The sequence below is a fragment of the Enhydra lutris genome, unplaced genomic scaffold (genome assembly GCF_002288905.1).
Source record: "Enhydra lutris kenyoni isolate GAN:26980312 unplaced genomic scaffold, ASM228890v2 scaffoldscaffold5, whole genome shotgun sequence".
NCBI lineage: Eukaryota > Metazoa > Chordata > Mammalia > Carnivora > Mustelidae > Enhydra > Enhydra lutris.
Window position 1 is genome coordinate 7,527,541 of NW_019154089.1, and position 142,396 is coordinate 7,669,936.

Here is a 142,396-nt window from a genome sequence, read left to right on the forward strand (position 1 = left end):
GAGGCATCTGGGCTGGAGCTATGGGAGTCCTGAGCTTCTAGATGATGCCTGACTTGAGGGTGTTGGCGAGCCCCTCCAGGGAGAAGGCGTGGAAGAGTGGGAGGGAGCAGTGTAGATCCTTGGGAAATCTCAGTCCTGCAAAGGGTGGGTGAAGGAACAGCTCATGGAGGGGAAGAGGAAGGAATGGACACAGAACTAGGAGGAGAGTCATAAAAGCCAAAGGAGCAAAGAGTTTTCAAGAGATAAGGACTTAGGGAAATGACTAAATGGTGGCATGGCCATCTCCTTGGAACATGAAGAAAGAAGAGCTGTATATACTGTTGAGGCGTCAAGAGCATGCGTGATTTTTGCTAAATGAACCCAGCGATTTCATCCAACCAATATTTGTTGTGGGCCGACTGAGCGTCCAGGCCCTGGAGATTCATGAGTGAGCAAAACAGCTCCAAATCTCTATCCTCAGGGGGCTCGAGATAGCAGGGAAGACAAGACAAATGAGAAAAATGAAATACACAGTATGTTAGAGGCAAATGCTAGCATAGCAAGCATAATTGGCAAGGGCTTGGGAAAAAATAAAGCAGGGAAGAAGAATAGGAAATGTAGGGAGTGTTATGTTGTCAATATGGTGGCTAGGGAGGGCCACCTCACTGAGAAGGTGATTTTTGGGAAAAAGCTCAGAGATTGAGGGAGGAGCTGTGTGGATATCTGGGGAAGAACATACCAGGTAGAGGAAGGGAGTGCTCCAGGGGCTAGGGTGGAAAGAACAAGAGAAGGGCTCAGAAGAGCAGTGGGGGCTTATATCGTGTGCCCCCTTGCCAGTCGTGATAAAGACCGAGGCTTTACTGTGAAGGAGGTGGGAGCCATTGCAGGTTTAGGAGTGTGGAAGTAACAGGATCTAACTTGTGTTTCAGCAGAATCTCTCATTTAGCAAGAGAACTGGGACTGAAAGTTCATGCTAGGAAGCCCCAAGGCAACAGTACGTAGAGTGCAGAAAGAGAAAATTCAAATTTGGACGTGCACTCAAATAAGATAAACATTTCTGTGGACCAGAAACAGATCATCACTCCAGAGACTCGAGCCACAGTCCTGATAGACTCTCAGTCCAGATGTAGCAGAGATGTCCAGGAGCATGGCCCCTGTGAGGTGCCGGGGCTAAGTGTATTCCCCACAAGCCTTGTTGCCAGAAATCAGGTGCTGGGGTGGAGATTGTACAAGGGGATGTATAGTTTTTTGTGTTTTTTAAAATTTTTATTTATTTTAAAATATTTTGTTTATTTGTTGGGGAGGGGCACGGTTGGGGGAGGGGCAGGCAGAGGGAGAGGGAGAAGCAGGCTCCCTGCTGAGCAAGGAACCCAATGCAGGACTTGATCCCAGGATCATGACCTGAGCCAAAGGCAGATGCTTAATGGAATGAGAGCCACCGGGCGTCCCTCTTTTTTTTAAAAAAGATTTTGTTTATTTATTTGAGAGAGAGAGAGAGACTGAACATGAGAGGAAAGAGGTCAGCGGAAGAAGCAGACTCCGTGCTGATCAGGGAGCCTGATGCTGGGCTCGATCCCAGGGCTCCAGGATCATGACCTGAGCCGAAGGCAGTCGCTTAACCAAAAGAGCCACCTAGGCACTCTGTTTTGTTTTGTTTTTAATCTAAACTCTTAATCCAGGACGTAAATCCCACTTTTGTTTGTGTGTGGACAAATATCTGGCTGGGACAGGGGTCTTCCCAGTCTTTCCTTTTTCTAAACTTTGGATGTGTTTGGCTCTTCTGCTGGATGAGTATGTATACCACAACAGAGAAAGCAACGGGAGCCTAGTGTGGCGTGGGCAGAGTAGGACCAGAACTGAAAAGAGACCACTGGGTTTGGCCAGTAAGAGGTTATCAGTGGCCTCAACAAGAACAGTTTCCTTGATTTGTGGAGACAAAGGACAGACTGATGACAGACACAGACACATGAGTTGAAAAGTAGACTGCTCTTTCAAGAGGTTGGGTAGGAAAGGGAAGGAGAGAACTAGAAAGGGCCATGAGGGGGCAGGGGGCGCAGACCAGGCTTGCTGCCTTCAAGGAGCCTCCATGAGAGGGTAAAAGGAGGAGGGGAATGAGAGATCTAAACTGTGGGGAAAGGAAGGAACAATGGACATGCTAACAGGGAATGCCCAGAGGAAGAGCTAGGACATGATGCCGGGCACCAGGGTTGAGCTGGGTGACTGGTGGTGAGTGCAGCGAGGGCTCTGGGCTCTTGAAGCTGGCTCCTTCCTAGCCTCTTCAGTTACAACACAGCCTGTTGGTCTCTGCACCTTGCCTGTCTGGATTTCCATCTGGATTTCTCTGACTCTCCTGTGAGGGCAAGAACCACTCCTGCTTTATCCTGTGGCTCGAGCACACAGTATGCCCTTAGTAGATGTTTGTTGACTGAATAAATGGATTTTCTTTGTAGGAAAGAGGTCAAGTCCTCATCTGAGCATGGAGGGAATGGAGACGGGTGAGAATGACTAATATTTGGAGCAGTGGCACGGGAAATGGGCCAGGGCAGTGGCTAGGAGCAAGCCTCGAATTTCTAAGCAACTCTGGGAGGTCTGCTGAGCATGGAAACGTTGGGAGGGGGTGCTGTCACACAGCATGGCTGTGACACTATTTTTTTACTCTCCTGCAACTCCAGGCAGGGCAGGAGCATGCCGAGCAAGCAGATGGCTTTTTTGTAATGTGAGTTAACCTGCTGTCATTCTCTCAGCGGAGGCCTGGAAGAGTTAATGTCACTCCCCGAGGCCCTGGCTTCATTCCTAGAGAGTGTTTCTGCCTTGGGTGGGCTTGTCCTTTGTGTTTGTAGCCACTGTGACCAGAGCAAATTAGTGTGTAAGCCTCAGCCCAAATGTAATCCCTCGGGGAAGCCTTCTCCTTCCCTCTCCCTCCTTGCCTCCTCCTCCTCCAGGTTCCCTGGGTACTGTGAATCCCCCTAGGAAGCCTGGGCTGGGCTGTGTCAGCCAGGGTGGGGCCCACATTGGGAGGGTGAGAGGCGGGTTAGGGCATCAGGGATCCTCCAGCAGGCTTTCAGCAGAATCGCTGAGCCACGGAGAGAAGGAACCGTAGTGTTAGCTGGGACCTAGAACCCCAAGGTTCTGGAAGCCAGCAGAGATCCAAACACAGGCAGGTGAGGAGAGTGAGACAGCCCTCAGGGGACAAGGTGGAGGGTGGCAGGGAAAGACCACAGCAGGCTGCTGGCACAAGGTGCCTCAGTATTTGGGCTTAGTAATGCTGCTATTGTGCCTTTTTATTTGGCTCCCAACACATTTTGCTTTGCTAAGGGCAGATTCTTTTTTTTTTTTTTTTAAGATTTTATTTATTTATTTGACAGAGATCACAAGCAGGCAGAGAGGCGGGCAGAGAGAGAAGAAGGGAAGCAGGTTCCCTGCTGAGCAGAGAGCCTGATGCGGGGCTTGATCCCAGGACCCTGGGATCACGACCAGAGCCGAAGGCAGAGGCTTTAACCCACTGAGTCACCCAGGCGCCCCTGAGGGCAGATTCTTATAGGGGTGCCCAGGTTCAGCCATATATTGTTATAATTAATAATGTTTATGTTTGCATGTTCAGTAACCATGCCTTATCCTCATGCCCCCAGCATACAGTATGTGCTTGGTAAGTCTTTGTTTTGCGAATGACTAATTGACCTCAGTCAGTCCCAAACCTTCTATAATCATACTCGCATAGGCCAGCAGGACCCCGAGAAGCCAGCCAGTCCATACCCTTCACATCAGGAAGGACAAATTCTAAAGGCCCCGTATCTGCAAGTTATCAGAAAAACAAACTCTTCTATCTCAAATGAACTCTGTCTGGCCTGGAGTCAGAACAGACTACTTTATTTTTTCAGTTAAGTGTCACTGATAACACAAGGTTACATTAGTTTCAGGTGTGCAACATAGTGACCTGACAGCTCGGGGCATTATGCTGTGCTCACTGCAAGTGTGACTACCATCGGTTACCATACAACGCCATTTCAGTACCATTGACTCTCTTCCCTATGCTGTGCCTTTGTAACCAGGAGCCTCTACCTTCCACTACCCTTCAGCCATGTTTTACCCTCCACACCCTGCCCCTGCCCCTCTGGCAACCATCAGTTTAGACAGACTCACTCTTGTGACTCCAGGCATCTCCCCAATAGCCATTCTCCCCTTCTTTCTGACAGGATTCCAATTTTGTTCAGATAGCAATGCTTCCAGCCCTCAGGGACAAATCATTAGGGTTTGTCATGTGGGAAATTATCCTGATGTGATGCAGCTTCTAAGGACTCCACCAGGCAAGCTCTTCAGAAGTCATGAACAGAAGGACTTAGAGACCGATTTAAGATGGTTGAATCACTCAGTTTAAGGATTCAAATTAAGGCTTGCAGGGAGAAGCAAGGGGAAAGAGCTGAACAGGGGAACCCACTTCGGGTAAAATGTAAGTGCAGTGGAAGGAGCCCACTGTCGGACTCCTGTGTTCCCTCATGTTCATATTCTCCACCTATTGCTCTCTCCCTTCCACCATCTTTCCTTACTGACAGTGTGGTCATAAGAACCAGAGTTGAGGTTGAACAGAGGGGCTCAGCAAATGGAAGGTTCCTGGAGCCAACATAGGCTCTATCAAAGAAACATGGGGCAAGTGCCCTTGGCTACAACCATAGCATGTGGATGACCCCATGGGCAGCTAGGGAAGAGCACACAAGGAAGGGGCCAGAATGGGATTGTAATGAGCATCACCGAGGGGGTGGGAGGGCATCCCCACCTGGGGATGACAGCTGTCAATCTGGAATTAGCATGATCCTAACCTTATAGCTTGGTTTTTCCGATCCTTTCTGTGTACAAGTAACATCTTTATGTTCTTGTATCTTTTAAATCTATGTTCAACGTCCATATGTTTCATTTATTCTATGTCTAGCACGTCTTGCAAGTTACCAACTACTATCTATACTTAACACATTTTATGAATTTTGCCTGTCTTTTATTTTTCTTGCCTTCTACAGCAGACTTCAATATTCTCAGTAATACAGCCAACACACATTATATTCATCTGAGCCAACCTTTGGCAATCCCAGAACTTCTGAGGGGGCATGTGGCTCATCTCTGGTCAGTGAGACTCCAGGAGGAATTTTAGGGGGCATCTGGGAAAGATTTTCTTCCCTGACAAAAAGCAAAAGCAATGTAGGGAAGAAATCCTTTGTCCTCTTTCCTCCCTCCATGTGCTGCAGCAATGAAATCATGGCTGGCACATAGTAGACACTCAACAAATGGTTGAGTGGGTGAATGAATAGCGCCAGTGCCCAGCCTTCATTTCTATGACTCTGAAGTCATGCTTTGTCTTCTGATCAAGCCTCATTCCTAAATCCAGGGTTGGGAAGGTGGAAGCAGGGTAATGAAAATATATCTTCTGATGATCATTTAATAATAATAATAATATTAACAATAATAATAAATTAACTGCAGCTTACATTTATTGAAAGTTTACTGGGTCAGGAACAGTTCTAAGCACACAATAACCACACAAGGCAGAAACGACTACTATCCTGTTTTGCCCATTAAGACGCAGAGTCACAGAATGTAAAGCAAGTTCCCTGAGCTCACTCAGCAGGCTGGTGGTGGCCTTGGAAGTGGGATCTAGACACCTTGAGCTCAGAGTGCACACACTTAGACACAACGCCATCTGTATAAGTTTCCCACTGCTTCTGAAAATCACAACAGTGGGGCTTTACGTGATGCAAATTTGCTGTCATGCAGTTGGGGAGTTCAGCAGCCCAGCACAGTCTTCCCGGGCTAACGTTAAGGTGTTGACAGGGCTGCCTGTGGTCCTTTTGCAGGCTGCAGGGTGGAGCACCTCTCTCTGCCTTTTCTAACTCTAGAAGTGGTCTGAAATCCTTGCCTTGGGGCTGCATCATTCTGAGCTCTGCTTCATCTTGTTACATCTCCTTCTCTGATGCTCCTGATTCTCTCTTGCAAGACTCATCCTTACATTGGGCCCATCTGGATAATCCAGGAAAATTTCTTTGTCTCGAGGTCCTTAACCACATTTACAAAAACCCTTTTGCCTTGTAGGGGAACATATTCACAGGTTGTGGGGTTAGGACAGGGATGTCTTTGGGCGGTCATTATTCTGCTTACTCCACCATACTGCCCATGCAGGACCTGGACTGATGGGCCCCGAGTCCTGCGGCAGAAGTTCTGTCACACACCAAGGAATGGAGAAGGGTGCCCTCAAACCTTTGTCTGCTTTCCCAAGACCTTTCCCAAGCAGGGGAGGAATATTTGGTGAAGCAGTAATATGAACCACGCAGGGGAGTCATGGGGCCTTGGCTTCTTGTCCATCAGCTCATCTAGATTGTGTTTTGCACGTTGACTAGGTCCTTAGTTCTGCTTCGTTCCTCAGTTGGCTGGCCTCATCTTTGTGTGTGTGCGTGTGTATATGTGTGTGTGTGTGTGTTCCTTATTGCTAATTTGTTTCTATTTCTATTTCAAATTCAAGTTGGAGTAATTTCTTTGAGGTCCCTTGAATTCATTCCTCCAGTCTCCCTGGCGAACACTTTGGTTCCAGGGAAAACCTTACCTCTCAGCTATCTTGATACAGACTCACTGGTTTCTTTGGATTCCTTCCAGTCACAGTCATTTCCAGACCCAGTTTGTGTGAATGGATTCCCCCCACCGCTGTGACTTTCAAGCTTATTTTCCGTTGCAGAGGAAGCCTCCCTTGAAGGGAAAGCCCTGAGCTCTGCCCCTCCAACTGGACCTCTTCCCCTTTGCCCGCTTCTGCATGTCCCCTCTGGGCCCAGGTTGAAAACCATCCTTCTGATTTGCTGATTTGCTTCTCCCCAGTTAACTATCTCACTTCCTCATGGCTTGCTTACTTGAGTCCCTTGGCCAGCAGGAAGCTTTTGTCTTCTCTCCACGTCCCTCATGCTCTTTGAAGGTCACGTTTTCCCAAACAAGCCCAACTTCTCAGATGGGTCCGGAGGTGGGGCTGCTTCTCACCTGCTTGCCTCTCACCTGTTCAGCCTTCAGGGAGGGAGGCCATGCTGAAAAGGGCAGGCCAGCTAGCTGCACATCAGCTGGTCTCTCCTGCGTGTGAACGTTTTACATCCTTCATGTCCACAGGCCGTATTTTGCAAGGAGGAGCAGAAATGTTCCAAGGAGCTCCTTGGAGGAGCGGAAATGCTTCCATCTCAGGGAGGCTGGGGTCCACGGGGCTGTTAGGAGATGAGGGTAGGGGCAGAGCCGTGAGCAGGATCTTCTGACAAGTCTCTGAAGCTCTTTGTAAAGTTGGTATCGAGCCCTGTCCTCGGGCCCTCCAAGCCAGGTTTGCAGTGGGCTGTCCTCCCCAGCGGGCAGCTCTGGACCACAGGGACTGCTTTAGGAATCCCTAGCGACTGGGACAGGGGACCTGTGGGTGTCCCTGTGGCCCATTTACTGAGGGCATCCTGGACCTCCTGAAACACACAAAACTTAACTTTCCAGGCCTCTCACTCACGTGGGTCTTTTCCACGTTCCGTTCCTTTCTCATTCTAAATAAATAATTGCTTCCATGCCTAATCTTGTATTTATAATTGTGTATTCTCTTTCTCACAGAAAGCCTTCCAAATTCTAGAAGCTTCAGACCCCCTAAAACCTGGATGTGTCCCTGCAAACCACAGTCTCAGGGCTCTCCCAGGACCCGTGCTCTCGGGGATCCCTAGGGGAGGCAAAGATGCTCATCTCCAAGGCTTTCCAAGGCATTTGGAGTACTTTGTGTACAGGACATCTATGACAGATGTTCTGGCAGAAGGCAGGGAGGCCTAAGTTCTGAAATGCTTCTTGTCCCATCTGCAGCATGCATGTCCCACTGTGGAAACCCAGGAGACGAGGGAAGGCCTGCTTTCTGCTGGGTGCTTGCCCTTGGGCCACACGGCTCCTACATCCCACTTTGGACAGTCTTTCTGAAAGGAGGAGTCAACATTGTCCCTTCTCTCCAGGATTGCTTTTCCATCAGGCCAGGACTCCTGGTCTAGGCTCCAACCTGGCAGTACTGGTACCTGACTTCAATTCCTAAATCTATCTCTAAGAGTCATGTCTTACAAAATGGGTGAGTTTGCCTGTCTGGGACATCTCAGGAGTTGGGAACTCAGCGCCTAGGACCCAGTCGGCTTTGCATTATTTTATAGTCATTGACTCAAGTCAGATCTACAAAGCAACTGATAGCTAACACCGTTTTATGGTTTCATTTTAAAGATTTATTTGAGAGAGAGAGCAAGAGAGAGAGAGAGCGCGCACAAACAAGGAGGGGAAGAGGATGAGAGAGAGAGAAAATCCCAAGCAAACTCCCCACTGAACATGGAGCCCAGACGCACGGCTCAATGTCACAACTCTGAGATCATGACCTGAGGAAATCAAGAGTCAGATGCTTAACTGACTGAGCCACCCAGGCACTCCAGCAAACACAGTTTTAAAAATGTATATGGACACTTCTAGAAATAGATAGTGGATTAAAGCTTCCTCATAGAATTTTTCTTTCTCAATCCCTAACAAAAGAAAGTAGACAAAACCACAGGGGAAATTTACTATCAGTAACCAATACAATAAACTTCAAATTTGGCATCCAGGGAAAGATACAAAAGATGACACTGAGTGGCATAGAACATTTCTGCTCCCTCCCCTGTCCTGAATGCCTAGAAAGGACATAATCCTGAACATTCTCCCTAGTGCTCCTGAATCTGGAAGGAAACAGATGTGAGTCATGCCCTCATATTCTTCCTCTTCTGAATGAACCATATTAAAAAGTGTGCTGGGGAGAAATAGGGGAAGCAGGGAGCATGACCCATGGAGCTGACTCAGTTGACAGAAAGAAAACCCCTTAGACCAACACTCCAACTTGAGAAATTGACACAAACCTGGGTTTCCCCTTTCCTTACAAAAAGTATATAGGATCCCCCTCTCGGTCCCCAATCAAATGGCCTGAGCCTTGTGCAGGACATTAACCAGAACCTCAGGACAGGCGCACATGCACACATTCCCACAGGGCTGCCCTCTGCTTCAGCTGAGCTTTCCTCTTTCCCCTCCTCCACTTCTGACTACCAAAAAGTGTACAAAATCCAAACACTCTGCCTCTCACTTAGCTCAGAGGGAAAAACAGACTGATCTCAAAGAGTGAGGACATAGTCAATGAGCTCTTCTCTCCTGCCATCATGTTACAGCAGCAGAAGGTAGGTCTGGACGGAGCCACCAAATCAAGATGAAAAGAAATGGAGGCAAACACATGGCAGCTCATAATTAATAAGTAGAGGGAAAACAGTAAGCAAAAGGCAAAGGCTCCTCAACATCCCCGCCACCCCACCCTGCCCTGACCAAAGGAAATTGCTTTCAATTGCTTCACACAGAAAACAATAAGAACATGAATTTAATAACTGAAGGCTCAAAGATAGGATGATAAAATGAGAATCGATAGCAAGGAAACAAATTGAGGACAAAAACAGCATCATGTTAGAATGGATAACTTAGAACGAACAAGAGAGGCAACTAACCACACCGAAACTCACATTACTGAATTGGGGCAGCTAAACAGAGGTAAAGAGATTTAAGAAATTGGAATTAATAGAAATGGAGTACATACAAAGATGATCCAGTATAAGGATTTATTGGTATTCTTGAAGGAGGAAAATTAAAAAAAAAAAAAAAACAGAGCCAAAGGAGAGTGTTTAATGCAGGAAAAATGTAAATTGCAGATTGAAAGACCCATTATTTCCAGAAAAGCTTGATTCAGAATGTTTAATACTAAGACATGTCTTAGTTAAACTGTTGAACTAAAAAAAAATGATGGAAAGTGACTTCTTTAGGCATACAAGCAGGAAAAAGAGGTCACCAACAAGGAGGAAAATTCAGACTTGTCTCAGATTTCTTACAGAGAAAAAAGTGCAACACCTACCATATTCTATGGGAAAGAAGGGGAGACCCGAGAACATTACAACCAGCCAAGATCTGGTTCCAGTGTAAAGGCAACAGGCAGACATTCTTAAACATCCAAAACCCTTCTTAATGAAATAAGGTAACGATGAAACTCAGTCCACGAAGAGATAAATTGAAATAAAGAGCTTGCAAATGGAGAAGCCTTGATAAAAAGCTTGGAATTAATTTAAATCTAGACTCTATACCAAGTAACTATGCAATTATGTTTGTTTTTTTTTTTTTGCAATTATGTTTTTATAGAACAGATATATTTCTTATAAACCTGGATGATATAATGACTACAATATAAGTAACAAAAGTAGAAGGCAGGGTCAAGGGAGATGGAAAAATGGAAAGAATCACAAGAGCTAAGATGCCTTTGCATGCTGACATGTGAAATTGTTATTTTTTTAAAAAATGACTGAATATCTTAATGTTTTTCACCATTTTTGTTTACCCTCAGAGGTACCCTTCAACAAGTAATGTCTCTTGTGGTCAAGAAACATTACTTGAAGGTTCACTCTTCCTTCAGTTTCAAGTAGAATTAAATGTAATACTTTGAATTCAAATAGCATCTGTAGTATGGTCCAGTTCTTACGAAGTAGCTCTGTGAACTTCCCTCCTATCTTTACGCACAGAAAGCTTTCTGGAATGATGTGATGTTATGGTTATTTCTATGGTTGATTCTGAAAGGTCGTATACACCTGATTATTTTCTTGCTTGTCACTTTTTAATTTTCTGATACATCTATGAATACAAAAATTTTAAATATTAGAAGCAAAATGTTCTCAGGCTCCTCACTGAAAGAAAATAAATAGTAAAAAACAAACAAACAAACAAAACAAACAACTTGGCAGAGGGATGCTATTTCCCAGTGTCTACTCTCTTCACATTTTATAGACTTTTTAGCATATACTTGATGGTCAGTATATAGACCCTGTTTCCCAACTGGGGTTCTGGCTGATAGGATGTAGGCATACATACCATGCGGCAGCTTTCGGCTCATTGGAGAGTACCTGCTCATTTTCTCTTTATCACCTTCATTCCTTCCTGCTGCCTGGAATGCAGATATCACTATATGGGACCATGAGGTCAAGATCTTTCAAAGCAAAGGGACACAGAAGGTGCGTAGAATGTCACATCACCTAGACTGCCTCTGTGGATAGCATGAAGAAGAAACTCCTATCTTGGGATGCCTGGATGGCTCGGTTGGTGAAGCCTCTGCCTCTGACTCAAGTCATGGGTCCCAGGGTCCCAGAATTGAGTCTCACATTGGGCTCCCTCCTTAGCTGAGAGTCCACTTCTCCCTCTGCCTGCTGCTTCCCCTGCTTGTGCACTCTCTCTCTCTCCCTCACAAACAAATAAGTAAGTAAGTAAATAAATAAATATATTTTTTTAAAGAAACTTCTATCTTGAGGAAGAATGGAACCAAATTCTAGCTGACTCACAGACCTACCCATACACATATAGAAATCTAGGCTGTGATGCTATTTGCACTGTACATCAGTGGGGAAAGACAAAGCAATTGGCTTGGCACGTGAATAAACAAATCACTGATGCATCTAAATGTGACAAAAATTTTAAAAACACTTTTTTTTAAAAAAAAGATTTTGTTTATTTATTTGAGAGAGAGCACAAGCAGGGTGAAGGGCAGAGGGAGAAGCCAACTCCCTGCCAAGCAGGGATCCTGATATGGGACTCGATCCCAGGACTCCAGGACCATGACCTAAGTTGAAGGCAGACGCCCAACCGACCAAGCCACCCAGGTGCCCTAAAAACGCTTTATAAGAAAATACAAAGGGGGGGCACCTGGGTGGCTCAGTAGGTTAAAGCCTCTGCCTTCGGCTCGGGTCATGATCCCAGGGTCCTGGGATCGAGCCCCACATCGGGCTCCCTGCTTGGCAGGGAGCCTGCTTCCTCCTCTCTCTCTGCCTGTCTCTGCCTGCTTGTGATCTCTGTCTGTCAAATAAATAAAATCTTTAAAAAAAAAAAAAAGAAAATACAAAGGGAGTATCTTTATGAATTTCAGAGAGGGAAGTATTTTTTAGAAAGAGGTTTTATGGTGAAAATCATAAAGGAAACAATAGGTAAACTTTACAATGCCAACTTTTTAAACTTTTTGTACGACACAGGAAACTACAAAACAAATGTAAAAGATAAGCAACAGTGAAGTCTGACATGTTCAAGTTCAGTGTGGTGCTGGATGCATATGGGGGGTGGGAGCAGAGGGGTGGTCAACTAAATTTGAGGAGAACTGCATATTCATTCCCTTTACCTCTTACATAGTGACAATGTATATTAGCTTATCAAAAGATCTGAGAACTTCTACAGAAATCACTTTTTTTTTTCCTGTGTGGAACTCAGCATTCATACATGCAGTTATTTATTTAACTGTGGGGTCACTGTGTGTGTGTGTAGTATCTATGAACTTCTCCTGCATGTATCGGGAACACATGAAAATGTTGCCATAAGAAATAACACTTCGCTTTTTGTGTGAGAAAGGATTGTTGCATTCACCTTTGTGTCCCCACAGGAACCTCTTTTTTTTTTTTTTTAAGATTTTATTTATCTGACAGAGAGAGACACAGCAAGAGAGGGAGGGAACACAAGCAAGGGGAGTGGGAGAGGGAAAGCAGGCTTCCAGCACAGTAGGGATCCCAGGACTCTGGGATCATGACCTGAGCCAGAGCCAGGGCTCCGTCAGACCTGAGCCAAGGCAGACGCTTAACTCAGGCGCTGCTGCCGCCCCCCCCCACCCCCCCAACAGGTAACTCTCACTCCTTCAGTAGTTTTGACCAGTATTAGCATTGGAGGGAAGGGGAAGGAAGTGGAGAGGGTGGAGAGGGAGGATGAGGAGGAGAGGAAGAGAGAAGAGGAAGAAGATGAAGAAGGGGAAGGGGAAGAAGAAGAAGAAGAAAGAAAAAGAAATTTAGGGTTTGGGAGTAGGTATAAATTCCCCTAGTAAAGTAACATATCCCAAGAGAAGGAAGTCAGCTGTAATTTGGGTTGTACCTTTTCACAGCCATCAGCTGGGACTACTAGAAGCAGACATTATGAAACATGCCCAACTAGGGGAAAAAAGATCATTTTAAAGATAATTTAGGGAACTCCTGGGTGGCTCAGTCGGTTCAGTGTCTGCCTTAGGCTCAGCTCATGATCTCCCCGTCCTGGAATCAAGCCCTGCACCAGGCTTCCTGCTCAGCTGAAGTCTGCTTCTTTCTCTCTCCGCCTCTCCCCACTGCTCCTTCTCTCTCTCTCTCTCTCTCTCTATCTCTCTCAAATAAATAAATAAATGATCTTTAAAAAAAAAAAATTAGGGCTGATTTCAGAGAGTTGTAATGCAGAAAATAGCATTTGTGACAGATATCCTGCCAGTTATGGAGGAAAAAAGGAAAGAGCAAATATGGTCTAGCATGGTCAATTCAACATTGATCTCGGTCTCTTTCTCTCTCTGTGTGTCTGTCTGTCTCTACTCTGACATTAAGGCCTTTATAGTCTTTCTATTTTTTTTTAAGATTTCATTTGATTTTTTAAAAAGATTTTATTTATTTATTTGACACAGAGAGAGAGAGCGCAAGTAGGGGGAGTGGCAGGCAGAGGGAGAAGCAGGCTTCCCTCTGAGCAGGGAGCCCGATGTGGGGCTCAATCCCAGGACCCTGGGATCATGACCTGAGCTGAAGGCAGATGCTTAACCAACTGAGCCACCACTGAGGGACCCCTAAGGTTTAATTTCTAACTAATCTCTACCTGTAATGTGGAACTCAAACTCACAACCCAGAGATCAGGAACTTCGGTCTCGACCGACTGATCCAGCCAGGCACCCCAAAGCCTTTATAGTCTAGAGAGAGAGATTTTATTAAGCATTTTATTTCAAGTATAGTTTAAAGCCCTTTACTTATTTTGTCTCATTTAATCCTTTAAGAGAGGTACTCTACTTCTTATTTTTAGGATGAGGAAAAAGACAAACAGTTAATTGTGTAAAGTTAAAAAGTTATCAAGGGATTGGAGGCAGAATTCCAACACAGGAGGTTTGCCATTGGTCCAACTCACTTTACCACTGCTTTGCCTATTTCTTGTAGATAACTACTATATAGCATATGAAACACCATGATAGGAACAAAGTGAATACATTGAGTCCAAAAGGACCAGTGGAGCCAGTTTAGTTCAGTGACAAGCTACCGTTTGTCTAGAAGAGAAGAGAAGAGAAAGCCATTTCAGGGTAAGAAGGTCACCTACCTACCGACAAGCCAGTGGAAGGGCAGGAAAGGGGCTCCTTTTAAATCCAGATGTGCCAAGTCCAGATATGGTCTTTGGGTACCTTGAGCCAGCACAAGTTTCTGAGCAGGAGGGAGAGGCCAGGTTTTTTCTCAGGAAGATATTAGGAGTGATGAGGGGAAGGTATGGAGGGTGGACAGACGGAGATGAGGCCAGTGGAGGAGCAGGAGGCAAACCCTGCCTTATTTCCAAAGAGAAAGAAAGGCAGAGGGAAGGGTTAGAAAAAAGGACAGTTTTAGATTTGGAGGTGGATTTTGTATTGCTAGTCAGGGAAAAGGACCAGAGCTTCCTGAAGCCATTGGCTTTGGCAGAAGTGGTGTTTTTCTGAGATTTGTGCACATTTTGAGGAGCGAGGTTAGCAGAGAGAATGTGCATGCATTGGGATCTGTTATTCTCTTTGCACAGGGCCCAGATTCCATTAGGACGTCTCCCCCAAATCCCTGGAGCAAGCAGGGTGATGACAACTTGCAATCGGGTGCCTTGCCCGTGGAGGTGAAATGAGCATCCTGCGCATTCCTTGCGCAAGAAGTCAACTTGCAGGAGCTGAAGGCTGGTCTCTTCCCGGGAAGGCCGCCAGGCCGGACTCGCGGGTCCCGCCCCGGGTCCCGCCCTGGCTCCGATCAGAGCATCAGGTGGGGCCCAGGGCACGGGCACACGAGGCTCAGGCGGCCTCTCCTGTCCCCGATGGGCAGCAAGTAGCCCGTCGACACTCTGGCCGGTGGTCCCAGCGCATTTGCAGGCTCCGACGGGGTGGAGGCGCCTTGGTGGGGGACCCCTAGGCGCTCGCAGTGCCCCATTCTCTTCGCCATGGAAGTGGCTTCCTAGCGAGTGGGGCCCTGTCACGACCATCCGGGCTTGGCCCCAGCTTCCCAGAGAGACGCGCACTGGCCCTTGGCCCCCCAGGCACTGCCCTCCCGGCCCCCAACTCGCGGACTACAAGTCCCAGCAGGCCCCGCAGCTTGCACCTCCCGCCTCGCAGCGGAGACCCCCGGCCGTCCAAGCCGGGCTCTGGCTGCGCTCGTGGCGGGGCCGGGCGGGGAGGCCGGTCCCGCGGGCGGGGGCGGGGGCGGGGGCGGCTCCGCGACTTCTCCCGCCGCCGCCGCCAAGGGGAGTTTCCAGGAAGTGGCCATATTGGATCCATTCAGCCGCAGCCGCCGGGGCGGAGCGCGTCCCGCAGCCGGCTGGTCCCCGTCGCGGCCCGGGTGCTCGCCCCGGCTCGCCCACCCGGTGCGGAGCTCGCTATGGCGGCCACTGACCTGGAACGCTTCTCGGTGAGGGCCCTGCTGGGCCGCGGCGCGCGCGGGAGACGCGGGGCGCGGGGCGCGGGGCGCGGGGAGGGGGCCGCCCTGCAGCTGGCCGGGGGCGCCAGGCGGGCTGTCAGCTCCAAGCGGCCGGGCCTCGACGCCGGGCTGGCTTGGGGACACCCGAGCGGGCTCTTCGCAGCGCTAGCCTGGGGTCCCGGGGCGTCGGGTGGGGGCGCCTTCTTTGGGCGCGCGAGATGTAGACCCCCTTCGCGGGAAGGAGCAAATAAATACCTGCCTGGTTCGGGCCAGGTGCTAGGACAGACTGTGGGGCCTCAGGAGCCGGAGCGGGGGGGGGGGTGGGATCCCGGATCCTCAGGACCCCCACATCTCCCTGGGTGTTTTTGCACTGCTGGGGAGAGTCCTAGTCGCGCAGGTGCTGTTGGATGGGCACAGCCTAGAGGATGAAGCCCAAAAGGATCCGCGGGAGTCCTTTAGATGAGCCCCGAATAGTTGCAGACTTGGATCCTGAAGACCTTGGGCCTGCTTTTTGCCTTTTTTAAACGCTCGTCTCCCATCCCCACTCCTCACCTAAGTGCCCAGATCCTGGGGGAGATTCCACGCAGGTCCCGCCTCAGTGATCCGGTCTGAAGCAGCCATTCCCCCGGGAACGAGCGATTCTAGATTCAGCCAAGTGGATGTTTGTTTGGGCCTCAGTCTGGGTTTGCCTTCTGCAGGACTACCGGCTCGGTGGTTCCTGCGGGGGGTCTCTGTGGGGCCGAGCCCACCAATAGCCAACTTCCTGAAGATGTTTATAATTCACCTGGGGGAGGGGAGCCCTTTGGGGATTGTGTCTGCCTGTCCCCTGGTGTCTAAGGCTGGATCTGGGTGTGTCTGGGAGGCCGGGCTGTGACAGTGAAGGGAGCTGTGTCCTCTTGCCAGCATGTGAGGCCCTGGTCGGGCGGGAAGAGGGGAGGGAGGGCCCGGGGCTGTTAGGGGGGCAGGGGGGAAATGTTGAATATGTGACTGATAAGAAATTGGTTCTGGGGCTAAATTAAGGAGCTAGGACTTATGTAATTAATGCTATAAATACTATCATCTGAATTTATGTATGTAAATTTACCCTTTAATCTGAAAATACATTTGTTGGTCTACTTTGGAAATATGCATAACTGAATCAGGAGCTTTTGGTTTCATAATTTCTAGACTGAGGTGTTTTATTCCCATTGAGGAGGGGGCTCTGTGTCAGTCAAGTAAGTTTAAATACAGGAGGAGCTGAATTAGGTTTACCTCACACCTGCACCGTAAATTGGAGTTTATGTACCCAAGGAGGGCAGTCACTGAATCCTAAGAGACCTGATTAGCTGAGGCCAAGAGATCAGTGAATGTTTGCGCATCTATGCATGCGTGTCTGTGTACATTTTCTGCGCCTAGCTGACCAGAAAGTTATGTCTGAGTCTTGTCTGTGGCCGGAGGTTGCTCTGACAGTTGGTTTTGCTGGTGGGAATGGTATGTAGAGTAACCAGAATCAGACTGCCCCATATGAATCCTAGACTACTACTTATTGGTCATGTGACCTTGAGCACGTTAGTTAACTCCTCAGTGTTCTTCTCTGTGTATTGGGATAAAAATAATACCTTCCTCCGAGGCTTATTGGATGGATTCAATAGGAGAATCCAGATGAGGTACTGGAGCAGTGTCTGGCATGTGGTAAGGATTCAGTAAATGATGCAGGATACCTAGTGCCTGAGTGAATGCGGACACTGGCCCTCTGTGTAAGAAGGCAGTGCAAGAGGAGTTACACAATATGCTCCCTGGGGCTTCCATCACTGCATGCCCAGAGATAGTTCTCAGACCCTGAGCCTCGTCACTGCATGCCCAGAGATGGTCCTCAGACCCTGAGCTGAGAGGCCTGATGGCACTGCCAGGAGGGGGGTGGCAAGGCCCTTATCCTCAGATTCCTGTGTTGGCATTTCTGTGAGGATCTGGGGTATTACTTCCTTGGTGGGGCAAGGCACAGAGAGGGGACTGACTCAGGTATGGTCATATGGCCTGAGCTCAGGGCCTTTCGTTACGGTGCCAGGTTAAGCTGGTTAGAGGGACGCCTTCCACAGTCTCCACGCTCTGAGCCATCAGCCTCCTTGGGAGGATTTGCATAGGGTTGAATTTGGGTGGAGACCTTGGGTGGAGTTTGGCCTGAATTTAGAAGTCTGGACTCCATTCTTCTCTCCTGGCTTGTCATCCTGGGAAAGTCATTTCTTTTTCTATCTTGCTATAAAATGGGCCCAACCATACTAATATTCTTCAAAGAGTTTGTGGAAGGTTAATTGCAGTCTACGGCATATTTAGGTGTCTCTCCAGCCTCAGGGTTGACTTTGGTGTTAAGCATTGGCCATGAGGCTATGATTTGATGGAGCTTTGGCAGGTCTACACTCCCTGCACGCCCCCCTCCACCCCGCCCCCCAGGCTTGCTTGGTGGTCAGGCAGCTGGCCTAAAAACTGTCCCACCCTGGAGCTTAGATGAGTATACAGAGTTGTACCTCGAGGTCAGTATGTGCTGGGTTCCTGTTCCCCACATAGCATGATGTAAATAGGCTTGGCAGTCTTTACATCTGGACTAGGCTCCACTCAACCTTACATCAGTCGTGGGGTTCGGGTTGACATCTTCTGGATGTGCATGTCTGGGACAGCCCTCTGAGGAGTTTCTGGTGCTTTTTGTCTTCCTTGAGCAGCCAGACTCCTGTGCACTCTTGCTGTCCTCTTCCACCCCCTACCAACTCCTTCGTGGGTCCCAGAGTTTCCTGCCCCCCCAGGGCCATCTCCTGTGTTTCTTCTGTCAGAATCTCATGGCGCAGGGTTCAAACTCCAAGGTGAGGGAGGCTTTAGAGCCAGGAGAAAGTGCAGCTGTGAGGGGGAGAGGGAAGAAGCGTGCAGCATGGCAGCGTCACGCCTGGCATTCCTCCCAGCCAGTCACCCACCCCCCCGCTGCCATCTCCGCTTTATCCCCAGCACCATCTGTCACTTCCGTTGTCACCCCTGTAATCTTGACACTTCCCCAAGAAGCAGGCTATCCAGGGAGTGCCTGTTCCCTCCCTAAAGCAAAAACTGGTGGTAGGAAGGGGTGTGTGGGAGGCAACTCTCTCGTGCAACAGGGATCTGTCATGGAGTGGTATCTCCCTGTCCTGTAAAAATGGCCAGGAACCGTCTTCCGGAGGCTTTTTGAGAGAGAGAGACAAGAGCTGAGCAAGGACATCTGTGAAGCTGTCAGTGCCTGCTGGTGTTGAGAGGTCGTAAGTGAGCACCACCTGCCAGGCTGCAGCTCTGCCCCGCCTCCCTCATGGGCATCATGCCTTGCTATGGCTGCCAGCTTTAGGGAGGTCTGCCTAGGATCTTGTTTGCAATGGGTCAGAGTGGGGAGGCTGGTGGGAAGGCGCTGGTGATCCAAGGGAACACGTGATAAGGGACTGACTAGGGTAGGAAAAGAGAAGGTGGCAAGAAGGAGCCTAATTACAGTGCTGATAAGATGGGAGAATGTATGGAGGCCAGGACCCCAGGCCCGACTGGATGTCAGGGAGGGCTCTGGATGTTTTGTGCCCATCAGATTGTTGATGCCAGTAGCTTGCAGTTGGGTGAGACTGCAGACGCTGGTCATTGGTAAGTTTAGGCCTGAGGAGCAGCCCTTGAGATGAGAAAGGGGGTGAAGCCCTCTGAGTTTTGGGCTCTAAGATGGGTGAGGTGGAGGTATGTATTTGGGGCATTAACTACCATGAATGTCTCTGTGGCTTGGGTCCAGCTACCAGAAGAAAGCAGCTGCAGGATGACAGAGCAAAGGGCCTGAGGGCTGGCTGGCCTCTGTGTCTCCCCTGCAGCCTCTCCAGCCTTTCTGCCCCGGCATTGCCAGCACAGGTCTTGGGATCCCCAGGCACAGCCCCCAAGGCACAAGCTTTCCCAGACAGCCAGATGTGGAACTGTGAAGGCAGGAGGGAGACGCATCTGGCTGGGGGGTGGGGATATTTTCCAAGGGCAGCATGCCATCACACTAGAGTCGGAATTCTTTGCTGGAACCATCTGTATCCTCAGGACTTACATGAGGAACCATGGCTGGGAAGAGGGAGTGGAAGATAGGGCAAGGGACATCTCGGTTGTATCTTTACTTTAATGGCCCTTTGTGGTCTTAGGGGAAATTAGATATTCTCCCCCTCAGGACATGTGGCTTCTAGGCAATTCTTGGTCCCTATCCTGGAAGCCATGTTAGAGCGGTAGAGGCAGGGGAGGAGGGAATAAGGACCTGTTTCAGATTGCTGGTGCCAGCTACTCTTTGGGGGGCCTCATGGGCTTGGGCCATCTGGGGCCCAGGATTCCAGAGAGGCTTTGGGTATGAATCCAAGTCCACATCCCAGACCTGGCTGTGGGGCAGTGTGTGAATCTGATACTTTTCCTGGGGCTGGGCTGAATGGGGCAAGCAGCAGAATTACAGTACCGCGGCCCTGAGCCTTCACTGGCCCATGCTGGTGCCCCTGCATTTTCCAACCCTTCCCAGCGCCGGCATCCGTCCTGGGACTGGAGAGGGGGAGGGTCACCTTCACTGCCCGCCTCTCCCCATTCTAGGGTAGAGTCTCATTCACTGTGGAACACACTCTGTTTCCTTGAGTGATGTCCAGACCTGCTGCAAAGCAGTGGGGACTGTCGCCGGAGTCCCTAAGCCAAGTGGGAAAGTATGAACACATGGGTTTCCAGTGTCTTCTGAGGCCCAGAGTGTCTTTGCTCCATGGTGGAAGGACTGCTCCTTCTCAGACAGCACCACAAAGCCCAAGAAAGTATTGTGTCCTAGGCGTGGGGTGAGCTGCTTGGACCTAGAGACCAGTAACTGTGCTTGGCTTCTTAAAAACCTTGTTTTGACAGGAGAAGTGTGAAACAAACTATCCTATATTGCTAAATGGCAGTCCTGGTTTTCTGTGTGCATGAAAAGGGAGGAAAGTGCCCAGTGGTAAGATAGGGAAGCAGAGAGAATGGGGTATAGGGGAAGGGGCGTGGGGTGGCCTTAGCCTCCTTTGGGTAGTTTTGCTCCTTAAGTCCCTTCACTTCCCAGGAGGGAGGAGGGGATGGTGGCCTTCTCCTGGGGCCTAGCTGCCATGGTGCCATCATGGTCACCGCACTGGTATACCATGCAGGTTGATCCCTGCTCGTGTCTTCTCCCCAGGTTTTTGGGTTTTTTGTTGCTGTGTTAGGAGAGAGACACTTTTGTTCACAGGTTCTTTCTTGATTATGGATAGGTGAATCCTGCCTCTGTCCTTCCCTCCTGGCCCGGGAGAGCAACATTCTCCCCCGCTCCCTCCCGCACACATCCTTTTGGTTATTTCCCGTAACCTTTGACCTGGGCTTTGAGACTTGCTGTAGATTCCTGGGATGTGAGCCTAAGCCTTTCCTGGGAAAATTCCTAGGATTCCTCTCAGACTGAAGGACAGTTGCGCTATGACCACGGGTTCTGGCCAACGGCCTCTGCTCTGGCTATTTAAGGCCCAGGCTGCTTAGAGCAGCTAGAGCTGGGGGTAGGGTGGTTTGTGCTAGGAACATGGGTGAAGAAGGCTCCCAGTGGGGCAATGACTCCAGGGTCCAGAGCTCAGCATTAATAGAGCTTCCCTAGGGCTGGGCCTCTTCTGAGGAGTGGGCTTCCTATTTGCCTGGCAGGTGTTCATACCAGTGGGTTCCAGGCCTGGGAGCATGGTGGAGAAGAGTTGTCTGAAGAACAAGGCCCTGGAGAACTCTTTGGAAGGCCTAGAGTGGGGAGTTGCTCTTTGTCCAGGATTCAGGAGCCAAACACCCGTACATTCGGGTACCATTTCTCTTTCCATCCTGATGACCAATGTCGTTCGGGACGTTTGACCTATTTACCCACACCTCCTTTGGCTCTGTTGGTTCAGACATTCAGTAGATTTCTAATTTCTAAAGGATAAAACCATATTTTTGTGTGGCTGAGCTATCAGGCATGGTATCTCCCCTAAACCCACCTCTCGTCTTGGTGAAAGGAGTAGCTCCTTTTGACTGGCAATCGGGGCTGGTCCAAAAGCTCAGACAGAGCATTTCCTGGTCAGGAAAATGACGTCCTAGTTATCCACTGGGCTGCATAACAGAATGCCATTCTCTACTTTGTTCTGGATGGCGGGCCTGAGCAGTTGTTATTTTTGTTGTTGACTTTGATGTGCCAAAGAAATGATGACACAGAAGCTTGGGGCCTGGCTCAGGAGCCAGAAGCTTGGGGCCTGGCTCAGGAGCCAAAAGCTTGTTAGTGATTAGAAAGGGGATAATGGCTCTGTGGAGTTGGCCATTGTGTGTGCAGAGCTCAGAGCTGCCAACTCTCTGATCTGGAGCTTTGAGGACAGTTAGACCCCCTGAGCCAGCACCCCAGGGACCAGAAGCTGGGCCTGCTCTTCAGCAGGGTGTGAGCTGAGCTGTCTAGCTGAAGGCTTCTTCTGTGGAGCTCTGTCCTGCTGGACTCTGAGCCCCAAGAGAGGAGACATGGGTGTGCTGTCCTTCCAGCTCACTCTCCTACCAGATGCGGTGTTGGGGATTGTCAGGACACGGACCGGGTACAACCGGGTGCAAACCCGGGTTGTGTTGGGCCCCATGGCATTCTCAATTTGTATTGGTGGCCAACCTTTTAAAAATTAGGGGGTTGCATGTAAAAAATCTAGATTTGTGGATTCTCTTGAAAAGTTCTTGGATTCAGCAGCATTGGGCCCTCATTCCCACAGTTGGCTGGAGTTGCAGCATCACAGTGGTTGTGGACCGAGCACAGGCTCTGCAGTTCCCCGGTGTTCCCACTTTTCCCTAGGGGACCCCACACTCAGCCAGGTCAGCAGGTCTTACAGCAGGCTGGGGAGTGATGTGGCTGGAAGCGGGGCCTTTGCTGTCATCCTGTCTCTGTTCAGATCCTGGCTTCACCCTTTTGAGCAGTTTGGTCGTGGGCAAGTTACTAAATCTTTTGGAGCCTCAGTTGTCCGTCTGTTTGATGGAGGTGAGACAGTGGGCCTACTTCACAGGGCTGATGCATGGACAAAATGACACTCAGCCCTATGTGGTAAGCCTGTGATAGCAGTCGGCTAGTGTTGTCCTTGTTATGACTCTACTTTTTCCTCTTCACCCATTCACATTACCTGCCTGGACTCTCTAGCCCTTTGAATTTAAACTGTGTTCTACTGAGCCCCTGAGGTCTGGGATCCGGTGTCCTCATTTTTTCCTTGGCAGCCATCCCAGTGCCCGGCACATGCAGCAGCTGGGCCCCGTGCGCGTGTGCCGAGTGACTGAATGACAGGGTATGGAGCCTTGGGAGAACGGAGGAGGCAGTGTGGCCAGGGGCTTGGGGCCAGGGCTTGGCTACTCTCAATTCCTGGCTCTGCCCGATTTGTTCTCTAAGCATCCATGCACCTCATTTTCCTTACCTGTAAAATGGGGATAGTAATGGTGTCTGCCACACAGGGTGGGAGGGACTATGTGGGAGCCTGTAAGCCACTTGGCTTAGTTCACACAGAGTGGACCAGGAGGTATTGGGTCATCATTTGACATCTCTTTCTATCTTTCTTTTTTTTTTAATTAAAGATTTTTATTTATTTATTTGACAGACAGAGATCACAAGTAGGCAGAGCAGCAGTTAGAGAAAGAGGGAAGCAGGCTCCCCGCTGAGCAGAGAGCCCGATGCGGGCTTGATCCCAGGACCCTGAGATCATGACCTAAGCCGAAGGCAGCAGCTTAACCCACTGAGCCACACAGGTGCCCGACATCTCTTCCTTTCTTTGGCTGTAAACACAGAGATGTTTTACTTTGTACACTCTTTCCTTCCTGTCCTTACTTTTCCTTGCTTTCTCTGTTCCTCAGCGAGTATCACTCTGGAAACCCTAGCAGTCAGGATGTTCTCATTTGCGAGTATGGGATAAGTCCACTCAGCCAGCTGAGGCAGTAAAGGGCAGGTGTGGCCAGGGATCCAGGGAAAAGCCCGGAGGTGGGGCGGAAACTAGCTTTTTCTCTTCTGTGGTTTTCCTGGCACCGCCATCCTGAGCAGGCTGCAGCCTGATGCTGGCTCCCCTCATGGTTGTAAGGGGGTCACGCAGGTTTAGTCTGGGTCACTTGCTTATCCCTGAGTCAGTCATGGGATCGTGCTGATTGGCTCAGGCTATTAGGACCCACCCTTAGACGGGGAGCTGAGGTCTTACCTGCACATCGCAGGGCTTTCCACAGGGTTGGCAGGCAGCTGTCGGGAGATCTGAAGTTTCTTTCAGAGTTGTGTTAGCTGAGACATGCTGGTGATGCTTTGGGGGCTGCTGCCTCCTCCGAGGCTGGGTTAGCAGAGACACCCCGTTCAGGCACCTTGGAGTGAGCGGTGCGCCTTGGATCCCATGTTGTTGATGCCAAATATAAGATAAGAGAGGTTGGCATTAGTGAGAGTCACAGCACAGTAGAGCTAGGAAGTCAGATCAGTCTCCCAAGACCAGAGAACACCAGTCTGTCCTCCTCAGGACCAGTGGCCCTTCTTCTGTGTTTGTGCATGTGTGTGTGCATGCATGCCCTCGAGATCGACCCTCCCGTGGGCCCTGAGGCTCCTGAGCAGGCATTGACTGCCCCAGGTCTGTGGTCCCTGGAGTGACAGAGTGCAGCCTGGGCAACAATCTGGCGACAAGCACCTCCTCAGACTCCACACACTTCTCCAGAGAGAGCTGGGAGTTGTGTGGGTGAAGGCAGCCGGGGCTAGCCGAGCAAGGATAGGTGGGCTTATGTGAGACCCCCCTCGTGCTGCTCTTAGCCTTAGGAGCCTGGACCTGTGAGAGAGTGGGGAAACTCAGAAATGGGATGGCTTCTGTTCCCGTGCAGGCCCTCTGTGGCCGAGTGCGCATGCGCGGTTTCCAGATGCCGCAGGCTGGGTGGGTTTTGGCGGCAGGCTACAGGATGTTGGATTGCATCCTGATTGTGTCACCCTTGGAAGAAGAGGATGAATAAACACAGAGCCTTCTCTGCAAGCACAGCACGCCTGAAATTTTGGAGATTTTCAATCTCGCCTGAAAAGAAAAACACTCTAGACTAACCGTTCTGTCCTCCATTTGATCCTGAAGCTGCGATGAGCAGGTGGAACTGGGACTGCACAATGCAGCTCTGTGTGAGGTGCACAGATGCCCCCGATGCCGCTGAAGGCAGCGTTCAGTGGCTTATAAATGGCGGCGTTGTGCGGCATGTTGGGCATGCTGGTGGGAGGGTGTGAAGAGCAGAGAGCCTGGCCTCCTCCAGCCTGCAGCCAGCCTCGAGGAACTCACGGAAGAGTTGGAGAACCAGGATGCATAAAGAAAGGACAATGCATAGTGGAAGGAAACAAGGTCACAGCCAAGGGAGGGGTGTGGGATGTAAGTATGGGCTTGGTTGGAGCAGGTGATGGGGAAAGGGAGAAAGAACTGTGGAGCTCGGATAAAGGGGTGGGTTGGAAGAATAAATTCAGAGTTAAACTGGCTGAGTCTGTGAGGAAGGCCTCAGACTGTGAAGGGCCTCGAATGCCATACTGGGGGTTTTGGACCTGACCCAGGACATCTTATGCTCTCTTTATTGTTTCTGATGTCGGCGCCAGTGAGAGGAAGCTGCCTTTGGGGCCTCTCTGTTGGGTTATGTTTGCAGTCCTTGGGGGAGCCTAGGCTTGAGTGGGGAGGTGGTAACATGATCCCCTGGGGATGGAGGAGATGGAGAAAGGAAGGGTCAGCTGTAAGAACAGAGGCTCTGTGGAGAGAGGGTTATCAGAGAGCAGGTGTTGGGGTAACCCTGACTTGTTGGAAGAGATTGTACAAGTGACCAGAGGGTGCACTTGGAGTCTAGGCTGCCAGCACACACACCTGGCCATCAGCAGTGAAAGGCTGCAGGGACTGAGCCAGGGTGTGGGGGGAGGGGAGAGGGACGGACATCATTAGTCAAGGAGGGCTGATTGAGTGTTTGCGCCAGAGGGTTGTGGTTGGGAGAAGAGAATGGACAGAGGGGTTCAGGCTGAGGCAACAGGCTGTGGCTACTTAGAAGTCAGGGCAGGCTCAGGAGCTGAGCAGATCCCTCTGTCGGAGGGCAGGCAGCCAGGGTCCACTGTCTGGTGTCCACATCAGCATGAGAGCTGCCACCGGTCCTGCTGATCAGTAGCTCCCAGGGCTGCCTTCAGTAGCTCCCAGGGCTGCCTTCATTTGGGCCCGTTTCCTCCCCTCTGGAGCTGTGGGATGGAACTCACACCCTTTGCCTTTCCCTGGCCATGGTCTTTCTACTGGGCAGCCAGGCCTGAGGGGGTCAGGAACAGAGCAGATCTGTTTCTGCCCAACATGGAACCGTCTGAGGCCTGCCCTCACGAGGGCTAACACTGGAAAGGCTGAGCCTGGGAACCTTCTCTTGGAAGACAGCATTCTGTCCCCATTCCCAGGGAAGTGGAGAAGTCATCTGCACAAATTGGAATCTGACTTTGACCCTCTGCTTCGGGTCCTGGTGGTTTCTTTTTATAGTGCTGTGGGCCAGCTCCAGTAGCCCCAGCTCACTCAGGACCCGCTGTCTATCTCTCTCCTGAGGCTGGGCCTCCATATTCTCATTCAGAATCCTCTGTCTAAACTACCAGGGCTGGAGTGGGGGTGGGAGGGTGGCATGAGCCAGAGCCTGGGAGTCCTTAGAGAGCACCACCGAGGCAGGAGGGGTGAGGCCTCAGTCACAGTGCCTCAGAGCCTAGCCCTGAGACCCTGAGGATGTGAGGGAGCACTGGCACTGTTAACAGGGACCATTTCTGCACTTGTTGCTTGGGTGCGTGGGGAGCAAGGGGTGCACGTAGAGAACCGTGAGCCCGGCCCATTGGTTGGGGGAGGGGGCCCTCTGACAGAGAACTAGTGTGAAGGGATCAGGCCAGGCCTGTCTCTGACTGAGTCCTGCTTTTCAGTCAGTGTGTCTGAGGTCTGGGAGGGAGCTGCGGGAACATACACGCTCTCTAGTCTTGGCCTCTTGAAATCTTTATTTAAGATCTGGGGACCGTCTGGGGCCTTCTCTTGGGCAGGAGGACAGGATAACCCTCAGGGGTTGCAACTAGGGTAGATGGTTCCCTGGGCCGTCCATGCTAGAAGCTGCCCCAGGCCCAGGCATCGCTTGCCAGCCCAGGCAGAAAGGAGGCAGGCGTGAAAGCCCTTTCCTGGAATTGGGCATCCTGGGGGGCACTGGGCTTCCTCTCTGGAAGCTTCTTCTGGAGTTGGAGCTCTGGTGCGCTCACACAGTGTACTGAGATTTGCTGAGAATTCAGATGGGGGGGTGTCACTGGGGTTTGGCCTTTCCCCACGTGGCCCCTGTTCCCCAGTGGGCTCACTGCCTTGCTCCGTTTCTCTGTTGGCAGAATGCAGAGCCAGAGCCTCGGAGCCTCTCCCTTGGGGGCCACGTGGGCTTCGACAGCCTCCCGGACCAGCTGGTCAGCAAGTCGGTCACACAGGGCTTCAGCTTTAACATCCTTTGTGTGGGTATGTGTCATGGTCTGGCCGGGGATGGCCTCAGATGGTGGGGGGGACAGGAGCCATCCAGGAGATGGGATGCTGCTGCCCTGTCCATCTGTGGAGCTACCATGGACCTCCCAGGCAGAGAGACTCTCTGGGGTCAGGGTGAGGCTTTGACTGGTGTCTTTGCCAGGGTCAAGGATAGGACTTGGGGGCCTGACTCACTTGAAGAGTAAACAAAATTAGACATGTGAATGTGCTTTGTAAACTCAGACTGTTTATCACAGTGGTATAGATTTGTGTATTTGTGTTAAAAACATTTGCTGTCCGTTCCTACTGTGTGTCAAGGACACTGAGGTAAATGAGACTCCCCTTCTATTACACTATAATGTGGTAAGAGTTCCAGCACGCATCTGAACAAATAGAGCCCTGAATGGGGAGGCTCCGGGAGGTTCCTTGAGCGTCAAGACCTTGGGCTCCCAGTGGGCACGAAGAACTCTGCCAGACCCTCCACAGGTGCCTACGCCCTGGCATCTGCTAGGCTGTTGGTGTGCCTCAGGGAGCAGCCTGTCCTGAGCCGGATAAAGCTAGATGGATCAGGAGGCCCCTGCTGGCTTCACACCCCAGCCCTGCTAGGCCCATGACCAGCCCGGGCCCAGGAAGGATGGTGTGCAGAGCAGGTGACTGGGCCCACTGAGGCCAGCAGAGCTACTGTCCAGTGGCTCTTACAGCTACCCTCATAGCCATAGCTTATGACTGAGTCAGCCTTCTGGCCCTTGCTTCCACACGTTATATTTGAGGTCACCTAGAAGGGACGACAGTTCCTGGGGGTGGGGACAGTGAGGCGTGGAGTTAGAGGCCTGCCCCCCTCTCTTATGTGGAGGCTGAGGATGCTTGAGCCCCAGCATCCTAGCCAACAGCCAGGGGTAGCCCCAGCTCCAGCCTTTGACACCCCCTCTCCTCCACTCCTTGCTCCCCAGGGGAGACTGGCATTGGCAAGTCCACACTGATGAACACGCTCTTCAACACGACCTTCGAGACTGAGGAAGCCAGTCATCATGAGGAGTGTGTGCGCCTGCGGCCCCAGACCTATGACCTTCAAGAGAGCAATGTGCACCTCAAGCTGACTATTGTGGACGCTGTGGGCTTCGGGGATCAGATCAATAAGGATGAGAGGCAAGAGGCGGGAAAGGCGGCCCGCCTAGGCTTTCCCCTCCCCCCCCTCCCCCCGCCATGGCAGCCTTGGTTCTAACACTCTGCCCCAGAGCTCTTCATTCCAAGCTGCCCCCATGTAAATCAGCCAGCCTCACAGCTCATGGGGGCCGGAGGAAGGCCTCTCCGGGAATACCTGAGGTCCTGAGGACCCCTTTAGAAGTTAGGAGACAGGGTTGGCCAGCTGTCCCCAGACAGGGACCCTCAGGCAGAAGCTGCTTGTCCTCACAGAGGAAAGGCTGGTGGGCAGCCCCACGCCCTGCAGCTCAGAGCCTGCCTCCTGGGTGATGGAGCTGTCTGTAGTTACAGGCCCATAGTCGACTACATCGATGCGCAGTTTGAAAACTACCTACAGGAGGAGCTGAAGATCCGCCGCTCCCTCTTCGACTACCATGACACGAGGATCCACGTCTGCCTCTACTTCATCACGCCCACAGGGCACTCCCTCAAGTCCCTGGATCTGGTGACCATGAAGAAGCTAGACAGCAAGGTATGCACCTTCCCACCCCACACTTGTACCCTGGGCTTCATGGTCCTCCCCGGAGTTGGGGGCTGTGGTGTGACTGCCCACTATGTTCCTGTCAGGGGCTCTGGTGCTTAGGGGCCTACAGATAGGCCCATGGGTTGGTCATCTTTCTATCTTCTCTTGCATTTGTCCCTTCTGCTCCAGTGGGCTCCCCTCACTCCGCTCTTTCTCTAGAGCTCTGTCTCCTGGGCCTGAGCCCCTTCCTCTTAGCTGAATTGATTTTTATTCTCAGGTCAAAGCTGAGTTTGCCCAGAGGACTGATTTTGGGGCTGAATGGTGGTTTGGGGGAACCACCATAAGAAGGAGCATAGGTGATTGTTACCGCTCATTAGAAAGCCCCCAGTGGCTGGATTTAGGCTGGGACTACCCATGGGAGCAGCTCCATCATCTCTCTGGCCTCCTGCCCTTCTGCCCAGGGATGGGGCCTGGGCAGGGCTGTCCACAGTCAGGGAGAACTAACCTGTTGCCCCTCTCCGCTGATCCTGACAGGTGAACATTATTCCCATCATTGCCAAGGCTGACACCATTTCCAAGAGTGAGCTCCACAAGTTCAAGATCAAGATCATGGGCGAGCTGGTCAGCAATGGGGTTCAGATCTACCAGTTTCCCACTGATGACGAGGCTGTTGCCGAGATTAACGCAGTCATGAATGTGAGCATTGGGCACTGGCTTCAGGACCAGAGGGCTTGGAGGCAGCACAGATCTGTGACACACAGCCCCAGAGACTCTGGTTTCCCAGGATTCCAGCCTTAGCTTCTCCAGGAAAGACAGATGGGCATCTGGGACCCAGCAGGCCCTATATCCTGTGGCCAGGAGATGGGAGGAATTGGGTATTGGGCTGGTGCTGAGCCTTCCCTGAGTTTAAGTTTCACAAGATAAGGATTCTGGGCAGGAGTAGAAACCTGGAGGAATAAGCAGAACAGATGCCAGGGCTTGGAAGCTTGGAAGAAAGCCAGATTTTCAGGTCCTGTGAGGGAGCCTCTGTTGGCCCCTGGGGAGCCCAAGGGCTGAAAGGACCCCTCGAACATGAGAAGAGGGGTGCAGGTTCAGCCTACTCCCCTATTTGGAGGCTCTAGGATACTTCTCCAAAAGAGAGCCAGGAAGTGAGCCCTGGCCAGGCCTTGTTTAGGTCTGGCCACCCCTCCCTGGGGCCCAGGACAGGGTATGTCCACTAGTCTGTCAGCCCAGTGCTGAGCCATCCTTGGGCTCCTTTCCAGGCACACTTGCCCTTTGCCGTGGTGGGCAGCACCGAGGAGGTGAAGGTGGGGAACAAGCTGGTCCGAGCACGGCAGTACCCTTGGGGTGTGGTGCAGGGTAAGTGTGGTGGGGAGAGCACATCTGCTTTCGGGGGCCCAGATGTAGTGCCCTGTCCTTCCTGCCCGCAACCTCTGTCCCGTGTCCTCCCTAGGACCATCTCTTGCCCGTCCTGCCTCTGGAGTCTGCCTGTAACACTTCGACCACTGTGTGTCCTTTCCTCCCGGTGGCTGTCTGCATGCCCACCTGATGGCCCACATGTCCTGTGCTTTCAGTGGAGAATGAGAACCACTGCGATTTTGTGAAGCTGAGGGAGATGCTGATCAGAGTGAACATGGAGGACCTCCGAGAGCAGACCCACAGTCGGCACTATGAGCTCTACCGGCGCTGCAAGCTGGAAGAGATGGGTTTCCAGGACAGCGATGGTGACAGCCAGCCCTTCAGGTGACAGCCTGATCCAGGAGGGAGCCTGTCTCCACAGCCATGCTGGCATCTATGCCTGGGGTCTCGTGAGCCAGGGAGAGAGGCTATGGGTCCCCAGCATTGCCATCACCCCCTGCCCCATGCCCACACGATCCCCCTTCTCTGGCTCTGCCCTACCCCAGCCTGCTGCTGTCCCACCCTTGGCCTCCTCTCTTCGGGTTTCTGCAGCCTGCAAGAGACCTACGAGGCCAAGCGCAAGGAGTTCCTGAGTGAGCTGCAGAGGAAGGAGGAAGAGATGAGGCAGATGTTTGTCAACAAAGTGAAGGAGACGGAGCTGGAGCTGAAGGAGAAGGAGAGGGAGGTGTGTGCGGGCTCGGGTTTGTGGTGAGCCAGGTGAGGGAGGGCAGGGACTGGCAGGGGCCCCATGAAGCCCGAGCTCCCCCACTTCTGCTCCCAGCTCCACGAGAAGTTTGAGCACCTCAAGCGGGTCCACCAGGAGGAGAAGCGCAAGGTGGAGGAAAAGCGGCGGGAACTGGAGGAGGAGACCAACGCCTTCAACCGCAGGAAGGCCGCGGTGGAGGCCCTGCAATCCCAGGCCTTGCATGCCACCTCCCAGCAGCCTCTGAGGAAGGACAAGGACAAGAAGAAGTAGGTGGTGGGCCCCTTGTCCCCCAGGCTCTTTTTCCCTCTGGGTGCCCACTCCATCCTACTCTTGGCGCCTTCGGTTGACTTTCGTTCTCACCCATGCTCGCCTGTTCACTGCTTAGCTCTCATTCCCCTCTGTGTTCCCACCTCATTCTTGCCTACCTGCCTTTCCTTCTCGCTGGTGAGCTAGAGATCTCAGGATACCAGGTATCTGTGCACTCTGTCTTGCACAAGTGACCCCTTGCTACCCCCCCACCTCTCCCTCTTCTCTCTCTCTCTTTCTCTTCTCTCTCTCTCTCTTTCTCCCTCTCTCTCCCCTTCTGCAGCCCCTTCAGAGCTAGGCTGGTGAAGACTGAGCCAAATGGGCAGGGTGTGGCCCCTGAGAGGGAGTAGAGGTCTCAGGGAAGGTCTTTCCAGCCCGGAGAGGGGCAGGGCCTGGGAATGTCAGCATTTCCAGATTCCAGAAGCTCCTGTGGTTTCTGCTTGGGCAGCTGTGGTGCATTCCCCCTCAGTCTCTGAGACAGTGGATATGGGACCCGTGTGGGCTGGTAGGTGCTGACGGAGGGCAGCAGACACTTGAGTCCCAGCAGCACTGACCCCTTGGGCAGTATGCTCACTGCCTGGTGGAAGGAAGGACAGCAGCTCCCTGGAGGGGCTCTGGGGATCCTGTGCCATAGACGGGCTGCCCTTCAAGTTAGATTTGGTGAGAAAAGGACTGGGGAGGGCAAGGAGGCTTTTCCCAGCCTCCAGGAGTGCAGTCAAGTTCTTGGCCAGGTGGGGGCAACTCTGAGTCATTTCTCCTTGGCTTTTTTTGGAGGCTCTTTCCACACTCTAAGCTAGAGTTTAGATGCCCTGGCTCCTGGGGATCTCCTTCCTCTACCTCAGTTCATTCAGCATCCCGCACTGCATCACACTGTGGAATCTCGTCCATCCCTGCTTCCCTATGTCCCTGGCCTGTGTCAGGTACCCTCTCTCTTGTCAAGTGAGGAACAAAGCAAGTGATTCCATTTTTATCATCCTTGGGCTCCTTGGACCCCCATTTCTTCTTGGAATGTTTGGGAACATGTGTGTCCAGGCCCTCCTTTCCTTGCCCTGTGGTTAAGGCCGTGCAGCGCATAGGAAGCTTTTGGCTCTGCGATGCTGCCTTGTGGCCTTGGCACTCTCCCCACCTCTAACACTGTACTCCCCTTCCCAGCATGCACCCACCCACCCACACCCCCACACCCACACCCACAGGGTCTGTCTTACTGTCACTCCAGCCCCATCACATGCACAGACTCAGGCATGTATCTACCAACACACACAGCCCCTAGGACACACAAGCACAGAGGCATAGACACATCTAAGGAAAAGAAACTTCTGACCTCCCTGGGGGAGGCCAGGGGGGACAAAGCCAGACATTTGGGAATTGAATGCTAGTTCTTATGCCTAAGGCCTGTCCTCTGCTTTGGGATAGACCCTCCTCCTTTCTGTAGTCTCCCTCATCTTGCTCATTGGTGCCCTCCCCACCCTATCTGCAGGTACTCCTGCCAGAGATGGTCCCCTGCCTGTCCCCAGGGAGGACACTAGCCCACATTCCCCTCTGCTCTGTGAATTTGCTCCCTGCTTTGCATTTGTTTCCAGCCTCGGCCCTATGTCCAGCCCTTGGCTTGGTGTGGCTGGGGACTGTGAATTGGAATCCATGTGGGTTTTAAACGAGTGCCTCAGAAATCTGGTTTCTCCTAGAAAGGGGTGTGTGGGTCTGTGTCCCAGGTGTTGGCACCTAACAAGACTTTGTCCTGCTCCCCGCCTCCAGGGCCCAGGCCATCTGGTTTCAGAAAAGGCAGGTAGAGTCTACTAGGAAATAAGTTATGGAAAACCCCCTCAGAACGGAAGACAAGGACCTGTGGCCAGGTCAGGGCCAGGGGGAGGAGTGTAGGCTGGCTGCACTCTGTATCAGCAGAGCCCTCAGGGTGGGCATCCATCCCCATGTCAGGTCTGGGAGACAGGTGTTCTCTGCTTGCTGGACATGCCAGAAAGCTTCAGTCAGTTTGGCCCCTGGGAGAGACCCTGTGCTCCCATGCTGGCCTTGCACGGGCCAGGAGTAGTCTAGGTAAGATGGCTAGGAGCGCTCCTTCCTCCTGTCCTGGTCAGGGAAAGGGGGTTGGCGCAAAGTGCATTGGAGGTGGTGGTGGTGGGTTGTTTTTCATGGCCATTTAGTTGAATTGCTTTGATGGGTTATGTGTGGTCTTCAAATTTTAATCCGTTTTTGCAAAATTACTTCCCAATCAGATCTTGACCCTCAGCCTGGGATGCCACAAACTGAAGCGAATTCTCTGCTTTGCTCGTCACAAATGCCAAACTGACTGCCCTTTCCCAGCGTCCAACTTGCTGTCTTTTGTTTCTGTTTGATTTGGTCGTCTGCGTAGCTTTTAATGTGTCTGTTTTTGTTTTGTTTGTTTTATTTTTATTTTTCAGTTAACGCACGCACAGACTTACATGTCAAGAGCGGACTTTAGACTTTCATGTGTTAAGTTGCTTGAGTTACACCTTGTGACCCTTCTTCTCCCATAACATGGTGTGAGGACGGACTGGGAGCTGGTACAGACTCCAGTGTTTACAGCCTTGCTTTGTCCCTTGCCCCCACCTGCTGGCTGCCCTGGGCCTGGCGGGCCACCCCTCTCTATGCAAACACGTCAAAGCCATGAATGCTGGAATCCAAAACTGACAAGGTTTATTTTTTTCAGAGCCAGTGGCTGGTCTTCCATTTACAGTGTCACTATTCCTTGACGGAGCAGTTAAGGGCCACTCTCGCGAAGGCCCGAGCCGGCGATGCTTGGCCTAATTGTTCAGCGTCAAGATGGCAGCTGACGCGGCGCCCTAGGTGTGGCCGTGTGGTCTGGTATACGTGCTGCAAAATTCACCCGATTCCCCTTCATTTTAATTTTTCTAACCTAGAGCTTCATTTCAATAATAACTTTTAGGATACTTCTAAATTTTTATTTTGGCACAAGCGTAAAGACTGATAATACCCTCTCCCATTATTTTCATAAGTAACCCAGATTCCCTGATTTTTAAGAACTAAAAATATCTCTAAACCTTTCTTATGTATACAGCATCCCTATAATATTTAGGGAGAGGTGGGCAATAAACGTCCTGTAATGACAGTGTTTGGAATTTCTTTATGGCTGGAAGTGGATCATGAACAAGACCACGTCCAGTGTTTTTAACGCGAATGTAAATGGAACAGCAGCCCAAGCCGCTGTCTGTGTGCTCCAGAGGTGCTACCTGGAAACAGGGACCAACTCCACATGTGTGTTAAGTGTTTGACTCCAGCTAAGACCGCCCCCCCCCCCGACCAATCCTGAATGTTCCCAATGCAGAGGACTCAGCTGGGAAAGGTTTTTAATCTCAAGGTCATTGTTTTCTGTTTTCCTGGCTGAGTCACAAGGAAAGAGATGAAGGTGTCTGATGTGTGTGGACAATTTCAGAAAATGCTACCAGCAAGGGAGCTTTCCCCTCTCCACTGCATTCTTCAGGGGATCATTTTAAGAAAGTACTAGCAACATTGATTCTACTCTGTTCCTGTTGGTTTGTGAGCCAGTGGGAGTGTCAGGGCTGGGAATATGGTGTGATGAAATAGGAGATGAAAAATGAGTAGCTCAAAGATCTCATTCATTGTTAATGGGCCACTGTGCTGGGTACAGGCTCCCTGGAGTAACCCACATCCCTACCCTCAAGGGGCTCACAGTCGAGAACACTCCCTAGTCGGAAGTCTTGGGAAGTTGTGCTAATTTATTGTTGGATTGGTTGGTTGTTTTCCCTTGTCCTCCATCCTCCTTCCTGTCACTGTTTCCCCCTTTCTGCCTTGGCCCTCTTTATTGATTTCCAGGACCAAGTCCTGGCTTCATGCTGTGCTTCTGAGATGGGGCTCCATTCAGAATGGGGAGGAGGGGTGAGCTCTGTGTGTCCATAGAGGCCCAGTAGGAAAAAGGAAGCCCTTTCCTCCTCACCAGGAGCAGAGCAGGTTTATGAACGCCTGGAGTGAAACTCTCGCATGTCCTGCCATGACTAGGGGTGGATCCAGATTTTGAAGGGCTTCATTGTGGCCATTCAAAAGGCAAATCGGCCTGTACCTAAGGCCCATGTGGGCTGCAAGTGACTTGGCTTTAGGGGGATTGTATGTCTGAGAGGTCTGCAGTTGGGTTGAAGTGTGACCTTTAAGATAGCCTCCGTCAGCTAACACATTTCTGAAGATGAGGCTCAGTGACCCAGCGGATTCACTGGGTATATAAGAAATGGAGACTCCTGGTTTGTGGGGCAATCTGGGGACGCTGAGTGGACATTTCTGCCACCCATCTACCACAGTCTGTGGGCTGCACCCCAGGCACACTGGAATGCCAGGATTGTGGCTGGTTACTGGCCTGCGGGTACGGGGCTTCCCAGCATCTCTGGGGAGACCTGTCACTGTTAAATATTCTGGGGTCTGAGATGCTCCCACAGGTCCCATTGGCTTTAGGGAGCCTGACTGCCCATCTCTCTCTTTGCTGCTTGTGTTTGGAACTTTATCATCTTTAGCTGAGACCAAATTAGTCCTGGGAGCACAAGGTGAGCTTAAAACGTGCTATCATTTAACAAGCTCCCCAGCCCGGGATGTGAGCCCTGTCTGTGGGATCTGATGTGCCACTCCTTTTCAGAATCCTCTTTTAGCATTATTGGAGCTGTCAGCGGGCTTATGCTGGCATTTACTATCATGTCTTTCATAAGCCAAGTTGATTTGGGGGTAGAATCATGTAATTTATTGTCCAGACTGAGACTTTGCAGAGTAAAAGGAGGTCCTGTTAATAATTATGCCAGATCGACAGGTGTAAGCTGGAATGGCCTAAGACACACCAGGCTGTACGGTGACCCCGGTGATGGGTAACCTGAGCCTAGGTGGTTTGTAACTGTGCAGACTGACTGCATATATGTTTCTGTATGTCTGTGTGTGGATGCTCATTAAGTGGGGCTCCTATTGCTGGGTAAGAGGCCCCAGAGAGGTGTGGCTTGCTCCTTTGTTATGTTAACAAGCTTTTCTAAAACTGCTTCACTTGTTAATTCATTTATTCCTTCATACATTGACTGTTTTTGTTCTTTTCCATTCACTTTGTACTCTTTTTTTTTCCCATTAAATTTTGCATTTATTTTGAGTTTTTGTGGTGTCTTTTTTGGGCAATAGCTTTTCTGATTTAACACATTTCCTAGCCTATTAATCTGCTACAACTCTGGTAAAATACAGCTTGTCTTTTCTGTGAACTTTGTGGGGTTGATCAGCTTCTATAGGAGCTATGTTTTAATAGTGACTCCTGCTCTGGGCATCTGTGAAAGGCTCTGGAAGGGGTATGGGATAGAGGAAAAAGTTAGGGAGGAGAAGACACAGCCTGTGGTCCAGGCATCTTCGATGGGCGATTGGGTGTAGGACCAGGAGAGTGCAAACACTGCCTTTTCAGAGTTTATATCCTTGTGCAGTAAGCTTGACGCAGGACAACTAACATTTGAGTTCTTGTGGTATATCAGCCATTGCTCTAAGTTGCATTATGTGCATTAATTCTTTTCATCCTCATAATAATCCTATGATAAAGTATTGTTTTCCCCATTTCATAGGTAAGGCACAGAGAGGTAAAGTAACTACCCAAGGTCACACAGCTAATAACTAGGGGAATTGGGATTTGAATGTTGGTAGTCTATATCCTTAATTCTGGAGCTATAGCTCCTCCGTGGCAACCCAGTGGGATGACAGAAGAACAGTGAAAATGTAGCCAAAATTCAAGTGTGCAGTTTGGCAGGGTGGGTTGGTGGACTTGAGTCAGTTTTGTCGAGGTGGGATGCCCTTTCTGGGTGACTATTTGGTTGAGGAAGGGCAGACTGGTGGTTGAGGGAAGTGATGACATCTTGTAGATCCACTTGTTGAGGAGCTTTCTCTGTTGGGCACTAGATTCATCTCAGGGAAGACCAAAATGAGGAGAGGGAGACTAAGAGCAGGGAGCTGACAGCCCAGCAGGGAGACTTGTGTGCAGACATTGCTAATGAAAGTCCCGCTCAACTCTGCCTGCAGGGAGACAGGTAGCAGGGAAGCAAAGTGTTTACCGAGCTTTGAAGGATAGAGATTCTCCAGAAACCAGGGGAGAGAAAGGCCTCATTGGTGGAGGGAACAGCACTGCACAGCTCACCCATCTGGGGGAAGTACTTATTTGGACAAGAATTTAAAAGGCGCATGCTGCTCACCTACCCTGCTCTCAGCCCATCTGCCCAAGTCTCCACACAGCTCCATTTTCTGCATCCACAGTCCCTCACCAGCCCCTGCCCTTCTGGAGATGGGGACAAGAGCGAGACAAATTGTGTGCATATTTCTCCCACCACAATGATCCCCAATCTCGGATCTGAGGTGGGAAAGGAGTTCCTGAAGGAAAAAAGGGGAGAGTAGGATGGGACCTGGAGTCCCAAGCGTGCTTGAACAGCGTAACAACTTTTCTTAAACTCACAAGTGCACTTTGCTTTCCGGAAGAGGAATATGGCTTCCTGGGAGGTGGAGCTGTAGCGCTTATCCCAGTCCAGGGCTCACAGGTTGGCCTTCTCTTTTTTCTCATTTGCTCTGATTGAAAGATTAGCCCTGAGGACCCAGTTTACACCCAGAGCTATCCGATTAAGAGACTCTGCAGTTCCTCCAAGTCAGAGACAGCCTGAGGTGGGGTGAGCCCACAGGGTGAACCTGTATTTCCCCAGCCGGTGCCAATCCCAGTGCAAGGAAGGAGGCGGAGGGGGTCGTGGCCCCAGTGGGAGTTGCCCTGAGCAGCGTGCTGCCCCCAACGCCACCCCCCCATCACTGCCAGACTGTAGCAGGTTGTTGCCAGGACCCAGGAGATGATGTTCCAGGTATACTGGACTCTTAAGTCCACATCCATGGTATCAGATCCACTGAAAATAAGATTCTGACGAGGTTGAAAGGAATTCAAGTTTATTTTTACAAAAGCTCCAACAAGCAAATCTGTGTGGAGAAAAGGTAGAGATTCGCACAGACACTAGTACAGTTTATCTGGTCTCTGGCCACTCTGCACCTACGAGCAGTCCCCATGGCTTAGCGCATTTACAAAAAACTGCTCAGGGTGGAAAGACTTCACAAATGACTGGTAAAAACGTGGTTCAGTCACTCCTATCCTCCACACTACCGACAGGGCTCTAGCTGGCAGAGACGGCCGTCTAGGGAACGGCTCTTGGTGTCACTGTCAGACAGCAGTGGGCCTCTCCCTCTCAGCTGTGCTCGGAAGCTCCTCCCAGCAGCACCAGGGCTGCGCAGACGCAGCCTCAGAAGCTGCTCATCTGAACCCAAAGCTCTCTGAGCTGTGTTCCCCCTTTGGGGGTCGGTGGCTGAGATCATTCTTTCACACAAAATTCCTCTAATTAAGCTAATAGACAACTTTCAGAGTAACAGGAAAAAATATATTTTAAGCTTGATCAAATTACTGTACATTAAACAAAGCATCCTTTATGATCTAGTTTTTGTAAGAGAATACCTAAGTCAGGGCCAAGTCAGGGGAAATGCACCTGGAGAGATGGTCCCATTTTTGCAATGATGGGCAGGGTCACTGGGACTTGAACTGCTAGGTTTGTGCTTGGTACAAACCTGGGGAGCTGGAAGAACCTGGCCAGCTCTGGCTGGTAGAGCAGCAAGAACTGGTCAGTAAGAACCAGCCCCACTCTTCAGACCCAAGCAAGGCCCACCACTGTCTTGACTCCAGCTCCCTGAGGGACCCATACTAGCCCTTGCTGCAGAAGGAAAACTGAGCGGCACTATGATTCTTCATTCCTAAAACCAAGCAGTGGCTTGGTTTTTTAGACTACCCTTCCCACCAGTGACCATGACCTGCCTTTTTTCTCTTTATTGCCTTCTAAAGACTCAGGAACTTTTTCTCAGTTGCTTTCAGTGTCTTCTTCCTGCCTTGTCACACGATCCATAAAGCCTAGAAGTCAGAAGAGTCCCAGCAAGAAGGGGTTGCCATTAGGCTCTAAAGGATACTAAGGTTAGGGGCACAGAGGCTGGCAAGCGGAACAGAAAGTATCTGAGCTGGAGTACACACTTCCCAGATGCTGCTTTACCAGTCCTTTGCAGGGGCTCAACTGCTCAGTACTGACCTGTAATTAAAATAGAGTCTTCATCTTTGAAACAGAACCATTTTACATTCTAAGTCAAATTTTGAGTGCTAAAATATTAGCATAGAGCAACTTCAGGAAGGTCTAACCACTCAACTTAAGGGCATTAACCCCATCTCAGGGACATCCACCTCCACCTTAGTAAAGTTGTCGTTAGTCTAACTGTACATTCCATCTTACCCTGTCCATCCTCAGGGATTCTAACCCTTCCATGCCTGCCTCATGGAACCCCCATACCCGGTCCCATATAGTCCTATAAAGGGTGGGGGTTTGAAATTTAACCTCTCCCATATTAAGCTCAGGGTGGCCTCTTCCTGAGCTGTGCATGTCCCCCTGACCTCACCCCATCCCCTTAACCTCAAGGGCTGCCACTGAGACGAAGCTCTTCTTACTGTCAGAGAAACCCACTATCTGGTCCAGTAAAGGAAACATATCCCATACTTATCCAGAGTGCATACCAAGTGTGCAAAGCCTAGGCCTTAGGGAGACTCTTCATAGAGTCACTACAGCCAGAGCATCTTCTGGAGCCCACAGGGGCCAAGAAGAGTGATGCTACCATTTTGGGGGCAGAGTGCGTCAGCTACATGGGCAAAGTGGAGAGCCTGGTCTGGGGCAAAGTTGATGTCTACCTGTGCTTTCTTTAGCAGATCAGATATAGGAGTACACCAGTCGGGCATGAGCCTCTCCAGCTCTAAGGTGATGATGACCAAGGCGAGTGTGGAACCCTTGAACTGCAGCAGCTGGTGGCCCGCCATACAGTGCTGCAGCTGCCTGGTCAGGGACGCGACGTGGAGGGAAGGATTCCTCTGAGGCAGCAGCTCCACCACGTGGGGCCAGCCCACGACCACCAGGGTGTGGAACTAGAGACCGTGGTTTTTAATGTTAGAACATAAAACCCCTGACCTTTCATAGATAAATGACCAAAAGTGCAAACAATGTCAATTTCCATCAGGGAACATCAAATGTTGCCCCACCCTTTTCACCCCCATCCAGGGCCCCCCAAGGGACTTGAGGCTTAATGCTCATTTTGTGACCAAGCTCAGCTTCACCCTTGGAGAGAAAAGACAATCTGCTTAGTTACATGGTCATTATGAGTTTCAAGTACTTAGATGACAATGTTTCCATTCTGAAAAACAGAAGCATACTATTCAAGATTAAGGTAGCAGGAAAGTTACTTGTATCTGTTTGACATGAGAAGAAACTGCAACTTGGCAACCTTGGCCAGTTTTCATAATGAAACAGCCCTTAGTGATTTAATCTTCATGCTTCATAACAGACCAAACCCCATGACATTTCCACATAGCATAATTTTGCCTTACTAACAGAATCATATCCTTAAGGATGACCATTATTCCCGAACTAAAAAAATACCAACTAATATGACATTTTTTAAGTGCCAGATCAATATGGTCTAAAGCCTCAATAAGGATTGTGTGTAGGTAAATAAAGACAGCTAAGTGAATGTGTGTAAAGTGTAGCAAAACCAGACAGCTTTTTATGTACAGTATTCATAGAATGGAAAGCTCAATATTTTTGCAGTGTGTATTTAAAAGAGAAACTCACCACAATAGTGCCGTCTAAAAATCTTTATAAAGTTAATTTAATGTCTTCTACAAGTGGGAGTCTGGTGGAACTGTGTTGGATTTAAGATACATTTTCACTCTTGCATATGTCGTGAGCCTTGTGGGTCACCTCCCCGTGGTGCATGCGCAAGGGCGTGTGCCCGCCTCTGCTTGGCCATCCTACGTTGTGAACAGCTGTTCCAAAGGTACAGATGAGTCTAGGCTGGACTCAGCCAACATCTGGTACTCACTGTGGTCAAGAAGTCCAGTAGCGTCACAATACAGAGGTCCCAGTGCAGTTTGTCCAAGATAGCCAGCTCCGTCCTCAGCAGCTCATTCGGGGTATAGCCAGAGCCCTAGTGCTTTAAAGAAGTCTTTTCCTTGTGGAAGTAACTGTAAAAAGAAAATAAAGAGGCCAAAGCCCTGTATCATGTCATGGTAACTTGTTTTCTTATCTGTGGGAGCTGGGCCCTAGTGGACCCTAGTGGAGTTGTCTTTTGGTGACCTGCCACAGAAAACGCCACAGGAAAACCAAGTCAGATCTTGGCCATGTGGTTATGACAACAGGCCGTGAGTGTCACATGCTTGCCCTCTGGTAGCAGGTTTTTTATTTTCATTCCAGTGGAGTTAACATACCGTGTTATGTTAATCTCAGGTGTACAGTATAGTGCTTTAATGCCAACAGGTCTTGATCCCCAAATGTGCTCCAGCTCATACCCAAAGGTGCTTTTGAGGGTGGGGCTATTCAGCCACAGCAACCTACCCACGGTTTTCGTTCCTGTCATTCCTGTGTCTGATTCCTACCATGATTACTTGTCCTAGAGAGGAAAAGTATGTCTTTGAGCTTCCTGGTCTACACCAGACAGGCTCATTCACAAAACCTCCCATGGTTTTGTCAACCCATAGGTGCAACCACATTTCCTTCAACCTTGATTTAAGGCAGTTCTTTTCTGGAAAAATGATGACTTTTTCCCAGAAGGACTAGTAAGCCTTGTCCATGAGTCCATTCAAGTACAGGTGCTCCAAAGACTATTTTCCTTTTTTAGGTAAACAAAGTATTACCATAGCTTCCACAAATGCTTCTTTTAAGGTTCATTTACTTGAATTTTAGTTGGACAGAAGCAACTTTGGGGGAGCACAATTATATTCTAAAGGACAGGGGTTCAAGGCATTTTTATAGAAGGTTTGGAAATGGATACACATGTGATTCTTTTTTTTTCTGACCCTTCAGACCCTGAGCTCAGCCAGAGGGGACCCTGTGGAAATGACAGAGACTTCATTATCCCCAAAGGGGAACAGGTTATAGAGAGGGAAGGGGGACCTCTGGGAAGAATTTTGGCAGAGAATCTTCTGAACAGAAACCACAGTGAAACTGCAAAGTCCAAGCAAGCCTGAAGCACTTGTAGGGGGCATCTCCTCTACCCCCCCGCCCACACATGGCCCTCCTGCCCCTCTCAGAGAAGACCCCAGAGTCCCTGAGGGCCAGCTTCATTGACACAGACAAGTCCTTAAGTCTCAAACAGATTTCTTCGATGTACTTTCTAGGGGTGGACATGAGGCCACATGGTTTGGGAAGCCTTTTTCCTAGGTCAACAGCAGCTGCTTCTGCTCAGTGGGAGGCAGAATCGGACATCAACCAAGAAGGTAAGGTCCATCTGCTAGGAGATCAGGCCTCTGGGTCTACTGGATGAGGAGAATTCAGCTAAGTGCCCATTTGTGGGGTCCTGGGGTGCAATAAGGCTAAAGAAGGGACACCAGAGATCCTGGGAAGTTAATTTTCCAACATGCCCAACATTCCTAAGGACACAGACTTTTCAGGAAGTCTGGGTGCTCCTGTATTACACTCCTCTACCTCAAAAGCTGCTCAGAGCAGACTGCCACGAATGCCTACCTCCTCTTCTTCGTTAACTTTGGCAGCAAGTCTCAAGGAAGTAATCATGGCATTTTAGAGTATTCACTCTCTTATCTGCAGTTTGGAACAAACACATTTGAGCAGATCATGATGCCAGACACAAAGGGTAAAGCATTGGTGGGTGGTTTTTTTTTTGTTTGTTTTGTTTTTGTAGGAAATTACATTTTTTTCCTTCATTCAAAAAGATTGATTGTATTCCTCCACAAGTTAGTGCCAGTTTTAGATTTGAACCGTGAATATGCTCCTGATTTCAGAACAGGGAGGGACTAGTCAACAGTCCTTTGTCAGGGGAATGAATGATGGTGGGAAATATAGCACCATCTCGAGGAATACACAGGCCCACCCTGGCCTCAGGCTGCACTGGACCGGTGCACACAAGCACACCCTATCTCATCTCGGAAGGCCTCCCGGCTCTGAGCCAGACGGGCAGGGGAGAGCGATGTAAAGAGATTACTATTACAGTTCTACCATTTCAAGCAAGCCCCTTAGCTTACAAGCCTCTGAGCATCTGGGATAGCAGAGGTCAGTTTCCTCTCCCACCCCATTTACCATCCTCACAAGCCTCCCTACCTTTAATGAAACCAGGAGGCGGCCGAAGTAGTGAGAGCCAGGTTAAAAGTGGTCTGGGAGAAGTAAAAAATGTTAAGCTCCAGGAGCCACAGCACGAGGGCCCAGACCTTGTGGCAGATCTCGGGCGCCAGAAAGAGTGGGTAGGAGAGGGCCGGGAGGGTCGTGGGTGGCCAGTCTCAGCCTGCATGTGGTGCAGATTGGCCGAAGGTGACCGGAGGGGCTTCGAGGAGAACCTGCACCTTAAGTTGCGGTGGGCCTAAGTGCTTCTCGGTCTTCCAGCGGCTCAGGGATTAGGATGGCTCTTCCCCTCGAAGACAGGGGCCCGGCAACAGGGGCCCGCGATTCCAGCCTCGTGCCTCGCGTCCCGCCCGCACCTGGGGCAGGTCCCGGCACCCCGGGTGCGGCTCATCCCGGCGCGGGCGCTGGCGCAGGTGGAACCCGGCTGCGCCCCGTGTGCGCGCTGGGAAGGGGGCGAACGTGCTCCCGGGAGGTCCCCGCCGCGGGGCGCGCTACCTGGGGTTGGCCACCCCGCCACAGGCGCGCCTCGCGACCCAGGACCAGTTGCAGGTGGGAGACCAGAGGGCCTCCCCTGTCCCACGGCACCGCCCAGGGCGCGGGCCCAAGGGGTGCTGCAGGGACAACGGACTCGGAGCGGCGCTCAGGGCGGGAGCTGCAGCTCAGTGTCCTCTCCGGGCAGGCCCGGGGAACAGCCCTCCTGAAGCCATAGCGAGCGCCCAGTCCCAGGTGTGAGACCCGCCATAGCCGGCTTTTATAAGCCGGCGTCCGGGACTTGCTGCGGGGGCCTCGCGGGAGCGGCGCGGGGCGGGGCAGGCTCTCCGGATCCCGCCCAGTCCTGGCCCGCAGCTGCCCCTCCCAGCCCGCGCGGCTTTGGCCCTGGCTACCGGGACGCGGCGCCCAGAGCGCGGACAGGCGGGCGAAGGATCCCCTGTCCCCGCGCTCCCCGCCCCCGCCGCCCAGGTGAGCTTCTTCTCTGGCCAAAGCCCGCGCCCCACGACCAGAGTCCCGCATCCGGGACCGGGCAGCTGGTGACCACGCCGGCCCTGGAGAAGGACGCCCGGCCGCGGACCCTGCGTCTTACCTCAAAGTACGTCTTCGGGGGCACACAGGACCCGGTAGAGAAGCGTCACGAGCTCTCCTCAGTTAGACAAGCTTGAGATGGGATTCTGACTCTGTGTGGTCTCCTGTATGTGACTTGAGCTCTGTCTCGGTTACTTCGTCTCTTACAAAGCGACAGTATCTTCCTCACAAAGTAGTTGCTTCATGCGTACATTTTTTCCCCATCAGTAGTTACTCAGTGAAGGCCTACAATGTTTTAGGGCATGACAGTGAATAAAATAGACGTGGAATTTACATTCTAGGAAAGACAGATACTAAACATGAGTAGAATCCCAGCGATTTCTCTTCGAAGTATAGGCTCAACAGAAATTCATATATGTGCACCAAAAAGACACCTGCATCACGTTCAGGGCTGCGGTATTTGTAGTTGCCCCAAATGTCCGTCAGTAACTGAACGGGATAAACAAATTGTATGTTCACACAATGGAATACGACACCACACCGAAAAAGAACGGACGTATGCTGTACCGAACAAGAAAGAATTTCACAAAGATAATACTGAATGTAGAGGGACAGGTACAAAAGACGTCATAGTGGATGATTCCATTAATATAAAGTATAAGAACAAGAAAAAAAAATCTATGACGTTAAGAGTTAAAATAGTGACTACCGTTAGGGGGCAGTGGATAGTAACTAGAAAGGATCACAGGACCTTCTAGGAGGCTGGTAATGTTCTGTTTCTTGATTTAGATGCTGATTACACACAACTCTGAAAATTGACCAAGCTGTGCATTTATGATTTGTGCACTTGTCTTAAGATGTACTTCATTAAAAATATACATTATATTAAATTACATGAAAATATATGGGAATGTCAGAAGGAGAAGAAAGAGGAAAAGGAACAGAAGAAATATTTCAAGTGGTCATGACTGATAATTTCCCCAGGTAATATCAGACACCAAACCACAGAACCAGGAAGCTTAGAGAACACCGAGCAGGATAAATGCCCAAAAATGATACTCAGGCATATCATATTCAAACTACAGAAAATAAAAGATAAAAAATTTTGAAAGAAGCCAGAGTGGGGGGAAAGAAACTTACCTATAAAAGAGCAAAGATGAGAATTACATTGCACTTCTCCTCAGAGATCATGCAAGCAAGAAGAAAGTGTACTGAAATATTTAAAGTGTGGAGAGAAAAAAAAACTATCAACCTGGAATTCTGTATCTAGTGAAATTATCTTTCAAAAGTGTTGAAGATTAGAGAGGGCACAGATTGCATGGAGCACTGGGTGTGGTGCAAAAACAATACTGTTATGCTGAAAATAAATTAAAAATAAATAAATAAATAATAAATAAATAAAATCTTTTAAAAAAAGGGTTGAAGAAACAAAGATCTTGTATGTAGAGGATCCTATGGAAACCACTAAAAAACTCTTAGAAGCAATAAACAAATTCATTAAATTTCAGAGTACAAGGTCCATGTATTAGAAAAAAATAATTTTTATTTCTATATAACAATGAACAATGTGAAAATAAAATTAAGAAAATAATTCTGGGGCGCCTGGGTGGCTCAGTGGGTTAAAGCTTCTATCTTAGGCTCAGGTCATGATCTCAGGGTCCTGGGATCGAGCCCCAAGTCAGGCTCTCTGCTTGATGGAGAGCCTGCTTCCTCCTCTGTCTCTCTCTGCCTGCCTCTCTGCCTACTTGTGATCTCTGCCTGTCAAGTAAATAAATAAAATCTTTAAAAAAAGAAAATAATTCCATTCAGTATCATAAAAAAGAATAAAATATTTAAGAATATAGCAAAAAAAGCACAAGATTTATACACTGAAACCTACAAAACATCACTGAAAGAAATTAAAGGAGACCTAAAGAGATGGAAAGACATTCCATGTCCATAGGTTAAAAGACTTACATTGTTAAAGTGGCAGTACTTTCCAAATTGAGCTGTAGGTTCAACATAATCTATTAAGTTTCCAGCTGACTTTTTGTGGAAATTTACAAGGTCCTTCTAAAACTTCTGTGGAAATGCAAGGGTGTCAGACTAGCCACAACAGTCTTGAAAAAGCAGAGCAAAGATGGAGACCTCAAACTATATGACTTCAAAACTTACTGCAAACCTATTGCAATCGAGATGGTATAGCACTGGCATTAGGTTAGTCATTTAGACCAATGGAATTGAATTGAGATTCTAGGAATCTCAATGTGACTCAACAGTCACATTCATGATCAAGCGATTTTTGACAAGGGTGCCACAGTAGTTCAGAGGAGGGAAGAAAAGACTTTTCAGCAAATGTGATGGGACAGCAGGATATTCATAAATAGAAAAATGAGGCTGAATCCCTCTATCATACAATATACAAAAATGATTCAAAAATATATCATAGAGCCAAATATAAAAGCTGAAACTACAAAATTCTTACAGAAATAAGTCTTTATGACCTTGGGTTTGGAAATGGTTTATTAGATATGTACCAAAAGTACAATGAAAGAAACGAAAAAAATAATACATAAATTGGATTTTATCTAAATTTAAAACTTTTGAGCTTCAAATAACACACTCCAGAAATTAAAAAGATAACCCACAGAATCGGAGAAAAATTTATGCACATTATATATCTGAAAAGAGACTTGTATTTAGGATTTAGAAAGAACTCTTGCAATTTAATAATGAAAAGGCAAATAAAATGGCCACAAAAACTTACAGCAGCAGTGTTCATAGTGGCCAAAAAATAGAAACAACTGAAATATCTGCCAACTGACAAATGTATAAGAATGTGGTATATCCACACAATGGAATATTACTCAGCTATTAAAAGTAAAGAATTATTCATATATGCCACAATAGCGTTGAGCTTGAAAGCGTTACTCTAAGTGATAGAAATCATTTTAAAAAGGCCACATATTACCTAATTCAATTTAGTATATGTGCTGTCAAAGAGAGCACTATCTAATTCAACTTATATGAAATGTCCCAAATAGGCAAGAGAGACAGAAGTTACCTAGGGCTGGGATGTTGATGTAGAGGGGGTGGTGGGTGAGTGGGAGTGACTGCTATGAGTATAGTTTCTTTTTAGGATGATAAAAATGTTTCAAATTGATTGTGGTTATGGTCTGTGTATATAATAAAAATCATTTAAGTTTACAATTTAAATTGGTGAATTGTATGTCTGATGATATCTCAATAAGACAGTGTATATGTATACACATAATGTATATATCATATACACAGCATATCAGATGGTGATAAGTACCAAGGAGAAATATGAAATATGGAGAAGAGCTAAGAAGACTGGGGCTAAAAGTTGAAATTTTAAGTAGAGAGATCATGGCAGGGCTCATTGAGAAGGTGATGTGTAATCAAAGACATTCTGAAGGGGGTGAGGGAGTCAGGTGGATATCTAGGGAGAAAGATTTCCAGGATCTAGGTTGGGTCTGGGCTTTGTCACTGCCCATATATCTGACCTTGGACAAGTAATGGCTCTGTGCCCGAGTTTCTTTATCTGTAAAATAGTTGTTCCTATTTTGTAGTAAAATGACTACTATACCTATTTCAGAAGGTTATTATATGGATTAAATTAATAATAAAAAGGAAAGTTAAAGCACTTAGTACATCGGCACCAAGTCAAATGCTCTATAGTTGTTTTTATTAGCTCCTACTGCAAGTGCAAAAGCCCTTGCCTTCTAAGATGGAACCATGCCCAAAATGTCTGTTGAATCAAGGAGACCAAGTCGAGCTGGTGCAGACTAATGAGCAAGAGGGAAGATTGTAGGAAATGGGGAGAGGGCCTGTGACTTTTAGTCTGTGAGATAGATAATCATTGGCAGGTTTTGAATACAGAAAAAAAACAACACTATCTGATTCATGTTTTAACACCATCACTCTGGCTCCTATGTTGAAAACATACTAAAAGGGGCAAGGATGTACAGAGGAAACCAGCTTTGAGCTATTGTAATATAGATGGGAGGTGGTGGTGGTAGTGAGAAGTGGTCAGATTCTGGTTCTACTTTAAAGATAGAAAGAAGGTCTACTGAAAGATTGGACATTGGGTATGAGAGAAAGAGACAGTGCTTTGATCTGAACAATTGTCAGAATTTAGCTTCATTTATTATGCCGAGGGAAGTATGAGAGGGCGCTTTTTTTTTTTTTTTTTTTACATGGGGGAGGTGGGGCAGGGATGGACAGTAGTATAGTGAGTAATATAGTGTCTGTGGGCGGGGGGGGAAATAAATCCTTCAGTTTTGGACATAATAATCTGGAAATGTCTATTGTACATCCAAGCGCAGCAGAGCAGAGATTTGGACAGGAAAGAGGATAGATCATTGGTTCTTTCACAAATACTTATTGAAAATCTGTCCTGTGCTAGGTCCTATTCTAAGTCCTATTCTAGGCTCTGGAGATACTTGTGAGAATACAGACAAAGCTCCTCCTCACTTCGTCTGTAATAGAGATACGCGTTTTATAAACAAGTCAGCAATCAAGCTCATTAATGTGTGCGAAGCCTCTATCTAGCTCTCTAGATGGACATAGTGTACAATTGCTTTTATTTTTAACTTTTTTTGCTGTGGTTGTTTTCAATATCTGGAGTACTGCATGAGCCAGGAGACTAGCAGTGCGACCTAGGAGGACCCCCCCCCACCCCGCGCTTCTCGCGACCAGCGGCAGCCAGGTATTCCCGCCCCAATGCAGGCTAGATTTCCAAGATCAGCTGACCGGCACCATTGCGCAGGCGCGGCTTCAGTCTGGCGTCCTAGGAGACCGACTCGGAAAGCCTCCGCGCAGGCGTAATTCAAGAGGCCGAGGAAGCGTGTGCCCCGGGGATGGGGCGGGGCGAGCCCGAAGTGCGCTTGCGCACTGCCTGCTCTCGCCCGAGGAGCCGCAGTCTCGAGAGCGCCAAGGCGGTCCTTCGGTAGTCTCTGGCAAACCTCTCCTGCGAACCCGGCGCCGTTGGACTGCGCCCAGGGCGGCGACCTCCGCCGGGCACAGGAGGGAGCCACGATGCCGGTGAGGGGAGTCGCTCAGCCGCTGGGGTTCCTCATCCCAGCAGCCTGGCACGGGGGCGCGGCTGTTGCCAAGGAGGCGCGGATCAGGCTGGCGGCCGGGGTGGGGCGGGGCAGGGTCCGGCTCGGCGGGGCCGAGCGTTTGGAGAGTCTGGGGGGGGGGCTGGGGGGGGGCGGGGTTCCAGCGGGTCCTGGGAGGGGCCCCGGATAGGCCCTGCCGCCTCGGTCGGTGCTGCAGCCCGCAGGGCCTGCGCTGCTTGACATAAAGGCACAGCGCCAGAGGATGCGCTCTCTCTCCCAGCCCTGCTCCTGAGTAGGGAGTCTGGGAGCGGCCGCGGGGGGTGGGCTTTGGATGCTCCGCACCTGGTGGGCTCTGTACACAGCGGAGCCCGATTCTTGGAAGGTAGCGAACCGAGAGCTGCTTGCTTTTACTCCAGCCTTTGACTCGAGCTGTCATTTCTTTCGTGGTGCTTTAGCTTACAGGGCGGAATGTAACCCGTGGGTGTCTTTGTGTGTGAGGGTGGGTGGGTGGTGGTATGTTTGTCTTGTCGGATTTCACAGTGCTACCGTCCACTTAACAGGGGGCGTCCTAAGTCCAGTATAGGGTCATGGAGAGCACGTGAGCTTTTTGGTCGGTTTTCTACTGGTTGCGAGGCCTGGGACAATTACTTCATCTTTCTGGGTCCTTAGTTCCCACGTAATTAAACCGTTTCTCATGGGATTTTATCAGGATGAAATAAGGTAATGCACAGCGGAATTGAAGGACAGTGCTTGACATTTAGCCTTAAATGCTCAATATTTGTTCCGTATTGTTTGCTTTCAGGTTATTAGTTCATTCAGCAGATACCAGGCATATACCCCAGGTTAGGGTCTGGAGGCAAAATATTGAGCATAACCATCCAGTTTCATGAACTTGACAAGACAGAAGCTTGCCTTCGTGGGCAGAGGTGAAAGTCTTGGTAGAGACAAGATGCTTACCATTCATGAAGTGAATGGGTGGCATGTAATAGAAAGTAGATTCTGGTGAATTGGAAAGTGTTCCCGTTTAGGAATGCTGGCCTACAGATGTCAGATCATCTTTTTTTTTTTTTTCCCCCAAGAAAATCTAGAAGTTGTTATTTTTGTGGAATTTCTCTTTTTTAAAAATTTTAGCAACTAATTAAAAAATATTGTTAAATGCTGTGAACCAAACAAAAGATATTGTGGGCTCAATTCAGCCCCTTGACTACTAGTTGGCAGCCTCTGGTGTAGACAGATAGGACACATTAATCAAATAAGGAGCAAGCAAAAGTAGTATTGAAACCAGTTGTAGATGATGGAGGGAGAAGGGTGCTCTCAGGACTTTTACCAGGATTTGACCTAGTTAAGGAAGTCTTCACAGGTGAAGTGGCTGTTCTGCTGAGATCTGAGAATAAGTGAAGGGGAGAATGAGGAATGTTCTAGGCAGGAGGAACAGCACCTGTGATAAGAAAGTATGGTGACAAGAAAAGGCTTAAAAAAAGCTAATGTGGCTGTGGCTGGGAAAGCCAAGCAAGGTAGCTTGTGAAATAAGGCTGGACAAGTAGACATGGGCCAGAGCCAGGTCTTAGAGACCACCTTAAGGACTGCGGTATTTATCCTGAGATCTGTGGGAAACCATTGAGTTTTAAGTAAGGGAGCAACATGATTAACTTTGTGTTGCAGCTGACTGCCCTGTAGAGAACAGACCATAGGAGAACCTAACTAGATGCCGTTATTCAATTTAGGGTAGGATCATGGTGACCCAGCCTTAGGTGGTGAAAGTAGAGATGGGGAGAAGTGTGTTGTATTGATACTATTCAACTAAACTATTGGACTTCACTTCAAAATAGGATTGTATTACTTTAATTGAGGTATAATTGACATACAACACAATGTTACCTGTACAATATCATTTGTTATTTGTGTGCCTTGTGAGGTAATCCCCACAGTAAGTCTTGTGACCACCCATCACCATAAACAGCTACAAAATTCTGAGGTTGAACAATTTCAAGATACACTCCTTTAGCAACTTTCAGATATGCAGTGGTGTACTTTTGACTAGTCACCATTCTATATATTATTTATACATGACTTATTTTATAATTGGAAATTGTACCTTTGATCTCTTTGACCATTTTGTCCACGTCTGTACCCCACTGCCCTCTGGCAACCACCAATCTATTCTCTGTGAGTTTTGCTTTTTTGTTTGTTCCTCTGTTTTGTTTTTTAGATTCCACATGTAAGTGAAATCATACTGTATGTGTCTTTGCTTAGGGTTTTATTTTAACATAGGTGGTTAATCATAAAATTTCAAAAAATGAAACTTTACATATATAAATATTCGTAAGGTTAGAGGGATACTGAAACATTTCTCTCTGCCATTGGACTTTGTTTGCTGTGTTTCATTTCATGTTGTCTTCTATAGAGAAGATAGACTACATATGTTATATGGTAAAAAAAACGTTTTACTGATGCATTATAGAAAAAATTTAAAGTCTCGGGAACACAGGACCTACTACTATATTCTTGATTAAAGTTGTTAACCATGTTCACTTGTGTTTTCCTTCAGGCGGTAAACTCAGAGGCTAAGTCAGGGACTTTTGTGGAGACAGTCAATATAGTGATTCGTTTTCTGCTTAAATAGCACTTATTTACTATAAATGTAAATTAGGCTTTCTTTCTCCTCATATGTATATTGCATTGTATCATATTGTAAAAGAAACTGTCTTTTTATATCTTTTAATAAGCTTTTTCTGTATATCTGTGAGATCTTTAATTGCATTTAACAAATATTTGTGGAGTGCTTAATATGTGCACCCTGGGATGGCACGGTAGCCTTTTTCAAATTTGAAATTTGCTGAAGGTAAAAGTAAATGTTCTTTTCATTATTTGTGAATATTTTCTCCACCAGATCAATAAATCAGAGAAGCCTGAAAGCTGTGATAATGTGAAGGTGGTTGTTAGGTGCCGGCCCCTCAACGAGAGAGAGAAATCAATGTGCTATAAACAGGCTGTCAGTGTGGATGAGATGAGGGGAACTATTACTGTACATAAGACTGATTCTTCCAATGAACCTCCGAAGACATTTACTTTTGATACTGTTTTTGGACCAGAGAGTAAACAACTTGATGTTTATAACTTAACTGCAAGACCTATTATTGATTCTGTTCTTGAAGGCTACAATGGTGAGTATATTATTCACTTTTTCTTAACTCTATCAAGATATTGGTACCTTATAAATTCATCCATTATAATTGTACTGTTTGATGGGTTGTAGTAAATACATACAGCTGTGAAACTGTTACCACAATCCAGTTTTATGACCTCCGCCCCCAAAATTCCTGTATGTCCCTTTGCAGTCCCACCTCCAGGCATCCATTGACCTGCTTTTGCCCATAGTTCTGTCTTTGCTGGAAATTTCATATAAATCAACTCATATCCTATCTCATCTTTCTTACCTGTTTTCAGTTGTGTAATGTTGTTAAAGGTCATCCACGTTGTTGTATGGATCAGCACTTTGTTCCTTTTTAATGCTGAATTGTATGAATATACCACCTTTTATGATCTTCAGTGGAAATCTGGATTGTTCTAATTTTGGGGTGATTATATACAGTGGTGCTGTGAACATTCTTTTGTAGAAAGTTCTTTGTGCAGTTAAGTTTTAAAGTTTGTCTTGGGTAGATACCTAGAAGTAGAATTGGTGGGTCATATGGTTAGTGTATATTTATCTTTTGAAGAAATTGCCAAACTTTTCCAAAGTGGTGACTCTTAATTTTTTTTCCCACCAGTGTGTTATGAGAGTTCTTTTAGTTTCTTCACATTCTCACCAACATTTAGATTGTTGGCCTTTTTAATTATAGCTGTTCTAGAGGATCTATAGTGTTATCTCATTGTTTTAACTTATTTTTCTATAACAATGTTGAGTTTCTAATCATGTACATATTAGCCCTTTGTATGTCTTTTAAAATATTTTACCCACTTTACAGTTTCATTGCCCATGTTCTTACGGAGTCATGCTTTTTCTACATTCTGGACTCAAATCTTTTGATCAGATAAGTGATTGGAACATATTTTCTTCCAGCACGTGGCTTGTATTTTCATCTTTTTAATGGTGTCTTTTGAAGAGAGAAGATTTTTAGTTTTGATTGAGTCCAGTTAATCATTTTTCTTTAATCATCATGCTTTCATTGACCTACCCAAGAAATATTTGCTGAATCCAACACCAAAAAGATTTTCTCTTATGTTTTTATCCGGAAGTTGTAAACATTGTATGTCTTACATTAAGGTCTGTTATTCATTTTGAGTTAATTTTTATATACAGTGTGAGGTAAGGGTGTACGTTCTTTGCCTCCCCCCCATCTATGGATATCCAGTTGTTGGAGCACCATTTATTAAGACTCTCCTTTCCTTATTGAATTAACTTGGTGCTTTTGTCAAAAATCAACAGACTGCAGTTGCATGGGTTTATTTCTGGATTGTCTCTTCTGTTCCAAGTATCCTGTTTTTATTACTACAGGTTTTTGTGTTGAAATTAGGTAGTGTATGTTTTCTAGCTTTATTATTATTTTTCAAAATTGTTTTGGCTTTTCTGGATCCTTTGCATTTTCACATAAATTTTAGGATTGCCTTTTCAATTTCCACAAAAAAACCTATTGGGATTTTGGTAAGGATTGTGTTGAGTTGTTATTCTGACAATATTGAGCCTTCTAATCCAGAACATGGTATCTCTCTTCATTTATTTATATTTTAATTTCTCTCATCAGCATTTTGTTGTAGTTTCTAATGTGCAGGTCTTATACTTATTTTCATGAGTTTATTCCTAAGTATTTTTTTTTACCTGTTTCCTTTTTTTAAGATTTTTATTTATTTGTTAGAAAGAGAGTGTGCCAACACACACAAGCAGGGGGAGGGGCAGAAGGAGAAGGAGAAGCAGACTTCCCTGCTGAGCAGGGAGGTGGGGGAGGGGGGAGAGCTTGATCCCTGCCCCCCCCCCCCCCCCCCGCCCCGGGATAATGACTTGAGCCAAAGGTAGACACTTAACAGACTGAGCCACTCAGGTGTCCTACCTCTTTATTTTTAAAATTTAAGTTCTAGTTAACATACCGTGTATTCCTAAGTATTTTTGATGCTTTTGTGAATACAAAATACACAGAATTGATATTTTAGTAGTTTTTTTTAATTAACATAAAATTCAAATAACAGAATTCACTGTTTTAATCATTTTACAGTATACAAGTCAGGGGTTTAATACATTGACAGTGTTGTGTAACTGCCACTGTTATCTGTTTCCAGAACATTTCCATCACCCCCAAAAGAAACTATGTATCTATTAGCAGTTACTCCCACTTTTGCTCCCTCTTACCCTAGCAACTATGTATTTACTTTCTATGTGTATGAGTTTGCCTCTTCTGGACATTTCATATAAATAGAATCATATACATTATAGTCTTTTATGTATGGCTTCTTTGACTTGGTATAATGTTTTCAGTCTTCCACATTATAGTATGTATCAGGACTGCATTTTTTTTTTTTAAAGATTTTATTTATTTATTTGACAGAAATCACAAGCAGGCAGAGAGGCAGGCAGAGAGAGAGGAGGAAGCAGGCTCCCTGCTGAGCAGAAAGCCCGATGCGGGGCTTGAACCCAGGACCTGGGATCATGACCTGAGCCGAAGGCAGTGGCTTAACCCACTGAGTCACCCAGGCACCCCAGGACTGCATTTTTTTTTTTTAAGATTTTATTTATTTGAGAGCGAGCACAAGCATGGGGTGGTGGGGGGAGGAGCAGAGGGAGAGGGAGAAGCAGATACCCTGCTCAGCAGGGAACCCCATGTAGGGCTTGATCCCAGGACTCCAGGATCATGACCCCAGCTGAAGGCAGGTGCTGAACTGACTGAGCCACCCAGGTGCCCAGGACTGCATTTTTTAATGGTCAATTAATACTCCATCGAATGGATATGCTGTATTTTATTTATCCATTTCTCCACTCATGAATATTTGGGTTGTTGCCTTTTCTTTTTTTTTTTTCTTTTTTCTGCTATTATAAATAATGTTGCTGTGAATATTCTTGTGCTTTTCTTCATGTAAATGTATGTTTTCCCTTTGCCTAGGTAAATATGGAGTGGAATTGCTGGGTCAAAAGGTTAACTGCCAGATTACTTTCCATCATAGCTGCGCCGTTTTTACATTCCCACTAGCAATGTATGAGGTTTGCAGTTTCTTCACATCTTTGCCAAAATGTGTTGTTGTCTTTTTGGTTACAGCCTTCGTAGTGGTTATGAAGTGATACTGTGTTTTGCAGTTGATTTTTGTATATTGACCTTGTACCCTGCAACCTTATTAAACTTGCTTATTATTTCTGGTAGGCTTTTATTTATTTATTGGTAACTTCCCTAGGATTTTTTTTTTAAGATTTTATTTATTTATTTATTTGACAGACAGAGATCACAAGTAGGCAGAGAGGCAGGCATAGAGAGAGGGGGGAAGCAGGCTCCTCGCTGAGCTGAGAGCCTGATGCGGGGCTTGATTCCAGGACCCTGGGATCATGACCTGAGCTGAAGGCAGAAGCTTCAATCCACTGAACCACCCAGGTGCCCCTTCCCTACGATTTTTTTATAGACATGAGCATGTTACCGTCAAATACAGGTAGTACAATTTCTTTCTTTCCCATCTTTTAGTTACCCAAATTGCCCTGGCTAGAACCTCAAGTACAGTGTTGAATATGAGTGGTGAAAGTGGACATTTTTGTTTTGTTCCAGATCTTAGGGAGAAAGCATTCACTGTTTTACCAGTAAGTATGATGTTATCTATAGATTTTTGTGTGATTAAGTTCCCCTCTGTTCTTTTGTCCCCACCCCGGGAATGGATTTTGGATCTTGCCAAATGAATTTTTTTCTGCACCTATTGAAATCATCTTTTTTAAAAAAAAATTTTAGTATATTCAGTTACATTGATTTTTAAATGTGAAACCAGGAGCACCTGGGTGGCTCAGTGGATTAAGCCTCTGCTGTAGGCTTAGGTCATGGACTCAGGGTCCTGGGATCCAGCCCCGCATTGGGCTCTCTGCTCAGCAGGGAGCCTGCTCCCCCCCCACCCCGCCCCCTCTGCCTGCTGCTCTTCCTGCTTGTGATCTCTCTCCCTGTCAAATAAATAAATAAAATCTTTAAAAAAAATGTGAAACCAGTCATGCCACTTGGTCATGGTATATTACCCTTTTGTATGTTGTTAGATTTGATATGCTAAAATTTTGTGTAAATTTTTTTTGTTTATGTTCAGGAGGGATATAGTAGTTTTCTTGCAATGTCTTTATCTAGTTTTGTTATCAGGATAATGCTAATTTCATAGAATGAGTTGGAAAGTATTCCCTCCTTTTTAATCATATGGAAAAAATATGTCTAGAATTAGTATTATATCTTCCCTAAGTATTTGGTAGAATTTACCAGTGAAGCCAACTGGGCCTGGAGTATTTTTTTGTGGAAAGGTTTTTAAAGATTCAGTGTCTTTAATAATATAAGGCTTTTTGAGTTACCTGTTTTTCTTTTAGTGAGCTCTGGAAGTTTTTCATGGAATTTGTCTCTGTCATTTAGGTTGTTGAATTTATTGGCAAAAAGTTTATATTCTCTATTCTTGTGTTAGAATGTGGTGGTGTAATCTTTCTCTGATATTGGTATATGGTGCATGATATATGGTAATTTGTGTCATCTCTTGTGATGAGTCTGGTGGAGGACTAATATAATAGGAGTGGTTTCTCCTCCTTTATTCCTCTTTTTCTACTTTTGGTGGAAGCTGAGGTCCTTGTTTTGAGTCCTTTGTAACTTTCTAATATGGAGATTTATGCTATGAATTACCCTCTAAGTACTGCTTTAGTGATGGTGTATAGATTTTGACATACTGTGTTTTCATTTTCATGCAGTGCAGGGTACTTTCTCCTTTTCCTCTTGATTTCTTCTTTGATCCTTGGGTTATTTAGAAATGTGTTAGTTTCCAGATAATTTGGGGTTTTCCAGAGATATTTCTATTACTTAATGTCTAGTTTAATCCCGTTTTAGTCAGAGAATGTGCTATGTAAAACTTGAACCTTTTGAAATTAGAGACTTGTTACATGACCCAGAATAAATTTATTATATAATGTTTGTATATTCTTCAAAACAATGTGTATTTTGCTGTTGTTGGATGGAGCATTCGATACATGTTCATTACATCAATTTGCTTGATAGTTTCGTTCAGATTTTCTATCTACTTAATTATTTTCTACTTGGTCTGTCAATTACTGAGACAGGTATTAAATTATCTTACTGTGTTTTGTATTTGCCTTTTCCTTTCAGTTCTGTCACTTTTTACTTGATGTATTTTGAAACCCTGTGAGTAGGTGCATAAATGCTTAGGTGTTTCAAGTCCTCTTCATGCATTAACCTCATTGTCATTATGAAATTACTCTTTATCCGTAGTAATGTTCTTTACTCTGAAACCTACTTTGATATTAATACAGACATTTTAACTTTGTTTTGATTTAATGTTAACATGGTATATCTTTATCTTTTTAACTTTTAACACATTTGTGTTTTTATATTGAAAGTACATTTCTAGTGTGTAGTTATACTAGAGGTCACTAAGATTATACCAGGTTCAGAGGTTGGTAGGAAAAGTCAAGAGACTCGGGTTATAATTGTACTTGAGCTTTGGTTTATTAGAACAAAAAAGATACAAAAAAAAAAAAAAAGACAAACAGCAAGGGGAAAAGGTGCATGGGGTAAAGTGTGGAGGAAACCAGGTACAAACTTCTAAGAGTCATTTCCTAGTGGGCACACAGAATGTGCTTAATTCTTCTACCACTGAATGTGTCAGATCTTGGCTGGCAGAGAAGCTTTGTAAGAGACACAGTGTCCCAGGTTTTTGTTGGAACCTGCTCATGTGGATACCCTCAGCCTCGCTCTTGTCAAGATCCCACACTCACAGAAGGAAAACAGGTGTTTAGCATAAACCACCTTGTTTATACAAACAGTTTAGGCGTAATGAGCTACTCTGTGTTAGGGAATGAATGGCAAGAACCCTCCCTAAATCTAAATTCCCAGATGTTAGTCAAAGGCCAATCTTGAAAGCAGGCCTCTCAAAGAATAGTAGCCCCAGATCTGTTGCTAGTTCTCTTATGCATTGCATTGTATAGTTGGTAGTGTTTTGTTTTTTTTTTTTTGTTGTTGTTTTTTAAATCCAGTCTTGCGGTCTTTGCTTTTTAATTGGGTTATCAAAACCATTTATGTTCTGCTGTTGGTTTTCTCTTTATACTCTTATCCTTTGTATTATTTGTATTATTCCATTCTGTCTTCTCTGTTGGCTTATAGTGATACAACTTTGTTTTATTTTAGTGGTTGCTTTAAGGTTTATTATATAACTCTTTAATATATCACACTTCACTGTCAAGTGTTATTATGCTATTTTTTGCGTAGTAAAAAATTTTTTTATTTTTTGTTTTACTTTTTTTTTTTTTAAATTTTATTTATTTATTTGACAGAGATCACAAGTAGGCAGAGAGGCAGGCAGAGATAGAGGGGGAAGCAGGCTCCCCGCCTAGCAGAGGGCCCGATGCGGGACTCGATCCTAAGACCCTGAGATCATGACCCGAGCCGTAGGCAGAGGCCCAACCCACTGAGCCACCCAGGCGCCCGTAAAAAAATTTTTTTAAACTATACTTCTAGTTGTCTCCTCCCAAGTTTTGTGGTGGTGGTGGTGGTGGTTTGTTTTATTGTTGTTTTTTGTTTTTTTTTTAAAGATTTTATTTATTTATTTGTCAGATGGAGAGAGATAGAGAGCGAGCGAGAGAGCGCACAAGCTGGGGAACTGCAGGCAGAGGGAGAAGCAGGCTCCCTGCTGAGCAAGGAGCCTGATGTGGGACTCTATGCCAGGACCTTCAGATTATAACCTAATCAAAGGCAGATGCTTGACTGATTGGGCGACTGAGGCATCCCTGTGGTGGTGGTGTTGTACATTTACTTCTATGTGTTATAAACTCCAAACCACATTGCCTTTATTTTTGTTTAAACCATCAGTTTGTTTTAGGGAGATTTAAGTAATAGGAAAAAACTTACATATTTTCTTACTTATGTACTCACCATATTTGGTACTCTTTATTCCCTCATGTAAGAATCCGTAGTTCTATCTAGTACCATTGTTTCTGCATTGGATAACTTCCTTAAATGTTTCTTAGAGTACAAATCTGTGGGTGATGAATTCTTTCAGCTTTTGTAGTCCAGAAAGTATTTATTTTGCCTTTGTTTTTGAAAGAAATATTCACCAGATGTAGGGTTCTAGGTTGATAGTTTTTTCTTTTAATACTTGAAGGATAGTCCTCTACTGTCATTTGCATTTTGTTCTACTGGAATTCTTTATTTTGTTCTTCTTTACATAACATATCTTTCTCTGGTTACTTTTTAGATTTTCTTTTATTATCACTGGTTTTGAGCTTTTTGACTATGATGTACCATGGTTTATTTCTCTTTATGTTTCTGTGCTTACAGTTTATTAAGCTTTTTGGATCTGTGAGTTTGTAGTTTTCATCAAATTTGGAAAATTTTTAGCCATATTTCTTTAAATATTTTTCCGGTCCCCACTCTCTGCTTCAGGGCCTGCAATCACATGTATATTAAGCTGCTTAAAATTGTCCCACAGCTCACTGATGCTGTTTTTCTTTTTTGTATTTTTTTCTCTGTATTACATTTTTTATTGTGTCTGTTGTTATGTGTTGAAGTTTACTGATCTTTTATTCTGCAGTGTCTAATCTACCATTAATCTTATCTATCATATTTTTCATCTCACACGTTGTAGTATTCATCCCTAGAAGTTTGATTTGGGTCTTTGTTGTATCTTCCATCCAAGTTCTTCCAAACTTCCATCCAAAGTTTCCAGTTAACTTTTTAACATATAGAATATAGTTTTTATGTTTTAAAGTCCTGTGTGCTATTTCTAACGTTTGTGTCAGTTCTGAATTGGTTTTGACTGATTGATGCATTTCTTTATTATGAGTTGTATCTTTTTGCTTTTTTGCAAGCTTGGCAAATTTTGGTGGTGCCAAACACTCTGAATTTTACCTTAGCTCTTTGATTTTTTTTTTTTTTAAAGATTTTATTTATTTATTTGACAGAGAGAGATCACAAGCAGGCAGAGAGGCAGGCAGAGAGAGAGGAGGAAGCAGGCTCCCTGCTGAGCAGAGAGCCCGATGTGGGGCTCGATCCCAGGACTCTGAGATCATGACCTAAGCCGAAGGCAGCGGCTTAACCCACTGAGCCACCCAGGCGCCCCTCTTTGATTTTTTTTTTATTTATTTAAGCTTTCAGGAGCTGTGTTCTCAGTGGCAGTTATTTGAAAATGGTTTGCTTCTTTCAGATCTTTTTTTATTTTTTTTAGTTGCAAACATAGAATTTAGTGATTCATCAGTTGTGTATAACACCCAGTGCTCATTACTTGAAGTGTCCTTCTTAATGCCCATCTCCCCTCCAGCAACCCTCAGTTTTCTTTCTAGAGTTAAGCATCTCTTATGTATGGTTTGCCACCTTCTCAAATTTCATCCTATTTTTCCTTCTCTTTCCCTATGTTTATCTGTTTTGTTTAATAAATTCCACATATGAGTGAAATCATGTGGTATTTGTCTTTCTCTGACTCTTTCTGATCTTTTAAAGGTCTTTAGTTAGGACCGGAGCAGTGCTCAGTCTAAGGTTATTCCCCTGATTCTGAGGCAAGACCTTTTTGTTTGGTGTACCTGATGTCCTGTGCATCATGAGGTTTTCCAATCTGGCTAGTTTAAACAGATACAGTTTCTGGCCTTTGTGAGCATTGAGGACTCTCCCTTCCAAATGATTCCCCTCCCCCCATATTTAGATAGTTTCCTCACACTCTGGAGATGCTTGGTGCTCCACTAAATAATGGAAGAAGAACTGCAGACCTCTGGAATCTGCAGTTTTCTGCACAGTGTTATTCTTTCTGCTACTGTGTCCTACAAATTCTAGCTGTGTTGCTCTCTCTGGATTCTGGACTTTTTCTTTGCTCAGGGAATCTGCTCATCACTCCTTGGATTTCCCCTCCTGCTCTGTGGTTGATTCTCTCACAAGGCAGGTAGTTGGGAAGTCATAGGACCCGCCTATCTGTTAGCCAACTTTTGGGCATCACAGGCCTTTGTTGACTGAGGTCCATTGTCTTTGAAAACTATTGCTTCATATATTTAGTCTGCTTTCCTTTCAGTCAAGAGGGTAAATCTGGTCCTTACTACTCCATCCTTGTTGGAAGCAGTAGTGTCACTCAGTTTTGAAATAACAGAATTGTGTATTATAAAAAACAAAAGTTGTACAGAGTAATATATAAACGTCAAGGGACTTTTCACCTATTTTCTACCTATTATGCTGACTGAAAATTGTTGATAGTAGTATAGAACAATATGTTTAAAAAGGACAAAAATCAGGAATGTTGTAACAGAGTGTAGTTTCCTTGGCATTATTCAAATATGCAATGGCAAGTACATAATCCTTCCACCGTTTAAAACTTTTTTTTTTTTTCAATTAATAAACTTTGTTCTTTAGAACAGCTTTGGGAAAATTAAGTACAGAGATTTCCTGTATATCCCTTGTCTCCAAACATACACAAAGTTCTCCACTGTCAATATCCTGCACCACAGTGGTACATTGGTTGCAAATGATGAACATACATTGACACATCAGCATCATCCAAAGTTCATAGTTTACATTAGGGTTCACTCTTAGGGCTGTACATCCTATGGATTTTGACAAAAACATAATGATGTGTATCCACTGTTATAAAGAATAGTTTCACTTCTGCGCTGCTAGTTTATCCTTCCTTCCCCGGCTAAACCTAGCAACCACTAATCTTTTTACTGTCTGCATAGTTTTCACCTTTCCTAGAATGTCATGCAGTTAGAATTGTATAGTATGTAACGTTTCAGTTTGGCTTCTTTCACTTAGTAATATGCACTGAAGTTTTCTCCATGTCTCTTCATGGTTTGACACCTTTTATCTTTTTTTGTGTGTGTGCTGATAATATTCTGTTGTCTGGATGTACCAAAGTTTATTTATCAATTCACTTACCTACAGCAGGACATCTTGGTTGCCTCTAAATTTTGGCAGTTATGAATATACACTGCTGTAAACATCCATATGCAGATTTTTTATAGGTCTTCTACCATTTTTAAGATGTAGTCTTGAAATGGGTAGGTTGGGTAAGATTTTTAGGTCATTTCTAGTTTTTAATAAGTAAAGTTTTTTTAAAGATTTTATTTATTGGGGTGCCTGAATGGCTCAGTTGTTAATAACCATCTGCCTTTGGCTCAGGTCCTGGTCCCTGGGTCCTGGGATTGGGCTCCCTGCTCAGCAGGAGGTCTGCTTCTCTCCCTCTCCCACTCTCCCTGCTTGTGTTCCCTCTCTTGCTGTGTCTGTCTCTCTCAAATAAATATATAAATAAAATCTTAAAGATAAAGGCTTTATTTATTTGTTAGAGAGAGAACAAGAGAGAGAGAGCACATGCAGGGAGAACAGCAGGTGGAGGCAGAAGCAGGCTCCCTGCTGAGCAAGGAGCTGGATGTGGGAATCATCCTAGGACCCTGGGATCATGACCTGAGTCAAAGGCAGATGCTTAACTACTGAGCCACCCAGGTGTCCCTTAAGAGGTAAAGTTTTAAGAGAAGTTCATATTGAAGGAAATGCTAGCATTAGCTTTGTTAGATTGGACATAACAAAAACTAGAAATTTGGAATCTCATCTCTGAAAATGAGATGACATTCTTTTATTCTAGGGGATTCCTGGTCCTCATTTCTCAGCTTTAAAATTATAGATCAATATCCTTTTTGAATCCATAGTCTTTATATAATTAATAGATTCATAGAAATTGTATTAGGAATTAATTTTGAATTAAAAATTTGGCCATTACATCCTTTTAAAAAATAAGGGCTCTAGAGCCAAATGGACTTTGTTCACCTCTTATTTCTACTACTTACTATGACATCGAACAAGTAACTCAACCTCTATAAGCCTTTGTTTCCTCAGCTAAAGTATGGGGATATAAATAGTTCTTTGCTCTTAGGACTGGGGTGAAAACTCAGCGAGGATGCATGGCCTAGCACATGGCACATACTCTGTAAATGATAGCTGTTGTGTCAGCTCTCACAGGTGGTCTGTGAGCTCATATTTTCAGCTCTTTTTTTTTTTTTTCAAGATTTTTTTATTTTATATTTGACAGACAGAGATCACAAGTAGGCAGAGAGGCAGGCAGAGAGAGAGAGAGAGGGAAGCAGGCTCCCCGCTGAGCAGAAAGCCCAATGCGGGGCTCGATCCCAGGACCCTGGGATCATGACCTGAGCCGAAGGCAGAGGCTTTAACCCACTGAGCCACTCAGGAGCCCCATATTTTCAGCTCTTTTGAAGGCAGTACGTTACATTCTTAATGGCATAGTTTGAAATATTTAGTGAGTTAGGAAAAAATCAAGATTTTTTTATTCCCATGTGTAAAAAATGGCTTTTGTTGTGATTAAGTATTGTGATGATTGTCACAGAAAGTCTGAAATTGATAGTGACATAAGAGGTTATTTGCATGGGGTGGAAGTAGTTGAAAAGCCATGTTGTTTGTGTGGTCTTCTCACACTGTGCTATCTCCTGCAGAAATTGCACCCATTCCCAGGGCTCTAGTGCGTAAATACATCTCATCCCTCCACCTGCCTGCTTGACACATGCATTTGGGTGTGTCATGGGCACTTAGAGCTCAATATGCCTTCACCTGAATTCATGGTCTTTCCCTACAAATGATCATTTCTTCTGGTGATGTTCACCATCTCAGTATATGGCATAGCCATACATCCCTTGTTCAAGCTAGAAGTTGAAAGGCATCTTGGATTCTTCCTTTTCCCGGGTCCCCTGGCTAGTTATTTCCTAGGTGCTGTTGCTTCTAACTGTTTCATATATCTGAAATTCTACTACCTTTCTCTTTCCCTTCCGTTAACCACTCCAGCTTTTTAACTGGTTTCTTCACATCTCCCCTTTCTTCCAGTTCTTTGTACACAGTGTAGCCATAGGGATCCTGCTGTCACTCTTAACTGGCCTCATTTTCCTTTTAGGATACGTTCTTAAAATCTTAGTATGCCTTCATGGCGGTGTGCAATTAGGCCCCTGCTGGTGTCTTTACCTCTGTGTCCATCACCTTCATTTTCCATCTCTGTTTCTTCCATTCTGATCTTGTTTCATTTCCTCAGAACCTCTATTTTCTTTCTTCTTGCTATCCACTCTGTTGCTATCTAACTCTTAATCATATTTCAGATTGTATCTTAAACCTTTGTATCTTAAAGGCCTTTCTTGACCTCCCTCTGCTTTCTTCTTGTGCTATTTCCCCTGCCTCGATTACATCCCTTTACTCTCAGCTAGAACTCCATTTCTTTTTTTTTTTTTAAAGATTTTATTTGTCAGAGAGAGAGAGTACACACAAGCAGGCAGAGAGGCAGGCAGAGAGAGAGGAGGAAGCAGGCTCCCTGCCGAGCAAGGAGCCCGATGCGGGACTCGATCCCAGGACCCCAGGATCATGACCTGAGCCGAAGGCAGCGGCTTAACCAACTGAGCCACCCAGGCATCCCAAGAACTCCATTTCTTATTCCAAACATTCATCCTGCTTGTAAATATTTGACCAGTATCTCCTTCTAAGATGATGCACACCATACGATTAAGGATTGTTTGTCTTGTTTGTCACTGTGTCCCTAGTGCCTAGCTAGCATAGTGCTTACTCAGGTGTGTGCTAAGTAGTTGCTGAATGAATGAATGTAGGTATTTAGAAAGTTTAAATTGTATCTGTAATTACCTATAATAATTGTATTGTCACATTTTTTAATTCCCCCATTCCTTACAGCTTTTACTTAAAAAATACGTATTTTTAGGGGCCTGGCTCAGTCATTAAACATCTGCCTTTGGCTCAGGTCATGATCCCAGGGTCCTGGGATCGAGCCCCACATCAGGCTCCCAGCTCAGTGGGAAACCTGCTTCTCCCCCTCCCACTCCTCCTGCTTGTATTCCCTCTCTCACTGTCTCTCTCTCTCTCTTAAATAAATAAAAATCTTTAAAAAAATACATATTTTTGAAATAAATTTTAGGATTAAGAAGAAAAAAACCCCTGCCATTTACTTGTACTCTACTAGGTATCATTCTGGTTGTGTGCAGTAAATTGTCTCATTTGGTTCTTAGTGTTCATGTCAGGTAGTTATTCTTGTCCTCATTTTAGCACTGAGGAGACAGTCTCTGGGTACATTCTTATCTAAGCTCAGGTGGCTAAAAAGTTAACACTGCAGTCCTTCCATTCTAAACCTGTATTCTTTTGTTGCTGCAATTATACTACTTTCTCCGATTTAATGTCCACATTAAGTAATTAACATACACATTATAGTAAATATAAAAATTTTGCTTTTAGGGCTTGGGATACTTTTTATGAATAATTAGGACTGTTTCATTGACTTGATAACATTAACCATGCTTGATTTGTGGTACAGAGTATATATTGTTGATAATAAAAGTGACATTTGTACTTGAATAAATTTTAAATCCAGGGAAGAAATTGCATCACAGTGTCAAAGGAATTACTTATAAGAGCTGTTGTTCTGTAGCATTAGACTCTAAAAAGTGATTGATTCTCTTCATCATTTTCAGGGACTATTTTCGCATATGGACAAACTGGAACAGGCAAAACTTTTACCATGGAAGGCGTTCGAGCTGTTCCTGAACTTAGAGGAATCATTCCAAATTCATTTGCTCACATATTTGGTCATATTGCAAAAGCAGAGGGTGATACAAGGTAAAAGAGAATTCTTTTATTTTCTAATATTGAGAAGTACAAACATAAGAAAAACATATAGGTATAAAACTTATAAACACATTTGAAAACAGCTCTTCTAAAACTTTTTCTGCTGTTTATGCTTTATGAAATGATGTTTTATTTATAGATTTTTGGTTCGAGTGTCTTATTTGGAAATATATAATGAAGAAGTCCGTGATCTTTTGGGCAAGGATCAGACACAGAGGTTAGAGGTAAGGATAACTGAAATTGAGGTACTTTCCAAAGTAGTAGAATGCTAAATTAAGGTTCTTTTTATCCAAAGATATTTTTAATATTTTACTTATTTTTTGATGATAATATGATCATGATTCAAAATTTAAAATATTGTGAAAATTAATGCTTTGAAAAGTGGTTCCTACCCCATTTGCCCACTTTTCCCCAACCTAAGATAGCCACTTTCAGTATTCCTTCATTGTTCCTTTATGTAAGTATCACCAAATAAAATTTCACTTCTACTCCATGAGTAGTTATACATGAACATTGATCTGTACTTTTTAAAAATTAAAATTCTTATTAAAATTCTTAAGAAAGAATGTGGAGAGATTACCCTTGACATAGATGTACCTTTTACACAGTTTTCCCCAGTGGTAACATTTTACAGAGCTGTAGTAGAGTATCACAACCATGATACTGTTGTTGGTACTGTCTACAGATTTGGCTCACAGTGCTGCAGTTTTCTTCATACTCTTTGTGTTTAGATTGATAGATCCACTACCATGTTAAGGTACGAAACAGTCGTATCACAAGGATGCCTCCTGTTGCCATTTTATGACCACATCCACCACTAGCCAGACTACATTGCTCTGTCACCGTTCCTAACCCCTGACAATCCCTAATTTGCTTTCCAGTTCTAAAATTCTGTCTTTTCAAAAATGGTACATAAATAGAACCATACAATATGTAACCTTTTGGGATCGGCCTTTTTCACTTGGCATAAGCCCTGTGAGATTGATCCAAGTTGTTGAATGTATTCATAGCTCATTACTTTTTATTGCTGAGTGGCACTGCATGGTGCTTACATGTAAAGCTCAACAGTTCACCTGTGGAGGGACATCTGGGCAGTTTATAGTTTTGGGCTATTATGAATCAAGCATCTATGAACATTTGCATACAGATTTTTATGTGAGTGTAAGTTTTCTTTTTCTGGTATTAACGCCAGGAATACTCCAGAATTGATTTTAAGTCAGAAATTGTTAAGGTGTCAAAAATAAAGCTACTAAGACCCAGCATGAATATAGAAATTCAATGAGGAAATTTTTTTTGTACACTACTGAGTAACAGATGGGCACGGAAGACTATTTTTATCATGCATTTCAGAAAAGGGAAATGTGAAATTATATGTATATATATTAGAGAATTATAAAATTTGTGAATAAGTATATTATGTTTTTAACTTAAAAGCTTAGCTGATTTTCATTCATTGTTTTTTTAAGTAGAGGTGTAATTCACAGAGGATAATAGTTATCCTTTTAAAGTATATAATTTAGCAGTTCTTAGTATCTTCACAAAATTATACAACCATCACTATCTATATTCTGGAACATTTTCATTACCCCCAAAAGAAATTCCATGCCCATTAGGAGTCACTCTCCATTCCCCCGCTCTCACCTTCTGGTAATCATAACTTACTTTTTGTGCCAATGAATTTGCCTATTCTAGATAGTTCATATAAATGGAATCCTATCAAATGTGGTCTTCTGTTTCTTGCTTCTTTCATTAATATAGTGTTTTTAAGGTTCATCAATGTACTTCATTTCCTTTTTTATTGAGATATAAGTCATATACCATACAGTTTACTCCTTTAAAGTGTGCATCTCAGTGGTTTTTGTTATGTTCATAGAGTTGTACCTCTGTTGCCACAGTCAGTTTTGGAACATTTTCCTTACCCCAAAGAAACGCCATGCCTCTTAAATGTCACTCTCAACCCAATCCTAGGCAACCACTCATCTACTTTTTGTCTCTATAGGTTTGCCTATTTTAGATACATAATGTAAAGGAATAATGTAATATGTGGTGTTCGATGACTAGCTTCTTTAAGAATAATTTTTCATGGCTCATCCATGCTGTAGAATGTGTCAGTACTTAATTTTTTTGTTACTGTTGAAGAATAATCCATTGTATGGATACACCACGTTTTATTGATTGCATCAGGTGAACATTGGGGTTGTTTCTACTTTCCATCTATCATGAATAATGCTGTTATGAACTTACACTTGTGCAGGTTTTGTGTAAATATGTGTTTTTGGTTCTCCTGGTTGTATACCTGAGTATAATTGCTGGATCCTGGGGTAACTGTATCCTTCAGCATCTGAGGAACTGCCAGACTCTTTTCCGCAGCGGCTGTACCATTTTACATTCTCATCAACAGTGAATGAGGTTTCTGATTTGTCCACATCCTCGTCAGTGCTTGTTAGTGTCCCTCTACTATTTAGCCATTTTAGTCAGTGTCGAGTGGTATCTCTGTGGGCTCGATTTCCATCTTTGATGGCCAGTTATATTGAACATCTTTTCCCAGGCTTATTAGCCATTTGAATACCTTCTTTAGAGAAATGTTAGTTTCAATCCTTTGCCCGTTTTTAATTGGGTTATTTGTTTTTTTGTTACTAAGTTGTAATGCTTATTTATATATTCTAGATATAAGTCCCTTAATAGGTATATGATTTACACAACATTTCCCCATTTATGGGTTTTTTCACTTTCATGATGGTTTCCTTTGAAGCACAAAAATTTTAAATTTTGACCATGTCTGATTTATCTATGTTTAGTTATGTTGCTTGTGCTTTTGGCGTTACAGCTAAGAAACCATTGTTTTATCTGAGGTCATAAAGGTTTATGCTTTTGTTTTATTCTAAGAGTTTTATAGTTGTCACTTTTACATTTAGATCTTTGATCCATTTTGAGTTAATTTTTGTATATGGTTGAGGTTCAGGACCAACTTCATTATTGTGCATGTGGATATCCAGTTGTCATAGCACCATTTGAAAAGACTGTTTTTATCCCCCATTGCACTTTCCTTTTTTGACTGAATATGGATTGTGGCATTCTTTGCATATCAGTACAGAGAAAGCCTCCTCATTCTTGTTTTTTCTATTGTCCTTTTAAAAAGCTTGCATCCTGTCTTTTATATGGACATAATTAAAATGTATTTAGCCAGCCCTCTCTTGATGAACACCTGGGTTGTTTCTAATCTTTTGCTGTTACAAACAATTCTGTAGTAAGCAGTGTTGTACATACATGATTTCATACATGTGCAGGCATATCTGAGGATAGATTCTGAAGCCAGATTGCTGGGCCAGGTGGTAAGCAATTGGTAAATATTACCAAATTTTTTAGGATATGAGACAGAAAAGATTAGTCTTTAAAATATTAATACTGAAATTTTGTTTAGAATTGCACTGTCAGTAAAATAATTAAAGCATAATGTGCATATAGTAGTTGAAGAGAATATAGAATAACAGTAGCCACCTTTGTAGAATGGTGTAGAATGCATATAGAATGATAGCAGCTACTATTATTAGGCTCTTATGTGATAATAGGTATTCAGTGTAGTAAATTGTGGTAGTAGTACATAGTTTATTTCATTTAATCTTTTCTAGCAGTTCAGTTTTGTTAATGTGAAAACCAGAGCCTGTAGGGGTTTCCTGACAGTCATGTAGCGGGTGAATGGTGGTATCATCTAGAATTATAGGGGTGGTTTTTGGAGTCCTTCCATCAGAGCTTGAGTTCTGGCTCTGATATCTTGAGCAAGTTACTTAATCTTTATGAGCCTTAGTTTGCCATTGTAATTGTTTTTGGGGTGCCACAAACCATGCCCAAATAAAGTAGTAAACTTAATGAATCTGTGTGTTCTGACTGCTCCACCGACTGGCATTTCCTATTTCTCTTTCTCTCCTTGGGAGGCTCTATTCCCAGATAGACAGCAATACTGAAATTAGGCCAATTAACTGTACAGTGGCCTTTAAGTGTTCAAGTGAAAGGTAGAGTCACATGTCTCTTTAAATCAAAAGCTAGAAATGATTAAGCATATTGAGGAAGGCATGTTGAAAGCCAGGATAAGCTGAAAGGCCTCCTCCACCAAATAGCAGCTTTTGATGGTAAAGGAGAAGTTGCTGAAGGAGATTAAAAGTGCTATTCTAGTGTACACACACGTGATAAGGAAGCAGACAGACTTATTACTGATGTAGAGAAAGTTTTAGTGGTTTAGACAAAAAACCATACTAGCCACAACATTCTCCTAAGCCAGAGCCTAATCCAGGGCGAGGCCGTAACTCTTTTTAGTTCTGTGAAGGCTAAGAGAGGTAAGGAGGCTGCAGAAGAAAAGTTTGAAACTGGCAAGGTTTGGCTCATGAGGTTTAAGGAAGCCATCTCCAGAACATGAAAGTGCAAGATGAAGTAGCACATGATGTTGTAGGAGCTGTACAAGTTAACCAGGAGATCCAACTAAGATAATTCAGGAGGGCGGCTACATTAAACAGCAGATTTGCAATGTAAATGACACAGCTTTCTATTGGAAGAAGATGCCGTCTAGGACTTCAGTAACTAGAGAAGTGAAGTCAGTGCCTGGCTTCAATTTTAAGACAACCTGACTCTCTCTCTTTTTTTTTTTTTATTTTAAAGATTTTATTTATTTATTTGGCAGAGATCACAAGTAGGCAGAGAGGCAGGCAGAGAGAGATGGAGAAACAGGCTCCCTGCTGAGCAGAGAGCCGGGTGCGGGGCTCGATCCCAGGACCCTGAGATCATGACCTGAGCCGAAGGCAGAGGCTTTAACCCACTGAGCCACCCAGACGCCCCAACCTGACTCTCTTATTACAGGCTAATGCAACTGGTGACTATAAGGCCAGTGCTCATTTAACATTCTGAAACTCCTACCGCCCTTAAGAATGATGCTAAGTATACTTCCTTTCATCTATAAATGGCACAAGGCCTGGATGACAGCACATCTGTCTACAGCATGATTCGTTGAATATTTTTAAGTCTACTCTTGAGACCTCAGAAAAAAAAATTTCTGTCAAAATATTACTGCTTATTGGGGTGCCTGGGTGGCTCAGTGGGTTAAAGCCTCTGCCTTCAGCTCAGGTCATGATCCCAGGGTCCTGGGATCGAGCCCTGCATTGGGCTTTCTGCTCAGCAGGGAGCCTGCTTCCTCCTCTCTTTCTGCCTGCTTCTCTGCCTACTTGTGATCTCTGTCAAATAAATAAAACCTTTAAAAAATATATTACTGCTTATTCACTGTGCACCTGGTCACCTAAGAGCACAATGAATGAATGAGTGTTGTTTTTATGCCTGCAAACACAATATCCAGTCAGGGGCCTGTGGATCAAATCTTGTTATTGAAGAAATACATTTCCTAAGGCTAGAGCTGCCATAGAGAGTTACTCCTCTAAAGAATCTGGGTAAAGTAAATTGAAAATCTTCTGGAAAGAATTCATACTTCCAGATGTCATTAAGAACATTCGTGATTCATGAGAAGAAACCATGATATCAGCATTAACAAGAGTTTGGAAAAAGTTAATTCCAACCTTCATGGATGACTTTGAGGAGCTTGAGACTTGATGTGATGGAAACAGTAAGAGAAGTAGGATTAGAAGTAGAGCCTGAAGATATGGCTGAATTGCTCCAATCTCATGATAAAACCTAATGGATGAGGAGTTACTTTTCATGGATGAACAAAGAAAGTGGTTTTTTGAGACGTCATCTACTCCTGGTGAAGATGCTGTGAAGACTTGAAAATGGCAACAAAGAATTTAGAGTATTTCAGAAACTTTGTTGATAGAGCAAGTGGCAGGGTTTGAGAGGATTGACTCCAATTTTGAAAGAAGTTCTGCTGTGGGTAAAATGCTAGCAAACAACAAACATCACGTTCTGTGGAGAAATCATTCTTGAAAAGAAGAGTCAATCACTACAGCAAACCTTGTTGTCTTATTTTAGGAAACTAACTGCCACAGCTTCCCCAGGCTTCAGCAACCCCCACCCTGACTGACCATCAGCAGCCATTAGCACTGAGACAGTATCCTCCATCAGCACTGAGACAGTATCCTCCACCAGCAAAAAGCTGTTGACTGGCTGAAAGCTCAGATGATGGTTAGCATTTTTAGCAATGTTTCTTAATTAAGGTGTATATTACTGTTTTTTAGACATAATGCTATCACACACTTAATAGATTACAGTATAATATAAACATAATTTTATATAGAGTGGGAAAGGAAGAAGCTCATTTGACATGGTTTGAGTATTCACTTGATTGTGGTGGTCTGCAGCCCAACCTACAGTAGCTCCCAGGATACCTGTATTTTGTTGACATGTGGCGGTGACTTCTAGGGCCTTCCAAAGTGAATTTTAGTTTCTAACACTGTATTTTAAGTAAATCTTTCTTAAATATATCCTTTATACTTGGTAAATAAGGTTACTCACAGAAAGGTGACATTTTATATACAGATATCATAGATCTGATTATTTCACTCATTTGTTTGAAATCCTCCAGTGTCTTCAAGTTGTTAAGATAAAGACCAATAACCATGCTTAGTCATTTTTTTTTTAAGGATTTTATTTATTTATTTGAGAGAGATCACAAGCAGTGGGAGGGGGAGAAGCAGGCTCCCCACTAAGCAGGAAGCCCAATGCTGGACTTGATCCCAGGACCCTGGGTTCATTACCTAAGCTGAAGGGAGATGCTTAACTAACTGAGCCACGCAGGCGCCCCTGACTATGCTTAGTCTTATCTCTTGGCTACCTCTGTAGCCAGATATCCCACCTATTTTACCTGTGCTTCCTACTTTTTCCAGCCAACCTGGCTTTTTTGTTTGTTTTTTCCTTATTCTAAGTGCCTAGTTTTGGCCCATTTCAGGATCCTAGCACATACTCTGTTCCTTCTACCCGAATCCAGGTTGGCAACCTCGTATTTCATCAAGTCTTAGCTTAAATGTCATCTTGGGGGATGTTGTCCTCCCTTTGCCTCTCCCCCTGCTTGTACTTGTGCTCATTCTCTCTTTCAAAAATGAATGAATGGAATCTTAAAAACTAAATAAACATCATCTTGGGGAAGCTATACGTCTCTGCTTTACTAGCTTAGTCTCTTTGTATTGTATTCTCCTACTGTTGAGTATTTTTTTTCTTCATGACATTATCCCAATTGAAATAATTAGTGTATGGTGTTACTCATTTGTACATGCTTGCCATAAGTTGTCACCTGCACAAGTGTAGAAATTGTGTCTATTTTGTCCGTCACTGTATCTTCACTTTTTTAGCTGAGTGCCCAACACATAGTAGATGTTTGATAAATAACTGTGGTGGAGTTATGGTATGTGTATAAAATCTTAAGGCCATTTTTTTCTTTTTTAGGTTAAAGAAAGACCTGATGTGGGAGTTTATATCAAAGATTTATCAGCTTATGTGGTAAATAATGCTGATGATATGGATAGAATTATGACACTAGGCCACAAAAATCGTAAGTGTAGTACATTACTGTGATTGAATATTTGTGTGTTGAGTAGGCTTTTAGAAACAAAATTGATGGGCTTCTGGGTGGCTCAGTTGATTAAACGACTGCCTTAGACTCAGTTTATGACCCCAGAGTCCTGGGATCCAGCCCTGCGTTGGGTTCCCTGGTTTGCAGGAAGCCTGCTTCTCCCTCTCCCACTTCCCCTGCTTGTATTCCTTCTTTTGCTGTCTCTCTCTGTCAAATAAACAAATAAAATCTTTAAAAAAAAAAAAAACAAAACTGGTATGGCGCTTTGCCCTACAGTCTCTGGATTTTTAAAAAAGTTTCTTGACAGCCCTCTCTCCTTGATTGTTTACTATGTAGAGAACGTATATGAATGAACGAGATCACACATTGCCTTGTTTGCCAACCAAAATTTTGTGTCTTGGTACTACTGCTATATATTTGGAACTCTCATATAGCTAGCTGTCTCTTTTTAGCTATAATAATATTGGTTACATTTATTGAACACTTACTGTGTGGTAAGGACTTATGCTAAGTGCTTTCTTTATAAGAAGGGTCTTTTTAAAATCTTCAAACTGTACCGTGAATATACTAAATTCCTGCTCAAGACTTAGTCGAAGTAACTTGTCCAAGGTTATGTACTACTTAGTGGCAGAGTATCTGAACCTAGGCCGTTGATCATCGTTAACCAAGCACTTTACTGCCTTTCTTTTGTTGACAAGAAAAGCAAACCAAAATTAAATGACATTCTTTTTTTTTTTTTTTTAAGATTTTATTTATTTTTTTGACAGAGAGAGGGTTCACAAGGAGGCAGAGAGGCAGGCAGAGAGAGAGAGACATGGGGGGTGGGGTGGGGGGAAGCAGGCTCCCTGCTGAGCAGAGAGCCTGATGCGGGGCTCGATCCCAGGACCCTGAGATCATGACCTGAGCCGAAGGCAAAGGCTTTAATCCACTGAGCCATCCAGGCGCCCCTAAATGACATTCTTTTTAATAAGAGTTTTAAGTTTTGTCAAAAGACTAAAAAACTGTAGCACTATTTAATACACAGGATGCCCCAGGCCTAGTACTAGTGATGTTGCTAGCAGCAATTAGAGATCAGAGGTAAAAAACAAGAACATGGCAAGTAAACATCTTTTTAGAAGTGTTTTTGGCTAGACTGTAAATCTAGCAAACTCAAGGATACTAAAAAAAATTTAAAAATCAGTTGCATTCTAATAAGCCAAGTAGCAGAGAAAGGTCAAATTGTAACAGAAAAATGAGCAAAAGATACACATGAATATGTTATTCCCAAAAGAACTATACATAGCAACAAGCATACCACAGGGTATCCAGCTTGGCAGGTAGTTGGGAAAATGGGTACTAAAACAACAGTGGGACTTATTTTACCCGTTTTGGATGGAGGGATATCCAAGTTTGTGAAGCTCTGAAAAGATGGGCACTGGTGATGGGAATGCCAGGTGCTCTAGCCTTTTTGAAAGGGAGTGTAACAGTAACTGCTGAAATTTTTAAAATACTTTTCTCTTGACCCAGTGTTTCTAATTTTAATATATATCCAGATACATTGATATATCTATATATATAGATATTGATAAATATCTCAAAAAGTTTAGACATAAAAAATGCCTATTGCAACATTATTTGTAATAGAAAGTTTGATGCAGTCTATCAGTCAAATATTGGTTATATAAGTATGGCACAAATACTACGGACCATATGAAGCTATTAAAAACACGAGTTAAATCTACATGTAGAGATTTGAAAGATTTTCAAGATATATCATTAAGTGAAAAGAAAGCAAATTACAGAATAGTATGTACTGCATCATCCCATTTATAGATGTAGAAAGAAGCCAAATTGTTAAACAGCTGTGTATTTGGGCGTGTGTGTGTGTGTGTGTATCAACTTGTGTGTTTGTTAAATACTAATGAAAGAACATTTAATAGTGGTTACCTTTAGGTAAGGGGAAGTAATATTGGAGAACAGGGTTATATGGAGCTTTTACTTTATGTTTTTTTATGTCTATTTCTGGATTTTTTTTTTTAATATGAGGAGTATGTTCATGTATCGCTTATTCAAAAAAATTTTTTTTGAGTTACGATTCCATTCATAGTAGTGATTAAAACCACCCCTTAAAAACAAAGCAAAACAGGGGCGCCTGGGTGGCCCAGTGGGTTAAAGCCTCTGCCTTTGGCTCAGGTCATGATCCCAGGGTCCTGGAATCGAGCCCCACATCGGGCTCTCTGCTTAGCAGGGAGCCTGCCTCCCCACCTGTCTCTGCTGGCCTCTCTGCCTACCTGTGATCTCTGTCTGTCAAATAAATAAATGAAATCTTAAAAAAAAAAAAGAAATTAGGCCCTTCATTCCATGAACAAATACATGACCTGCTTAGCAATTAAAATGCAAATTTAAAATAGTCCCATTCGCATTGTAGGCACCATTGTAAATTGGCTAATATTTCTGTAGAGCAAGGTTTTTCAGCCATTAAACCATAATCATTTTCTTTAAAAAAATTTCTTTCTGAATAGGTAATCCATACACATGTTGTACAATTCAAAAGTCTTTCTCCTGCCCTTGGGTCTCAGTCGCCTAGTTCCCACACCTGGTGGTAACTCAATAATTATTTTGTCATGTTCTCTTCCTGATATAGTCTATGAGTGCCCAAGCATGTATTTTTAGAGAGTGCTTGTCCTTTCCTCAGATAATAGTATACTTTATTCACTTAATGATATTTGGAAATCATTTCACAGTAACACATGGTAGGCATTTTAAAGTAACTATATAGTGTTTCACTGGATGGATCTATGTAATATATTTATGCAGTCTTGTCTTATAGGCTTTTGTGTTTTTACTCATGCTGTTACTGACCAATACTGTAGTAAATATTCTTATATGTATGAGTTTATACACATGCAGTCATATTTACAGGGTAAGTTTTTCCATAGCATCTTGAAAAACATGAAAAATTTAGTTTTTTTTCTTCCTCCAAAATAAATATATATTTTTTAAAATTTATTTATTTGACAGAGATCACAAGGAGGCAGAGAGGCAGGCAGAGCGAGAGGAAGGGAAGCAGGCTCCCTGCCGAGCAGAGAGCCCGATGCGGGGCTCGATCCTAGGACCCTAGGATCATGACCTGAGCTGAAGGCAGAGGCTTTAACCCACTGAGCCACCCAGGCGACCCTAAATATTTCTTTTTAAAGATTTTATTTATTTGACACAGAGAGGGAGAGAAGATCCCAGGGTCCTGGGATCACAACTTGAGCTGAAGGCAGATGCTTAACCAACTGAGCCACCCAGGTGCCCCCAAAATAAATATTTTGACAAAAATTAAAGCTATGGAAGTTTTTTTTTTTAATTTCCATTTTATGATGTATCAGTAGGTTGGAGCATTGAATAAGCTTGACTGCTGCAAGCGGTTCTCTCCTTAAGGATTGTAATGTTCAGTGTACTATGTCTGTTGCTTTGATTTCATAACTGGAAATAAAGAAAAATCAGTCATAAATAACATGCTGTACTTACATTGCAAAAATAATAGGTATGAAAATAGTTAATAGGATTTTTTTAAATTACATGTTCTATCCTACTCCAAATTGAAAAACACTGGTGCATCGTGCTTTGATAATCACATAGCTATAAAACTATTCCTGCCCTTTGATCTGGTAATTCCGGTTTGGAAAATACATCCCATGGGCATAATCCTAAAGAGAAAGAATGATGTTCGCTCAAAGATGTTCATATTAGTGTTAATATGAGGACCTAAAATTGGGAAACAATCCCAAATATCTCTCAGGGAGCAGCAAAATCAATTTTAGTAAAATTTACAAATTGTTTTTTTACATGAAAATATAGGATATAATGTTAAATGGAAAAGCCAGAGGATGAAATAATACTCAGTATGTTTATCACTGCTGATCAGAAGTTATAAAGTGTTAGATTTTATTTTATTTTATTTTTTTAAGGATTTTTTTTTTAAGTAATCTCTGCACCCAACGTGGGGCTCAAACTTAAAACCTGAGAACTACCAGTTGAGCAAGGCAGCTGCCCATGGATTTATTTTTTAAGTATTTTTGGAAAAAATACCTAAGTTTATAATATGATTTAAAAGAAAATTTGTGTGGAGTCACAAATCCTTGTATTTTCTTTCACTAATTTTTCTTATATCTTCTTCCATTGAGCTTTGCTTTCCTTTATAACTGCAGTTTACATTCTAATTATCTGACTTCTAATGTAACCATATGCTTATTAAAAGAATACTCAGTCTTCAAATTATACAGTCAGCTTGCCTTGAAAGTTCTGCATGAATATGTAATAGGAAGATAATTTTGACATTGGCTAAAATTTATAGAATGCTTTTCAAATACTTGGCAATTAAAAAAACTAATACATGCCTATTATAAAAAAACAGACCTTTTTCTTTACATAATATATTTATGTAAAATATTTATACTTATGTAAATGCTTGGTATATTTTGAACGGATGCTTTTGTTTAATAGAAATAGGATTGTACTATATATTCCTTTCTTTCTTCCCCCCCTTTTCTTTAAATTCATATGTTGTGGGTATCTTTCCATGTCATACATACAGATCTGTGTTTTTAAAGGACTGTTTAGTAGTCCATAGTATGACTATTTTTCTTAAGATTTTATTTGTTTAGAGAGAGTATGTAAGTGGTGGGAGAGGGAGAGGGAAGGTTCAATCTCATAACCTGAGCCAAAATCAAGAGTCAGATGCTTAACTGACTAAGCCACCCAGGTTCCCCATGACTGTTCTATAATAGGTTGACCACTGTCCTTTTGGTTGTTTCTGAGCTCTTGATATTGCAAACAGTGCTGTACTGAATATCCTGTATCTATCTAATGCACATATGCAAGTATTTCTGTGTCTTAGGTGCTTGGAACATAATGCTTTTTAGAGATAGCTTAAACAGCAATAATTTTTTGAATTATTTAACTTTGTGGGTTTTTTTTTTTTAACCTAAGTTTGTTATTATTTTAGTCAGTAATACTTGGGATTGAAATTAAGTATTTTGTCCTAAAATTGCCTCTGTAGTATGAGAAACATTACAAATTCCTTTTTTTTTTTTTTTAAGATTTTTTAAAATTTACTTACTTTACAGAGAAAGAGAGCACACGTAGGCAGAGCAACAAGCGTAGGGAGAGGAAGAAGCAGGCTCCCTGCTGAGCAGAGAGCCTGATGCTGGGCTCGGTCCCAGGACCCTGAGATCATGACCTGAGCCAAAGCCATATGCTTAACCGACTAAGCCACCCAGGCACCCCTGCAAATTCTTTTGTTATAAACATAAATTGTCAAATTTCTAATGTTAAATAAACCTATGCTTTTCTGGTTTAGCCATGCTCTCTGGCTCTTTGCTGTGATGAAATTAAGTATTTTAAACCATTCTGGATATTTAATTATTCTAAAAAATACTCCCTCTTGTTATACTTTTTAAGAATTTCCTTCCATTCTTCAAGGTTCTGTTGGTGCAACTAACATGAATGAACATAGTTCCCGTTCCCATGCCATCTTTACAATTACTATAGAATGCAGTGAAAAAGGCGTTGATGGTAACATGCACGTCAGAATGGGGAAGCTCCATCTTGTAGATCTTGCTGTGAGTAACAGGACACTACTGAAGGAATAACCCTTGTGATTTTTTGCATTTTAAAAGCGAATAAAAATTCACTTATAAAAATTGAAAATGTGTGATTTACATGGAATTTTTAAGTTGTTTACTTGTGTATGTGTTTTTAACTTATTATTTATTATGGAATACTTCCAACATCTACAAAAGTACTAAGAATAGTATGGTCTCCCATGTACCTGTGACCCAACTTCAGTCTGTTCATGCCAGGCCCATTTCATCTCTACCATCAGCCACTTTTTCCCTTCCTATATTATTTTGAAGCAAATTCCAGATACTATAGCAGATTTTTTAGTGTCACATTTTGTTTTAAACTTTCAGAGGAATATTCTGTATTTTTCATTTTAGCTTTATTTCTGTCTTTATTTATTGCTAGGGTTCAGAAAGACAAGCAAAAACTGGAGCTACTGGACAGCGCCTAAAGGAAGCCACAAAAATCAATCTTTCGCTTTCCACCCTTGGTAATGTAATTTCTGCTTTGGTTGACGGAAAAAGCACTCATGTTCCTTATCGCAACTCTAAACTGACTCGTCTTCTTCAGGATTCCTTGGGAGGAAATTCAAAAACCATGATGGTAAGACTTAATTGTAGAATAGTTATCATTTAGGAAAATTTCATATTCCTGTTTATGCTAATAATTGATATGCATAACATTTTTAAAACTATTGATTATTTCACTTAATGATTTGTGGTTATTCTTTTTCAAGTACACTGTGCTAATCCATATAATGGTGTTTGGAAATCCATTTCATTGACGTTTTCTTGTTCAAGAAGGCCAGAGGAAAGCTAACTGTGTTTCAAAAATTCTTTTTGATATAGTCATAGTGGTCGTATTAATTTTAACTGCCTCAAGTGTAAAATGTTTTGTATTCCTAATTCAACAGTGTGCAAATATTGGGCCAGCAGATTACAATTATGATGAAACTATCAGTACATTACGGTATGCTAACCGTGCTAAGAATATTAAAAATAAAGCTAGAATTAATGAAGACCCAAAGGATGCTTTGCTTCGCCAGTTTCAGAAAGAAATAGAGGAACTTAAAAAAAAGCTTGAAGAAGGTAACTTTTCTCAAAATATTAATGTGAGTGTTGGCTAAAAATGTCGCTTAACCACTAAGTGCTCTAATTTAAAAAACTTACTAAAATTCTTTGAGCATCTAACTTTGATACTTAAAGCAATATTTCTGTAAGGTAACTTGATATACACTTCAGCATTTTTGTATTATGTTTGAGAATGATTATGTATTATTTGTGTATGTGATTTTTAAAAATTCATTTAATTTATTTTTTATTTTTTAAGATTTTATTTATTTATTTGACAGAGATCGCAAAGTAGGCAGAGAGGCAGGCAGAGAGAGAGGAGGAAGCAGTCTCCCTGCTGAGCAGAGAGCCCAATGTGGGGCTCGATCCCAGAACCCTGGGATCATGACCTGAGCCGAAGGCAGAGGCTTTAACCCACTGAGCCACCCAGGCGCCCCTAAAAATTCATTTAATTTAAACCTCCATCTCAATCATATCAGTGCCCATAACCTTTTTTAGGTTTCATTTGACCACTTACGAAATAATGAATTTTTTTGTCTTTGTATAAGAGCAAGTTTTACCATATATTTATTTAGGTGAAAATGACCCAGAGTTCTTTGTGAAAGATTTCAGTCACTATTATTCAAAGTAAGAAACCTATCAGAGTCATGGGTAAACAGAATTTACCATAAGTAAAAATTCATTGAATTTTTTTTTTGAAAAGCATATTTGAAAATATGCTTTCATGCTTGAATTTGAACGTGAGATTATGTTTAAGGAATCCTTTTCTAACAAGATGTTAGAAGGTTAGAAAGTTTGCAGACCTTGTTCATGAGGATGAGAAATTTACCGATTATCATTAAGTACTTGGTGACTCTCTACACTTTCATGCTAAGAACTGATTGGCATAGGGCTCCTTTTCATTCCAGGTAAACAAATGGCTTTAGAAAAGGTTTTTTGTTTGTTTGTTTGTTTTTACAGTTTATGGGGAAACTGAATAAAACAGATGTGAATTGCAGAGATGCCACCGTCACAGATGTTTGGAAAGGGTACTTACTCAGTAAACTTGAGTAAGATTAGTGAGGAAAAGCAGTAATTGGGCTGCTGCTTAGATAATGAAATTTGGTATTTTAAATGTGACCACTAGGTGGTATTTATAGTCAGTATGTTTTAAAGATTTAAAATTTCTTAGATTTGTTAATGTTCAATTCATACCTTTATTTTGCTGCCTTTATTTGTTTAGATTTTTTTCAATGTGACAAACATTATGTAAAATTTACTATTTTAACTATTGTTGTTCTGTGGCATTAAGTATGTTAACATTGTTTGGACCTATTACCATCATCCATCCCTAAAACTTTTTAATCATCCTCAGATGAAATTCTGAACCCATTAAACATCCAACTCTCCATCCCCCTCTCTGCCTCACCTCTGGTAACCACTATTCTGTCTCTGAATTTGACTATTTTAGATAACTCATGAGTAGAATCATATAATATGTGTGCTTTTGTGTCTCGCTTATTTTACCTAGCATAATGTCTTCAAGGTTCATCCGTATCATAGCATGTGTCAGGATTTCCTTCCTTTTTAAGGTTGAGTAATATCCCATTGTTTGTATATACCATGTTTTGTTCATCCGTGCATCTTTTGGTGGACATGTGTGTTGTTTCTGCCTTTTGACTACTGTAAATAATCTGGCTATGAATGTGGGTGTATAGATATGTGTTGCAGTATGCAGCAAATTTTATGCATAAAATTTTAAAATTTTATTTTAAAAAATGTAAAATTTTATGCAGTAAAATTTTCAAAAATTATTCTTTTGTTTTTGCCTGATTTTTACTGTTTATATGATCAACTGTATTTACCATATTATAATACTCTGTTAACTGGATTATAAAAACAAATGTCATAAGCATCAGTGAAATCAAATGTCTTAAGAATAAAGTCAGCATTACGACATGATCAATCAATTCCACTTCTGGGTATATACTGAAAGGAATTGAAAGCAAGAACTCATTTTTGAAAATTTTTATTGACTTCTAGAAAACTTGGAGATATACTGAGTTCCTATGTACTCATCACCCTGCTTCCCCTTATGTTGACATCTTATATGACTGGTACATCTTACAGTTATTAGAATCAGGAATTTTATATTGATTCAGACTTACTAGCTAACCTATCAGTCTTACTCAGATGTTGAGTTTGCCCTCTAATGCCCTTTCTCTCCAGTCCAGGATGCAGTCTAGCATCACATACTACATTTAGTTGTCTCCTCCAGTTTCCAGTTCCTCATGTTTCTCTTTCTTTCATGGTCACGACACTGTAAAAATCACATATTTGTAGAATGTCCCTCAATTTGGGTGGTCTATACTTCTCTTATAATTATTCTACAAGATTTCTTCACTCTAAATTCTGTAATTTTACATTTTCCTGTAACTCAAGGTGTGTCTTGTGGGGAGATACTTTTGAAACTACTAAAAGGTACTGTTTCTGATCATACTTCTTCCCCACCAGTTTGAGGATCCATTAAGGGTTCTTGCCAGCAACAGTAATTCTGTTGCTTCTTGATGACTTTGTCTTCTCAGCATTCCTTATGTTTAATGTTTAGAATTCTGTTGTAAGGGGGAGTAGTCCCTCCTCCCCTACTTGTTTATTTAGTTATGTCAGTATTATTTTAGTCTGTGCATTATAATATAGTAATATTATTTGTTTTATTGCTCAGATTGTTTGAGCTTTTGCCATAGAAGCTCCTGAATTCAGGGTAGTTGCTATACCTTTCAGCATGCTTCCATCAGTTTTTTGATTTTTTTTTAAAGATTTTATTTATGGGAAAGAGAGAGAGAGAACACAAGCAAGGGGAGTGGGAGACAGAGAAGCAGGTGCCCTGCTGAGCAGGCAGCCCAATGTGGGGCTCGATCCCAGGACCCCGGGAACATAACCTGAGCTGAAGGCAGACGCTTAACGACTGAGCCACCCAGGCGCCCCTGATTTTTGGTTTTGAGTGCTGCTTTATTTCTGGCACCACAGATGTTTTGGGCTCATTTTATATGTTCCCTACCCTGGTATTAAACCACATACTTCTCCCTAGCTCCTTTCAGTGGAGAATGGTATTTAGAAACCAAGACTTTGGGCATTAGGTGCACTCATTGCTACCAGGGTGTCACTGTTACGAGGACTGAAGAAAATATTTTTAATGAATTCTCTCTCCCAATATCCTTCTCTTCCTATCTGTTATTTACTGATTCAGATATTATCGTTTGTGATTAGTGTATATTTATTTTTTCCCAAATACCTGGTTTTTTAGACATTTCATACATGGACAGTGGTTTGTTTTTTTTTTTAAGATTTTATTTATTTGACAGACAGGTCATAAGTAGGCAGAGAGGCAGGCAGAGAGAGGTGGGGAGGCAGGCTCCCTGCTGAGCGGAGAGCCCGATACGGGCTCGATCCCAGGACCCCGGGATCATGACCTGAACTGAAGGCAGAGGCTTTAACCCACTGAGCCACCCAGGCACCCCAAGAATATTTTAAAAATAAAATCTGACGCAGAAAACTGAGGAGAAAATACTTCCCCAAAGTGATCACTTTTTAAGAAAACTGAAATAATGACTTTAACTTGAAATTTTTATATATACGTAGAACTTTTTTTAAACTAATACTTTGAAATTTTAAGTAGATCAGAATTTTTTTTTTGAAGATTTATTTGAGAGAGTGAGAGAGGGAGCACAAGCAGGTGGGTGCAGTGGCTCTCAGGGCTCCATCCCAGGACCCCAGGATCATGACCTGAGCTGAAGGCAGACGCTTAACCGACCAAACCACCCAGGCGCCCCTTAAGTTGATCAGAATTTAACTTCTCTTTAGGAACTTTAAAATAAAACCTCTGTGTACATTATATCTTTTCTTTAAGTTAGCATGTGATATACTGTTTAGGAATATTAAAGTAAGCTTTGTTTAGGGCAACAAACTTAATGAAGAAAATTGATGCAGAATATAATCTGGTATAGAATATAAATTGTTCTGTAAAATTTCTGTTCAAGGGGAAGAAATATCAGGCTCTGATATCAGTGGGTCGGAGGAGGAGGAGGATGAAGAAGGCGAGGTTGGAGAAGATGGAGAAAAAAGGAAAAAAAGAAGGGGTAAGTTCTTTTTAGTGTTCTAGAAATTAACTGGGATCGCTGCAGTAAATATGGTTTAACCTTCATCTGAGTGCATGCCTTTTGCCGTTTTTAGTTATGGTAGCAATTCACACAGTGGAAATATGGCACATACTTGATTAACTTTGCCTTATTTTTTTCTCCAGTGCTGATCTCCTACTTACAGTTGAATCATAATACCATAAGTTCTGTCTTTTACAGTTTAGAATTGTAAAAAATCTGTGATAACGGTTATACCACGTAAAGATTTCATTCAGGATTTTAATTTTATGGGGGGACTTTGATTTGTGTTGGGAACCTAAAATTTTTTTTAGGAAATCAAGATAATGTGGAGTTTTTCCTCAAGCATGGTTAGGCTTTAGAAGTCACTGAATTTTTAAATAATGAATTTATATAAGGATTCTATTTTTTTAATTTAATACTTTGCTTTATAAAATGTACTTTCATTCTTACCCTTTTATGGGGCATTTGTTGCCAAGTGTGAAATAACTTTGTATTTATTGCGATAAAGATACACATAACAGGCAAGAGGGAGATCTACTATATAATAATGGCCCACTTTTCAAACATTTTTGCTCTTAATGTTTGTTTGTTTCAGAACTCTCTTCCATTAATGTGGATCATTAATGTGTGGATCATTGTTTTCAAGCTGGTGCATATTTTGCTTGTCTTATTAAAATGATCTTGCTGAAAATAAACCCAGGAGTTCCAAATTTTAAACCAAAGGTCTGTAATTTCGGAAGACAGGAAGAGCATGATTTAGAGCAAGAGCTGGCCAGCTGTGGTCTACTGGCCAAATCTGGCCCACCACCTGTTTTTATAAATAAAATTTTATTAAACATCCATGCTTATTTGTTTGCATATGGTGTTCAGCTGCTTTCAGATGAGACTGTATGGCCCACAAAGCTTAAAGCACTTATTATTTGTCCCTTAACAGAAAATGCTTGCGTGTCCAGCTATTTAGATAAATGGCTTTGTGTTCATCCCTATTTTTACACACACTATTCATAGCTAAAGCAGATCATAGATTTGTTTAAAATAAAATTTAAAATAGGAAAAAAATGCCATTGCTTAATATGTTAAAGTATTTATTAATAGGATAACTACCTTCTAGACTTGGAGATTTGAAGATTTTTAGTGAGTGAGCCTTTCACAGTTCTGCCATGAAACCTGAAACATACATAATTATATCCAGTTGTTTGATGTTTTGGTGGAGTGTGAAATTGGAGATAAACCAAGTTGTCAAGATGATGAAGGGCAATTCATCATTCCTATAGTTTTAATGATGCATAACTTTAAATTCTAAAACTCACTTCCTGTAACTTACCAGGTAAATAGTTTAAGTAGACTTAAATGTCACCAAATGCCTTATTTTTTATTCATGTCATTTCAGCCCTCTGAATTATTATGTTGTAACTGGGTAGTGGGATTTGCCCACAGTAAGATGCTTAAAGGAGTCCGGTTTGCCCCATCTAGGGGCTTTGTAACTAGAGAATATTGGGTAGTCTACCAAGACTGGTATTAAGGGAAAGTACATTTTGATTCGTTAATGCAAAGCTTGATTGTTCTTTAAAATTCTCTCTCTGGCACTGAATTTTCCTCTGTGTGTGTGTTCATTTTCTTGTTTCCTCTTTCTTTGGTTCCTGTCGGGCTCACTTCTTTGTCTTCCAGGCAGTAGCAGCAGCAGTAGTTCAGACTCTACATGTTCTGTCATAGAGAAACCTCGGGATAAGTCCTTGCCTAGTGAGTGGTAGCTCTTAAATTCTCTCACAGAGCTTTGGCTTTTCCATAACCCATGGGCTTCATTGGAGAAATGCTGCACTGCTCCCTGTCATTACTTCAAGAATACATGTTGGACTTCTCAGTAGGACAAAGCATGTGATGATTTCCCCCTTCTTCATCGCTTCCAGTTAACTGTAATTGTTAAAACGTGTGCTTAAGCTTATGTTTGAGACAATGGAAGAGAGATTCATGCTTTTGCAATTGAGATAATGTAAAGAGAGCTAGTAAGCTGTATAAAAGAATAATTCTTATGGTTCCTTTTTATGTTTCAGGATAAACTTCCAATCCTAGTCAGTATAAGGGACATGCAGTAATGGATCCTCAATTTCTAAAAGTATAAATTACATTTGGCAATACACCAGTGCCCATTATAACATGTCTTAAGTTATAAAGATTTGATGCTGTGGTATGCCATTCTTAGGGGTAGCTTAAGATTGAAAGTTCCCAAATGAAGAAAAACATAAAGTTTGAAGCAAGTAAAGATATATTGGATAATAATTTTATTTCAGATGGCCACTTTTCTCTCTTTCTCAACTACCTGATTGATTTTAAGGAACTCTACTCTGTGATTAGAGAATTCAGATCCACAAGAAGTTGTTTATGCAGGATCTGTCTAGACATATTTCAGTCACAGTTTCTTTCTTAAACCTTAAATCAGTTGAAAAGTATTGCCAATTTTAGTTATAATTTTAGGAGAAAAGGGAAGTGATTTTTTTTTTTCTCCTAGATTGCAGCTTACTGCCTTTTAAAGCATTATCTGTGTACTTAATTTTCTAAAACTAATAACAAGCACTTTTGGTTATTCTTAATGCATTTAGCTGTCTAAAGGAAGAATTGCAAGAATATTAGGAATCGTTTTCTCTCTTGACAACTCTTATATTTTACCAAAACAATTAATTGTATAGGACAATTTATAAAAGAAATTTCTTTAGAAACCATATAGAGTTATTATTTTGTACTATAAACTGTCAGATATGAGAAAATACCTGAGTGGCATTATAATTTAAGTTTCTGTTTTTAAAATTTACCTTAATCTTTAAAGTAGTAGTTATATGAAAATATGTTATGAAATGAGTTCAGTTCATGCAGTTTTAGTCACTGTTTGTGTACCTAGCTCATAACATTGAGTTCTTCTGTTGTGATGTGGGCGTGTTGGTGAAGTGGAAAAATAGTTTTCCTAGCATGTGGTTGCTGTGTGTAACGTGTATGTACCTTCCCTTTGAAAAATACGAATGGCTTTTTTTTTAAGGTGTTCTTTGCTTGAATCATCAGTTGATCATTTACCTCTATGGAATCATAATTACCCTTAACAATCTACTAATAGATTGAATGCAAGTTCGTTGTTATACAGGTGTACTTCACTTTATGCAGTTAATTTTGTTTTTTTTTTCTGAAAAAATTGCTTATAAATCAAATTGGAAAATCAAATCTTTTGGGAGAACTTGCTGTCCTTAATGTTTCTTCATTGTCCTTTTGTTAATCAAATTATCACTGCAAACTACTATAATCCAATTATCGCTTTAGTTGATTAAGGTTTTTGTGTGGATTTTCTTAAAGGGGAGGCACACCTGTATGGGATCTTTATATTAGAACATTGAATTGGGAAATTCTATAAATTGACGGTGCAAATTTTGCTACTTTTAACTTACTAATTTTTTAAATTGGCATAATTTCCTGTTTTGTCCTTTTAGATTACTTCCCAGATCTTAGCAGGTTCCCAATTCCATGTGTACCATTAGTATAACCACTTGGGGCTGAACTATTATATTTGCAGGAGTTTGGGAGTCATTGTGAGCTCTTGAGATTGATTTAAATTGTAATCTTAGTCTCAATCTTATTTGCTTAAATTACATCTCTGATTGTGTTGAATTTGCTTTTCTTTTTACATAAAGCTGCTCTTTTTCAGTTTTGATAATGATTTGATTTATTTCTATATTTATACTATGAATAAATGCTGTTTAACATTTTTCTTTGTTTTACAAAGGAAATAATGTTTTTTTTTTTTCCTCTTCATCTCTGTGCATATGCTTCCTGTCTACGATTTGCTTACTACTCTTACTGAAAGATCAAGCAGGTTGGTGTGATTGATTTGCACTCCACATGGTACAAATTATTTAAACTATAAAGAACTTTATTTAATTGCGCTACATTTTTTAAATTTAATTTTTTTCAAGGTAAGTATCTGTCTTTTGTATTTAAAAATATCTTTCAACAGTAGCTTTTTTTAAAAAACCTTTTCTCCTAAATTAAAAAAAAATTCATTTCAATTTTTGTTTAGGAAGATATTAGGAACATTTTTTTTTTTTTTTAAGATTTTATTTATTTATTTCAGACATCGTGAGTAGGCAGAGAGGCAGGCAGAGAAAGAGAGGGGAGGGGGAAGCAGGCTTCCCGCTGAGCAGAGAGCCCGATGCAGGGCTCGATCCCAGGACCCTGGGACCATGATCTGAGCTGAAGGCAGAGGCTTTAACCCACTGAGCCACCCAGGCACCCCTAGGAACGTTCTTTTTCCAAATGATCTTTTTAGATGAACAATTCAGAAGTGTTTGAGTGACAGTGACAACTACACTGGATTCTGTAGACCTAATTGACAAAATAGACAAATATAACACCAGAAGCAGATGACATGATCTTTTTTCCTAAATTTTTAAAGACCCATTAAGCCAAATTTTGGTAATACAAATATAAATGATTTTCACTTTCAAGCATTTTTTTTTTAAAAGCAAGGAATCAAATGCGTGGTTACTTATGTCCATGAGTGCTCATGTAATGAAAATAAAATTCAGTTAAGTCTTCCTGAAATTCTTCCCTTTAACCTTATCTTGCCAAAGTTCATTTTGACAGTTTTGGTTGGAACACATGGCAAAGGCAACTGAAAGTATTACTACTCCTGTTTGGCTTAATTAAATACTATATAACATCACCATTTTTTTTTTTTTTTTTTTAAGATTTATTTACCTGAAATTTTGTGTTGAATTGTGTCATGCAGTATTAAAAGAAGGGTTTTTGGGTGGTTTGTTTAAGATTTTTAGAAAATCTTTAAGAGAAAACCAAAACAATCTGAAAGTGACTTTTAGTGATGTCATGATTTTAAGTGCCTGGTTAGGAAAGTTGGAATATATTCACATTTAGCCTAATATATTATTTGGAGAGAAATACAATGATTTATCTGAATAATACTGACTAGAAATTCTGTTACTTAAAATATTAGACTTTTGAAACTGAACCTAGCTATAAATGCATGGTATTCTTTATGAGAATGTTGTAGGAGCACAATAAGATTTTTGCTGCTAAAGCATCAGTGGGAAAATACTACCTGAATGATTTTGAATAACTAATTCAGTTCAGGCCTGGTAGTAATTCATCAAAAGGTTGTACTTTTGTATTTCTACATGTAATATTTTTTTATTTTACTGTCTCTTAATGGGGTTGGAGACAGCAGGTTGTTAACTGTTAACTTAACCAAACAATTGGAACTCTACAAGCCTAAAAATTAATGTGCATATATTTATCAGATCATTTCGACTATATTGTTTGTGTATCCGTGTCTTCACACAGAGGTTTTTTTTGTCTAACATACTTGCAATTTAAAAAAAAAATATTTGTAATTCTGAGGTAGAAAGTAAGTTATGATTTTTAAATGCAGGCACTTTATTAATTTATTTATTTATTTTTAAAGATTTTATTTTTACCTCGTCTCTATACCCAACATGGGGTTCGAACTCACAACCCCAAGATCGAGTGTCTCATGCTCTGCCAGCTTATCAGCCAGGCACTGTCTGCATGCATTTAACTTTATACTTGAATTTACACTTTCCTCACTCAAATTTCTTAGAAATAGTACTGCTGATCAGAAATCCTTTCTAGGAGTTCATGGGAACAGGAATTAGATTGCTTTAAAAAAATTTTTTTAACAGCATAAATCATGACATTCAATACAGGTGACTGTGCCAAAGAAGCCAACACATTCAGGTCTACATTCTGACTTTTGGAATGCAATGAATCACACCACACCAAAGCATGAATTTGTATCAGTGCTCTTATTTACTCTTTTATTGAACTGACTTGTTTTGTAGCTTAAGTTTGCTTTAGACCTTTATTTGTATAGAAATGAAGGGTATATATTTTGAAACCTTGGGTTTGTTTGTTTTTTTAATATAATTGTATCCTAAAGATTTAAAGTCTATGAATAATTCTTTGTCTCATGGTTCCTGAAAGTATATATTCAGATATATACCTGCACCCACATTATCTTTCAGTTTTCTTTCCTTGTTAGCAGTAGGGGCTAGCTTTTGGATGGAGACATTAACGATTTATAGACTCCTCAGGTTTATATTCTTCTGTGGTCCTTTGGGAAGGAAGTTAAGAATGACAGAAAGCTTTCAGGAGAGCCTCATACCAATTCTACGAAAAGTTTGATTGTTTTTCTAAGGAAAGTATGTTTCAAAGAAATTGTATTACCAGAAATGAATTATATTTGACTCAGTTTCATAACCAGTTTAATAACCTATTTTTTTATTTTCTCTTTTTGGTTTTTCATTTTAATTTCATGATTTTCAAATTCATTCAGTTAGCTTTTACTGAACATCTGTTGTGTGTATATGAAATACTCTGCTAGGCACGATCGTCAAAATAATCAATTGGAAGCCATATTTCCAGCTTTATTATTTGGTAGTATTTCTACTTATATTTGATGTTTAGCATATTTAAAATGGCTTAGGTTTAGGATCCTGAGTTTGACATAGTAACAAGCTGTTTTAGTTGCTCATTTAAGATAGATGATAGATTATGGTAGCTCAGCAACTTTAAAATGCCTGGTTAATTATAACACAGCCATTATATAATTAGTATAGAACTTCATCCTTTAAGGTATACTATGAGATGAAATACTTCCAAATAATTTTATTAGACATACATTTTACGAAAACTCTGAAGATATATATTAGGAACTTGTTGCTATAAATTTGGCCTTGACACTCTTGTCTGTGCAATTTATGCCTATATGTAACTTTGGTTTGTTCATTTATTTTAATAAATTTTGGGGGGGCATTTTGGGAAGCCACTTGATTTTGTACCTACCTAGTTATCATAAAAAAGTAATCTTAATGCTTTTTTGAACATATATCTTTTTTGGGGACCCATAGATCTTTGGCTTTTTAAATTTCTTTGGCCTTTTATTAACCTTTCTTTTCCTCTACTTACCTGTTTTGCTTCTCTTTCACATACTTTTGTTCTTAGTTATCATTGCACAGTTATACAACGTTTTGTTTAGCAAAGTTATTCTAGGAACATAATAAATAGAAATCAAATAAATATTTGTACATTTACATCAAATAATAAATATATTCCTTTCCAAATATTTATTTGATTTCCTTAAAATGTTGATATTTTGTATTATTGAGGAATATATCTTATATAATTGAAGATAATTTATACAAATCTGAAAAATTGGCCTTAAAGTGATTGTTGGAATTAAATGACTCATATAGGTAAAAAGAAAGTGTCCCCAGATAAGATGGTTGAAATGCAGGCAAAAATTGATGAGGAGAGAAAAGCACTTGAAACAAAGCTTGATATGGAAGAAGAAGAAAGAAACAAGGCTAGAGCTGAATTAGAGAAACGGGAGAAAGATCTTCTTAAGGCCCAGTGAGTATTACTTAATTGAGTTGGATTCGTGATTTAAATTTCTGGTATTTTGCATAGGATATATGAGAGAGAATTGAATACTAATTAAAAGCTTGATTTTTGTCTCCAGAATAGCTTTTTTGGATAGAGAGTTTTGTTGTATGTGTTCTATTTCCAAAAATTATATCTGTTTTATTATTTCATCTCTATGTAGGAAGAAAATTATCAGTGAATTTGGATGTTATAGATTAAATCATAAGTTAATTTATACTACCCCTGTGATATAATCTGAGTTGTTACATAATTATATCTCAGTTTTGAAATTTCGCATCCAAATACCTATAAAGTTTTGGGAAATGATATTGGTAGAATAGTGAATAATCGATGGTGTTTCTCATTTTTAATCAACAGACAAGAACATCAGTCTTTGCTAGAGAAATTATCTGCACTGGAGAAGAAGGTAATTGTGGGTGGTGTTGATTTGTTGGCAAAAGCTGAGGAACAAGAGAAACTTCTTGAAGAATCGAATATGGAACTGGAAGAACGGAGGAAAAGAGCAGAGCAACTTCGCAGAGAACTTGAGGAAAAAGAGGTAATGTGACTTTCTGGTTTTAGTTGACACTTTTTCCTTAAGTATTTAACTCCTCTAGTGAAAAGCTTTATATCCATCGTCTTTAATTAAGTATAGTGGACACGCAGTGTTACACTAGTTTCAGATGTACAACTTCAGATGTAGAATGATTAAACTTCTCTGTATGTTATTCTGTGCTCACCACAAGTGTAATTGTCATCTGTTACCATATAATCCTATCACAGTATTATGGACTATATGCCCTGTGCCATACCTTTCATTCCCACAACTTATTCTGTACCTCCACTGCCCTTCACTCATTTTCCTTTCTCCCCCCAGGCCCAGGCATCAGTTTGTTTTCTATAGTGCTGGGTCTGTTTCTGCTTTTTGTTTGTCTCTTTGTTCATTTGTTTGGTTTTTTAGATTGCACATATAAGTGAAATCATATGGTATTTGTCTTGTATCTATAATCTTAGTAAAATTTTAAAGCAGATCTGTGAGTTGTTTTGAAAAATATTAGTTGCCCAAGATTTTTATCATTTGTTAAAGAATTTTTTTTTTTAAGATTTTTATTTATTTATTTATTTGACAGAGATCATAAGTAGGCAGAGTGGCAGGCAGAGAGAGAGGAAGGGAAGCAGGCTCCCTGCCGAGCAGAGATCCCAATGCGGGGCTCGATCCCAGGACCCTGGGATCATGACCTGAGCCGAAGGCAGAGGCCTTAACCCACTGAGCCACCCAGGCGCCCCTCATTTGTTAAATAATTAAATTTTCAATTTAATGAAGAAAATTCTGAAGTCTGGTTTTTTTTGTTGTAGCAAGAACGCTTGGATATTGAAGAAAAATATACCAGCTTGCAAGAGGAAGCACAGGGAAAAACCAAGAAATTAAAGAAAGTTTGGACTATGCTGATGGCTGCCAAATCAGAGGTTGGTTTCCTAGAAATTATCTATAAATGTAGCTCTGAATTAAAAAAAATTTTTTCCTTTGAGTAAGTATGATTAAAAATCTTTAAGGGATCTTAACGTATGCTTATAATCTTAAAGAAAAAACATTTTTATAGCTAAAATTTTAGCTATTAAGCTATAGTGTCTATTTCCAACCTTAAAAACACGGGAATAGACAGTAATGGGTAGTGTCATTCTGTCCATTGTTTGTGAAGGAACTGAGTAAGCTCTTACAGGGTTTCTTAGGCCAGTGCCTATATCAGTTGGAACTGTCTTATATTTAGAATCTTGTTTGCCCTTAATATTTCATTGGTTTTCTGGTAGATGGCTGATCTCCAACAGGAGCATCAAAGGGAAATTGAAGGCTTACTGGAGAATATTCGACAACTTAGCCGGGAGCTCCGACTTCAGATGCTTATCATTGATAACTTCATACCTCAAGATTATCAGGTAAGAGGGAAGGTCTCTGTTTTAGATATTACATCACTGGCTGGGGTGAAGAAATAAGGAATGTAAATTCTAATTTAATTGATGGTAAGTATTACATTTCAGTTGTTGACAGTAAAATTTTCTTGAATTAATGCCATCACATTTCTGCTGTTAACTTAATACATAATTCTCTGAGTATATAAGTAAGAATTTCTCAGCCCTTTGGAATAAACTAGATTTATGTAATTGCATTCAGAATCAAGGTATAGGTCCTATTTTTACATTCAATATAATTAATCCTATAAATAGAATAAACAAAACTCCTTTGCTAATTTTTCTCCCTGCTTATGGATACCAAGTGTGTGTGTGTGCGTCTATGTGGTCATAGTGTGGTGTATATGATAAAATAAACATGACATAAAATTTACCTCCCTTACCTCCCCGGCCCAGCCCCCTAAAATTTGCCTTTTTAAACTATTTTTAAGAATACAGTTCAGGGGTACCTGGGTGGCTCAGTCAGTTAAGCGTCTGACTCTTGATTTCAGCTCAGGTCATGATCTCAGAGTTGTGAGATTGAGCCCTGCGTCCGGCTCTATGCTCAGCGGGGAGTGTGCTTGATATTCTCTTTCTCCCTCTGCCCTTCCCTCCTCTGTCTTTCTCTAGCTCCCTCGCTCTCTCCAAAATAAATAAATCTTGAAAGAGAAAAAAAAAAAACAATACAGTTCAGTGACATTAAGTATATTCACAGTGTTTTGCGATCATTACTGTCATCCATCTCCAGGTGGATGCTGATTCTTAATTCTAGTATAATTTTAAAATCTCAGCCTTTCTTTTTCTTTACTCAAAATTTCCATTTTTCTAGTACATTTTAGTAAACCTTAACATACTGATTTTTCAAAAAAATGAGACCCTATATAGCTTAAAGATTTTTTTCTGAAAATATTTTTTTCCTCTGGATCTCAGGTGCACAGAATTAATTATTGGTTAATGGTGCATTCTCCTTATTGGTCTTTGAGTGACCTGGTTTTATTTAGTTGGTTAGTTTTTGTCTGTATGTTTGTTTTGGTTATTTTGTAGTGAACTTGTCATGAATAACAAAAGCAAATACCATGACAGTGTCCTACTTCTAACCAAATGGTTTCCCTCTTCTGTCTTCCATCCCTTTGCCTCTTCCAACTCAAGGTAACCATCATCCTGAATCCCATGTTCTTCATGTTCTTTCCTTGCTTTTTGTGTAAGAACATAGTTTACTAGCATTTATATGTATTCTTTCAAAGTCTGTATTTTTAAATGTATAAAAAAGTTATAATGCCGTATATAATGTTTTAAGGCATCTTTTTTTACTTAATATATTAATATTTTAGTTTTGTGAATATTTTCCAGTATTTTAAATGTTATTAAATATTAAAAGTAGACCATCTTTGACTCTTAAAAGGAAATGATTGAAAACTACGTCCATTGGAATGAAGACATAGGGGAATGGCAGCTAGTGAGTATTACCTTCTTCCTTTCATGAAATCCTTACGGACTGTTGCCTATAGACTGGATCTGTGCCGGTTACAGGGGCAGAAAGATGGTTCCGAGAATGAATCACATGAGACTCCACAGGAGTGGATAAGATTTTTTCCTAATTAACTATATTGTAACACACAAATTTTTCAGGGGAAATGGTATAGTTTAGGGCTTCATAGGACTGTATGACCTGAAAATCCCTTTTCCAGCCTTCAAATTTTGAGCATGTTTTATGACCGTAACATCAGTATATCTCAAAATAATTTGCCTTATTTATAGTATTAACTGCTAATTAAGACATTTTTCCTTCCTCCCCTTTTTCTTCTTTTTTGAGAAATGTGTTGCCTACACAGGAAATAACATGAGAAAGCAGACTCCAGCTCCGGATAAAAAAGAGAAAGATGTGAGAATGCTTTTTTTTTTTGTTTAAATATAACTACAGTTCCTTTATTAGGAATGTGGGTCACTAAATTGTGTTATCAATATGATATAAATTAATCAGCTCTGCTGAAAAATAGGCAGATCTCCTGGGAAGAGAAGCCCCAGAAGGGTGATAGAAGACGTTTCTGCTCCCCTCAGTCACGAGGGCAGGCTTATGCTTTGTATGACACAAGGGGCATGGCAGCTTCAGAGCACTCTTTACCACCTCTCCAGGCTGTGGGGGGAATAGTTAGAGACCAGAATGGGTCTGTACTTCTCCAAGCTAGTCCTTGACTTGAATCAGTGAGAGCAGCAGCTGTAGGGAAAAGAGCAGCAGTTTCCTACAAAGGAATTTATAGTGTGTCGGGGTTTCTTCTTTACCACCCCTTGGTGAATACATTTGAGACAAATGACATTAGCAGAAGATATCCTTAGACATTTCTTTGGTCTTTTGTTCTGCAGGTTTTTTCTAGGAGTTTGTTCAGTATTTTACATCTTCCTGCCACGTCTGGTTTAAATCAGTCCTATAAGAGTGTTTTGTGTTTGTTCCTTTACTTAGCCCTTTGAAGTGGACCTTTCCCATGTGTATCTTGCCTACACAGAGGAGAGCCTCCGTCAGTCCTTGATGAAATTAGAGAGGCCACGTACTTCGAAGGGGAAAGCAAGGCCAAAGACAGGGCGAAGGTAAGGATGGCCTTTCAGCACTAGGAAATAGAGGCAGCGGGATATTCAAAGTAGCACATTTAGAGGAAATTTAGTTATGGACTTCGAAGGGGAAAGCAAGACCAAAGACAGGGAGAAGGTAAGGCTGGCCTTTCAGCACTAGGAAATAGAGGCAGCAGGATATTCAAAATAGCACATTTAGAGGAAATTTAGTTAATGTAATATTTTAGCTCTATTTGCTACATTTTAGATGTATTTAAATAAATATTAGAGTCCTTATGTAGTTATGATTTGAGTAAGTAAAAGCTAAAGAATTAAGTCTTCCAACTCCTTTAGCCCTCCTCAGTAATAGTTTATTTTTAATTTTCTTTGTTATATCCAAATGTATTAGAAGTCATCTATTATCTTAATCCCGTAATTTTTAATGTAATTCTTCCAGTGAGATGCTGATTGATTTGCCTGGTCGACTCCCAAGGTCTTGTACTTGCTGTCTTGCTTTTCTATCAGAAATATTGCCCCAAGAACCTTGACCTTCTCGGTCATCAGTTAAAGAAAATTTGTCTGCCCATCTTTCCCTGTCCTTTGAGTGCCAGTTTTAACTGTTGAGTAGTCTCTATGTATCATAACAACCCCAGGGAAATCAGGGCTGAAGCTTATTTCTTCTCTCCCTTCCCAAATCAGGTACTATTATGCTTATTTAAACTGATTGTAATACTTGGGTCTCCTGAAATGATAGGAAACAATAAGCTTATTTATCCCCCTGCCTTTGAATATAGAAACTTCTGAGTTACATGTAAGATGAAGTTGTATGGTTTTAATACTTTTGTGTTACATCATATCATAGGTATAACCTAACATTTATAAATTTGGTATAGTCAAACTCAGGAGGAATCAGCATTTTAAAAGTGTACAAGGTTTTACCTTTTTTAGTATTTAGGTGCCAGTTGTTAAAAACTTTTCATATGTCAGTGGAAGCCACGTGTGTAATATTTAGTGAATGAAGAAATCAGAAACAGAAATCCCATTAGGTCTTTTTATTTCCTCCATTTTTTAATAGATATTTTTCTATTAACTCTGTGGTTAACAAGAAAAATTACAGTGCAAGGGTGATGATAAGTGGCAAGGCGGTTGGCCTTGGCATAGGAGAGAAATAGGCAGTGGCTGGGACTGGGGCAAAGTGGAGAGTGGTCTGTCTGAAGTAAGTGGCTACTACCCTGTTCCTAGTTAGTTTGGGGAATACAGGGCCTGTTGTTTCTGGATCTTCTTGTTTCAAAGGAGGAGCCAGAAATCCAGATTATTTACATATTTCATAGTTTTTAGTCACTCTTTTTTTTAACCACAAGGACCTAAAACAAACAATTTGATAAGCATTCAGAATGCTCACTTAAAAATATTTATTTTGTGGTTTAACATAAAAAAATTCACCTACAGTAGATGAGCCACATTTATTCTCTGCATACCAGAATTAGCCTTCTGTATTATGAAAACAGATGTATTACGAAAATAGATGGCCGTAAACATAGGTAAATATACATAACATAAGGCTTATTGGTATTGCATTACTTTACCTGATAATGTTCAATGGGATATCCTCATTAGAAAAGCACAGTTCAGTGTGCCAAGCAAAACTCCAGTGAACACAGAACATTCATGTGCACATCATCTGTAAGGTGTTACTTCAGATGATTTCTGTCTCTTTTTTTCACTGAATGAATCCGTACCTTCAGCATGCCCATAACAGATAATCAAGGGATTCGGGTCTAACAAGCATGCAGCCCACTTGGCTTGGCCTGTCTAGTCCAGTTTTAGAAGTTTTCATCCACTCAATCCCTTACATTCTGGTTGAGAGAGTGGAGTACCGTGCTCCTGCTCCTACTTTAGGCTACTTCCCCTGGCCTAAAAAGGTGGGCTTTAATTGATCTCTTAACATAGTCAGACATGGCAAACTTTGGCCTGTTTTTAGACCTTATGGCCACCCTGTATTACCTGCTACCTAATGTAAAGTGTTTGCATTCAGTCTTCTAGGAAGGCATTCATGTTTTCTTTTTCTCTCCTCTAAACAGAAAGCGTTCTGCAAAGCCTGAAACTGTAATTGACTCTTTACTTCAGTAAATGTTACAGACTTAAAGTCACAATAAAAATTAGTGATAGTCTTATGCCTGGACAAAATCTTAAAACCCTGAAGACTATTCTGTAATTTCAAATAACGGAAGCTGTAAGTCATGGAGTAAGACTGGAACTAATGAATTGCCTAGTAAGTCTTAGTATACATATTAATGTCATATTAAAATTGTACAACTGGTAATTCTTCAAATTGTCATATTGTGCTCCAGTTTGTACTGTGCCGGCAAGTTGGGCGAGGAGCTCATACTACAGAGAGTTGCAGTTTAAATATATACATAAATCTGCTAGTGATTTATTCAACTGCTGTAATAAATAGGTAACTAGATAATCAAAATAGAAGAAAAATGTAAGCCCTGTTTTGCATACAGAAAGTAGCAGATCTCATTGTCCTGTGTTGTGCTGTCATATATGAATGTGTGGGCTGCATATCTAAGACATTATTTGATCCTAATACCCGCCTGGCCTGTTCAAAAATGTTCTAATTTTTATACTAATATTCATTTTGTTTTAAGTATAAGATAACTCCTCTTACTGATCTTTAGAAAATTTTATAATTCAGCAGTCACTCTTTAGAAGTATACATGTTTAAAATACAAAAGCTGGAAATATGTTTCTTCTGGACCTCTTGACCTTTTTTGCCTCTTCATGTCAAATGCACCTTTTTTGTTCTGGTTTTATGCTTTCTTGAAGCATTGAATTTGTATGTAGATAGGAGTCAGAATTGCAGAAAATTAAGCTAATATTGGTCACTGATCTTTGCCCATATGTGTATATTTTCTAAAATTCACTTTGAAGTGTGACTAATGGATGCTTGCTTTCTTGTGTCTGAGTTTTAAATTGTGTTGGAAATTGCTTTGTATCTCCCAACTGAGAAAGGTCTCCATTTTTCACAAAATGCAACCAAAGCAGAAAACATATATGTCTTTTAATTCTTTGGCTTTAAAACACTTTGTTTTGTTTTTATTCCTATTTTATAAAAAGAAAATATTTTTCCCTGAATTTCTTTTATTGACAACTCCCAGTTAGAGTATATTCCTCTAAAAATAAGAAATTTTATTTTATAGTAAATAAGTTGTAATAGAATTGTTCTTGTGTTAGCTGCTTACAAAATGTTAAATTTTTTGTAAGTTTAGCTACTCCTAAACCACTTATGGGTTTTAAAATTATGTAATCATGGGTTTTAAAATTATGTAATCAGCCCTGAAGTCCATTGGTTGCAAGTTTGAGACTTCAAGTAAGTATTTACTAAGTGAACAGTATTTTAGTAAGTTTGGTTAAATTTTGGTTTGTAGTCACAAAGCTGTGTACAGAGTGCGGGTGAGCAAAGATGGCGTACTTGTGAGGTGGTGGTAAAAATATGTCTCTAAATTTAAAGTGCATCCCAAAGGTGGTGTACTAAATGTCCTGCGTGTAGTGAATATTTTCTAGGTAGTAAGAATTGCATTTAACTGGCAGCATTTTCTTTGTAATGTGTAAGATAGTTAGAAGTTTATGACTTCCTTGGGACATTGTTTAAGTACTGTGAAAACTAGAGGTAAATTTGTGTCTTGTAAAACTTTGTGTGCACAGAATATCTTGGCAATTGTAGATGCACATTGAAATATTAGTAATTGCTCTAAAGAAATCTTAATTTTGCCAGTAGAAAAAACAGATGCCAACTTCTTTTTAAAAGTCTTTATTTCTAGCCTTTAACCATCCAGTTAATAGGAAAGGAATGACTTTGTTTTTATTTGAGTTGAGTTGACATCGTGTTAAATTAGTTTCAGGTGGGCAACATAGTGATTCACCTGCTCTGTTATGCTGTGCTCACCACAAGCGTAGCTCCCATCTGTCACCACACAGCGCTCTTAAAATATCATTGATTGTATTTCCTTTGCTGTGGGATAGGGGTAACTTTTGCTTTAAGCTTATTTAAAACATAGGACATTCAAGCCAGTATGTTAGATTTATTTTTCTGTACCACTTCTGCTGCAGTAACAAAAAGAAACCTGTAAAAAGTCAAAGCCTTGAGGAATTTACAAAACAGGCCGCTTTATTTATTTATTTTTTAAACATTTACATTAGAACTGATTATACCCGATGTATTTTACATATTCATTTTATGAAATACCAAAACAAGATATTCAAGTCAGGCTTGAATATCCATATGAAAACGTGGGATACTGACTTTAGAGCTATTTGTTTAGCTTTAATCATAGCAATTCTGTGGTTTCTTCATGTGTGCTGTGTCTCTGTCCATAAAATGAAATATTTTGTAACTTCAGTGTTAATTTAACGAAAGATAAAGAAACCTCATTATTTGAAATAAATAGGCAAATTTTAAATGAGTGTCACATATAAATAGGTTGTTGAGTGCGTATTTTCTCTTTAATTTAAAAAAGTAAGTTTATTTATTAAAAGGAGCCTTGGTAGAATGTGAATTGTGATATGTTCTTTAATAAACCCTGTTTTAAAACCTCAATTATATATACTAATAATTAGAATATCAAAATATAGTAGTACCCCCCATTCTTATTTAGATTCTTCTAAAATAAAGGCTTAATCAAGGTATGGGGGTGGGGCTTGCATCTTGTGTTTATCTGGCAAGTAGAGTCCATTTGCCAAGGTAGGTCTTCTTTTTTCTGGAAAAAGGGGACCTTTTTTGCAGCAAGAAATTTAAGATTACCTTGGAGGGAGGCAGTGCTGCTTTATCTGTAACATGTTTTTAAAAGTTAAGATTATGGATTTTGGGTTGTTGTTGTTTTCAGTCTTTTAAAAATATCTTTCCCTTTAGCTCTTATATTAAGGGAAATCCCTCTCTTACAGAGCTGTGAATTAAGGAATGGGTAGAGTTTACATTTAAGCACGCCAGTGTCTGCCCAGTTCTTAGTGTATACATTTGTTTTTCTTTTTAGTGATTCTTTGTTCTTAAAATGCTACTAGAAAACATAGATCTTCCTAGTGCCTTTCAACTTATACTGTAGTTTGATTAATTTAAATCATTAATAACTTCAGTAGGATTACTATAATACTGTATACTGGCCAAACTTGTAAATCTTATAATGAGTTTGTTGCATTAATTTCAAAAGCCACACCTTCATTGTATTTTATATATAAATTGTATTTGTTCAAGTTGTATATATTGATATTGTATGTATACATGCAGCATGGTTAAGTTAGAAATAAAATTCTTTACCTAATACCTGTAGTGGTGGTCTGCTTCTTTCCTGAACTGTCTTGTGTTTATGTCCATCCTCATATTAGTAGGTATGGTCTTTGTGCTTGGTATCTGAATTTTGTATAGCTGAGAGATCCCTGTGTCATTTTATACCCCAAGCATTTCATGTTGTGAGTCTTAAAACAGAAATCATTATGAAACACAAACCTGGGAGAAAGGTTTTAAACTGTGCTTCTTCTGGGGCACCTGGGTGGGTCAGTTGGTTAAGTGTCAGCCTTCAACTCAGGTCAGGATCCCAGGGTCCTGGGCTCCCTGCTCAGTGGGGAGTCTGCTTCTTCCTCTCCCTCTGCTCTCCACTTGTGCTTGTGATCTCTCTCTCTCTCTCTCTCTCTCTCTCTCTCTCTCTAGTGTTCTCTCAAATAAAATCTTTTTTAAAAAAGTAAAATGTGCTTCTAATTTACAGCATTTATTTTTGGGGTGCCTGAGTAGCTCATTCATTTAAGCGTCCCACTCTTGATTTTTGCTCAGGTCATGATCTCAAGGTCATGTGATGGAGCCCTGTGTTGGGCTCTCTGCTGGGCATGGAGCTTGCTTAAAATTCTCTTTCCTTCTCCTTCTGCCCCCCACCCACACTGCATTCTTTCTCTCTTAAAAAACAACAACAACTTATTTTACCAAAAATATTTTTATCCAAATTTTGTTATCCTTTTCACTTAGTATTTGAGAACAGAAACTTAAAGAGGCATGTATATAAAATATATCTGACTAAAAGGTAAAAGGAGACATTTCTTAGTGCTAAGATACCATGATCTCTTCCAGAAATTTTGAATGAGCTTAATCTGCAAAACAAAACATTGCTTGAATTGTTGTTAATTATGTATTCTTGTAACAGATATTTATTAATTAGCAGGCTCCATCCTGGGTGGCCTTAAGAGAGTCACGGCAGACACTGAGAAGTTTTGATTCGTCAGCAAGTCTCAGAGGACTTAAATGTGCTTTTTGCATAGGAGACTCCTCTGGCCCTTTTGGGGCTTGCTCTCTTCCTCTTCCCAACTGCTAACTTAGGTCACACTCCTCCAGTGTGTGGAACATGAAAACGAGATGAAAGGCCTGCCATGGCCTAAGCAAGAGAATAAATAGTGCCGCCTTCGCATCCTCTGCCCATCCTCCCCAGCCGAGTTTTGGAGCTCCGACACTTTCACCAAGCCATACCACTAAGGTGCGCCCGCAGGAAACCCGTGTGGTCAGGATGCTGCTGAGGACACTGTCTGTCCCAAGGAAGACCCTGGAGAAATCTCTCTTAAAAAATCAAGTACAAGAACAAAACAAAGCAAAAAACTTAGCCGAGGACCAGCCTAGGGGACCACAGTTAGCCAGGGCTTGCCAGAACTGTCCTGAAGCCACAGCCTAAACTTAAAGTGTGTTGGAGGAGCCTCTAAACACATTTGTTAAAACAGTAGCTGAATGTCTCACTCTTAGGCTGTTTCATTTGCAAAGCAAATCAGGTCTTCAGTCCTCCTTCAGAAGTTGAACAAATGTGTGGGAAAATGATTATGAAGAGGCTACTTCAAAAAGAACCTGTTTCCTCTCAGCATTTATCTTGGGCTTCCTGTGACCCAATCTTCAAGTTACTTTTATCAACGTTATCAGAACATCACTTTGTCTTACCCAAACACGTTTATGGCTCTGACTAAAGAATATGACAGATCACACATTCTTCCACACCTGCTCCCCTCCCCCACTCCTTTTCAGAGGGCTGGGGAAATTTTAGTTTTTAATCAAAGGCTTTATTTCTCCAGTGGTACAAAGGAATTTAACTGGGACTTTACAACTGCATAAAATACTTCTCGGAGTTGATGCTAATCTTAGTGAGAGGATATTGCCCAACCCAACCTAAAAGTACCAGAGTCATTACAGAAATATTATGTTGGCCTTGATTTCTACTCCATCACGAATTGTGCCACTCCGTCACTGGAGTCTTCTGTGTTCACTGTGTGCCTACGCGGTACTAGGTGCCCACACGGTACTGGGTAGAAGGTTTCTGCAATGCTCACAGCCTCCCTCAGGAGGGAGAAGTGACCCTGGAAATGAGAATGCCAACGCAGCACATTGAGGGCTGTTGTTCAGGTGTGGGAATGGTGAGTGGCCAGACCCAGTGTTCTTCCCAAGCAGCTAAGATGGTATCTTGCACATATCTACCTGACCACAAGGTCAGAAGAGGCTTCTTCCCAGGGGAAGTGCTTTTGGAGGTGTTGCAACAAATTGGGTAAAGCATGCTGGGCAGCAGGAGTAACATGAATTTTGGCTTGCTGGGGGCATAGGTAGGATGTTGGACATAGGGCAGAAGGCCATCGGGACAGATGAGCCTGAAAAGGAAAGTGATAGGCCAGGACCCTACTGTGAAAGAGTTTTCTGTAGGGAATGGAAAGCCACAGAGGGATTTGAAGTGGGTCCCTCACATCATTTGTGTTGTAGAGAAATAGCTTGTGGAAAGGCTGTGAAGGAATAGCTAGATGGAGGCTGGGACAATGGTGATGTGCATACCTGGGCCCTGGAGGCTCGCTTGGTCCTGAGCCAGAGGAGCCCAGTGCCGTCTTCTCAGCTGGCTCCCTCGCTATCTTTACTCAGGTTGCCTAGCAGGTACCCAGGTATGCCTCCAGCCCACAAAACATCATGTGTTAGGTTTAGCACTGGCCAGTAAGAAATAGGGAACAGAGGGTTGAGTGCCTAAAGTGCAGCTAGGAGAAGCTAACTGGAAGGCTGGATGAGAAGCACTGCACTGTGGAGAGCTGAGGAGAAAATGAGTATTCGGGGCAAACCCAGTTAAGAAAGTGCTGGGCATGATAGCGAACTAGGGTTTAGTTCTCCACCTGGAAGCGGAACTCCAGCTGGCGCTGATGAATTGAACTCAGGAATCCATTCCAGGAGCAGAGAAGGTATGTGCCTTGCTCTCCATGGAAGCTGGTAGGAACTGAGGGGCTCGCCTTGTGTGCTGTTAGGCCGGATGTACTGTGCTATGTGAGAAAGGTGCTCACTGCCCTCTGCCCTGAAGTTCCCCATTCTCAGATGATTTGGGCACCCTGAGAGGCTCACCAAGATAACATGTGGGGGAGGGTCACTGGCGTGGACCAACCAGGAGCAACAAGAGTCGTACCCCCCAATGCATTCCCAACTGTGGTCCAAGAATGCTCAACAAAAGACATTCAACCATAGATTTGAGTGAAACATGTTTTCTTCGTTCATTTATTCAGTAAGTGTTTTTTTAGCTACTAATGCCAGAGATACAATACATTCATTGGCAAAAGGTGTAGATGGCTGATGGCAGGGAGGGAGTGGTTCAGACGTTGTTGTGTGTCACTAGGCCAGGCAGAGACATGTCTCTCCCCTTCCCCCTGAAACATTGGCTGCTGCCCAGTTTCCTAAATGAATGTGCTTAAATGACGATTGTCTCAGTTTTCACTTAATCCCCGTTTCTTTACTTATTCTTTTTATGTGTGTCTTCGGTTCATGTACTCTCGCTCTCTGGGTGCGCTCAGGGGCTTATTATTGGGTGTTTCCATACAGAGCCCAGAACCACCCGTCCGGAAGTAAATAGAACTGTTAGTTGCATCTTAACCATCGAAACTAAGCTTATGACAGACCTGCCTGGAGCCCGCCTGTCCTTCCGATGGCCCTTTGTAAATCTTCCTTCCCAACAATCTTTCCTCTTACCATCCTGGCCTAGTACACAAATATAACCCACAACTCATATCCTGTGGCAGACTACAGCTCACATTAGCCATTGTATGCAAATGAGTATCAATCAAAGAAGAAAGGAAACTAAAGTACTCAGCTTGGCCTTAGAAGGCTCCATGACTCTCTTAGTTACTTGCTGCCCTTGGCATGCTGGTATTTTATGTGGGCAGGGTGAAACTGGCTGTGGTCAGGGTGAGAATTTAAGCTTTTGATTTGTTCCCTTATTTTGAAAGGGTTAAAAAGATGTTACATGTTTTGGTATAATTTTAGTACTAGTATTAATTTTTGTCACATACGTGTAAGCGAGGATGAAACGCGAGCGCTCATTCACTGTTACTAGATCCATATTCTTGCAGAGAGCATGGCTTCAAAAGGCAAGTTTCAACAACTTGCCACTATCTGTTTACCCTCTTTTTTTTTTTTTTTAAAGATTTTATTTGACAAACAGAGATCACAAGTAGGCAGGCAGAGAGAAGCGGGGGGAAGCAGACTCCCTGCAGAGCAGGGAGCCTGATGTGGGGCTCGATCCCAGGACCCTGAGATCATGACTTGAGCCGAAGGCAGAGGCTTAACCCACTGAGCCACCCAGGTGCCCCTTGTGTTTACCCTCTTAATTAAAAAAAATAACAGCTTTATTAAGTTATGTACTGTAAGTATACTAATATACTATCAGATTCATCTTTCTCAAGTATACAACTCTGGATTTTCATATATCCACAGAGTTACACAGCTGTCACCACTATCTATGATGAGAACATTTTCCTCTCCCAAAAGAAGCCCTGTGTCCATTAGGAGTCGCTCCCTATTCCTCCATCCCCCACAAGCCCCTGGCAACCAGTATTCTACTTTTTACCTCTATTGTTTTTTCTCCAAATTTTTATTTAAATTCCAGTTAACATATAGTGTAATATTGGTTCCAGAAATGTGCAGTTCTCATCACAACAACTGACTTCCTTTTTTTTTTTTTTTTTTTTAATTTATTTGACAGAGATCACAAGTAGGCAGAGAGGCAGGCAGAGAGAGAGGAGGGAAGCAGGCTCCCCACTGAGCAGATAGCCTTGATTCCAAGACCCTGAGATCATGACCTGAGCCGAAGGCAGAGACTTAACCCTCTGAGCCACCCAGGCGCCCCAACAAGTGCCTTCCTTAATGCCCATCACCCATCTGGTCCACTCCCCACTCCCAGCCCCTCCATCAACCCTCAGGTTGTTCTCTGTAGTTAAGAGTCTCTTAGAGGTTGCTTCTCTCTTTTTTTCCCTCCCCATGTTCATCTGTTTTGTTGAAAATGGCAAGATTCCATTCTTTTTGATGGCTGAGTAATATTCCATTATGTATCATTTATGTGTGTGTGTGTGTGTGTGTGTGTATAAAATCTTTCACAGCCTAGTGCTTGCAAGACTCATCCGTATTATAGTGTGTATCAGTACTTCATTTCTTTTTACTGCCAAGTAGTATTTTGTTGCATGGGAATACCACACTTTGTTTATTCTTTGATCAGTTGATTGTCTTTTGGGTTGTTTCTACTCTTTTGCTATTATGGATAATGTGATGAACATCGGTGTAGAGTATTTTGTGCGGATATAAGTTTTCAGTTTTCTTGGGTAGATACCTAGGATTAAATTTGCTAGGTCGTATAGTAACCCTGTTTAACCTTTTGAGAAACTGTCATACTGTTTTCTGAAGGGGCTGCACCATTTCCCTATCACACCAGCAATATATGAGGGGTCCAACTTTTCTACATCTTCGCCAATATTTGTTAACATCTGCCTTTTTAAGTTTAGTTCTTTAATTTTTAAAAACATTTTCTCATTTATGCACATGGTCACAGACTTAACATGGAAAGCCAACAGCCTTCTGTCTTGCTTTCACCAATCCTTATTCCAAGTCTTATTCTCAACAAACCATCTTTCCTTTTTTGTTTGTAGTTTTTATGGTGGCTACTAGCCTAATTCCAAAGCTAAGATTTCTCAATTCACTTACTATGGGTTTCTCCCCACCCAACACTTTTTGTCATGAAAACTTAAAAATGTGCATAAAAGCAGGGTAGTACAATTAGCTCCCAGGTACCCATCCCCAGCTACCACAGCCATCATCTAATGACCACTCTTTCCAACTAGTTTTTGATTTTCCAACGTTAGATATTATGTGTTTAAATTTACCTATTGAAAAGTGAGGGTTTATCTCATTTATCCTACCCCTTCCAAATTTTTTATACTGAATTATTTTTAGGCCTTGTATTACCTGTGGAGTTTTGAATACTTAAATCGCTTGTTCTTACTCCATCACCCTTAGACAGTGTTGTTCAACTAATCCCTTCCCCAAGTGAGCTGGGGGTATTAGTGCCCTAACTTTCTTTTCTTCTGCTTTTACCTGTCAACCTTTTTCAGCTATACATTTTTTTTATAGAGCCTTTTGATTTTTTTATTACTCAAAAAAGCTTTATTTTTTTTATTTAGCTTTCTGACTCTGTGCTTGTGCTTTCAACACTTTGACAACGATTTTCTGTCCCTCGATAATTAAAGCACGCTTGATCCTGTCATGAACACATTTAGCACACATGGAACCACCATAGGCCCTGCTGACGTGTTTTTTTGTTTTAAAGATTTTATTTATTTATTTGACAGATGGAGATCACAGGTAGGCAGAGAGGCAGGCAGAGAGAGAGAGAAAAGGAAGCAGGCCCACCACTGAGCCAAGAGCCCAATGTGGGGCTCGATCCCAAGACCCTGGGATCATGACCTGAGCCGAAGGCAGAGGCTTTAACCCACTGAGCCACCCAGGTGCCCCTGTTTTTTCGCTTCATACAATCTCATAAGGACTTTAAGTTCTCTCTGCTTGAACTCCTCAAAGTCAGTCTGGGCCCACACCACATGCAGATTTGGTACTTTCCCAACTTTCTTGGTCTAAAGGTAAACAATTCTATTACGAGAGGTTTGGGACAGCCCAGTTTTGGTAGAGACTGTATTGTAGGACAACCTACGATGACCTGTCAAACGCTGGACCGTTCTGAATGCCTACAGATGCTGTCTCCGGAAGAGGCAGCTGGACCTTCTATAGGATCAGGTTGATAGCATTCACAGTCTTCTATAATTACAGCAGGTTGTCTGTGCTTTGTCTACTTGTTGGTTCTAAGACTTGAAAATCAAGGGAATTTACATTATCGGGACTTTAAATCTTGTTCAGTGCAGAGCCATGTAGTGTGCTGGAGTTCCATTCCCCACTGCACAGACTCAATGTGACAGCTATGGGCCAGTGGGGGAGGATTGTTCTAGGCATCTAGTTAACAGCTTTTTTTTTTATTCAGCATTAGTGGGTAGTTAGTGGTACTCATGGACCCAGTGTGCATGCTCTCCTATCATGTATGTCCTGTGTGACCTCATATTCTCTAATCACTTTGTGCATTACATCCCCATCTGGAAGGGGAACTCCTTGAGAGGGGAACAGTCTTTCTTCTTTTACTTCTATACCAATTTTAGTCTCCTAGTAAATTAAATTGGTTTCCTCAAAAGTTGTCCAGTAAATAGAGCCGATGCCATTGAAGTGACATCCATGCTGTTAGATTCTGCATATACTTTATTTTATAATTTATAAATATATAAATATTTTAAAAATAAAGCTATTAAAAACTCATAAATTAAAATATTCAGCTTCAGTGCCTGTAGTATTTCTGTTGCATGATCACTTTTAGCCTTTCCAAGAAGTCTTTCAGTGTACTCTTCTTGACTTCATTCACCGAACAGGTCTGCAAAGGAAACATTTCATTAGCTTTCATTGCTAAGTCACTGAGTCTGTCTTTCATGCCTGTCCACTTGAGTCAAGTCTTCTCTGACACTTGCCACCCAGACAGTTCTTTCAAACAAGCAGGGCCTCCAGTCTAGTCTGATTGGGAGTCTGTCTCTGCAATGAGGCCAGCATGGTTTACTCATCTTCTATGCGTGCTAATAAACCCCTAGAAATGGTCACTAACTGTGTACCTTTGGGGGTGCCGCAGACTGGAGAGGTGTGCCACAGCTAGCTTCTGCCTAGGGATCTAACATGAGGGGGAGGCTCAGACCTGCCTGCTGCCATACTAGGCCTTCTGCGTGGCCACCTGGACTGCGGAGAGAGAGATTCATTCCATTAGCCCTCCTGCCCGTAAAGAGCAATCCTCCAGCTTGACAGCACCTTGGGTAAAAAGGATTCCAGCTACCTACCCCAGGTCACTGCTTTAGTCTGGACCTCAGCTCTGTCAGTTTATTAATTACATTGCTTAGGATGAACTACTTCATTTATAAAAGCTTCACTTTCCTCTCTTGGTAAATGGGGACAATTATGCCTACTTTATAGGATAATTAAAAGAAACAGAACAAGTGCAGTGTCAGATCCCTATTCCTTTACCTTCTCTTAGAAATCGGGTGACAAGCTCAGCAAGGGGATGAATTTTCCCAGTTCTTCCACTTGGCACTAGATAACATCTATTCTGGGCTCTTCTTCTTTCCTACACTATCAATTGTCTCCTCCCTACTGGACTATTCCCCGGTGTATTAACATGCTGGATACATGCCCCACCACTTCCTTATTCACTCCTGTTCTTCATCTCTTGTTCTGTTTCTCTGCAGTCTAATAGCAAAACACCTCAAAAGAGTTTTCTGTACTCACTGCCCCTTTCTTTTCACTCCCCACTGGTATTCTCTGTGGAACCTGTTCCAGTCAGGCTATCATTCCAGATCCTTGGCCATTCTCATCTTCATCTGACCTGACCTTCCGATACCTGTGACACACTGGATCTCTCCTTACTAAGAGCTTCTTCACTTGCTATCTGGGGCACTACACACCCTTCAGTTTCCTCCTACCTCACTGGCTACTTCTCAGTCTCTTTTACTGGACCTCTTCTTCCTAACCCCTGTGAGAGTGCTTCTGGGCTCAGTCCTCTGTCCTTGAATTGCTCTATGTCATTCAGATCTAGGACTTTAAATAACGTCTTTCTGAGGACTCTTCATTTTATATCACAAGTTCTGACCTCTCCCCAAAGGCTCAGACTTTTCCTACGATCTCAGCATCTCCCCTTGGCTATCCAAGAGGTACCTCAAACTTAGCATTGATAAATTGAACTCCTGATCTTGTGCTCAACCTCCAGCTCTGCTTTGCGCCCAGTTTTCTAGGCACCAACCATCTCCCAAAAGACTCAGGCTAGGAACCGAGAGGCCACCTTTTACTCATTCCCTCACCCCTCACAGTGGGTCTTCTGGCTCTATGTATAGTTACATCCCAAATCTAATGTTTATTGCTCCCAGTCTGTTGAAATCACTATTACCTCCAACCTGGATTACTGTGATGGCCTCCCAGTAGGGTAGCTTGCTTCTATGCTTAGCCCTAGTCAATTTGTTTACCACACAGCAGCCAGAGTGATCATTTTAGATTACATAAATCAGACTGTAGTCTCTGTTCTGCTCAAACCCTGTGGGTGAATCCTGGCACACTTAGGGTAGAAACCAGAGACCATGTGTGATCTACTAAAATCCCCGTTGTTCAATCTGATACAGCCACCCTGGCTTTCCTACTGATCTTTGAACATGTGAACTTCATTTCTACCTCAGGGCCTTCACACAGCAATTTCCTCTGCCTGGAATGTTCTTTTCCCAGTTAGTCATGTAGCCTGCTCCTTCACTTAGTTCAAATATTTGCTCAGATAATGTCACCAACTGTCAGCCCTCTCCCTCGTGACCCCTATATTCTTTATTCCTTTATTTTTCTTCATAGCACTTATCACTACTGGACATAATACTACATGTTTGTTTGCTTTTCTAACTCCCCCACTAGAACATTCTGTGAGAGCAGGCACTGTATCCCTAGTGTCTAGAACAGCACCTTGCACTCGTTGCCAAGGCAACGAGTGGGTTAATTAATCAAGGGTATTAAGACTCTTAAGGAGGACCGGTTAGAAGTTAGGCTGCTGTCTGTCAGGAGCCAAGTGGTTGGCATGATTGAGCTTACCGTGTTTGCCATGTTCCTGAGGTTCCTGTGAAGTCCTCTGAGCAATCTGTTGGAGCAATTGTGTGTAGAGAGCTGCTGAAGCACAGTTGCAGCTCTGCAGAAGATTTCCTTCTCACTTGTGTTCTAGAAAGAGAAATGCCACAGTTAGCTATATGCCAGCTCTATCTGGAACATGACTGTTTTCCCTGTGATTGCTTCTTTTCAGGAGGGCAAGTAGAGAAAGTGAGTTTTCTCACTGTGGATCAGGTATTCAGATATTCCCTTCATGTGAATGAAGGCTGCTGGCCTCAGTAAACCACCCCTTCCCATTACCTACAAATGCAGCAAACTTCTCTTTTCCCTTAGATGGTTATGCTGAAAGGCTACCTGAGTAAAGGCACTCAGCTTAGTAAATGACAGAGTGGGGGGTTTAAGTCCAGAACCATCCATCTCTGCCCCTGATCTAGGTCTGTTTCTCTCTACCAGGCAAGCCTATATTAGCTTGCCATCAGATTATGCTCTGTCTCATTGCTGTAAGGTTTTAAAGTCCAGGTTTCCGTGGAAATCCTACATGCTTATTGAATAAATGAGTGCCCATCCTGTGGCCTGGATGTTGGTGCTTTGAGCTGTGCTCTCCATTTAGCCTACCCCATGGTGGGAGATGGCAGTGTGTGCAAAGCTCAGAGTCCATGTAAGGAGAGGAGACATCTGCCCATAGAGCTGGAGAGGTGTGCCAAGATTAGGGCTAGGTGCAAGATCAGAGGAAACTTCTGGGAAAGGGTGCGATTGAGCTGGACTATGGACACAGCTTCTGGAAGAGGCCTTTGGCCTAGGAAGTGCAATGGCAGAACCTCTATGGAATGGTGGCAGGCCAGATATGTGTTTGGCCACATGGCTCTTCCTCTCTTAGAAGAGGGAATGTACAGGTGGGAAAACAGCTCTTTTGGGAACCTGGGAGAGGTATTGTGACTCAGTCTGAATCAGGCCTGGTGTGTCCTCTCACTTTGCACTGAAGAACAAAGTCATGGAGTGTGGAGAGTGGTCTTAGCTTGAGCCTGATCCAGCTCAGATCAAGCTGCCTCCAGCCTCTGTGAGTCCCTTGCCACCCAAAGTGTGGTCCAGGAAGCAGCAGCACGGACATCACCTGGGAGCTTGTTAGAAATGCAGAATCACATGCCTGCCCCCTAGACCCCCTGAGTCACAATGTACATTAACATAAACCAACAGGGGATTTAGATGAGAAGTACTGTCGGGGCAATTTTTAAAGTTCTTACATATTTTTTTTCTGATTGTTAAAGTAATATATGTTTACTGCAAAGATAATATGTATTCAGCAAAAATGCATTCTCTCAATCCCAACAGCCAGAGATAAATGTTGATATCTTGATAAATATCTTCTCATTTTAAAAATATTTCTTTAAAAAAATGAGGACCAACTGTTGATCTGTTTTTTAGCCTTTTAACACAATACATAGTACAAGCGTTAAGTCATTGAGTAGTATATAAGAACACGGGATTGAGAGCTGCATGGGAGCCCACGCGGCATATTTGTACCACAATTGGGTAGTAAAGTAAAGTGGCAGTGAGTCATTTGTGTAAATCTTTGTGTTCATCTCTAATTTCTTTAGGCTAAATTCTAGAAGTGCATTTTATATTTTAGGGGTTTTTCCAGGAAGATCTAGACCTAGACTGAGGGACTAGAACCCTAGGCTACAAAAACTTCCCTGTTCCCTTGTGGGCCTTGATGGCCCATTGGCAAGGCCTTTGGAAGGACATGCACTTAATGAACCAGCTAAGAGCTCTCCTGGGCTCTGATTGTAGTTGGAAGTTTAAGAGCAACACCAGTGTCTCGGCTGTGAGAGTCAAGAAACCCCATCAGTCTCCATATCTTTGGAGCGTAATGGGTGAGCAGAGGTGGTGAAGCCAAGTGGGAAGGCAGACACTAGCTGGCTGTGCACATCTAGGCAGATAACTGTGCTGCTGGAGAGAGAACAATGAGGTTCAAGAAGACCAAAAAGAGCTCCTTTGCTTATTTTTTCATCAAAATCTCATGCGACTTTTCTGAAACTTTGGCTTGGAGCCTAGAAATTAAACTGCCTCAGTTTTGAGTATATGGCCTTATAATACAGGAAAACACCCTCTAGACAGATTCTTCTAAGGTGTTTCTAAAGGCAATTAGGATAAAATAGGAATTGAAAAGAGTTTAAATCAAATGGAAAAAAACTTTAAAAGAACCAACTCTCCAGGTAGTTTTTGTGAAGAACTTAAAGTTTTAGTTCCATTGGAATTGCAGCTACAGGGTCCTGCACCGTACTGATGGCTGCCAGTCTGCTCGTCCAGCTTTCACTGCGCGAGGGTATCCTTGCTCGGGCGCACACTCTGATGGCCTAGCGGACCTTGCAGTTAAGGGTTGAAAAGGGGAACTTAGGCTTATGCTAGAAAGAAGCCCATTTATCAAGGTAACATCGGCAAAGGGTAGAACAGCATCTAGGGCTTCTCCTGTGGCAGAGACGCTGTTAGATTTCTAACATGGTTCTTGACTAACTTCACTTAGGGCCATAAACATCTAGTCCTCATGATCTTGTACTCATTATCCCCACCTCGGCCCAAATTTAGTGAGCCAGTACTATACATGAGAAAGTCTTTTACTTCTACTTAGGAAAAAAAAAAAAAAAAAGAATTTGAGGGTTGGCAAAGAACTCTGAGGGATCATGATTCGAGCTCTCTTTCGAAAGGTAGAAATACCTCCCACTAATGGTCCACCCAAGAAATCCGTCATGGACCGGCCAGCTTGCTTGTTTTCCACTTTGCTCTTTCTTAGACCACCTTAGTTTCAGAGATACTGGGCAAGCATTGCCTGTGAAGTCCAGGACTCAGATCCTCACTGTCTCCAGCAACTGCCAAGAACAGGATCCCACCTGACTTGGAGGTAATAGAATTCTTGATCCCCCCAAAGAAAGAAAATTGATACATTGGATTTTGGAAAGGTGTCCTTCTTTGGGAACACAAGGAAGTAACTTTTCCTGCCACATAACCTCCTTGGTGGGTTTTGAAAATAACAGCCTTTCCTTTTTCTGTAATATCTGTAATATTCTTTATACGGTAATATCTTTCTTTATTCTGTAATATCTTGGAGGGAAAGAAAGAATGGAAGGAGATTGGTAATTCAGGAGGAATAGAAGCAGTTTGAGGAAGGCCAGTGAGACAGGAGGAAAGAAGGACTGCGAGGACTTGCTTCAGCAGATGCCTACCCATGCAGTGAGAGCCGATGTGATAACTGATGAAGAGGATGGCCATGAACAACAGAAAGGGGGTGCGGCCTGGCCTGCACCTTGGTGAGGATGAGTATTCTAGAACTGGCCCAGACTGGAGTCACAGAGAGTTGGATCCTTTCTAGCCACCGGTCCCTTCTTAGAATTACTGCTCCTCTATAACCAGTTTTTGCCTTTAACCAAGAGTTATATCATTTTACAGTAACACTTTCCACTAACTCAAGAACTGGATTCCAACAACTTTCAAAATCACTTTCATATCTTCATATTTGGAAACTGAGGCACAAGGAGATACAGAGACTGGCCAAAGACCACCTAGCTAGTTAATGGCATAACTGTGGCTAAAGCCACAAACTATGTCACTTCAAGACACTTTTCACTTTGGGGCCCAGCCCTTGGCTTTGATAGAGCCCTCTCAGCAGCATGGTGCCATCTGGAGAAGCCAGGGCACAGCCCAGTGGACTCCTGGCTGTTTGCTATGTATATAAAATGTTAATAGATTATATTTATATATTATATAATTCTATGTGTATATATAATCTCCAAATCCTTCCAGCCTCCTGATGGACAGAGTCTGAAACAGGATGAGATTCTAAAGGATAAAATTATATAATATGTATTATTAAAGAATATGGTATGTTATGTATTAATATTACATAATATATATGATTGTCTTATGATATTACATAGTATTATCTATAGGACTCCTGGACTCATCTTTAATGAGGTGGTCCAGACAAAGCCCAAGGAACAGTTTTCCTCACAAAGTAGGACGGTGTGTTCTGTGGCCCCGGTGCTGGGATGTGGCTGTGCTAACCTGCGCAGCTGCCCCCTGGCCACCCCGTCCCCGCTGTCCGCGTGGAAAGCAGGCGGTTAGAAGACCACTGGCAAATTGAAGCTTTGGGTTTTTCATTCTCAGTCTTGTGTTTCCATGAAAACAGGAACTGATGTGCACAAACCTATTGACATGGCTGTAGTCATATGTTTGTCAGAGAAAATGCACTATCAGCTGTCAAATCTGTCTCCTCCCACTAAAGATAGGGGGCGGGGGTGAGACGGTACAAGAGGCAGAAAGGCGAGATGCCCAAGCAGCCAGGGCCAGGGATGTGTGGGACCCCACATGGTAGGGCAGTTCCGGACCAAGCTGGAAAGGGCTTGGCAGGACATTGCAGCCGAGGGTCTCTGGAGAGCCGCCCCCCAAGCTAGTGGGTTGTTAGGTGACCAGGCTGCGGAAAAGGAGGGGCTCTGGCGATACCTTCTCTGTTGCCATAGGAAGTCTCTTAGACAAAATGAAAGCTCCCTCGACCTGTAATCTCCATATCTCTATTTGTGACACCATTTGGTTTTTCAGAAATGTGCAGGCCAGAAAAACTTTCCTTCAACAAGCATTTATTGAGCACCTCCTGTATTCCAGGTACTAGGCTGGGATATAGGAGGAAAAGAGGTCCTGTTCCTTGACCAGGATTTGAATTAGGATCACAAAAATCCAAGCTTTCCATTACATACCTTCTAAATCAAGTGAAACCAGAAACACTAAAACATGCTTGGGAGTAAAGATCAGAATTCTCATTCTTAAAAACATCTAACACCCTGTAGTTAGTTTGGGTCTGTTCACTTTCTGTTAAAAAAAAGTTTCTTGTTTGAACACCTGTGGATGGCTTTCCTCTCCCAAGCCACTCACATGCCAAAGCAGACCCCGGAACAGCTCTTACCTTTGGGGCAGTGAAGACTTCGGTGATGGTCAGCTTCATGCACGAGTCCTGGCCCAGAACGAGAGGGCAAGAGACAGAGTCACTTCCAACTGTGTAGGGACATCCTGGCCGGGCGGCCCTCCTTCCTCGAACCAAGCCAACTTCCTACCATCCCTCAGGACAAAAAAGCTCCTGCAGAGAAATCTCCACTCTGCTCCCTGGCTGTCACCAACCACCAACCACCAACTTCTCTGGACGCTGTGGTGCTCTTCTCATAGTCTAAGAAGTACCCACGGCATCTCCAGAACATCTGGAGAGATGGTGCCTGATAGCTTACTCACGTTTCTCGCTGTGAGGATGTTCAATGTTTTGATGATCTCCTTAATGGCAATACTGAAGTTATGTCCGTGGATGAAAGTGCCGGTGAGTGCTAGTAAGCAGACCAGAGTTGGAATCAGTTGGGAGGTGAGACCCATTAATAGATCTCTGTTTGCAATGACAATATGAGGCAAATCAGTTTACTAGGAGAGGCTCACAATGCAATTCTGACAAAGATATCTCTATATATAGATTTAAAATTGCTGAAACTGAGGGAAAATGAGGGAAATTGGAAATTTTCGTTACACCAGGTTGTCAGTCATTTGGGGCCAATCAGCACCTCTCTTCCAGGAGAAAAAATACCTCACAGAAACAGGTAAAATGTTCCTGTGAAATCATACCAATAGGAAAATGAAACCTTTTTTTTAAAATTAACTACAAAGTATCAGCATAGGAAATTACACCATAATTTGTTCTTTAGATTAATCTTATCAGCTTGGGGTTGCTGCTGGCTTTTTGTTTGCATAGAAGGAAGAGGCCACAGGTGTCCGAATTTGTTTTAGTGCAGTCCTCCTGGGGAAAGATAGAGTAATAACAAGAAAGTTTGACTTGAATAGTGTTTCAGCTTGGCTTCTTCCAAGTATGGGTGGCATCTTGGAAACTCTCCTCTTGTGGAAAAGCTGACCTGGGGTTCTTTCTCTAGGTAGAAGGAGAGTAATTGGCACAGACTCTCTCCTATCCCAGCACTCAGGCATGCCATTACTTCAGGTTTAGGACTTTGGCAAAAGACTGATGCCATGATGCGGGACTTAGTCTGGGTCATATCGGACCCACAGGTCCTCAGCAATGCAGGGGCCCTCGGCAAAGCCTGTCTATCTCAACGTGTCAGGAATGACCACTTTGTAAATGGAATTTAAATCCATCCTCAGCTAATTGGAAAAAGAACCATAATCTTCCTGGTTTACAAATTGGTTGTCTTTGTCAACGGCCCACAACCAGCCCTGCTGCCTTAGTCTAATTCCTGTGGCCCCTGCTGCTCTCTCAGGTGGAGCAGGATTCCTGTGGCCCAGTATCACTCAGCTTTTTTCCTCTCTATCCTGTCCACTCCCTTCCCCTGCTTTCTGACCTTCCTCTCCCTACTGATTTCCTCAGGTCACATAGAAAAGATTACTGCTAAGTGGTTCCTGAACTTTGGATCTTTTACAGTGCCTTGCGCTCTGTGAAGGAAAGGATCCAGGTAAGTGTATGAGGAAGGCCCTGTGACTATATTTTGGATCCTTCTGATGGACTGTGGCTCGAGTTTGCCAAACTCAGTGCTATGACTTCTAACGCTGACTATTCGGAATTGGGTTATACTTAAGGTTAAGTGCATGGCCTCCACGAGACGGCCCTCACTTAGGACATGAGCTGCAAATTTCAAGGGTTCCCAGTCTGACCTCACTTTTGGCCTGTTGGCTACAAATTCTAAAGATTATCCTACTTTTTCAGGTTCTGTAATTCGCTGGAGTGACCCACAGAACTCAGGAAACCACTAGACATAGGGTTAAAGCTGTGTTACAACAAAAAGATACCAGTACCACCAAGCCAACAGAACAGACAGAGGGTGAGGGCTAGGAGGGTCCCAAACATGAAGCTTCCTCTGTTTTCTCCCCATCGAGTCAGAATGTGCCACCTCCCTGGCACCTGATGTGTTATGACTCTCAGAGGACTCCCAAGCAGGGCAGCTCACCTGAACTTGGATGTCCAGAGTTTCACTGGTGTGTTGTCCTGTAGGTGTGATTGACTGGGTTACTGGCCCTGCAGTTGACAACACTGTGGACTACTGGTGATGCTGGTCCCCACCCTGAGTTGCCTAATTAACATAAACTCTCAGGGCCGGACACTCTTATGACTTGGGAAGTCCCAAGGATTTTGGGCTCCTTCCCAGGAACTGGTAACAAAGGCCAACCAAATTCTTTACTCTAGGGGTTTAGAAGAGCTGGGACGAAGGCCAGATCTCTCTGGGTAAGTTTTTTGTTTTGTTTTGTTTTGTTTTGAGAGAGCATGTGGTGGAGGGAGGGGTACGGAGACAGGGAGAGAGAGAATCTTAAGTGCACTCCTTACTCAGTGCAGAGCCCAACGTGGGGCTCTATCTCACGACCCTGGAATCAAGAGTTGGACACTTAATCAACTGAGCCACCCAGGTGCCCATGAGTTCTCTCTCTCTCTTTCTTTTTCTTTTTTTTTTTTTTTAGATTTTTAACTTACTTGTTTGAGATAGGGAGAAAGAGAGAGATCATGAGCAGGGGAGAGATGCAGAGGGAGAGGGAGAAGCAGACTCACCGAGCTGGGAGCCCAACCTGAGCCGAAGGCAGATGTTTTACCATCTGAGCCACCCAGGCACCCCAGTGTTTTGTTTTGTTTTGTTTTTAATTTGTGAATAGGTATTTCTTTTTTTCTCAGTTTTATTGAGATATTATTGACATATAACACTTATGGGTCTAAGATGTACAGCATAACGATTTAACTTACATATATCGTGAAATGTTTACTGTATAGTAAGTTTAGTTAACATCCATCATCTCATTTATATACAACCAAAAAAAGGAAAATGTTTTTTCTTGTGATGCAAAGTCTTAGGATTTACTCTAACAATTTTCAAATATGCCATACAGCAGTGTTAATTACAGATGTTGTACATTACATCCCCTGTACTTATTCATCTTATAACTGGAAGTTTGTACCTCTCAACCACTGTCGTCCCATTCCCCCGTCCTCTACCCCCTGTGGTGACCACAAATCTCATCTCTTTTTCTATGAATTTGGTTTTGTGTGTGTGTTTTAGATTCCACATATAAATAAGATCAGACAGTATGGTCTTTCTCTAACATTTTACTTAGCATAATGCCTTCAGGATTTATTCCTGTTGTCACACATGGCAGGATTTCCTTCTTTTTATGGCCAAATAATATTTCTCTGGGTGTGTGCATGTGTGTGTGTGTCTGTGTGTATATATATACACACACACACATATATATATGAGATATACAAATCACAAATTGTCCATTCATCCATCAGTGGACACTTAGGATGTTTCCATGTCTTGATGTATTATAAATAAGCTTGCTATGAACATAGGAGTTCATACCTATCTTCGATGGAATGTTTTCATTTCCTTTGGATGTATTTCCAGAAATAGAATTATTGTATCATGTGGCCTTTGTATTTGTATTTTTAATTTTTTGAGGATTTTTCATATTGTCTTCCACAGTGGCTGCACCAGTTTGCATCCCCACCAACAGTGCAAGAGGGTTCCTTTTTCTCCAGGTCTTCATCAACACTTGTTGTTTCTTGCATTTTTGATAATAATCATCTAAGAGGGGTGAAGTGATACCTAATTGTGGTTTTGATTTGCACGTCCCTGATGATTAGTGATGATGAGCATCCTTTCATGTGTCTGCTGGCCATTCACGTATCTTTGGAAAAATAGCCATTTGGCTCCTTTGCTCATTTTTTACTTGGGTTATTTTTTTCTTTGCTAGGGTAAGTGAGGTCTTCACTACAGAGATGGGGAGACAGAGTTCCTTCCAGGATAGGTGGAGACTTCAAATCCACATTAACTATTATTTGGAGTAAATAGTGCATACTCTGTTTTTGAGGGAAGGTCCAAGTTCTTGAGGAATTTAAAACCTTGAAGTGTGGGGGCGCCTGGGTGGCTCAGTGGGTTAAGCCTCTTCCTTTGGCTCAGGTCATGATCTCAGGGTCCTGGGATTAAGCCCCACATCGGGCTCTCTGCTCAGCAGGGAGCCTGTTTCCCCCTCTCTCTCTGCCTACTTTTGATCTCTGTCTATCAAATAAATAAATAAATAAATAAATAAATAAATATTTAAAAAGAAAACCTTGAAGTGCACACATCCCAGAGGGAAGTCCAGGGTGCAGAGCACATGTCTCAGAGCTTTGGGGCTGAGGGAGAGCTGGAGACGAGGGGAGGTCAGCAGGATTCAAAGCTGTCCATGTATTCAGTAGTTGTTTTTCTGAGTGCATGTCTTCGCTGAGGGCTACACCCCAGGTTTAATGTTGTGGGGGCAGAGATGTAAATCAGAAGAGTGTGTAATACAAAAGGAAGTAGCTCAAAAGCAGAATAAAGCTTCTTTGTTTTGTTTTGTTTCAGTGGTTGGATAAGGGCAGGGAAAGAATGGTAAACTTTCCAGAACATCAAAGAGTGACCTGAAGGTCTCCTTAAAGGATAGGAGAAAAGGACCTGTCATCCCTGCAATGTGGCCCCATGGAAGCTGTGCCTGTGGCTGGCTGGACAGAGGCCTGGGGGATGGGGCCTTCTTATCAGGGACGAGGATAGCCAACCCCCACGTCTCCCAGCCTTCAGGGGTTATGGGTGGTGATTGTACAAGGCAGGCGGGCCAGCACCAAAGCTCAGGGAGAAGCTGACAGCTCTGCTGGGTTCTGACTGTGTCCGTCATAGACGCCCTTCCCTTCAGCCTGTGTGAGCACTGAGAACCAGCCCTGGCTCCTGAGTGGACGCTTTCCCTTCAGACCTTAGAACATAACAGTTTTGAACACTGGGTTTTTGAGTCCAGCAAATAAAACTCTTGTCAACTCTCTGATCATGAGCAGATCACTAATTCTCTATGGGTCTCAGTTTCCTCGACTGTGCCATGGGAACAATGTGGCTCCTCCTAGATTCCTGTGGAGTGTGTGAGGGGTTCCTTGCAAAGTGCTTGGCACTCATCACTCCCCAAGGTGTGGCTGCTGCTGGAGGCTACCTCAGCACAGGCTGGCTCCTCACCTTTCCCAGCCTCCTCCGTAAAGTGGGGGTCATAGCGGTACCTGCTTCATGTGTTTGTTGTGAGGAACAAATAAGTTAATGTTTTTAAGTTGTCAGAATAGTGCCTGGCACTATAGTGAGTGCTCTGTCAGTGACGCATTGCTATTATTATTATTGTTATTATTAGTCATATTTTTGCTTGGTCATGTGACTGTGGTACTTAATCTCAGCAAAGCTGATCTGGACAGGGCCAGTGGAGGTTTTGCCACTGGACACTACCCCACACATGTCCCTCCTGGATGTGTCTCTTTCTTTCTTTTTTTTTTTTTTTTTTAAGATTTATTTATTTATTTATTTATTTGACAGAGAGATCACAAGTAGGCAGAGAGGCAGACAGAGAGAGAAGAGAGGAGGAAGCAGGCTCCCTGCTGAGCAGAGAGCCCGATGCAGGACTCCATCCCAGGACCCCGAGATCATGACCTGAGCCGGAGGCAGAGGCTTAACCTATTGAGCCACCCAGGCTCCCTGGGTGTGTCTCTTTCTTAGTCGTTGAGGCCTTCTTGTTTGGAAGAGTCACCATGAGTGCTGCATGGTGGCCCTCAGACTTAGGTCTCTGGAGTTATTGCAGGAGATAGGTAGCCCTGGGTATTTTATGCAGAGAGTACTCGGTGCAGAAAAGTAGGTGTTTATGAAAATGTTGGGAGGGTGGAGGAGCAGGCTGGGCCCAGGACCCTAAAGAAATAACCCACAGGAAGGGCTGCTGTCCCTGGGGCTGCCACTGCTCATGTGGAGTTCAAGAGCATACCGCTGAGGCTGCAGTCCAGGGGTCTCAGAGCTCCTGCTTCAGCCGTGTCCAGACACCCCCAGCACTGCTCCAGGAGGAAACCTCAGGTCCCACTCCCAGCCCAAGGACACAAGAAGGGGGCATCCGCTGCCTCCCGCCTTCCACAGCTCCCTAGAGTATAGGGACCGGTGGGGGTTGAGCAGAGCAGCTGGGTTTCCTGGCCATGGCCGCAGAGTCTTGCCAAACCAGCCATCCCCATGGCCCCGTCCAGCCCTAAGCTCTGCACTTGTCCTCTTGCATCAGCTGAGAGGGACAACATGCAAAAGAGCCCTTTCCAGCTCCTCCCAGGCTCATTCATGACAGAAAGTAAGGCTCCTCCAAAGGAGGCGTATTTCGTAGAGACCAAATAAGTAGACCTTAGCAGAGGGCCGGTGGGGCAGGGAGATAGTTCATGGAAGGCTAGAAGGGCTTCTCTGGGGCCTGGAGGAACTGAGCAAGCCAGTAGGCCTGGGAGGGGAACCTTCTGGAGGACTGCACTCACCACTCAGTATGAGCTCAGAGCCGGCGGCTGGCAGGGATCGCAGGGCGAGGATCATGGATCTTGGATTGCATGGGGCACTGGGAGCCGTGGGTCCGAGAGTGACTCCCAGCAGTGCCTTGTCCCTGAAGAACATCCTGCAGTCAGTGTGGCCTGCTATGAGTCCCAGCTCTGCCACTTGGTCTTGGGGTGACCTTGGGGAAGTGTGCCTTCCCGGACTTCTCTGGCAAACTGGGCTAATAATAGGGGTGTGGGATGATTATATGAGGCAATAAGTATAGTGTCTGGTGTGTTGCTTGGCATTTGTCAACTATCATCATCACCATCATCATCATCATCGCACTTGGGATAAGTTGAATATGGGGGTGAGGAAGAGTGAACAGTCCCAGAGGGCCCCAGGTTTCTGGCTTGGGAGCTGCAGTTTCAGAGGGAAGGCAGAGGGACCATGAGCTGAGGGTTGTAGACACAGAGGGTGAGGAAGCCAAGGGGAAGGATGGTACCAGCCCAGGGGCTCTGAAAGAGAGGGAGTAGGAGATAACTGTGGCATTCCAGTGCTGCTGGGAGAGAGGAAGAAGGGAGAGGAGGCAGGCAGCCAGAGGGTCTAAGAGGGAACCCAGGCACGAGAGAGTCTTGGAGGAGAAGCAAGTAGTCATTGGTGTCTGATGTTCTTCAGGGGCGGGTGAGATAAGGCAGAAGCGTTTCCACTGGATTTACTGATAGGAGATAATCAGTGACATCACTGAGATCACTTCTGGAGTTCGGTGTGGGTGGGTGCCCGGTGGGAAGGTAGGCTCTGCTGGGGTGTGCTTTGAGGGGGTGGGGGTTTCTGTGTGATCAGTAGTTTTTCAACGGGGACAAACTTGAGCCCAGTCCTCCCTGGCTCGGTAAATTATGGCAGCTCCGTCCTTCAGAGTGCTCACACCATGGTACATGCTTCCCATACCCACATCCAATCCAGCACCAAAGCCTCTGCCTTGGAACTGTGTCTACACTGAAGGGTGTGCTGGCTTGGATGGGTGAATCGGGGCAGGGCAGCAGGGATTGGCAGAGGGTTGGGGGGCAGAGACAGAACTGAATTGGCCACGAGTTGCTAACTTAAATTTGGGCCATGGATACTAGGGAGTTACTATGTATGTATTTAAAATTTCCCATGATAAAGGAGTTTTAAGACTTACATGGGTAGAAAAGTTATATATTTAACATTTATATATTACATAATATATATCTATTCATGATCTCATTTATGATATCATCCGTATTTATGTAAATGATGTACAAGTATGTGTCTTTATAGATCACAAATCTCCAGAATTTGATCACATCCACTCTTCACCTGTCCTATCCCACCTGGGTTCCCATAAGAGTGTCCTCATTGGTCGTCCTGCTGCCATCCTTGCCCCCACGTTCTGTTGTTCACATAGCAGCCCGAGTGCTTCCATTGAATGAAAGCCAGATTGTGTCACCCCATCCCACCAGACCAAAGCCTTCCTGCCATCAGAGCCCTGACCGTCTGTCCCGCTTGCCCCTGCCCTTGGCCTCTGCTGTCTGCGTCCTAATGCTCACTCAAGACTTAAGCACTTGCTGTCCCCTGTCCCTGGATGTTTTCTTCAATTAATGCCTTTATCCCTCCCTTACTCCATCCAGATCTCTTCTGTCTGACTTCATCAGGGAGGATTTCTCTGACCTACCCTCACAGTACCACCCCCGCAACCAAACCACTGCCTCAGTGCCCTCCAAAGCCCTCACCACCACCTGTATTGTCTGTGTTCTCTTGTCTGTGGAGTCTGTGCCCCCATCAGTAACCTTATTTTTGTTCATCATAGGCCTCAGCACCTAGAACACCTAGTAAAGGCCTCAATGGATGCTTACTGAATGAATGAATGAAGCTCCATTTCCCAGAGAGGGCAGCTGAGACTTGGCCTGAGTAACCACAAGGGAAGTTAGAGGCATGGGTGGGACTTGTTTGGATCTTGTAGTCTTTGCCCCAGCCCCTGGTGAGGACAGGGAGAATGGGATTCTGAGTACAGATGCAAGGAGGACCCTTCAGAGGGAGTGAACAAGGCGGGCAGGAGGGAGCCAAGGCGGGCCTAGCTGTGGACTCTGGCTTCTCTGCGTGGAGGCAAAGTAACTCCATAGGCTGCCAGCTTCTCTTTTCTTTGAGCAGCAGATGGAAGGTCCTTCTGAGAGAGAGAAGCCAGCTGAGGAGTCTGCAGCACCGCTCCATCTGTCCCTGGGGGATCAACATCACCTCAGCCTCAGAGCTGGACTGGCAGCCCACCCTTTCCCATCTCACTCCCTTTCATCCATTCTGGCAGACCAGGGCTGGGGAAGGACCCCCAAGAATGGTGTGTCTTCCTCTCTCTTTGGCAACACAGGATCTGCTTGGCCCTTGGGAGGAGTGGTGCTGGACCTCCTGCCTCCCAGATTCCTCCTGGTGCCCAGCTCTGCTCCCAGGGGGGCTTAGAACTGAGCTCAGGGTCCTGGCTAACCTGTCCTGCAAGTGCTGCAGGCCCCTTCCTGACGTTCATGGACCAGTCCCCAGTTCCGTTTTAGTTTATTTTTAACTAGATTTGTCTGCATCCCCCAGTGGGAAATGAATATATGCTCATTATAGAAAATGTGGGAAAACAGAGATGAGTAGAAAGAGGAGACACTAAATGAGAAATTGCCTTTCTAATGTGGTGTCCCTGAGACTCCTCGGGCTCAGGGCCCCAGGCTCAGCAGGGGGCATGGACCCTCTGGCCTGCAGGGGCCTCTATAGCAGTCTGGTTTTCAGGAATTGCCCTTGCCACTGGCTCCCTAGCTTGTCCGAGTGATGCAGTGAGCGGAACTGACGCGAGTCGCTATATTTAATGTTGGTGTCTGCGTCACCGGTGACCACACAGCAGCGTCCGCCCAAGTGGTGCACCGGCTGGGGGCGTTTCTGAGGGACGCTCTGAGACAATCACTTTCCACAAGAGAAGGCATTGTGCAGGGGCAGGGAGAGAGCGCAACAGAAAGTGAGATCGTAGGTAGAAAATTGCTTCTGGGATTTCAAATGGCTTTGTCATGGGGCCCTCCCTAGCTGCCGAGAAATCAGTTGATCTGGGAAAGTTCGTTGCAAACCCTTTTCTGTGCTGCTGTTGGGTGGAGCTGAGAAATGAAGGAAGATAATGAGGCTTTATGACTTTTATTTGGCAGTGTAGGAGTTGGGCAGCAGAGTGGGGGGTGGTGACCATGGGTATGGCCACCAGCTCTGACCCCATCTTGGGCCTGGAGAGGCCCAGATGACTGGCCAGTGGGTCTGGGACCAGGCAGTCAGCCTAGAACATAGTCAGCCTGGGCTCAGCAGGGCCTGCTTGGAAGGGAGTTGGCTAAAGGGAGGAACGGTTTTTGGGTTTGCTCAAACTGACCAGCTAAATTAAGATACTAAGCAGAAGGCGCTTTCCTGTTGATGATAATGAAAAAGCCACGAGCCGATGAATTTGATAAACCCCAGCCTTCAAGCTGCTAGGTCACAAGGAAACAAGAGGCAAGTCCTTGTCCTCCTGAGTCCTGAGCTCTTCAGAGGGCCAGCCTCAGATAAACCCCAGCAGTGACTTGCAGTGTTCTCTGACACCTCATCTGAGCAGCAAACAGAGCTGTTTAGTGCCGAGTTCACCGGAAACTCAAGTGTGTCTCACTTCTCACTCTAGCCCTGGCCCCTCTTCCAGTGAAACCTCTGGGGCCTGGGGTTCCTGGGGTGCAGAGGGGCTCCCCACCCTGGGCCTCATGACCAGCATCTCCCTCCCACTCAGCAAGCACCCGTCTCTTCCCAACCGCCCTTCTGTCTGGGCCCTGCTCAGGGTTTGCCTTTCCACATGGAAGAAGTGAGACCACGTGGTTAGAGAAACTCCCAGCAAATACCCCAGGCCTCAGTCCCCAGAAAGTGATGCTCCCAGCCACAGTAGCTGACACGTACCCTTTTTTCCTGTTTCATCTGTCTCTTTCTCTCATTCCTGGCCAGGCCCTCCTCTCTGCCACCCACACTGGCATGGTTCTGTGGCTCTGTGAGGTCCACTGTTCCTGGAAGGGCCCAAGCCCCCACTAGCTGACTGCACACCTCGGTGAACACAGGTTCCTTGTCTTGGGACAGTCTCAGAGCGGCAGGCGGGGACCTATGGGTAGCTGGGATTGTGATGCGCTGTGGACCCCTAGTGGTGTGGCCTCGGCGGCCCAGTTAGTGCCATACACCTTCCTGCCTACCATTGGGATACATTCTTAGGAAATCCTAAGAGACCCTGCCCACACCAATCTCAGTTCCAGTCTTTATTCTTGAGAGATGCACATGGAATTTCACCCAGAGACATTCTTCTTCCTTCAGACAGACAGGCCAATGCTCTGGTTGGGCAGAGGATGTGAAAGTTGATGTTACCAGAGAGTGGATGGCTAAGTTTTGTATAAAAATAACATTAATATTGGGCGCCTGGGTGGCTCAGTGGGTTAAAGCCTCTGCCTTTGGCTCAGGTCATGATCTCAGGGTCCTGGGATCGAGTCCCGCATCGGGCTCTCTGCTCAGTGGGGAGCCTGCTTCCCTTCCTCTCTCTCTGCCTGCCTCTCTGCCTACTTGTGATCTCCGTCTGTCAAATAAATAAATAAAATCTTAAAAAAAATTTAATCTTCCCTAAATATCCTCTGGCCTTAAAAGTCTTAAAACTCTGGATGGAGAGTTGTTGCAGAAACCTTGCCTACTGCGTAGGCTTGCCTACTACCTGACTTTTCTGCCTACCTAGTAAAGCATCCCTTTCAGAACCCGCCATTGTTCAGACTTCTTTCTGGTGCTAACCCTTGAGTGTGTATGGTGTCTTGGTCATTGTTAGCCCTGAGGGCTGGAGGACTGTGGGCCACAGGCAGGCCGCCACAAATGTAGTGGGACTGAACAGGTTCTGAGACCTCCTGGGATCACAGAGACGGTCCAGCGCCTGCCCTTGACAGCCCATGGGACACTCAGTTCATATGCCCCCTCTCGAGGTCTCCCCTAGCTTCTGCCTGGGTGCAAGGGGTCCGCTGTCTCTGAGTGGCTCCCGGAGCTGCCCGCCATGGTCCCCTGCCCTGGACAGGTCCTGCCATGGTGTCTCTCCTCTCACGGGTCCCGGGGTGGCTGCCTTTGCTGGCTTCTGAGGATTGCTGTGGATGTTCCCACAGGGCTTGGGGCTTCCCAGGGGAGGTAACTGCCTGCCACTCTGTGTTTGACACTGGTCTCTGATGACCCACAACCTGCTGCAGAGGCATCGCATCCTTCTAGGCACCTCTCAGGGATTCTCTGAAAACCCTCCTGATGGGCAAGAGCATTATTAGCTGTGGCTTGCTGAGGGCTGCTGCTTCTGGCACTCGTGGTGCTGGCCTGGGCCAGGGGAGAAGCAAAAAGACCTGGTTGGGGTGGCAGTCTGACCATGGCCCTGTGACCTTTGGTCTCCACTCGTCATTCTATAGTACAGGAACCATAAGTCAGTTGGTGCCTCTTCTTTCACAGAGGTGATGAGTGTGCACTACACTCATGATGGGATGTGTCCAGGGACTGACTAGGCTGTCCCTAGAAAGGAATTCGTGAGCTTCCTATCATGGGAGGTGTCCAACAGGTTGATGACCATGTTATAGAAGTTGTGGGGCTCCTGGGTGTCTCAGTTGGTTGAATGTCCACCTCTTGATCTCAGATCTTGATCTCAAGGTGGTGAATTCAAGCCCCGCCATCTGGACATGGAGCCTACTTTAAAACAAGTCATGCTTTTAGGCTAGATGACATTTGGACAGAGGAAGGCAGAGTGGTTAAGTGTATGGGCTTTGGAGTGAATTCTGGGTTCTAACCCTGGCTTTGCTCCTTACCAGATGTTGAACTTTGGGCATGCTGCCACCTCTTCCCCGAGCATCAGAGAGGTCGTGAGGGAGACACCAGAGGGTGTGTGGGTGGTACCAGACATAGGCGGGCCACTCATCGAAATCTCTGATCATGACTTCTGAAGTCACTACCTGTTTTACGTGTCCTCCTTGAACCCAGAAATCCTGGCCCCAGCTGCTTCTCCCTGCGAGTAGCGTGTGAGGGGATGTCCTTCAGGCCAGCTGGCCTCTTGCTGGGCTTGCTTACTTCCATTCAGCCCAGGTCCTCTCCCTTAATCCTCCCACACTCCTTCTTAGGCCCCCTCCTCCACCTCCCCTGCCTCCCAAAGAACTCCTCAGTGTCTCAGGGTCCCCACAGGCCAAAGTAAAACACAACCATCATCAGGTCTAGTCACTGTCTTTATTTCTGGCTTCCAGTTTGACAAGTCAGTGAAAGAACACATTCAGTGACCCTTTCCCCCAGGCCACACACACCCAATGCAACCTTCTAGGCTGCGCTTCTATATATTATTAACTCTTTGATAACATATTTTATTTCTTAATTTTAAATACAAGGAAAAACAATAAATTACTCTTTGGCTGAGGGCCAGCTGCTGCCTGGCAGACAAGAGCAGCTTCTCTGGCCCTCTCTCCCGTCCTGTGTCAGCCCCAGGACCCCAGTGAGGTAGCAGAATTTTACACACAGTGCTTATTCCCAGGGACTCCTAACACCCACATGGTCGGGCCCCCAGCTCCAGGTTCTGGAGGCAACAGTCCCTCCCTGTCCCCAGCACAGACGAACACACTTGTTTAAATAACACACAATAATAAATAAGGCTAAGAAGAAATGTGCCTGGGATGCTGCTGTCTGCCTTAGCCATGCCTGTGAACAGCAAGGCCCCCTCCAAGGCGGCTCCCATTGTAATGCAGAGGTTTGGTCTCAGGAGGGGGGAGTCCTGCCAAGCAGTGTTTCCCTCTTGTCCTTCACGGAGTGTAGAGCCACTGGCTGGGCTCAGCTTGGTGGAGTCAGGTGGCACAGGCTGAGGTCCAAGCTAAGGAAATCGTGTCTCCCTCCCTCCCTGCACCCTATCCCAACAAGAAATCTGTGAAATCTGGAAGAAAAAATGAATCTGTAACTCAAAAGGTCAGGTCTGCCTCTGTGAATAAGAATGCTAGGTTTTCATGCTTCATGGGAAATTTCCATGGCGAAAAACACCCCGTGCATAGGTGAGCAGGTTTTTCACCAACTGGATCACTTCAATTTTGGTGTCCTGGCTGCGCTCACTGGGGATCTGCTGCAGGACAAAGAGACGGGCCTGTTAGTGGGATGCCAGAGTGAAGGTGACCAGCTCTTACCAGGGGCTTTCCAGGAACCGGCTTCTTTAAGCTTCACAAAAGCCCCCATGAAGTGGGTACTGTTATTACCCGCATTTCATGGATGTGGAAACTGAAGTTCAGGTAGGAGTCAGGAGCCCATGAGCCCGGATCCTGGAAATCCCAAAGCTGTGTTGCTGCAGCCACAGTGGACCCACCCCAGAGTGGACGCTTGCCTTCTGACGCTCACCCAGGTTCCCCTAGAGCTCCCAGGGCTGGCAGGAGTGGATGCAGGGCTGGGGGTACAGGGTAAAGGGCCTTACCCCTGCCAAGGTATCCTGAGCACACAGTGATTTCAGCAACCTCTGGGTCCTGTGGATGGCGCTGCAGTTGGAGACACTGATCAGAGATTCCAGAGCTGCACAGTACTACAGGGAGAAGAACACGGGGATGTTAGGCCCTGCCGGCTGCCCCCCACCCCCACACTTTCACTGAATCTACAGAAGAAAGAGGCGGAGAGCCCTGCTAGAGGTGGTGGGAAGGCTCTAAACTGTGAGCAGCTTTTGAAGCTCGCTAGGAACCCCCAAGGCATGTGAGTGCCCCTCAGAGAACACCAGCACAGGACCTACAGCCTCAGCTTCGTCCCCGACAGTGTCCAGGGGGTCCTTACCATGCTGGTGGTCCGGTTGACGCTCCATACCATGCTGCCATTGCAAAGGGATGCCTGAGGGAGCAAAAAGGCAGTAAGCCCAGGCCATGTCTCCACAGGGATCCGCCCCCACAGGCATCCCTGCCTTAGCACAGAGCCAGGCCTGGGACCCCCCAGTGTTCCTGAGCTTCACTTCCTGCTCTGCATAGTCGGTGAGACCATTGCCCAGGGCGCTGGGGCTGAGAGAGAAAAATCTGAGGGACACAACCAGTAAGGGACAAGCCTTGTGTGAAGCTTTCTGCAGCCAGGGCCGCAGCAGAGAAAACATCTGAACGGTTAGTTAGGACATCTCCAGGGAAGAGTCAGGATGGCGTTGGGGGAGGGAGGAAGGGGTGGCCAGCTCAGTCAGATGGGGAAGGGTGGAGGCTAGTATATAAGACCCTGTCTTCTGAGCTGGGGAACACTGCAGTTTGGAGCATGGGTGCTGGGTATCAGCCAGGCCTGATCTGAATCTGGTTTTAACCTTAACGAGGCTTAGTCAGTCAAATAGGGTCATCACACCTGCCTTTGGAGGTAGTTGGCAGTGATGGAATGAGATGAAAAGCACCCAGCAGTAGGCTTGGTGCACAGTTATTGCCCAGAAAGTATGAGCCATCACCATTAGGGACAGGAGCTGACTACCAATGAATCCTTCTACAAGAATAGGCTTAACCAAAATGCTGTGATTAGTGGCCCCATTATTCCATTCAAACCAGATGGGAAATGCTAAATAGTCCTAGAAGAGTGCTGGTGCCTCTCTGCTTTCCTCTTCTTGAATGGTTGAGTAGGAGCTGGCCATAGCAGGCGGGGCCAGGCCAGGTGAAGAGATGGTCCCTGGGGGCTCCACCAAACCCCTTTATGGGTCCATCCATACCGATGCCTCCTGCCCCTGGCTCTTGTCCTTCATGGCTGGGCGCATCCTGGTCCATGGGGCTTCTTACCCCTGGGCCCACCTTCATGGCCTGAGCCATGACCAGTAACCTCCAACACCCTCAGAGCTAGGGCCCTGGCCAGAGGGTACTCACCTGATTCTGGGTGATGTTGGCCAGTTCCTCAATGAGCTCCTTGGTGGTTGTTAAGTTACGCACAGGACCTGGGGAGGCAAGGCCACTAAGGCAGGTGAAAGCAATGACCACAGTCAACCAGAGCGCCATGGGGCTGAAAGCCAACACAGGAGGAGCGAGGAGCAGACTCGTAGGCTGGCCTAAGCTGAGTGGCTTGTGGCCTTGGCCTCTTGCAGCAGCTTTTATAGGCCAAAGTGATGACGCCTCCAACCCTGGTCTCCGCTTTGTCAAGTACTATCTAGAAACCACATCTTTACTCATCTTGATTTTACTTTGTGGAAAATCCAGCGTCGCACAAAGGAAAGAGTTTGATTTCTTGTGGACTTATGATTGAGAGGGGTCTAGAGCTCTTCCCAAGATATGGATGCGCTTACCAGGGGTGGGTGAGAGGGCCATCAGGGCAGCTTGGTGTCAGCCATGCCAGCCCGAACTGCGGCGGTTTTGCTTGGTAGCTACCCGGCATATCTGCCCAGCTCCTGTCCTTAGACCCTTTTGGTTTACAGAAGTGTTTGGGAACAGAAGTGTTCGGTTGACAGGGCTATGACTACAGTCTACCAGATGTGTGAATTTGGGGGTTTTGTTTTTCAATGAACTGGTCTCTCATACTTGATTTGGATACAAAACTCGTTCTTTTTCTTCCACCCTATTCCCTGTTGGCTCCACTGTGGGAAGGATTATAAGAGTTTCAGTTTCTCAGGTCTCCAACGAAAGATCCAGTCAGAGTCAGGGGTCCTTCTGTGACCTCTTTTTTCCCCCCTAAGATTTTATTTATTTGAGAGAGCATGGCATGAATAGGGGGAGAGGGAGAAGCAGACTCTCCGCTGAACAGGGAGCCCCTCGTGGGACTCTATTCCAGGACCCTGGGATCATGACCTGAGCCAAAGGCAGACACTTAATGACTGAGCCAGCCAGGCGTCCTGGGAACTTTTCTTTTTAAAGTTGCTTTGGAGCGCCTGGGTGGCTCAGTGGGTTAAAGCCTCTGCCTTTGGCTCAGGTCATGATCTCAGGGTCTTGGGATTGAGTCCCACATTGGGATCTCTGCTCAGTGGGGAGTCTGCTTCCCCCCTCTCTTTCTCTGCCTGCCTCTCTGCCTATCTCTGTCAAGTAAAATCTTAAAAAAAAAAAAAAAAAGGTTTTAAAGTTACTTTGATGATAATTTTGAGCATGGGGAGCCTAAACACACAGCCCCCAACTCAGGCCTTCAGCGTGGGCCCATCCTGATGGGAAGCCCTTAACCAGCTAGGCTGGTAGGAGGCAGGACTAGCTTTAGCCCAGGTTGGAAAGTGTAACTGTTCCCAGTGCCACTGAGACCTGGGGCAACCGCCTCTGCCCACCAGTGTCTGTGGGACAAAGCTGTCATCCCTGGGGGACCCAGGTTTATGCAGACTGAAGGCTGTGGAGGGCAGCCTGCCCCCACTCCATGGTTCCCCTGAACAGCCCGCCTCTGCGGGGATACTGCAGATAGCCATTTGCCTGCTTCTCCCTCCTTTCTCTAGAGTCCTCCAGAAGCCCCTGCAACAGACACTGCATCATTTGCCTATTGAGTACTGATGTCAGGGTGTCTCCCTCACCCACTTCCTGCCCTAAACCAGTACCTCCCCCTCCAGGCCCCTTCTCTGCCCTCTCAGGCTCCCTTTGTCCTACTCCTGGTGAGGCTGAACCTCCTCACAGAGGGCTTGCAAGTGGTGCTTCTGCTCCTGCTCCCAAGCTTCTCAGCCTTGCCCACTCTCTCCTCCCACCCTCTCTTTTGGCCAATTCCCAAGCTTCCCAGCCCACTTGTAGGTCCTAACACCCAGAAGCCAGCCCCTGCCCCTGGCGGGCGGCCCAGTGGCTGGAGCACTGTTACTTGGCTGTATAACACCTCTGTGGACCCGGTTCCTCATCTGTAGAATGGGGTCTCCGTGTTGAGGGAAGGAGCAGGGAACTGCCGTGGGATGCAGAAGTCCCAAAGCTCTGCACCAAGATGAGTCAACGTCCCCCAATCCCCAGGACCAGCCAGACCGATGCGGGGAGTGGTGGGCAGGCGCGCCCCCGCGCGTGGGAGAAGCCAAGCTGGCTGGGCGGTCGCAGCGATGGCCCGCGGAGATAGGGGCCCAGCCTTATGTAATGGGAGATGGGGCTGATAAACGGGATCCGCACCGCTTGGCCCTCCTCCGCGGTCGCAGGCGGTGGCGTTGCCCGGGGGAGGGTGAGAGCCTACAGCCGACTTCGCCAAGCTAAGCACCCGCCCTCGCCGCTGGTGAGCTAAGGTCCCAGGCCGGGCGAGGAAGTGGCCAAGGCGGGACCGATGGCACCCAGCGCCAGGCAGGACGTGGGCCAGCTGCACACGCCGGACCTCCAGCGCTCCAAGCACCTGCGCGCACCGGCGAGGGGGGCGCGAGGCCAGCCGCCTGCACCTGCCGGGGCGGGGTGGGGTGGGGGTGGGGATCTGCTGACGCTGAGGAATCAGCCCACCCTTTGTCCCAACCTGCCACCAAAGGCATGGGGGCCGCGTCATCCGAGCGGGACTCGGGTGACCCTTTCTGGTCTTCGGCCCCGAGATAAGACCCCCCCTGGCTACATCCTCCCTCTCTGTTCGGATTTCTTGACTTTCAGGGGACTCCATTCACACCTCGGAAAACTGTAAACAACACAAATTATGAACGGGCTGCTCCACGCCCTTGACACGCGTGGATGCTTGTAACTGTCCTACAGGCGTGGGCGCCAGATCCCCGCCTCTCAGGTGCCGAACCCGCGCTCATGGGGGTGGGGGAACCAGCCTGGGAGGCACCTGCGCAGGGAAGGACGGGGTTGGCGGCCTCAGGGCCTTGCTCTACGTATGGGTCTGATAGTTGAGGTTGAGACCGCCCCGCCTCAGGACGAGCCCGCTCTGCACGAAGTTCCACGAAACATCCTTTCCCAATTTTCTCCCACGTTGTTTCGCCTTTGGAGAGAAAAGATCCCCAGTCCGTGGGAGTAAAGATTAGGCGGGTTGTTTTTAATAATTTAAAATACCTAACTTAGTAGATTTTTATATTTATGAAGTTTATACGTGTGTGTGCATTTAAAAGAAAAATTCAGGGAGGTTGACTGTAAAAAACAAAACAAACAAAAAACCACTGGCAGTTTTGAGTATGAGTTCCCCGTGGGTCTGTTGCATTTCTGTATGGCTTGTGAGTGAGGCACTAAGTGCCCTTCTTCATTCCTCAGTAACTTTTTAAGGATGTTTGTATAAGGAACAGCCTTGGACACAGCAGCATAGAATCTTCCTCACCAACAAAAGGCAGGCAGACTTACTGTCCATTGTTAAAACTTCATTTTTTCTAAGCTCAGGCTTCTTTTCCTGCAGTGCAACCCACTGGGTACTCAGGTGTCCGCTGGCTTCCTGGGTACCACACTGTGAGAACTGGGGTTCTGGAGGACAAAAATAAAACAATAATACTGTCCTTGTACATAATAACTTCTGAGTCTCTGTTCTCCAGGTGTTGTGTCTTCTGCCAGCATTCATGAACTTGTTAACTTGTTACCATGCAAGTTAGATAAAATCTCAGAGCCTTCAGCTGCTGACAAACAGCCTCCTGCCACCCCATTAGGTTATTCTCTAGAGGAACCATGATTTAAACTGTTTCTTTTGGTATTTACCCCCTCCCTGTTTCTAAATTTCTTGGTTTTCATGTGTAGGCATTTTCTGTAGTTTATGATGAATATTTAATTCTCTTTCCTCCTTGCTATCCTTTTTCCATTTGCATCCTTCCCTTTTTCTCATCCTACTAGTACAGTAGATGAGAATTTAGCTCAACCAGAAGCCTTGTCCACCATTTGCATAATAATACAGTGTATTCAAAGCTGGAACATGTCGTTAGCTATGATTGATTGCTTTTATTTCCCCTCAAATCTCTTTTCCTCTGGAGCCGGTAATAGGTTTTTCCTATTTGCTTCGTTTTTGTTTTTTTTTTCTTCTGTTTCTCTGTGATTTGACCCTAAATTCCTGTCTGCTTTTATAAATCTCTTCTCAGCAGATTTGGGTAAATGAGTTATTCTCAGAATCTTATCTTCCTGAGACAGTGTGCCCTAGAGCCTGCGGACCTGCTCTGGCTGCCCTGGACAGCACCCTCTGAGAGCCGGTGAAGGCTGTCATCCTGCGGTCCCCTGTTACCCCTGCCTGAGACTTTCCTTCACCTCTCCCCTGTGCAACCCTCCTGATCCTTGCATCCCAGATCTTCCTCTTTTTTGGGAAACACATCCTAATAAACACAGAATTTCGGACAGGAAATGATTTTCTTTCAGAAACGCAAATGCCTTTGCTTTTGCATTCTGTCTCTCAACATTGCCATTCAGAAGTCCAAAAGCATTTGAATCCAGATCTTTTCTAACTGTCTCTCTGGAAATTTGTTGGAAATTTTCTGGGCTCCCATGCTCCAGCTGCTATGGTGATGCATCTCTGGGTAGTTTTGTTTTCATCTACAATGCCAGATGCACAGGGGACCCTTTTAAACTGAAAATATATTAAGTTTTGGGTAATCTGCTTTCTTGTGAAAAAATTTAAAACTCCTATTATTTTATTTTATTAAAAAATGTTACATAAAGTCATTGTTTAAAAAAAAATTCTTTTTTTTTTTTTTAAGAGCGGCTTTAGATTCACAGCAAAATTGAGCAGGAAGTCAGTCCAGAGTTACCATACAGCCCTGGCTGCACACATACACGGCCTCCCCTGTTACCCACATTCCTTGCCAAAGTGGTACATAAGTCTATAGTAACACATCATTATCACCCAGAATCCATAGCTTACATCAGTATTCACTCTTGGTGTACATTCTGAGTTGTAACAAATGTATAATGGCACGCATCCACTGTAATAATGTCATACGGAATATTTTCACTGCCTGCAAAATCCTCCTTTGTGCTCGAGGAGCTGTTCCACCTGTTTGTCCTTCTTTCCCTCCTACCCCTGGCACCACCGATCCTTTACTGTCTCCATAGTCTTGCATTTTCCAGAATGTCATATAGTTGGAATCATACAATGTTCAATATTTTCAGATTGGCTTCTTACATTTAGTAATATGTATTTAAGAGTTCCTTCATGTCTTCTCATGGCTTGATGACTCACTTCTTTTTAGAGCTGAATAATATTCTGTGATCTGGATGTACCCAGTTCATTGACACATTAGCCTACTGAAGGATATCTTCGTTGCTTCCAAGTTTTGGCAATTATGAATAAGGCTACTGTAAACATTGTGTACAGGTTTTTGTGTGGGCCTAATGTTTCGATTCATTTGTACCAAGGAATGTGATTACTAGGTCATATGGTAGGAGTATGTTTAGTTTTGTATCTGCCAAGTGTCTTCCAAAGTGGCTGTACCAATTTGCATTCTCATTGGCTCCTGTCACTCAACAAAGGGCTTGATCTCAGCACCCTGAGATCATGACCTGAGTTGAAATCAAGAGTGGGACTCTTAACCAACTGGGCCACCCAGGTGCCCCAACTTATCATTTCTTTCTTTTGTGGATTATGCCTCTGGTGTTGCATGTAGAAAGTCATCACCAAAACCAAAGTCATGTACATTTTCTCCTATATTATATTCTAGAAGTTTGATAGTTTGTGTTTTATATTTAGGTCTGTGATCCATTTTGAGTTAATTTTTGTTAGAATGTGTAAGATCTGTTTGTTTCATTTTTGTTTTTGGCATGTGATTATCGAGTTCCTGTATTATTCATTAAAGATTATCTTTGCTCCAATGAATTACTCTGTTCCTTTGACAAAGATCAGTTGAATCTATTTATGGGGTCTCTTTATTCTGTTCCTTTGACCTATATGTCTAGTCTTTTCCCAGTGCCACACTGTCCTGATAACCATAGCTTTATAGTAAGCTATGATATAATGATGTGACTTTGGGTAATACCAGTTCTCCAGCTTTGTTCTTCTCCCTCAATATTGTGTTGTCTATTCCAGGTGTTGTGGCTCTCCATCTAAACTGCATAATCACTTTCTTGATATCTTCAAAATAACTTGTTGGGATTTTGATTGGGAATGATTAACTCTATAAATTGAGTTGGGAAGAACTGACATCCTGACAATATTGAATTTTTCCTGTCCATAAACTTAGACTATTTCTCCAATTACTTAGTTCTTTGGCTTATTTCATCAGGATTTTGTAGTTTTTGGGCACCTGGGTAGCTCAGTAGATTAAGCATCGGCCTTTGGCTCAGGTCATGATCCCAGGGTCCTGAGATCAGGTCCCATATTAGACTTCCTGCTTAGCCGGGAGCCTGCTTCTCCTTATTCCTCTGCCTACCACTCTGCCTATTTGTGCTCTCTCTGTCTGTCAAGTAAATAAATAAGTCTTTAAAAAAAAGGATTTTGTAGGTTTCCTTATATAGATATTATATATATATATTTGTTAGATTATGTATATTTCATTTGGGGGTTGCTAATGTAAATAGTATTGTGTTTTTAATTTCAAATTCCATTTGTTTATTGCTAGGATATAGGGAAGTGATCAGCTTTTGTGTATTTTGTGTATCCTACAACACCACTATAATTGCTTTTTAGTTCTAGGTTTTTTTAATTGATTCTTTTGGATTTTATACTTAGATAATCATGCCGTCTTTGAACAAAGACAGTTTCACTTCTTCCTAATCTGTATACCTTTTCTTTCTTTCTTTCTTTCTTTTTTTAAAATCTTATTTCATTAGCTAAGAATTCCAATACAGTGTTGAAAGCAGTGGTAAGAGGGGGATATCCTTGCCTTGTTCCTGATCTTTGTGGAAAAACTCTGAGTTTCTTGCCATGAAATATGATACAGGCTGCAGGTTTTTGTAGCCTTTTATTTTTTTAAAGCAAGTTGAGGAGCTCTCCTCTATTCTTAGTTTCTTTAGAGTTTTTTTCACGACTTTGTCAAATAGATTTTGTCAAATCCCTTTTCTGTGTCTATTAATATGATCATGTGGTTTTTCTTCTTTAGTCTGTTGATGTGATAGATTATATTAATTTATTTTTGAATATTTAACCAGCTTTGCCTATCTGGGATAAATCTCACTTGGCTGTGATGTACAATTCTTTTTATACATTGTTGGATTTAATTCACTAATATTTTGTTGAGAATTTTTACAACTATCTTCATAAGAGATATTGGTGTATAGTTCCCTTGTAATGTTTTTGTCCATTTTGGTATTAGGGTAATGCTGGCTTTATGGAGTGAATTAGGAAATATTAACTCTACTTCCATTATCTGAAAGAGATTGTAGAATATTGATATAAGTTTTCCTTAAATGTTTGGAGAATTCACCAGTGAACCCATCTGGGCCTGCTGCTTTCTGTTTTGAAAGGTTACTCAATTAGTATTCAATTTCTTTAATAGTTATAAGCCTATTCAGATTGCCTCTTCTTGTGTGAGTTTTGGCAGATTATATCTTTGAAGGAATTGGTCTATTTAATCTAGGTTATTAAATTTGTGGGCAGAGAATTGTTCATTGTATTGCGCTGTATTATCCTTTTAATGTCCATGGGGTCTGTAGTGATATCCCTCTTTCACTTATTGGTAATTAATGTCCTCTCTTTTTTCTCTTAGTTAGCAAGGCTAGACAATTATTGACTATATTGATCTTTTCAGAGAACCAGGCTTTGGTTTTAGTGATTTTCTCTATTGATTTCTCATCTCTGATTTCATTGATTTCTACTCTAATTCTCATTATTTTGGGATGCCTGGGTGGCTCAGTTGGTTATGCATCTGCCTTCAGCTCTGGTCATGATCCTGGGTCCTGGGATGGAGTTCTGCATTGGGGTCCTTGCTCAGTAGGGAGCCTGCTTCTCCCCTGCTGCCTGCTGCTCCCCCTGCTTATGCTAACTCACTCGCTCTCTCTGACAAATAAATAAAATCATTAATTCTCATTATTTCTTTTCTTCTGCTTACTTTGGATTTAATTGGCTCTTCTTTTTTTCTAGTTTCCTAAGGTAGAAGCTTGGATGTTTAATTTGAATCTCTCTTTTTTTCTAATATACGCATTTAATGCTGTAAATTTCCTTCTATGCTCTACTTTCAAATTCTGATAAGTTGCATTTTCATTTTCCTATAGTTCAAAATATTCCTTAATTTCCCTTGAGATTACTTCTTTGACCCATGTGTTACTTAGGAATGTTTTGTTTAATCTCCACATATCTTGGGATTTTTTAACTTTCTGTTACTGATTTCTGATTTAATCCCACGAGGTAGGCATTGTATGATTTCTACAGATGGTGTCCAACTTACAGTGGCATGTATGACTTACGATTTTTGACTTTATGATGGTGTGAAAATGATACACATCCAGTAGAAACCACATGTCAAATTTTCAATTTTGACCTTTCCCCAGCCTATCAATATGTGGTGTGAGGCAGTCTTGTGACGCTGAGCAGTGACAGCTGTATCTCCTAGTCAACCACACAATCACAAGCATAATCGACAGATACACTTCAAACCATTCTGCACTCATACGACCATTCTAGTTTTTATTTTCTGGATAGTATCCAATAAATTACACGCTATGTTTAACAGTTTATTATAAAATAGGCTTTGTATTAGATGGTTTTGGCCAAACGTAGGCTAGTGTGTTTGAGCACATTTAAGGTAGGTGAAGCTGAGCTCTGTTGTTCCGTTAGGTGTATTAAGTGCATTTTTGATTTACAGTGTTTTCCACTTACAATGGGTTTATCAGGATGTAACCCCATTGCAAGGTGAGGAAGATCTTTATTCTTGTAAATTTTATTGAGGTGTGTTTCATGGCTCAAAATGGTGCTCTATCTTAGTGAGCTTTTTATGTGAGCTTAAGAAGTATGTGTATCGGGGTGCCTGGGTGGCTCAGTGAGTTAAAGCCTCTGCCTTCGGCTCGGGTCGTGATCACAGGGTCCTGGAATCAAGCCCTGCATCGGGCTCTCCGCTCAGCAGGGAGCCTGCTTCCTTCTCTCTCTGCCTGCCTCTCTGCCTACTTGTGATCTCTGTCAAATAAATAAATAAAATCTTAAAAAAAAAAAAAAGAATGTGTATCCTGTTGCTAGATGACATAGTCTACGGGTGTCCATTAGTGCAGTTGATTGATGGTGCTCATGAATTCAACTATATCCTTACTCATCTCTGCTTGCTAGATTTATCTATTTCTGATAAAGAGGTGTCGAAATCTTTAGCTATAATAGTGTATTCATCTGTTACTCTATAGTGGTATCAGTTTTTGCCTCCTGCACTTTGAAACTCTGTTGTTTAGAGGCACACATATTAAGGATTGTTATAGCTTCTTGGAGAATTAACCCCTTTATCATTACATAATGACCTTTTTTATTCCTGATAACTCTTCTTGGTCTGAAGTCTGTTTTGTGTGAAATTATTATATTATTAATATTAATACAGCTACTCTTGCTTTTTAAAATTAACATTATCATGGTATATCTTCCTCTATCCATTAACTTTATTTTAGATTTGTTTTTATATTTAAAATCAATTTATAATTGGTTCTTGTTTCTTGACCCACTCTGACAGTCTGTAAATAATTGGTGCATTTAGGCCATTGGTGTTCAAAGTGATTATTGATACAGTTGAATTCATATCTACCATATCTATCTATTGTTTTCTATTGTTGCCCTTATTCTTTGTTCTTCTTTCTTTTAAGATTTATTTATTTTAGAGAGAAAAAGGGAAAGAGCATGAGTAGGGGGAGGGGCAGAAGGAGAGGAAGAGAATCTCCAGCAGACTCCCCGCTGAGTACGGAGTGTGACTCAGGGCTCAATCCCACATGGCCTGGGCTGAAGGCAGATGCTTAACCAACTGAGCCATCCAGGCACCCCCCTCCCAACTTTGTTTTTATTTTTGTCCAGCACTCTTTTCCTCCCTTTTGTGATTTTACTGGAGCACTTCATATTATTCATTTTTTTCTCCTTTATTAGTATATTAGTTATACTTCTTTTTTACTTTTTTTAGTGATTGCTGTGTAGTTGGCAATATATGTTTACAACTAATCCAAGTACATTTTTAAAATAACACTGTCCTGCTGGGGCGCCTGGGTGGCTCAGTGGGTTAAAGCCTCTGCCTTTGACTCAGGTCATGATCCCAGGGTCCTGGGATCGAGCCCTGCATCAGGTGCTCGGCTCAGTGGGGAGCCTGCTTCCCCTTCTCTCTCTGCCTGCTTCTATGCCCACTTGTGATCTGTCAAAAAATAAATAAAATCTTTGAAAAAAAAATAACACTGTCCTGCTTAAAGGGTAGTGTGAGTACCTTATAACAAAATAATCCTGATTTTCTCCCTTCCTTCCCTTGTCTCATTGTTGGCATTCACTTAACTCGTATATAAGTATGTATGCTTATGTATGTATATATGTATATTTTATGTATATATGTATATATTTATGCTTATGTATGTATGTATACTTATATATACATACATATAAATATAAGTAATCAATGCATTTTTGCTGTTACTTCAAACAGATTGTTATATTACATTAAGAATAAGAAAAATGAAGGTTTTTATCTGGCCCTCACCATTTCCTCTCCAGTGTTCTTCCTTTCTTTATATAGATCTGAATTTTGTCATTTTTCTTCTCTTTAAAGAATTTTTTCTTTAATTAACATTCCTTGCATGGCAGGTCTACTGGAAACAGATTGCCTCAAATTTTGTCTCTTTGAGGAAGTCTTTATTTCTCCTTCAGTTTTGAAGGATAATTTTACAGGGGACAGAATTTTAGGTTCATGGAGTTTTTTTCCTTTCAAAATTTAAAATATTTCACTTTGCTCTCTTCTTGCTTGCCTGTTTTTTTAAGAAAATTAGGCATAATTCATACCTTTGTTCTTCTACAAGTATGGTTTGTTTGTTTGTTTCTGGCTTCTGTTAGGATTT

General features: G+C 43.6%; 4 protein-coding genes and 1 pseudogene across 6 annotated transcripts; 2 read left to right on the plus strand and 3 right to left on the minus strand.

Moving 5' to 3' along the window:
• The first annotated feature begins 15,386 nt into the window (after positions 1-15,386).
• On the plus strand, positions 15,387-41,127 carry LOC111140964 (septin 8). 3 transcript variants are annotated; one of them, XM_022493241.1, is made up of 10 exons: positions 15,387-15,473; positions 26,815-26,935; positions 27,889-28,084; positions 28,424-28,610; positions 29,136-29,297; positions 29,864-29,960; positions 30,176-30,344; positions 30,552-30,684; positions 30,781-30,971; positions 39,782-41,127. In XM_022493241.1, the coding sequence occupies exons 1-10, from the start codon at positions 15,444-15,446 to the stop codon at positions 39,942-39,944; spliced, it is 1,449 nt and encodes a 482-aa protein (XP_022348949.1). In that variant the 5' UTR covers positions 15,387-15,443; the 3' UTR covers positions 39,945-41,127. The 3 variants fall into 3 exon arrangements, with proteins under 3 accessions (XP_022348949.1, XP_022348950.1, XP_022348951.1); XM_022493242.1 differs by lacking the exon at positions 39,782-41,127 and adding an exon at positions 33,240-36,130; XM_022493243.1 differs by lacking the exon at positions 39,782-41,127 and adding an exon at positions 33,426-36,130.
• A 7,950-nt stretch (positions 41,128-49,077) lies between these two features.
• On the plus strand, positions 49,078-101,629 carry LOC111141185 (kinesin family member 3A). The gene is made up of 19 exons (XM_022493565.1): positions 49,078-49,262; positions 52,170-52,443; positions 65,931-66,075; positions 66,224-66,308; positions 73,459-73,564; positions 79,034-79,173; positions 79,580-79,777; positions 80,088-80,262; positions 84,261-84,359; positions 86,049-86,120; positions 88,225-88,233; positions 91,649-91,805; positions 92,196-92,376; positions 93,174-93,284; positions 93,627-93,752; positions 95,167-95,220; positions 95,578-95,646; positions 96,223-96,347; positions 98,390-101,629. Exons 1-19 carry the CDS (start codon positions 49,257-49,259, stop codon positions 98,436-98,438), a joined length of 2,181 nt encoding a protein of 726 aa, XP_022349273.1. The 5' UTR covers positions 49,078-49,256; the 3' UTR covers positions 98,439-101,629.
• Positions 101,630-107,790: 6,161 nt separating this feature from the next.
• Positions 107,791-108,744, minus strand: LOC111141062 (annotated as a pseudogene).
• A 153-nt stretch (positions 108,745-108,897) lies between these two features.
• On the minus strand, positions 108,898-116,799 carry LOC111141099 (interleukin 4). Its single transcript, XM_022493431.1, has 4 exons — positions 116,599-116,799; positions 116,279-116,326; positions 111,316-111,438; positions 108,898-109,084 (listed from the first exon to the last, which is right to left on the minus strand). The coding sequence occupies exons 1-4, from the start codon at positions 116,731-116,733 to the stop codon at positions 108,992-108,994; spliced, it is 399 nt and encodes a 132-aa protein (XP_022349139.1). The 5' UTR covers positions 116,734-116,799; the 3' UTR covers positions 108,898-108,991.
• A 12,863-nt stretch (positions 116,800-129,662) lies between these two features.
• LOC111141294 (interleukin 13) lies at positions 129,663-131,647 on the minus strand. The gene is made up of 4 exons (XM_022493749.1): positions 131,519-131,647; positions 130,476-130,529; positions 130,129-130,233; positions 129,663-129,786 (listed from the first exon to the last, which is right to left on the minus strand). The coding sequence occupies exons 1-4, from the start codon at positions 131,645-131,647 to the stop codon at positions 129,679-129,681; spliced, it is 396 nt and encodes a 131-aa protein (XP_022349457.1). The 3' UTR covers positions 129,663-129,678.
• Positions 131,648-142,396: the final 10,749 nt, after the last annotated feature.

Coding starts and splice junctions, on each gene's coding strand:
- LOC111141185 (XM_022493565.1), top strand. Junction 52,444..65,930: donor TGTTCTTGAAGGCTACAATG/GTGAGTATATTA, acceptor CATCATTTTCAG/GGACTATTTTCGCATATGGA. Junction 84,360..86,048: donor AAAAAGGAAAAAAAGAAGGG/GTAAGTTCTTTT, acceptor TTTGTCTTCCAG/GCAGTAGCAGCAGCAGTAGT.
- LOC111141099 (XM_022493431.1), bottom strand. CDS start 116,733: ATGGGTCTCACCTCCCAACTGATTCCAACTCTGGTCTGCTTACTAGCA. Junction 116,327..116,598: donor ACATCCTCACAGCGAGAAAC/GTGAGTAAGCTA, acceptor GTTCTGGGCCAG/GACTCGTGCATGAAGCTGAC. Junction 111,439..116,278: donor AAGTCTTCACTGCCCCAAAG/GTAAGAGCTGTT, acceptor TTCTCTTTCTAG/AACACAAGTGAGAAGGAAAT.
- LOC111140964 (XM_022493241.1), top strand. CDS start 15,444: ATGGCGGCCACTGACCTGGAACGCTTCTCG. Junction 28,085..28,423: donor CAGATCAATAAGGATGAGAG/GCAAGAGGCGGG, acceptor AGCTGTCTGTAG/TTACAGGCCCATAGTCGACT. Junction 29,961..30,175: donor CCCTTGGGGTGTGGTGCAGG/GTAAGTGTGGTG, acceptor CTGTGCTTTCAG/TGGAGAATGAGAACCACTGC.
- LOC111141294 (XM_022493749.1), bottom strand. CDS start 131,647: ATGGCGCTCTGGTTGACTGTGGTCATTGCTTTCACCTGCCTTAGTGGC. Junction 130,234..130,475: donor TCAACCGGACCACCAGCATG/GTAAGGACCCCC, acceptor TTCTCCCTGTAG/TACTGTGCAGCTCTGGAATC. Junction 129,787..130,128: donor CTCAGGATACCTTGGCAGGG/GTAAGGCCCTTT, acceptor TTTGTCCTGCAG/CAGATCCCCAGTGAGCGCAG.